Below are 114,252 nucleotides of genomic sequence, written 5' to 3'. Positions count from 1 at the left end.
TCAAAACCAATGTGGTTTACCAGGAAAGTAAAACAGGAAATAAGTAATAAACAAATGGCATGTAAGCATTATAAAAGCAAGGGATCAGCAGTATCATTTATGGCATACAAGGATGCCAACAAAGCCTGCAAATGCGCAATTAAAATGGCTAAGTTGGAAAATGAGAAACTAATTGACAAGGAGAGTAAAACTTCAAGATTTTTTTTAAGTATGTAAATGGAAAAAAAGTTAAAGATAGAGAATGTTGGTCCTTTATTAACCGAAACAGAAAACTTGGTTAGTGTGAATAGAGAGAAAGCTGACATCTTAAATACTTTTTTCTTCTGTTTATACCAAGGAAGAACCAATGACGGAGCCCCTGCTGGCTAATTTTAAGGAACCATTACAGCAAACATGGGATTGGCTGACTGAAGAAAAAATCAAAGTAGCTTAATTAGGGGTTTTTTTTTGGATCAAGAGTAGGAAGGTTAGGTAGAAGGGTTGAACTTGATGAACTTAGGTCTTTTTTCAACCTTATGAACTATGTAACTAAGTATCTATCTATAGACAGACAAAGCATCTTCCTAGATCACTTGATTGATGCAGGGGGCGCTGGCACCATATCCCCCTGTGGGTTAGCAAACAAGTGCATGCAGGACCATCTCAGCTCTTCTTGCAGGAGGCCCTTCATTGGAAAACAGGAATTCTTCAAACCTGCAATCTGCAGCAACAAACGTAGTGGCCACTAGGTGGCAGCAAAATGTTATTCTTTGAGCCATGAAGGTCTGATTTTAAACATATTACATTTGGCATTTAATTTACTTAGCATTGAAAAATCAGTCACCCCCAATTTGTCTTCCTCAACTCAGATTTGCATTGATCTTAAATCCAAAATGTACACCGGAGGATTAGATCTACACAAGCAGTTTTTGGATTTTTTTCTGTGAACTAAACTTTTATACTAATTATATTAATTTGTTAATTTGCATGTGACATTGGCCTCAGAGACTCCACGGTGTCCATGCCTCTCCTCTCTCCATTATAGTGAACATACATTGCAGATCTCCAACCACCAATAAAAGAGGATTTTACTCCAATCTCAATGAATGGGCAAATTAAGGGGGTCATGCAGTTTGAAGTTTCTTCATTTTTCATACTGATTTAGTGATTTCTTGAACATCCCAATCGGAACTATTCTTACATATATTCCTGGTTAAAACTATTACTTGGATTCAGGTGACTTGATTCAGAATATACTTGCTATCTGACAATGGTTTTACAATATCTTTAATAAAATGTTCTTTATTAGGCTAGATTTCCACTTGGTTTTTTTTTGCTAAAAACGCCTATAAAAACGCCAATAGCGCCACCTGGCGTTTTTTTTGTGAAAAACGCCTGCAGCCAGATGTTAGCTGTTCTTCAATAGGAAATCGCAAAATGCCATTTCCACTTGGCGTTTTTCTGTTTGGCGTTTTTTCAGTCCTCTTTGGCGTTTTTCTGCTTTTTTGGGCTCTGTGGCAGTTTTTTAAAATCGCAGCATGTTCACACTCTGGCGTTTTTTGCAAGAAATCTTGGCGTTTTTTCTCCAATAGAAGTCTATGGGAGAGAAAAAACGCCATGAAAAAGCCATGTGGGTTTATTGCCTTGGCGTTTTTTATGGCGTTTTTTCCACAGTTACAATGCAGAGGATGGACCCAGTATCTGTGTGTCCTACGAGAAATAGGCTGAAAACAAACAGTTTCACACAAAACAAAGTCCTGGACTGGTTCATATTGAATTTTACACCATTTGGAACAAACATGCCATTACAAACAAACATACCCGACGCATCAACTGGATCCTGTGTGCCAAAAGCAACAGCAAACAATTTGCACCATCATTTGGGGCCAATCTTCCCAGAGGAGCAGACATTCGGAATAAAGCATGCCTTACAAACCACAGAAAAGAGACAAAAGGGTCTACCAAGTAAATGACATCAGGAGAGGGCAGATACTTGCCATTTATCCTAATCCCTTTTAGCTGGGTGAAACTTCTAACTTGTAAAGGCTGGAAAAACTGCCTAAGGTCAAAAAAAGCAATTTCCACAGAAAGGCTAAAACGCCAGAAAAAACTCCAGAAAAAAACGCCAAAACGCAGGTAAATGCAGTGGCAGTTTTCTTGGCGTTTTTCATCAAGAAAAAAACGCAGGACAAAAACCCAAGTGGAAACCTAGCCTAAGGCTAGGTTTCCATTTGGTTTTTTTTTGCTAAAAACGCCCATAAAAACGCCAATAGCGCCACCTGGCGTTTTTTTAGTGGAAAAACGCAGCAGCCAGATGTTAGCTGTTCTTCAATAGGAAATCGCAAAATGCCATTTCCACTTGGCGTTTTTCTGTCTGGCGTTTTTTCAGTCCTCTTTGGCGTTTTTCTGCTTTTTTGGGCTCTGTGGCAGTTTTTCAAAATCGCAGCATGTTCACACTCTGGCGTTTTTTGCAAGAAATCTTGGCGTTTTTCTCCAATAGAAGTCTATGGGAGAGAAAAAACGCCATGAAAAAGCCATGTGGGTTTATTGTCTTGGCGTTTTTTATGGCGTTTTTTCCACAGTTACAATGCAGAGGATGGACCCAGTATCTGTGTGTCCAATGAGAAATAGGCTGAAAACAAACAGTTTCACACAAAACAAAGTCTTGGACTGGTTCATATTGAATTTTACACCATTTGGAACAAACATGCCATTACAAACAAACATACCCGACGCATCAACTGGATCCTGCGTGCCAAAAGCAACAGCAAACAATTTTCACCATCATTTGGGGCCAATCTTCCCAGAGGAGCAGACATTCGAAATAAAGCATGCCTTACAAACCACAGAAAAGAGACAAAAGGGTCTACCAAGTAAATGACATCAGGAGAGGGCAGATACTTGCCATTTATCCTAATCCCTTTTAGCTGGGTGAAACTTCTAACTTGTAAAGGCTGGAAAAACTGCCTAAGGTCAAAAAAAGCAATTTCCACAGAAAGGCTAAAACGCCAGAAAAAACTGCAGAAAAAACGCCAAAACGCAGGTAAATGCAGTGGCAGTTTTCTTGGCAGTTTTCCTGGCGTTTTTCATCAAGAAAAAAACGCCGGACAAAAACCCAAGTGGAAACCTAGCCTTAGAACAAATTTTGCCACAGTAGCCCAACACAAGACAGAGTTCCATCTCGAATAGAATGTTACACAGTGGGATTGTAATATGTTTGACATCTGAGAATGCTTACATGTGGACGTCTATGAGAATGAACTAGTTTTAACTTACAAAAGATCAATAATGTAGCTAAATTCTATATGTACGCTACATCTCCAGGTATGATCCGAATCATTTTTCCACTGATGCTTCTGTGTCTGCCTTTTTCGGTTTCATAAATGTATAGTATGTGGCAGATAATATTTTTTCAATGACAAATAAAAATGTGTATTTGGAGGCAATTGATTGGAAAAAAAGTGCATAAGCAGCCCAAACAGGGATATTGACCATGGGACTAGTGAATTGTGAGCAATTAACAATTTACTGTCTGGGAGGGAAGGTGAAATAAATAATTTTGCTTGTGCAAGAAAGCTGGAACATATGTTGGATCAAGTCAAGGTACCTGGACTGAGCTTGGATTGTGTTTTATTGTGTCATGGGGCTTCTATGTATTTCGGGACCATGATAGCATTTGAAGTACATTGAAAAAGAAGCAGGTTCACGTGAACTTCTAAATGAGTCCCCTGTGCCGCTGGCTGTTAAACCTTGCTGCTATGACGCTTATACCTTTTACATCTGTTGAAGTGTTTCGGCTTAGAGGAAATTCACGTCTGTCTCTTGGCTGACACCCAACAAATATATTAAACACCCCAGCCGTGCAAATCATATAAATAAATGAGGATGATGACCGTTTGGAGTCAACAGACACACCTAACTCTGCAAACATAATGCAACTTTAATATCTAAATAGAAACGTGACTTCCTCAAGAACAGCTCTTCACAAACAATGTCTTTATTACGTAGGATTCTGTTGCGTGTCTCGCTGCCAAAGAACTTCCTTGATACAAATGCTAATCTCCTATAAATGCTGAATTTTCTTGTGTGTTATATTTAATGTGATTTATGCAATCAATCTCATTTTATAATAGATATCATCAAATCCATTAAATGTTTTTTAAAGAAATTGAGCACTATCACTTTCCCAGTGGGATTTAATTATAAAACTGAGTTGAAGGTGTGCTGAGATAAAAGCATTCATCTCAACAATGAAACGCTAACCCTTCCTAACAGGTGAGATTTCATGAATTTCATTTCTCCATATTATTAGTAGCATTATTATGCCGAGCCATAGTGATGTTAAAACATAGAAGATAAGAACCATTTGCCCCATCTAGACTGCCATTAAAAGAAACAGTTGATCAGTCTGATCAAGTGTTTCAGCTATCCATAGAGATGGAGACAAGACAGCCTTCAGTGAAGCTCACCAAACCCACTTAAGAGCTGACCAATCACCAGTGGTGTACATGGAAGTACCACTCATCAATGGGTTGCCACATTGGCACACACAGGGGTGGGCTCCCCTGGGCCGATCCAAAATTGTTTATAAAGGGTCGGTCCAGGTCAGACCAGCACTTTGTGAACAATTTTGGACAAGACTAGGGAGGCAAGAACGTAGCAAGATCATAAGAGGCTTATCAGAACTGGAGGTAAAGGGGTGAGTACATGAAGGAGGTATTGGATAAGGGGAGGAGGGAGAGGGTAAGAGAGAGAGTATGCATGTATGACTGTATGTATATTATAGTGAGAGTGTATAACTCTTTGTGTGTGAGCATGCATGTATCGGTGTGTCAGTATGAATGTGTATGGGTAAGTGTGTGTGAGCATGAATGTGTATGTTTAAAAGTGTGAGCTTGATTGTCTATGTGTGTGTGTCAGTATGGATGTGTAAGTGTGTGTGAGCATGGTTGTGTAAACATTGATGTGTATTTGTGTTTCATTGGGCTATGAGCATGAATGCGTATAGGTAAGTGTGTGTGACAATTGGTGTTTCTCAACACCTTGTGCTTTGATCATCTACCTAAATTACTGTGAAAAAAAGCACCTGGTGCCTCAAATAACCAGGAATAGCAGCAGGGCAAAAGACCAGAGGTGGAGGTGATGTCAATTGGGGAATCTGTGGTGGGTATTATGGCTCAAGTAGAACATTGGCCAGGGGTCAATTTGCAGTAAATGACACTGTATTTTATTATATTACAATTCATTAATAGAGCACCACCCCTGCCCCCGTAATTCTTTATTTTCAATTGATGCCCATTCATCAGTCTGTAGAGTTTAGGATCCTATGTTCAAAAAATAAATGGATTTCATGTATTAAACAAAAATTATTACAAATATGTTATAAAAATCACTGCCCTTTTCCCACTTCTTTAATTTTGCCCTGATATAAAAATCAAGCAGGTAAATCTACTGGGGGTGGCCTAGCACATTGCTGTTAAGATATGACAAGTATTTTTTCTATTTCTACTGGTGGTTAAGTTGTTATGCCAACATTTTTTCTTTGGTCCTTCCACCTATCTGTGGGTCTTTTTGGCCATATAAAATTAAAATTGCTGTATTCTTTCTTCCATCAAGTCACACTGTGTTTTGCTTGTACATCAAGTACTGACTTTTCCAGACATGCACTTATGTTCGAAAAGTTTATACAAACTTCTATATTTGTTTATATTGTTGTTTATTTTATTTTGTAAGGAACCATAGTGGTGTGCTTTGCTACTATTTCAAACGTGAATCATCTAATAAATATAGCCTTTGGTTAATAAACTATTTGCTGTCGTTGTGGTCATGGTGCATAGCAGCGTGTGAGGAGGTTCGAGGAGGAAGCGTGTGAAGAGGGAGCGAGATGGAAGGTAAAGGGACTGCTTGGATCAGGATGATTTGATTGTAACAAGGCTCACATGGAGACGTCGGGGGCCTGGAGATGAGGAAGGTGAGGGGAAAAGATGGTTTCTTTCAGATGCAGGTTGTGGAGCATTAAGAAAATATAGTCTATGCTTCTCTGAACAAGTTGTTTTTTATTGAACATTTAAAGTTAGATTAATTAAAGGAGAGTCTGGCAGAACAAAGCAAGGAATTCCAGAGACTAGGTGGGTTAGGTCATGGAGACCAGGGCCACCTGTAACTTGGCAAAAAGGGCACATGGCAGTTGTCTCTTGGGACCCTCAACAGCCACCGTAGCCTAGAGGTGGAGATCTGTGCAGCCGGCGGATGCCATCTAGGATGCAATTTATGAGAGACATTTCATGAGGTAAGTTAGGAGAGGGCGTGATGTCAGAAGAGGAAATGCAGAGAGATGGAAAAGAATTAGGACTGAAATGATCTTCAGAGGTGAGTAGGTTTCTGAATTGGTAGCAATCCGATATAAAGCATTCAAAGAGTAGCTGTCCACTGAGAAAAATTAATTACGGGTTATCAGCTACTTTTTTTCCATCATCGGATGTCCAGAAGTTCTGGAAATTTAACAATTTTCATGTTGGTTGATTTATCACACAACACTGAAGGCATGTGATAGCCTGACGTCTGCTTCTGAGAAGTGGATAAATGGGGGTTAAAACACAAGAAAAAGGGGAAAGAAGTCATATTGTTTAAATGAAAGTTGAAACATTTTAGGTCATTTTGAAGTTTTTCCTTTTTTTTTTAATATGTGCACACTAAGATATGTGCCAGCACCAAAATTACCCTTCTACGTGGAAACAAATAGTCATAACCTGACATTACCCTTACATTGACTGGAAAAATTAAACTTGTAGTACAGCCAAGGGAAACAGGATTGTGGGCACCGTGAAAGGCAACTGCATGACTCAACTTGTAGTAGAACCAACTAGAAATTAAATGTTACTGGACCTGGTGATAGACAACAATGGAAGTTATATCCACGATTAAAGGGGAATTGTCATCGTCTCCACAGCTTTTACTATAACTAAATGAATTTATTAAAACTAAGGTGTACCTTTTTGTCAGTCATTTTTAGTTTTATAGATTACCTAACCTGGACTGGCCATCTGGCAAACTGGGCAAATGCCCCATAATAGGGTGCTGCAGCGTGCCGCACATGCGTCATCCGGCGGCCGCTGGCATCAAAGCCACTCTGGCGCATGGTGTGTACATTAGGTGGGTTTCTAATACACGCACATGCATATATTTAGAGATTGAGAAAAGATTTTAAAATAATAATAAATAGTGGTTTATTTGGTGTATAGAACTTTCAATTTAGGGTTTGGGAAAGTAAAATATCTGCTTTAAATAAGGGAACATTGGAAAATCATGATCTTGATTTAAAATGGCATCCCACAAACAATGTTATATGTGTTAAACTGACAAAAACCACAGATATCCGTCTGTGAATGGAATTTATGCAATTTAAGTCAAAAGTGGTATTGATAACAGCCAACTCATTGTGTGATTCCTGCAATTTACTCAAAAGGCACTGGTTGTATGGCATTCACAGTACATCAACAAATCAGACAAAGGTCATAAGCAAATACATTCTATTAAAAATGACAAGTTATTTCCTTTTGCCAAAATACTCTATTTGTTCGACAAGATGCCACCAAGTGTAACATTTCAGGGAATAACTGATCTTCCCTCCAGCTAAATCCTTTCTTAGTTTCTACGTTAAGAAAGCATAAATAATTGTACTACGTTTTTATTTGAGGTTGTCAAATCCACATTGACTCCCATATTGAAATCACATTGTATCCCTGCAACAGCGCTCGCCGAATCTTCATTTTCTGTATCTGATTTGTTTCTCGTATTCAAATCATCATCAATAAACTAGGAGAATAGGATTCATTAAAACCTATAATGGGTATATTATATTTAATTATTCAGAATTATATTCATTCATTCGATAGTTTTTTTATATATATATAATTCTACAGCAGTCATAGAATTTCACTAGTTCTGAGATCATACTTTATTAGCAAATTCCAAATATATCAGGGGGATAGGAATGGACTTTTCTAACCCAGACTCTGTTTGATGTACCACCTGCACAGCTTTTTTTGTATTTTATTACCTATATATTCTCTGGTATTTTGATCACTTTGCCAAAAGAATTCGGTAACACCCTCTCTTCCATTAAAACTCCCCAGTCCCCCGCTTCCAGTGAATAGTGCATCAGACTCATGCATGACTGCTTTCATTTCGGAACCGTACAAACCGCAGCTGAACTTCAGCCCCCTCTCTCTCCCTTGTGCCCCTTTTAATTCCTTTTCCACAACTGGCATCCTTGTGTCCATTTCAGCTGACTCTGCTAAGGCAGGCAGGGATCATGGGAGTTGCAGCAAGCACATGCAAACTTTACATTTTCATGTGAATGTCTAGAAACGATCTCACTGGATTGTCAGCTTAGTGGGCAGCATTATTCTCTTTCCCTCTGGATAAAGGCGGTCTTCTATACAGGCGGCCCATTTAGCAGCACTTTAAGAGACAAGCTTGGGGGGGGGCACCCTATGTCTTGCAGGGACCCATTGCATTTTTTGTGTGTGTAATAAAAGCTTATTAAACATAAGGCATATTCCATTTTAACCAGCCACCCCTATTAGTAATTTGTATCACAGACTGGCATTTATTTTTTTATATATGGGTAAAGGTGAAATATGGTTTCCCTAGTTTGCTTTGGTTTCTTGATGAATAGAATTGCACTCTGAAGTGCGTCCCCAAACATAAAGGAACTAGCTACATGACGAGGCACTGTCAGGTACAATGATCCCTTACCCCAAAATAAAAATGCAGAGACTTTGGTGACATTAAAAGGCCAAGGTGTTTATTATTCAGCACTGCAACATAATTGTAACCGTAATCGAATAAAAGTCAGTAAACAACAAGCCCGCAGGAACCCAGCACTGAAAGTGAAACATCCACATGCCAAGGCCTACAGATTCAACATGTGCTCCTCAAATATACCTGGGTTGGGTCTTTCCAACTGAACCAAAAAGTCTTCATTGTTTGCCCAAACTGCAAAATGGTGCCTATCAACAACCTCTAGAAAAGGGGTCCCCTTCCTACACACGTACGCTGTAGTCAGTCATTAATTAATTACCAGTGATGACTTTTTCTGCAACATCAGTTTTTGTTTACTGATAATTTATTACAATGAATTATTGTGACTCCAGAGGTTGGGTGTTTGATTTTAACTTTTAATTACGGTAAGTAAAGGTTAACTTTTTATTGTAGGTGAAATCACATTATTTCTTTTGGACACTAATTTTAGACTATAAAATAATGAGCTGGGGATATAATATTGCTCAAGGAAATTGGCCTTTACTGGCAAAATGAGCACTGCATACATATCATTATTTCCAGCGTGCCGAACCAGCATGTGCAGAAGCACAGCAGTCTTTATGGTCCAGTAAATGCCTGCCATCGATAGTCCCCCATCCAACACACCGAGCCCAATGTGAGGTGAGAGAGGCTGCCTTTTCAGCTGTCCAGTACACAAAGGACAGTCCCACAATCCAGATGCTGCAGTGTGCGGGGAACCCGAAAACCAAAACACCCAAAAAACACTCATCTAATCAGTCACCCATAAGAAGATGGCCACTTAAACATTTGCCACATCGGTTTTGGACATATATAACTTCTAAAACAGGATTACATCCATCAGCGCATTCTATGGATGACAGATTCATGAGAGAACCCAGCAACTCACCTCCGCAGATACACTATTGTTTTTACAATAGCCTTTATTAATAAAAGCATGCGATTTCTCTTCGGGACACTAATACACTCTGCAAAAACCTGGCCCAGAACCAAAGCAGGAATGCTACTAAGCCCTCCTTAGAACCAGGGTTAACTGCTAGTCACTGCAAACAGAGCCATTTCTCACAGCTCGTATAGTGGACTGTGCAAGTAGAAGGGGCCATTAAGCTACTCAAATGCCACACTCCCTCTCTCCAGTCTTGGCAGCTCCTACAGGAGGTTAGCTGTTAGAAGTGGATCCACAGCAGATGAGTGGATCATCTGTATTTGTAGCCCCCTAGGCTGAGGTGGGGAGTTAATGGGAAAGGGGATCCCCAGACGGTCACCTAGCAGACCTCTAAAGTGATCAAGGAGCCACGAGTCACATTGCTGCCTTGCCATGACGGAAGCCATCAACTACCGCTGATGAGTTATTAACGCCTCCACGTGTTCTGCACCTTAAAGCATCAATACATGTGTTATATGAAAGGGAGAGATCCACGGGTATGGGGGTACTAACAAAAATACTCTAGCCCCCTGCCTGGGCTCCTCCTTCCCATACTCCTGCCATTTTAACCCTCATATAACTTGGGAACTACCTGCAGGGCCCATTCACGCAGGTCTTATACCCATTGTGCAAGCCTAACCTTATTGCTAACTACTAAATAGTCCTCCAGTCAGAGAAGGCATACTGTAATTCCTGGCACTGTCTCGTGGAAACCGTTTATCATGCATTATTTTACAGATTGTGCACAATAGAATCTGGTAGTGGGAAGAAAGGAGAATTCACATCCGAAAATGAAGTTAGGTACTTTTGCTGACTATTGTATTCAACAAGCATGCATGGGAATTACAACAATAGATATGCTTCAGGTGCCTTAAAGGAAGTCACATGAATGAAAGTAAATTTGACTACACTAATAATAGGAAAACCTCATTTTGAGAACACTGATATATCACGATGAAAGTATAAACGCAAAGATTACAACATGAAATGACAGAGATCAAAACAATTGAGTTCCAGGGAAGCAGTGAAGCAGATATATCTTTCATGCTCTGACTATGATTCTTCGTTCAGTATACAATGATGTGCAAACCCCAGTTATCCCTGCACCATGCATAGTAATATATAGTGAAAAGACTTTAACCCCCCACACACATTACCAACACATTAAACTCACAGTTAAGTGAATGTGTTGAATCAGATTCAGTAAATAAACTCCAATGGTTGAAGGTACCATCAATGATGTCATATCTGTCATATTGTGATGTTATATTGCTTGTTCACACTAGTGAATAAAAATACACTTTAATACACTGGTGCCATAGAAACATAGACATTTCTCTCCATAGTAGCAAGCTGTGAATTTTATTACTCCGCAGAGTACAGCTTTTGCCCTAAAATGTCTAAATGAATCATTTTATTATTTTCAGTTTGGTGGCAACAAAGCCTGGCAGTAATGAACGGTAACCTAAGATATATGATGATTAATGGGAACTGCCAGTAACTGTAAGAAAAACTAAATAGCAATCATCCAGCTATTTGGTTTTAAAAGATTACACAATTTTTCCACTGTTGTGAATTTAATCTGTCTGCAATTCTCTGCAGCGGCCACTAGAGGGACACCTATACAAACTAAGTAAGAAAGGCATCTATTTGCGAAGGAAAGTCTCCGCTACCTTTCGAGGAAAAGTCCAATATATTTTCATTTTATCTTTATGTACGAAATCCAAAATCATTATGTTCATCAAAATAAACCAATAAGAAATGGTTGTATAAATTGAATAGGGATTTTTTTTTTTATTCGTTCTGTTAATGGGCTATCGCTTGTCAAAAACAACACCAAAGACACTAATAATATGAACATTCTACTTATTTCTGCAAAGTATTCTAAACCGTTATCATTGGTTAGAGCTTCTCGGGATCCGAAAGTGAGTTTTAGTTACTAATATTCTATTACAGTCTATGAGAAATGTTGAGGATACAACCACATTTATATAAGTTGCATGATAAACTTTCTACAATATAACAGTCTATGAAACATATCTATTCGATGGCCTCTTATCGTTTTCGTGATATCGTTTTCAGAGGACGGTGTCGAGTAATTTTATTGTGTGTTTGTTTTTTGTGCATGTAAATGTTCGGTTCTATAAAGTGGCATAGTATAGGAGTTTCCAAAAAAATCTATTTTGTTTATTTTACATTTTACTCCTGGTTGTGTTAATAAGTGACATCTTCTCTGTTAAAAAAAAAACAAAAAAAAAACTAATAAGTATGATATTTGTTTTTTCCCCCAAAGATTGTAGGAGAGTCGTGGTTTTAGTCCATACGCATAATATATTCTTCATACATTATAAAAGGCCAACTGAGTAACACAGGATGAGCTGCCTTTAAATGATCTATATTTGGGGATTTGACTTTAAAATCTTTAGTTACCTATGAATTGTTGCAGGAGGAGGTCCCTGGGTTCAGCAAAGTTACTTCTTTCTAATCCATAATGAAGCCAGCTGAAATTATTCTTCCACCTCACTTCACCCATACCTTCTTTAGGGAATAAAGCATTTTATATGTTTCTACTTCCACACTGAGGTCATTGGGCCCGATGTAGAAAGCATATACACAAACTATCTCTGTCTAGATAGATATTGCAGTTTTGGCAAACTTTAAACTCCATTAAGGAGGTTATAATGTATAGTTATAATCTTACATCCTATAAATATAGTTATAAACTAGTTAGGTCTGGTGCTACTGTACGGCAATGTACCGTGATTAACGTTAGAAATAAAATGTTCTTTTGTATCATCCCCTATAATTCCTTTTTTGTGTCTTATTTAATATTATATTACTAACTATTCACTAACTAATACTGTGAGTAAATATAAAGCTGCATGGGACAGGCATAACACTATCCTGAATCTAGGAGAAGGCCACTGACTGATAAAGGTCTGAGTCTCTACAGAAAGAAAAATGGGCAGACTTGAATGGTTCTTATCTGCCGTCAAATTCAATGTTTCTATATATTTAAAGTGATGAGGCACACACTACTCTTGATAAAAGTTGAGACTATGTTAATTGCGCTCTATGCCAATGTTTTGTTTATAGAGGTACCGGGGTGCTCCTCATCACTTTAACTATAAGTTTGTCGGCTTGTGGATCCAACCGGGTAGCAATACCCACAGGAGGCTGTGTGCAGGGTTTCATTATTTTGTTTTATATATATATATATATATATATATATATATATATATATATATATATATATATATATATACTGAATACCATATGGATCTAGTGGAAAACCATCCCAGAAGAGTGGAAGCTGTTATAGCTGCAAAGGGGGGACCAACTTCATATTAATGTCTATATATGTAGAATGTCATCAAAGTCCCTGTTGGTGTAATGGTCAGGTGTCCCAATAGTCTTGGTGTATATACTGTATATGGCACATATATAGAGAGTGCATATATATATATATATATATACTGTATACTATATGTGTCTTATAACAGTATAGCTATGTGTACCTATCAATATAGGAGAGAGAGGTGTTTGGGGCTCCTCGATGGTACTTCAATTTGAGGGTTGACTAGTGAGTGCACTAAATACTTTCCAAGCTCTCGGGCATGAGACAGATTATATAATTATTCTCCACGTGAATCCTGCAGTTCTGCCAGGGAACCACGCAGAGCAGAAGTACCGCTCGCTGTGTGGTCCCTTCTTAGCGCAAAGTTGCTGAGTTATACTGCCAACACCTGTACTTTATAACATAAGAGTCGCCTCTGTATTAAAGTTAGGTATGTTCTTAAATTCCTGTGTGGGGGAGAATCAAGACAATACCTGCACTCTAATGTAGTTTAAGGATTACCATTAACCTCTCCCATGCTATTTGGTTGTTGAAAGCTTCTCCTAAGGTAGACCACCTCAATATATTACATAGTAGAAGAGCTTGGTGTCAAATGAATTTTTGATGATTGAAAAAAAAAAGGAAAAAGCGGTATCAAAAAAGTTTATTTTTGAAAAAGTATTCCAAAGACAGAGAAAGCCTGAAATCATCATGATACTGGGAAGAGATAATCACTGAGAAGAATGTCACCGTGTTGCAGAGTACTAGGGGTTTAGTTTTTGGACAATGGGACATTATGATGAAACCAGGTGTCTTTGAGTTTTACATTCCTAGGATGACCAGTAACCTGTCTATCTATTGGTACCTATACATCCAGGTTAACAACATATCAAAAGAAGGGCATCAAAGGTGTATCTACATAATGTTGTACTGTGGTATGTATAGGACACTTCGGGTGGTATGAACCAATGAATCTGCATTTACACGTCCTGATGTATTTTGGACAAAATGTATGTGTGCTGTATTCTTAAATAAGTTTTGTGGCAATTTGAACTCCTTGGGAACATTATTTTGTAACATCTCAGCAGTCCTTTTATCCAGAGAGCCACGTTGTTATGTTTACATTACTATTCTATTAGAAGGGGTAACTGTATCTCGAGTGGTAGTATCTTTGGAGGCCTTAGCACCAGCACAGAGGGACCGTGGCCTTCTTCAAGAAGGAAACTACATAGAAAGTAGAAATTGCAATAGAATAGTGATGTCAACCTGGATATCCAATTTTGTCAACTGCAAAATTTAAAATTTTAGAATTTGCGCACTGCTTTAAACTTAGACGAAGGTGATAGTTCTGGAGAGTTGGTGTAAAATAAGTTGTGTATCTTAGAATGTAGAATGTGAGTGAGTTCAGTGTTTTGTATGCACTGGAAGGATCCCCATGTCGCCCGGCTCAATTAAACTTGGCAGTCATTAATGTTGCGCCACTAGCTGTTTGCCAACTTCTCAGCGGCTATGTGGATATCAGGTTACAACTATGTTGTTATAAAAATATTAGTAATCAAGGTCTGCTGTCATGTGCCTCGCTCCTAACAGATGCAAGGGAGCCTTTTATATTACCGTACAACCCAGGACAAGGTACGACGGTTGATCATATCCGCCATGTTTAGTGTAAGATTTACACAATGTACTTTTTAAGTATGTTCAGCTTACACCACACTTTTATACTTATCTGGTGACCTTCAATATCCAATTTTATGACTTTGCTTCAATAAAGGTTTTATACAGAGGTCAATAAGCATGGAGGACACCACGTTTCTGGTTAGAGCAAGGTATTGCCCGTGCATGCTGGAAATTGTAGATCCCGGAGGCTGTCTATTCCAGGGGTTTTGGGGTTCTTGAGCTGCACAGTTCATCATGTGTATGTATTCTGAAAGCCCTTCTCTAGAGATATTGTAGAACAGAAGGCATGATTTTTTTTACCATGCCATCTAAAGGTCTGCTGTGTACTATAGGGATAGTTCCAGTGTTCATTCAAAGGAAAGGGGTTAACCAGAAGTAAAAGCGACAAATCAAGTCTTTTCCTGTGGCTGTTACTGATTAGGGAACATTCCCCCACCCGAGAGACCTGGCACAGAATGCTCACGGGAAACGAGCGTAAATAAGATGACGGGAAATATATTTGGTTAACCACTTCCCTGCTATAATGTCTTGCAAAACTGAATGCTAATATGGATGTCTGTCGCTGGCTGGTAGAGGAGTCCGGTGATTTCTGCTTATCAAACGTCTATTTACTGAAGGATGAATCAGCTCATTGACACGTCAGTGCTCACAGGGCTAGACATTTCTGATAATGAGTAGGAATTCACCATAGACTTATGATAATTCAGAATGATACACATAATCAGCTATGCATCATTTCCCCACTACACGGTGTCCTGAGTAGAGGTGGGCTGAGGGTGGCTGGGTTAGAAAAGGCACTCAGTGAGTGGGGAACGTGGGTCCCATGCAATGCGTGGGAGGGGCCTACTTAACGGTGTTAAGGAAGCTCTGTATAGCCGTATCGATCCAAGAGAAGATGGAGTCTTTATTTAAAAGTTTCTACCTTTTACTGTGGCAGCACATAAGCTTTCGAGACTTTAGTGAGGCTTCAGTGATCTCTTCTTCAGATGGAATCACATTCGCTGGTGATGGTACTTGGGTCTCATACATTATTGTAGGGCGATCTACTAGGCAGAGCTGTCTTGGTGCCAGGTGTCCCAGGCAGTTGCTTTGGATTGTCTTAATCTACCAGGGGTGCAAGACTGTGCCCTACCACTGGGCAGCTAAAGCATTCTCCCTCACGCTGTGGTGCCTGGGACAGCTCTCTTGCCCCATGGAGGTTATGGCACAGGCAGGAAGATATTTTCTATGCTTTCTCACATTACTCCACAGTGATGTAAAAGGTACTAGAAATTATGTTCCATCCAGCACCTAAATTCCCTTTTATAGTGGAGTCATAAAGAGATTAATGCAATAGAAGCTGCAGCTCCCCTCCTGATCTGTGGTCCAACAATTCTCACCACTAATTGGCTGATTGTGTGTCAGGAAAGTTGTCATATTGAAATCAATGCCAGCGCCTTCCATGCTTGCAAAATCCCCCCCGTGTATTTGTGAGGGAGATACCGTGTCAATTTATATGGAATCTTTAACTTAAATCCTTGGTGCTAATGCCTTTTAAAATTGGTTGCTATGCAAAAAGACGTATATTTTTATTTACTTTTACAATTTACTATTAAGTATATTATAGAAGGCGGTCCAATAAATTCAGTCCTATAATACGTACAGTGGTCTACATACATTTTGATTGGGGTACGATAGGTGTGAACGTCTGAGGTCCTTGCGACGTAGATCTAAGCATGGCTTAGAACAGCACTTTGCGTCGGTCACACTAGGAAGCTGAAGTTTTCATTGTATCCTCGCATGCAAGGAAGATAAATAACTGTGCTTGCCAGAGCCAACTGCTTGACGCTCTGATTTAAGGTTATCTAGCAAGCTATATTTATTTATTCGAATTGTATACTGTATCTTATTTATGAAATGGAAATGTATTGTAAAAAATATTGTTATGTTTAATAGGAAGCCACCCTAAGCCACTTACATATTATTGCTTTAAAGGACATGAAAGACCCTTCCTTGTTTTCCCAAAAAGTTGCCAAGAAAGTATTCCGTTGCCCTCATCCCCCTGGCCTCACCCTTGGATCTGCTGTTGAAAGATGCCTAGCCTAGGACGCTGTGCCGGGGAGTGACCCGGCGCGTTCTCTCAGTCTGCTGACTAATCCCATCATTGCTTCACCCTACCCTAGGTGGAAATATGCGGGATGGCATACCTGGTTCGGATTCTCCTTTTTCACTGCCCTGTCCGTTTCCTATGCTATCCTATCATTTTTAATCTGATGGGTATATGAGGCCGTCGGGAACATAGGTAGGTGACCTGCAGCCTAGATGGTGGTTCAACAGATCTGCTTGTTCAATCCTTGCGTCCGATCTACAACTAACTTCGTAATCCAGCAACATTCTTCTACAGAACAAGAAAGGCACAATAAAATGTGTCTCTATCGTCAGATCAACAACAAAGCCTGATAAACCTGCTCCCACACCCAGTAATCTCTCCTTGTATAATTCTAAGAAACTCGGGGTACTTCTAGATTTCCATGCCTGCGCAGGAATTTCAGTGTGTACAAGAAAAATATACACGGCTCTGTGTATCGAGTATCACGTTGTCAGACGTTATGCACCTGGCATAAGCGTGAACCTGACTTACTTGAGAAGGGCACTGCCAACATATACAAGCGTTTTCTCCCGTGGCGCCCTTAGCGAGGTCAGTATACTAACTGTTTCAGAAGTGGTTTATTTTGGCAGCATTACAACCACACATATATTACACAACTGCTAGAAGTATAATGCTTAATTAGGCATGGATCATGTTCAAACATGTCTGTTCTGTGCTATACCAAATTCACATAAAGACACATTTATGTCCCAATTCTCTGAATCCTGCAAAGCAAACGTCAGGTGAGTCTTATTCTATGTTCCAAACATTTTGCATTTGCTACGGACCCAAAGGGCCATTGTCTACTTTATTAGGTAGAAAGCGAAATGTGTACATAGCGTGACAGCATCGCCAACACAGGGAGTGGTGTGTATCTACGTTATACAAAAGGTAGCAAGTCACCAATCTACACAACTGGATAAATGTTTGTGGTATAAAAACAGACGTAACCAAATATGAGAGGAGAAATGATACAACCTACAAACGAAAAAAGAAGAAAACAAAATTGAAAGTGTCCATGTCCCTCTCCCTATGTATTTACCATTATATGGGTTGGTGGATCTTTTACATTCATGAGAGGTCTCCAGGTATCCTGACCCAGAGGTCTTATCCACCATTTCCATACAGGAGCCATCTGCATTTATGGGTTATGGTTGTGGTGTAAGATGCAAGAGAAGGGGGTAAAACAAGCTGTGGGCAGGGCCAAATATTATTTACCCCATACAAAGATCACAGGACTGCCCCGGGGGCCTGGTTACCACACAGTTCTGGAGCGTCCTCAGCAAGTCCACAATCCCCCCACTTATGATCTTTGCTCCAGAAAAGTACGACCTCTTAATGGATTCAGTACCGTACCGTGGTACCTCAAAAATATTTGTATTTAATTTGCCAAAATCCTGAAATTATTTATGTTATGATCCTTTTTTAATACGTATATATATATATCATTATATTACCCTGGATTAACCATCTTTTAATGTGGGTTGTTTTACTACACTATAGATTTTGATTCATTTTTAAGTCTTGATATAAACCAGTATGTGAAAGGACAAAAAATTTGATATTCAACACCTTGGCGGAACTATGGTCTTGGTGTTTATTTGTTGCTTGTAAGGAATGTAGAATATTGATTTTATGGTTATATTTCCAAAGAAATAATGTAAATGTATGCATGATATGTGCTATTTGGGGTTCGGTACCTGCGACATGTGATGTCACTGCGTTCACATTGATGACGATGTTATTAGTCACTAGTTCAATGTGTCTGCTGGCCGTGGATTAGTGCCTTACTGTTTTATGATTTTGTTGGTTTTCTAAATAGTGAATTAGTCACAGCAACACAGTTAACAGTGAATTTAACACTTTTATAACTAAACGAAGCATTAGAAAAATTGTTCATAGTGCTACTGAATGCCCAACCCCTTCCCAGAAATAACTACTTAATTATTTTTCATTATTCATATTTTTTTTGGGGGGGGGTTGTAATTATCACATGACACCAAAACAAAAAACGTAACTGTTAGGTTGTTGCCATCGAAACGGTAAAAACTTCTTAAATGTTTCAGTGTTGTTTTTTACGTGATTAAACTGTCAAAGGAAAGAATAACATGACACATCTAATAAGGTTTGTTTGCTTAACATGCTTAACATGCTACAGAACATGCTATGTTTTGTCTAAGAGGAACAGCACCTTTAATCATTCAATGTAATGGGGTTACGCATGAAGAGCAATAAAAGTGGGTCAATTACCATAGCAACCAATTAAATATCCCCGCTGATTGTTCCATACCACCAATGTTCAGTTAGAGGCTCAGTTCTCTTTGTGTTTGTAGCAGGGGTTTTCCATAATAGGCCTCAGGGTTGGGGCCTGTAAGTCATTAGCTTAAATGGCTGGGGCCAGCAAGTCATTAGCTTAAATGCCAGGTCAAAATACAATTAAAGAAGCTGAAAAAATGCTTAGAATAAGCCTAAGGCTTTCCAGAAGAACAAATAAGCAAGTGATACTTTTTGTAGACCCTTAAATGAGCAAACTTGATGTCCTTCCTTGTTGATATCAGCCGCTTTAATGTCTTAATATCAAATGTATTATACTTGCCCTAGGGTCGGCAAATATTGACTAACCTTGCAAGGCTGGCCCTAGGGTTTCTAGGGCCCCAAGCCAAACTCTGCTTCCAGCATCCCCTACTTGCTTGCCAACATAAGAAAGGACCTCAGGTTCACGTCGGAGCAGGACCAGCTCTGCCTTGACCTTATTTGCTTCACATTTCAGCTTTGTCATCAATTTCCCCCAACTATATTTGTGTTTATCTGCTAAGAGAATGAGTAATAACGTACTCGTAACTATAAGGTGAGGCGTGCAATCACGCTAGTTGTTATCTTACATCCTGGATACTTATCTTACTCTAGTCTGCTTATATTATGCTAAAATAGTTGTTTGGAAGAATATTGTGAGAATTCTTTTCCCATGGTCATAAACCTGTCATGTGTGCTTTGTTTGTGTACATTTTGGTGCTGAAGACTATTTTAGGTTCTTTTGTTGCAGCTTGTCAAGTGTTATTTAAAGGACCAGCGTTTGAGTTATTGGCTCTTCAGAATCTGAAAAGGTTATAGCGTAAGAATATTAGTTAGCGTTATTCTCATTACATTTTTTTTTATTTTTTAAAACTATTATGTGGTAATTACCCTTATACAGGAATAGCACTGAACCATGCATCCTACTCATGGCCTCAACCTAGGTAATATGACAGAATGTGGCTGTGACATCATGAATTGCCAGCCATGATGTCACATCATTTTCCCCTGACATTAAAGGCTATAACTTCATGGGCAGAAGGGATAGCTGCCCCAGGTGCTGCAAGGTGAGGGGTGCACTTGAGCTGCCTAGCGGCAATGCCTCTGCACTCCCTTCCGAAAGTGGATATGATGTCAACGTAGGGCAGGACCTCCAATCCTGCCCCAGGTGCCAAGAGTCCTATTTATGGCTTTGCTCAAATATGTAAGAAATATGTCAACAAGGGAAGGAATGGAGGATCAACACTGCTTACTTCACCTAATACAGATGGCAGCTCTATATCCTCTAATCCCCACGGTAAATCTCCCCTTTCCTGGAAATACACCACTCCCTAGTGTATTATGAGGAACTCATGAAGCATAGAGCAGGCAGGCAATTTTCTTTGGAATACTTTTTTTGTGTAGTACAGTACAGGAACAAAGAAGAGATAGCTTCACTGCGAGTGATATTATACGCTGCATCCAGCAGTACTGTATATAGTTAAAAATTATATTAAACATATTTTTTTGCAGATATATGTATAATTTATGTATACTTTCCACTTGTGTTAGTTCTTTCAGCTATAGTTTATCTTCTAAGTTCTACCTCTTGCATTGTGCATAGGTACAGATCTGACTGCTCTTCACCGATAGAAGAGCGAAAATAATAACAAAACAATCATTGGCTCCAGGATAGTTGGTGTGCACCGTTTGTTAGGCACTGTCATCAGTTCCAATATCTGAAGTTGGTTTGGAAAAAATGAACCAAAAAAAGAAAAAAAAATGTTGAGGAATCAAACCTTGGAACCCATAGATTTGCTCAGTTTATTTTGTTTGATGGGGATTTACTAACAGGACCTTCTTCTCCAGATACCGTTCAATCCCAGATAAATCTAGATTAACATCTACAGAGGTCAGACGGGCTAACCAGACAGAATAAGGGGGTACTCAAAGAAAGGTGTGGAATCGGGAAAGTTGCTTAAAAAGGGGTGTCTGCATCTATACAATGTACAGAGATTTTTTAAAAGACCTGTTTTGTCTGCTGTTGAGGCAAGAAGTTGTGCATGTTCTTAAAAATTGGGTTATAGAGACTCCGAAACAACAAAAAAACAAATAAAAGGCATTTCTATTGCATATTACCATTGGTTTCATTGCTGTATTGAGCCAATCAGAATACAGCTAGAAAATAAACCATTACCATCTATAACCTTAGTTAGAGAACTTTTTTCAAATCCAGGACTACAAGTGTGGTTCCCGTCTTCATAACCATTATCTTAACTTTAATCATTTACTAAACTTATTAAAAGATATGGGAAAGTGATCTTAGTATCTGCAATTTGAAACTTCCAAACTAGGTCTGTGATCCTTGGCCCTATTTTCTTCTTGTTGTATCCTTTAATAAAAAAAACTTTTTTAAGATATAAGCACAATTTCAATAATTGGTCACTGACCAAGAGATGGCAGCATACCGTGTGCTATAAAATAGCGCAATTAAACTTCTGCTAAGTATGCAACTTCACTAATTGTATTTTTCTATAAACGTTACGCATATTTAACTCTGTAAATAATCATATTTAACCAAATGTGGCCCAGTTTTCCTTGTTTTCAAATTGATGTTTGTATTAAGTTATTATATTAAATAAAAACGCCCCCCCCCCTATTTTTCTTGCATTTAAGAAAAAATAAAAAGTACCAATATTACCACATCTGGTAATTACATGAAACCATAAAAAAATATTTATTCCAACTTCAATAACCAGTTGCTTTAACATGTTACTTTAGCTGGCTATTTGACACATACAGTTCAAGTTACTTTGTTCACCAGTATTTAACAATTTCAATACCAGGTCCCAGGAGAAAACGGTTACTCCATAACGTGTATCACAATAGTCCATATCAGCCCGCTTTGTGTATATGAAGATGGCGTATGCAACATATTTAACATTTCATAGCGCATCAGATGATGCCTTTGTAAAGGAATAATAGGCTTTATTTATAGTCATATGACCTCGTTTCAGCCATTGGAAAAAAAAAAGCATAAAAAAACATTGCAATGGCAAATATATTTAATGACGCACATACATATATGTGTATATATACGCGTGTGCTTGTATATATATATGTATATGCATATGTACACACATGATGTGTTTCAGGCCTCTCCAGGAATGTGTTCTCTATGGTAATGGAACAAGGATGAGTTTGATGACCCATCTCACAGTGACACGGAACGTCAAAGAACAAAACAATCTTTGGAAAAATTCATAGGAGTAGGAGAGTTTTTTTTCACCCATTACTCGGGCTTCTTATAGAACCAGGGGCTTGAAGGCTTTTTTAAGTTTTGGTATACCCCTGTGTGCATATGTGAGTTAGAAATCACATTTACATGAAACCCCAGTGGTTTCCTGGATATTTTTGCTTGTAGTTAAGTTCAGTCCAAGTCCCCTCTCTCTTTCAAAGAGGAGGATATGTTTTGCATCGGTAAATAAGAGCATTATAGAGCCTTCAAAAGGGTTGACCCAATTGACGAGGCTCACCCCTGAATGCCTTGTATTATGGGGTAAAGCCTAGGTGGCTCGCACAAAGTGTTCAGGCTGGGGGATTTCATTCACGCTAAGTTAGAACAGCTAGGGAGTTTTGGAGCCGCTGCTATCTTCTTCTGTGGGACTTCCATTGCTACTCTCGCAGGAGGACGTCTCACTGGCTTTAGGTGTATCTGAGCCATCTTCAAAAGCTTCAGGGTTCTCCAGCATCTCGCGGATCAGTGGAGGCATCGGCCCGGGAATCTCCATCTTTAGTGTGATTGCTCGTTCGGCACCTATCACATATCAATTAAAACATTAAAATAATGTAAAATGGCTAGTGTAATTGTATCATTCCCCAAGATTTACTCATATTAAAAAGTTTGGCTTTGTCAACAATACTAAAGGTTTTGCCAATACACATCTGCTCATCAAACAATACATTACTGTGTCTGTCACAAGCAGCCTTCACATTGTTCTAATGGATTAAGCTGTCTCCAGAAAAAATGTGAGGTATGGGGTGTATGTTAATTTCTTCATTTTGTATGAATAATTCTGCATTTGTAAGTTAGTCCTTCTTTATTGGAATCTTTAGTTGAAGGTGATACCTTTGGGCCAACACAGAAAAACATGTAGCCACACAAGCTTTCATGGCCTTAAGGATGTGTTCTTTTGGCTCAGAAGAAAAGACCTCCGAGGTTCCAAAAGCTAATATGACTCTACAACTTCTGTGTTGTCACTCATTCACCTTCAACTAAAGGCTCCATCTACTTTTGGACCAATACAGCTTTATACATTTTCCTTCTTATTGGTATTTTCGTTTTCATTACAGCCAAAACTTTTTTACCTTTTCCTAATAATATATTAAATAAATGACCAATAGCAATTACCTTTTGTGCTGATTCCACGCAGGTCAGTGATTTTCATTAGCATGCGTGGGAACATGTATGGTTTGTTAGGTCTTCGTCGACGGGCATAAAATTTCAGGGCCTCCAACAGCGGCTCTTGTAGTTTCTCAACCTTTTCTGGTTCTTCCAAGTCCATCCGATCTAAAGGCAGACAACATGTTTAATGCGATGAATCAGACACAATTCTCAAGTGGCTCTGTTCAGGCCCACCTTGTTGCCACAGTATTTTAGACTTTTCAGCGCATTCTTAGAATATATTCCTGCGCTGCTATTACCACAAACTAGAGACAACTCCACCGCTCTGGTGACATACACAGATTTACGTTTTAGTGATTTTAAATACTGGTGTTTGGCATATTAATGGACGTGTGTGGGAAGGTTTAAAGAGAGAGCTGCCATACCTCCACAAATTAGACAGATGGCGCATAGAAGTCCGGTCTCTGTGTCATCCATTTCCAATGGAAGTAGCTGGCCGGCAAACGCAAAAACCAAGTCTGTGAGGGGCCCGAAACCAGCATTGTGTATCTGGGTTCGGTTTAGAGTCAGACCATCGGAAAAGGTCATGGTGTCTTGTTCTGGAGTGTAGCGTGTGCAGATCCGAAGCATCTAAAACCAATGGGTTCATGTCATAAAAAAGGTCTTCACTGAAAGAATTCAGTACTATAATAATTATTTTACAGTGCTAGGTGGTGTCTTAGCATTTCTTATGTAGCCAAAAAGCTCCACTAAAAAACTTAACGGCACGGTGCAGAGGTTACCAAAACAACCAACAACTTCCAAATGCGCCTCAAATTACACTTTTATTATATCTGATACTACAAATAGGTGCTCTGTATAATATATTGGGAAGAACTTGGAGAGATCGGAGGTGCTTGTGTTTCAACTCACCAAGATGTCAAGGCAAGCGGCTTTCAGCAAGGTGATTTGGTCAGCGATAGTCAACGTGGCGAATCCAGGCAAACGTTTGGCAAATTCTACTATCTTGATTATGCATTTGGTGGCAAGTTCACTGAACTTGTCCCACAAACCTAAATCCAGCTGCACTCTTTGGTCAGCACTAGAGTTCTGTGGCAGAAGAGAAGAAGGGACGCATTGTTAATGAGGCAGAACCCACAAAACACGTATCAGTACAGACGCCAATCCTGAATGTTTGTGATATTAATACTGAACTCTAGTCAGCTTGGTTAAAATTATTGGAACATATGCACATTTCACTGTGAATTAGCTGTAGGAGAGTTAAGGCGATAGGACACATTCCATCTCATCAGTTACATTAAAAAGGCAATGAATGAAAACCCACCCTGTGCATCCCCCAGCAATCACGCCCAATGAAAAATGCAATGGCCTAAGCTCATGCTGTACATATAAGTCTCATCCAAGTATCCAGGTCAGAACATGGTTCCTCTAAGGGAATTTATACATTCACAAATGCCTTTCGCTTTCCCGAGGCTCTTACCGTGGTGTATTTGCCGAGCTGGCAGAGAGAAGGGAAAGTTTCCTGGTGAGCTTTGCTCACTTTTTGTATCAGCTCCTCCATCTCGGGGGGCATCTCATAGCTGTCCGGTACTACCACCTCCTCCTTCACTTCCTTCTTCTTTTTGTTCCTGTCATTTCTCACCGCTAAGGAAAAAAACAAAACAAATAGGGTAAACAAAACAAAAAACAAAACACAATATAAAAAATATAAACATTAAAACAATGTTTTTTGGAGTGACACATTATTAATATATATATATATATATATATATATATATATATATATATATATGTGCCACTCCAGTATAATACCCACTGGTATTGATAATTTGTGCCATTACAGAAATACCAACATCGGAACGACATCAATGTCCAGATAAAGAGTCACATGCAGTGTCGGTAAAAACCATAAACTGTGCCTGGTGGCCCAGCCATCCCCGACCTGGCACAGAACTGATCTGCGGAAATATTATTAATGCTAATGTCTTGCTGTAGTAAACCTGTTATTGCTCAGGGAAATATCATTTTATACTATTTAGGTGCGTGCGTATCCATATCACCAAAAATATTGTCTGTCTTTTTTCTTAACCCTTTCTGTGAAATCGCACGCACTCGTCTGACACTAAAAAGGTTATAGTGATCTGAAAGCACTGTATCATTGGTGATAAATCTGGTGAACGCTGTGAGTGGGAGGAGAGCTGTTACTTGGAATGGATTACTAGCCTTGTGTCTCCTGTCTCAGCCTTATTACAAAATACATTGTGACCTGACCTCTGGCCCTCGATGGTGACCTTTGTCCTTGCCTGCAGGTGGTGGGTATGATCACCGCAGGGGATACAGAGATGCATCATTTTTTATCTTTTTTTTTGCTCTCCCAGTCAATTCTTCCTACTATTCTCAAGAAACCAGAGGTATATGGGGGGAAAAAAACCACGAAGCATAAAAAACATACTTAATATCCGTTTCAGGGGAGGTGCAGCAGTCAATTATAAAGAAGAGGTCAGTGATCAAGCCAATTGCTTCTTAAATTGTACTGCTCCTCAGCAATTTAAGAAGATTAATGGTAAATTAGGACTTCGACTAGCCTTTCTATCACTGTCAATTAAATACACAGAGAATGTAAAAATCTTCTATACTCATCAGATTTGGTGGGCTAGATATTTTCATAACATGGGAATTTTCACATTGTCTACACGTATATGGTATCATTTCCAAGCCAAGCATTTGGCATGGCTTACGTTTTTCTGACAAACACAAATCAATGACGAACATAAACCAAGAAGAATCAGCTAAGCAAACGTGAATGCGTCAGAATGTTATCCAGTTGCCTTTTGTGAATAGGAGCTTTTCGTGACGCCCTCTCTGGTTCTAGAACGTTTGTGCCCTCTCTGCATCTCTCCTCGCTTTCTATCTCGTTCACCCACCTCCCTTGTGTCCCGACTTTCCTCACACATTTCCTTGTGAACTTCCTTTTCACCTCGGGATAAAGTGTGCGGGACCCTAACAACAGGAAGCCAGGCGCCGGAAACCCACTTATAGCACGAGAAGGGCATGAGCAGAGAGAGCCAGAGAGAAGGAATGAGAGAAAGAGACAGAAGGATGGGCATAGGCTGAGAACGAGACGGGGAACAAAAGGAATGTGCTGCTTGCGTGACAAAGGCTCAAAGCTCAGGCGAAAAGAGGAAGAGAGGGAGTGAGAAAGAGGGCAAAAGACTATGAGAAAAAAGAAAGAAATAAAGTAGGATACTGGAGAGAAGGAGAGCCCCAAGGTAAGACAGGGAAGGATTTATGTACGGTAATACACAGAAGACAGAGCCCTGAAACAAGAAACTTACCGTGAATAGACAGAACAGGCAGGTTAAGAAACAAAAGAAAAGAGAGGATGAAAAATGACTTCTTACTGAAGCAAATAGATCCATTCACAGAAGTATGACATTGATGAACAACGCTAAAGCATGCAAAGTGATCAGTCTATCTCTCAAGAAGGTTTTGTGAGGTTCCTAGTAAGTGTTATGAGAAATTCCGGCCAATACGGTGGCCTAAAATCAAGTAATCAAAGAACTGGACTGTGTATATTACTTACATATTTATAAGTCCTATCTTATCACGTCTAGGTAAAAAGGGCAGAACATCTAAAACATTATCTGCAAACATTGATGTAGAATCAGTACCTACTATGGCCTAACATTTCAAAGTATCCTCTGGGAAAACCCACAACCCAAAGTGAGTTGGTCAATAGGACCGAGACCAAGAATCAACCACCTCAGCTCATCAAGCAGGATCTTCTAAATGTCTGCAGGTGGACCAACTTATGTTTACTGATACACATCCCTGAATTAATTCCAGTTGTGGTAATGCTGCCATGCTAGCTTCTCTCCATCATACTTTCTCTCCATTATACTGTACCACTATCGGGATCCTCCTTGTACAGCAAATTACTCACTTCACATGTCCTAGTAGAGTTTATTATATGTTCTACTGCTGATAATATGATGTTTTTCACAACTATAGGAGAAATTTTATTTCTCTATTGCAAATCTTTACCGGTTAATTAAAAAGCATAATTTGAGTATGAAGTATTATTTCATACATGTGCAACATTTATTAACCTTTTTAGTACATCATAATTTAAACTGCTATGGAGTTAAACTGTGACAACTACAGTGCATTTATTCTATGGGCTACACAGAAGGAGGGGATGATAAACACAGTAACAAGAGAAACCTGTACACACAAGGCATCCCTACAAAATCTTGTTCTGACAGAGCTACAAATAAAAAAGTAGCGGGTATTTGATACTTTATCCTACTAAATAAAATTCTGCAATGGTTTGTGGTTAGTACAGTTTAACTCGGTATTATTTACACTGTTATTTTAGATGCCCAAGGCGCTCCAGACATGAGTACACATATTGTAAAACAAGCCTACTGATATTTGGCACTTTTGACACTAGGTATAACCCGACTGATGTATCCCAAAGACTACAGCCTTCTTCCTTTTGTCCCTGTGGGATATCAGAGTAAAGGGCCGCTCACTTAAAAGAAAAGAGCGGGGTCTGATTGTTACTTGAGCATCTGTTTATCCTTCTGGAATTCAGAACCAAGGAGCCTCTTCGTGTAAAAACTCTATTTACTCGAGCACCCGAGGGACAAGATGAGGTGCTGGAATTACAAGGAATGTGTCCAGAGCCTAAACTATCTCAGACACTCATATGCAAGATTTGAGATGTGAAGAAACCTTTTGTGTGAAATCTGCCTGGTTTTCCTTTGTCTCGAGTGCTAACAGAAACCTAAAGTAACGTACCTTCTTTTGACATCCCAACCTGGAAACACTTCTGTAGTCTGCAAAACTGGCAGCGATTCCGAGTCACCTTATTGATCTGGCAGTTCTTGTCGCGGTGACATGTGTACACCATGTTTTTCTGTATACTGCGGCGAAAGAAGCCCTGCCAGAAAGAGGGAAGGGTATGAGATGAATGGATGGGGTTGGCGTGGGACACGCGGACAAGAAAAATAAAAAAACCAAACTACAAGCGAGTCATAAAAGGGCAATGGGATAGTGCTACTATATATATATATATATATATATATATAGTAATATTATAATTATTGAATACTTATGGAAAATTCAGTAAAACAGAAAAAACCAGGCAAGTTTGGGATGACAGACATTTATGTTGGAAATGCACAGAAGAATATAGTAAAATAAACCGCACATGAGATGGAGGGTGAGCTGAAGGTATTTGCAAAGATGGGAAAATATAAGAGAAGGATTATTTTAGACGATAATTACACAGAAGGAAAAAAAAGACACACGAAAGATAGGTACAGAAAATGAAAAGGATATATTGAAAGGAAATCAGACAGTTTATATGACAGCGAGATAAAACCATTTACCAATATGTACTGTATAAGCAATCTATGGACATGTCACTTTGTCCATAAATGGTGGGATGAAAAAGACTCTGCGACTACGCAATGTAGGAGATCCTCTCTAAAAACTATTACTTGTGATCTGTTCCCAAGAAACAACTACTCGAGAATTGTATCTGTGATTAAGAGCAAGCGTCCATGACTGTCCTTAATTTAGCTTTGGTTAAACTTGCTGGACACCCAATTGCCAAGCGTGGAGCTCCTGGCTTCTTCAGCTTAATGCAGGTTCCAGCTCCCTGACTTTTATTTGCATTTCTACAAAACCTCAGGGAGTCTGATTTTCCCCGGAACAAAATTCATTCAAACTCATTTGTAAATTCCCCAAAAAGTACATTTTCAGCTTGGAACTATTGCTGACCCATAGCAATTAAAAATTTCAATCACAAGTTAAACTCGTTGACTCAAGAAACAGTTGCGCCAAGATGACTTGTGTCAAGAAACCCAGATTTCCACTGTGAAGAATACTACAACTTGACGAAGGTGCAGCGTCTCACCTTGCATCCCTCGCACGAGCTGACTCCGTAGTGATAGCCAGAAGACTTGTCATTGCACACAAAGCAGGGCTTGTAAACACGTGGAGGTGGCGGAGGCGATGGTGAGCTCGGGACCATTTCCTCGGAGCTGGTACTTTGGGTTTCCACAGCTAAACACAAACAAGGAGAGACAAAGAATGGGTCAGGGATATATGGCAAAGTAGCAGCCATCATAACAACCAATTAGTACTGTGTTAAATACTTACTGCATAGTCATAAATAATGGCTAGTCCCGCAAACTATGTTCACAAGACAAGGAACCAAATCCGAGTGCTTGGATTCTGAATATCATACTCATAATACATCACTTTCATCTACATATTTGCTTGAACCAGAACTCACACATCACACACAATTTTTACAATGTTTAAGACTGAACCTTTAATGAAAAAACATTAACAACTGGTAATGCTACATACCAACTGAAAATGCTTGGCAGAAGAGCTTGCAATCAAAGAGGTTAAAATTATTGTAGTTTATTTATGGTTGTTGTTTCAAGATGCTGTCAGCTTAAGATATACATTTTGTACACAAACACCTTGGATCTGAAAGAAGACTTTTCCCTATACAGTAACTAATATTAGTCAAAAAACCCGAGGTAAAGAGATGCCAGTGAACCCTCGAACCCAAGACCTCTTAATACAGAGGGATTTCATTAGTCCTTCTTGCCTATTAGGCAATGCCTTTGACTAAAGGAAGCAGAAATGTGAATATCTACGAAGACATGTGCTACTAATTTAGTGCAGCTCAAAATAACCAGGAGAGAGGGAAAGAAGGCAGCCTTAACCCTAATGTAACCTGGCCCTTGCAGCCCCCCTCAGGCTGAGAACATCCCCCAGGGGCAGCCTGCAGATGCTTTCTATCCCAGCTTTCAACACACACAGAATTTCCTGTTACAATGCCCTGAAAAGCACATTCCAGCACAGACAGGTTAAAGGAGCGAGCACTCCGAGAAGCGGGCAACGCAGCCCTTCTGCTACATCTGCGGCCCAGGGAGCCCGAGTCTCCGTGTCCCACCTCCCCTCTCTTTCATCTTTCTTCGCATTTTTTCATAATGCTTTCTGTCTGTCAAGGAGTTCTCTTTTAGAATTAATTTATTGCTATTTCTGCAATAAGAAATAAGTCTCTGTCACTGGCTGGCAGTGTTATTTATTGGCGACGGTCTCTGTCACTGGCTGGCAGTGTTATTTATTGGAGACGGTCTCTGTCACTGGCTGGCAGTGTTATTTATTGGCGACAGTCTATGTCACTGGCTGGCAGTGTTATTTATTGGCGACGGTCTCTGTCACTGGCTGGCAGTGTTATTTATTGGCGACGGTCTATGTCACTGGCTGGCAGTGTTATTTATTGGCGACGGTCTATGTCACTGGCTGGCAGTGTTATTTATTGGCGACGGTCTCTGTTACTGGATGCCAGTGTTATTTATTGGTGACAGTCTATGTCACTGGCTGGCAGTGTTATTTATTGGCGACGGTCTATGTCACTGGCTGGCAGTGTTATTTATTGGTGACGGTCTATGTCACTGGCTGGCAGTGTTATTTATTGGTGACGGTCTATGTCACTGGCTGGCAGTGTTATTTATTGGTGACGGTCTCAGTCACTGGATGGCAGTGTTATTTATTGGCGACGGTCTCTGTTACTGGCTGGCAGTGTTATTTGTTGGCGACGGTCTATGTCACTGGCTGGCAGTGTTATTTATTGCTGAGCAGATTACTCCCTTGATAGCAGTGTTTGTAAAAAGCAGGTATCAGTCTCACAAGATGACAGTGGGATCCATCAGCAAGTGCATTAATTACTGGACCCCAATGTCCGTTTACTGATAAGCACCTCACCTACTGCATGACCGGCACATTTACTGGTGAATGAACCAAGCTGGCTCATACTGAATTGAACAGAAAGCAAGGCTAAGTCTAGAGGGCCACTTTCAGTCTCCTGCACACCAGAGGGAACATGTGTCATAGCCATATTTATGATACCTGGAGACACGTTTCTATCTCTACCTCCTGCTGAGACTGCCTATGGGGTGATATAAATCACCCGTACAGAACAGGAAACCCATGTTTGATAGGTAGGCCACAACTCAACGTGTCCTCTTTTTGCTCTCCTACTGTACAACAAAAAAAGCTGCCCAACAAGATCTGCTCTATTTATGAGATCTCACAGACAATGTCACTAAGGTGGAATACTCGCCATATCGTATATAAAACCAACAACCTGACACTACAGAAGAAGCAAGAGAAAGCCTGGCTCCAAAAAATAAAGGCGGTTGTGAGTTAAACCTTTACTCAACAGCCCAGGCATCTGTTACATTTCGAGCTGGCATTCATTAGATCATTAAATGCTACTTTACTTTACTCTTACTAATCAATATGATTCCTGTTATTTTCTTTGAAGGGACTGAAGCCAATGTATCTGACATCAATCTTCTATTCACTAACATGACATCATCCAGATTGCTAAAGCCACTCGGGAACTAATCCATCAAAGACATGAGGTGTTCCTTCTTTCTCCTGCCCTCCTGTCTGCAATCAAGATTCTGTTATCCACAATGAACTGGCTGACAAAGACAAAGTGGTATGAAACCCAATGAAGGTGTACATTACAGAGAAGGGGTGGAGGGGGAGACAAAGAAAGGAATCCCCCAATAGTACATCCTAACAAAGAATTCTAAAGGCTCCGCTACAATGATGTGTGTCCTCGCGCCCACCAGTACAGGTTTTCTTCTCGTATCGCAGGTTTTCACGTCCACCCACCACACAGTCATATAGAACCTGCAATACCAGTGGACATTTTTATCCTTGGGGAATCTTTAGTTTAAATTCCTGTCCTGAAACAAGGAATGTGCGTCTAGAAGATAGCACCTGTCCACTCCAACATGATCTACAGCCCACATAAAAATACATTTACACGCTGGCTATACTGTTTATGTCATCCTCTTTCTCCGAGTAAATTATATTAATGGCACTAAAAATACCTGACGCAGTGTCGTTATGCTTAAGACCAGGCATGTTAAGCATTTGGCCCTGGGGCCTAATGATGCATTTTTGTCTTGTAACCCCTCCATTACAATTCGGTTTATGATGAGCCCATGGGTAATCCCACAGGGCAAGTGATTCTGGAGGTAATGATAGGACCTGCTTAGAGGCATCTCACATTTATACATCTCCAGTGTATTGTTATAACAGAGAAAAAAGTTACTCCAGTATTAGAATACCAGTTACCCCAGCGGTGAAATAAAGTTGGGTAACAGAATGCTTTGAAATTAATGTATCCCCGGTAATTACATGGCAGTTTTTTATGCAATGCAACAAAAACACAAGAGATAATAACCAATTCATAGAACCTAGTCGTTCGTGTGTTAGACGGGTGTGAGATGTTTCCACTACTAGGTGGTGTTCCCATTTTCGCTTGGGCTAATATTGCTGTTTAAATTTTTCTCGTGTTTAAAACTCCCAAGTGTTTTTTGACACCATACACCTCTTATAAAGAGATCATATTAGGTATATGGGTGAGAAAAAAAAGTAGGTAACACAATTCATGTGGCTTTGGGATATCAAGATAGCCTGGTGGCTATAGCCCCCTGTGTGCCTGCTAATATTAACCGAGGGGGTATTGATCTCTAGAGGTCCATTATTGATTAGAGGACGTATTGCATGGTAATGGGTTTCTGAAGCCACCAGCAGGGTGAGGATTAATGAGTAACAGAAGCAACGCATCTTTCTCATATCCTTTCATATCAATTGTAGGTATCACTTTCTGATGGGCTTTTATACTTGGGGATTACCTTCCCCCGGCCACAATGGCATGCAATTACTATGCAAAACATCACAGATTGAGCAGACAATGCACTGAAAGCAGGGTGATTTTCACCTCTTTAAGATAAGAGAATGCATCATATTCTAATGCCGTTGCCCACCCCCTCAGCACAAACACCTCTGTTTTACAGCATTTAAATGCCCCAGCAGGGAGGGAGACCCCTTCCAAGTCTTCCATCCTTTATTTACATACAAAGGGCTGGAGACCGAATTGCTGATTAGGATCTTCATTGCGAGGCGGTATTTGCTTGGGAAGATGGCAGCGTTGAGGTGAGCTTTCAGAGATCAGCTCTACCTCGCTGCTCTTCTAAAATTTCCATTCTTAAATTCCAACAGGTTTTTGCAGGTTGTTATTTTAAAGCCCCGACTGCCAAGGAGATGAGAAAAAACAATGCGTTGTAAATTCAGCAGGAACTACAATTTGGGTTCTTCTTTTAATTGATTTATTGAAGCCGTGTCCTTTTAGGACCGACGCAGATCCCCCGCTGTGATGCAATAACAGAGGACCTCTGAAGGTTAATAAACATCTCTCTCAGTTAGATTCTAGTACTGAAGACATCCAGATCTGGACAAAGTCACGTGCATTTTAGGAGTCACATTAAAAGTATTTATGGACATTAGTATGACACGGCGTGAAAAAAATGAGAAATTGGAAGAAAAAAACGTGGATGCTACTGGGATTATTCCACCCCTGAGCATACCATAATGACGATGCTAAATTACAGAAAACATATCTTCAGATAATAAAAGTCAAGATCCACTGAAGAAAATAATGTAAAGCTTATTTACCAAAAAGTCTTTGCAGTCTATAATCATATCACACTAATCGGCAAAACAAACAAAAAAAAGGTTGATGATGGAGGCTGCCATCTTTTTTTATTATCAGAACCAATAAACGGTAAAGACTCAAATTTTTTCTTGGATTTATACAGCTATATCCATTTTCCTTAGTAAATAGGATCCCCCTGACCAGGGATATCTCATTGAACATTGTTCCCTCTATGGCCAGAAAGGGGTTAATACCATCTCATACCTGAGGGACCGGTTGTGTCAGTTCTCAATCTGGCAGAATTAGGAGAGGGGTATTTGCATTAGTGTGGGAGAAACCCCCCACCCCCCCAAAGTGTTGAAAAGCGTCTCTGCTTAGTATTGCTGAAGCATTTTAACCTATTGTCACAGAGGAGATGAAGAGCTACAACATTCCACAATCACACACCCAAACACACAAGCTAATGCACACAAACACAGACACGCACTTTCAAGTACTTCACTAGATTCATCGTTATGTGCACAGATGCCCCATATTCCAGTGTGAACTTAAAATGGCGTGGGCCACATTTGGTGTATAGCGTTTTGGACCATACCAAAATTACAAAAATGGATACAGGAGTGGAATCATTTCCCACAAATAAGTGTTTTTATCTATTTGCACATAGCAAGCGAATTTTTAATGAATATTTATAGTTAAAGCATTGTCATTTTAAAAGTGTATGTCTATAAAAATAACAATTGCCATTTAGATGCTAGATGTTTAAACCCACGTTAGGACGTCAATACCTTAATGTCAAATGCGGTCATAGCTGGATGGTCCAGAGGACCTGAAGGCAGAAGTGATGCTCACGTGGAACATGCTTTAGCTATAAATATACACTCGAAAAATGAAATTTCACCGCGCAGAGACAAAACTGCCAGCTACCTTAAACATTAAACTGTTCTTGGATGCCCTGGAGCCTGCATGTCAGGTTTGGGTGAGCAGGTTGATTGGCATCAGAGACAGAATTAATTGTATGTCTGATGGAAGATAACATTGGCTTCAGAATAATCCGCTCTCTTCCTACCTGAGTTAAAGGGAAAGATCCATTAAAGGAGAACTGTGGCTGTCACGCCTTTAGCATAAGTAAATACATTACCTCAAACTTCCCATAGGTTATATACTATACACCGTTACTCTCAAGGAGAACACGTAACGGAACGTTATAACACATAAAAATCTAATTTTACTGTCCTTTAGAAATGTGCTCAACAGAGAAACAAACGATAAGTGATACCAACATTATCCTGTACCTACAACACAAATAAAGAGCAACATTCCTTGCAGCGGCTTCATTCTTCCACATTAATAATTAGTGATGCTGGCACTTCATTCGTATATTTGCATGCAGGACTATGTTAATTCTCCATGGTCCCAGTGGTTCCCAACATCAATAAATGGAAATTTGAAATAGACACTGGTTGAGCACAAACACAAATAAGCAACCGCAGAGCAACCTCCCGGAGAGACTTGTTGCATTAAACATCCAATAAGAGTCTGCTCTATATAAACAGCTTAATTACGTTCGTCTGCAGTGACCTTGAACAAAAGACGCGGGGCTCGGGCTCTGATGTGACATTTGTGGGGTTAGCCTGGGTCAGTGAGAACTTACTGGATTAATTAACTGTTCTTATTCAGCCTGTCACATATACCTGATGTGTAATGCTGAGACCACTAGACTTGATTTCATGATTCTATTTAGGACTCTAATTAGAGTGTCAGAGAACGAGCCACTCAGCGATGAATGGATTGCCACCAACACTCATGGGTTAAACGATACTTGTTTTCCAGGACTTCCACACATTCTGAGAAAGATCTGGACACAGACTGAGAGCATGAAGCATGCATGGAACTGTATCGTTTAAACGCTCTCGCGGCCACACAGGGGGGCTCTTTTGTATGTTGTTATAACGGCATGTAACATGCAGAATTATTTCTGGAATGTGAGGCACACAAAGCTATTCTATGAAGCACACGTCGCGGTGATTGCAATGATTGAGGTGTAGTATTATAGTGATGGAACGCCACTGCTGAAGGGGCTGAACACCAGAATTATGATGAGATGACATCTCTTCTAGATTGTAAGCTCCCTTGAGCAGGGACCTCCTCGCCTTTGTTTCATACAAAAACATACACACACATGACTGTTCCTTTAAACAGGCAGGCTGGATATAATTATCCTGCAAGCACATAATGAAACCTCCAAGTGATAGAAGGGGCAGAGAGGAGTTTACAATGATGTCATCTTTCTGGCACTGAAAGGGCGAAAAATGTTACACTTACGGTAGGACTAATCCAGTCGTGACTTTACGTGGAAGGTTAATATATATAGTCATTTCTGAAAATCTCTTCTCAATGGGGACAGTTTGGGCAGGTTACACCACAGATTGGTGACAATAATCAAAATAGTATCTGCCCACCCAAATCCACGTTCCCCACTCCATCCAGTGTCCTTTTCTCAGTTACAATGTGCACATGTGTATATATATAAGCTGACAAAATCCATTAAAGTGAAGCAATTGATGGTGGCTGTAAAGGATACCTAGATAGAGAGAACTTTTTTTAAAGGTTATGCATCAGCTTCAGGATAGGGTAATACAATCTGAAGTAAAACTGGAGTGAGCATCTAAACCAAGTATGTAAAGGAACCGGGGGATGCCTTCAAAAAAAGATGTTTGGAACACATCGGAGATCAGAGGACCCATTTAGAAGGGTCTTGAATCTTATTCAAAATGTATCATCTAAACGGAAACAACCCTTTGGACCGGTGACCGCTATCGCAATATCAATTAACCGCAATGATCATCACTGCTGCAGACTGCAGAGCACTAAGGGCAACAACATGCATACAACAACAGCCAAACATCTCTCATAAAAAGCAAAGCCAATGATAAAACTAATCACTGTATAAATCAACAGAATATTTCCTTAGTAATGCGCCCACAGGTAATACAGCCACACGCAGCCTCTTCTTCCGCAGGGTGTCCCCAACGCGTAAAGGAAGAGCTGCAGCAAATTCTTTAGATGACTGCCAGCTCGCCTCTTTACACAGACCCGCACTTGACATCATTAAAGTTTAACTGGATAACACAAAAAGAGCCTTCACAATAATCCTCTTCCCATGACAATGAGGGATCCATTACAAAAGACTGCCTTGCCCCTCTTCTGCTCGGCTCTGTGTGGTTTTGCTGAGTTTGGATTTCTTAGTGTCTCATCAGTCAAATGCACAAACACTCCCAGAAATCCCCCAAAACATCCAAACAATAGCCTGTATTTATTAACTTTTAGCTTTCCATAGATTTGAACAAAACATTGCACACCCATCTGGCCTGTTTGTATGGGGAGTGGGTGCGGATTCCTTTTAGTAAATAAGTGTAAATATAACTTGGCCTGAGCGACATTAAACCTATGATTGAAGGGGACAACGCATTGTGCTGAAATAACCAAAACCTATACATATACATATGTATACATACACCATTCCTCCGACTGATCAGAGCAATGGCGGAGATTTATGGATGGACACAATGGAGGGATTCAATGCAGCTCTAGCTGAGGTCAGTTTATTCACGGTGATGTAGAGGGTCTCCTAACACATGGGGTGGGCTGGTGTCCCCGGCTGGACATAAAAACCCTTAAAAATAATATTCTTTGGAGAACTTCTGCTCAGGGAGATGGTGACATGAGGGTTCCTTGCTCAACAAAATAATCTGTAGTCTCAGGGCACTAAGCTACCTGCGCTGTGTTCTGATTACACCGGTAGATGAGGACGCGGCATTCTGGGAACAAGCAAACCATACTCTAATTACAGTTTAATCTTCTGAGCAATTAAAATGAGCTAAGACAATAAATGCTTCAAACAGTGCCAGCCCGGGGCCTGGTGATGACTTCTCAATCCTCTTACAGAATTTCCATAAGAATCCGAGGAGTCTGTTAGAAGATCTTGTTATCTGTTGTACTATTTCCTGGGTAGATCTCGTTACAGTTGAGGGCCTAATCCTACTTAATAGCTTCTGAAAACAACAAAACAAACAATCAGCCCTTCAGGGGAGGAGGGGCATTTCTTTAACTCGATCCCACCGATGGTGATAAAGACTGCACACACCTGTGGAATGCGCCACTCTCGGTAACAAACACTGTCCTCTCTATCTGTGACTCAAAGTGACTTTCTGGCTGAATAGTCGCCGACAAAACCCAAACACAACGAAGTCACTTCACGGAAGCATCTCTGAAGTATCAATGTATAAAGCTGCCTTTATTTAGGGAAGACTCTTAACAGACGCTGTTTAGTGCTCTATAGGAGACAAAAAAAAATCTTACAAAAGGAGAGGGCTTGCGTGTCCAAGTAAGTCAAGTTTAGGCCATGCCACAGACTCGCGACACTTTCAAAGGTTCCTTGTGATTTTGGATGCTGTGGTGTATCACGTCAGGCTCCGGTAATAAATACCTGACTGTAATCTCATCTCTTTTACATGGACAGGGGCGTAGCGGAAACAAATTATTGCCTTTGCGCCCAACGTTAAATTGCATTTTAATACGGTCCTATTTTGAGAGAATGATACTGACATGGAGATGGCATTTTGTGTGACATCATTCCTTCACCACAGTATGAAGCGCCCAGTGATGTCACAGCGTCAGCTTGTCTGCACGTATCTGCCTAACTTCCTTCCCCTGCCAGGCAAGACTATCGCAATCGTCTTCCCCTTCCACGCGCGCGTCATTGCTATACTGTGACAAAACTCCCTTGTTTGACTCAGCTATGCCAACGTGAGACACAAAGGAGAGGAAGTTCTAAGTGAGGAGGTGGGGTGATTCTGCTGGGGTGTCGTGGCACGGAAAGTTTATGATACTACAGCGTAAACGGATTGTTAAGATCAAGAAAGGAAGGGAAACGTAACAGAAATACTCAGAATATAATCTTCGCAAAGGCAGCCCAGGAAGAGAAAGTGGTCATCAAGCAGAAGGACGGCAGCTCTGCCGTTGACATCAAAAACAGCAAAAAAAAAACAAAAACGATGTTCCTAACTAATGTTATCTATATATTAAGGTATATGTTAAAACTTAATTATGTTTTGGCACCTCCCAGCATAAACCGAAGGTAAAAATGTATTTGTAGACACCGTACGTTGTGTCTGAATGGATATGTGTAGAAATCTTTTCTAATCACCAGATTAGATGCCATGGGCTTTATCTTTACAATGCAAAATATTAAATATTTTTAGATTTTTTTTTAAATTTATTTTAGGGCTTGAATCTTTCTGTTCTTGTATAGAAATCCCACAATTTATGCCTTTTTATTTATAACTGCATATTTTTTGTGTACCCAACAAATAATTAAACATTTTCTTAAAAAACAGTGATATAATTGGGGTTCAAAGTCATTGCCTGGAAATTTCAAATCACAATTTAGTATTTTTTTTTATTTTTGTTGCTCAGTCTAAAAATGACCCAATTACTGTTACCGACTAGAGATTATTGTTTTTTAAATACCTGTTTTTTTTTCCAAAAATGTCCTTTTTTTATATTATTTTTTTAATTGGGGGCCCAAGTTGAATTGTGTTTTTCTTCATCTCCGTGGGCTGCCATGTTTAAAAGGAAATATTTTTAAACTAAATTTTGGAAATCCCAGCTTAATCATTGTCATAATGTTAATGAACACAACATTACATTAGCTTTGATCCCGAAAAACAAGTGTTATTGAGAAGCTGTTAAGTGCTACACAGCTAATAAAGTTATCAAACATTTGCTGGCGTACAAAGCAGCATAAACCACATACAAAAGGATTATGGCTGCGAGGGGAAAGGAGCCTTTGGAGAAGTTTAAAGAAACTTTTTACGAGGGTTCCAGGCTGGTATCAACAGATCAAGGGGAGACAAAAAAACCAAGAAGTCAGCAAGCCCATTTACCCCTCTCCCACCACGGCCATCATAAAAATAAAGCACTAAAAATGTTGACAGGGGGGCTAGAAAAAAAAATAGAAAAAAAATCACACACTGTTTTTCACCCCAAATTTCCAAAAAAAAGGAGGAAATTCTTTTTCCATGGGCTGAACTTCAAAGAAAAACATTTATAACAGCCATAAAATGTTTACGGCCCAGTCGGACCATTAAGTGCCATTTGTCCCTAATACAAGAATCCCAGCCGCTTGTGAAGAGGCCAGTATAAGAAGGCTTTTGTCAGCACATCATATGGGAGGCAGGTTTAAGGGCAGTTGGAGAACCACAAATTCTTCAACATTCTTAGAAAGTTCACTTCCATTCCACACAGATTAACTAACGTGCTGCTCGCTGAGGAAGAACAGCGAGAAAAGTTTACGGCGTGGGTCATGAAGAGCTGCATGAAACGAGCCATCAAATTATTACGGGGCAAGGAGCCCTGCGTGAAAGTCATGTGGGAAACCCACTGCTTTGAGAACAACCAAAGCCACTGCTGAATAGGATTAGGGGTCATCAATACAGAAGATAGACGTTAGGAGCCATATCTACCTGGGGTTAGGCCAACCATGTCTAGAATAAGCTTTCATCTTGGATGAACTAGCACTAGGCATTACACAACTACACACATTTGGGGTAAAGTAAGGTTCCTTTGAATAGTTTGCAGAAGTTGTGTGTGATTATTGTGTGTCCGACAGAACCAACGCGTAAGATCTTAGTAAATGTAGACTTCAAGTCCTATCGTGTGGAGAAGCCTTTTGTGGAAAGTATTCTGCACTGACAGCAATGCAAGAGACGAGGGTAGGGGTGGCTGGTATACACCAGGAAGTGGTTACATACTCTGGGAAAGTCAGAACGGGGCATACGCTGAGATTTGAACATCTCCAGAAACAAATTGTGGTTCACAGTCAAGCGACACAGCAGACCGGCCACATACCTAATGCAAAACCGTGATATTTCCTGTAATCAGGCAGCTGAACTTGTAATAAAACGGTCACACAATTTAAGACAACACTGTTTAGCGGTTACTGGAGTGCTGGCTGAGAATGATGGGAGTTCCAATCAAGGACTTCAAATCCCAATGCCTGCGTTATGTGATTGGTGAAATGCTACTGCACTGGAGGGTTATTCTGATTGTAATTTGGGGGGTCTTGCTTCCCGTAGTTGACTAATAAACGCGGGCCCTTATAAAATCTCCTACCGGATAGCATCAATGGCACACCAAGCTCGGTGGCAGTGCCACCAGGACCACAATCTAGAGATAGTAACGTTTCATGCCCTTCCCATCACTCACAGCACGGAGCTCATTGTGTTTTTGCCCTTTTTCTGATTTCCATCCTGTTTGTCTGTCTAGCGGCACTTGGCCAAATTTCCATATTCAAAAAAAAAAAGTCACCCGCCCAGTAAGTGTGAAAGAAAATCTACATTCCTAGTGGCACCACTCCCTTCTGCACACACCGAAAACCCTCACAATCTCACACAGTCAAAACAACACACACACAATCATACCTAGAGCAACAATCACACCCACAGAACTGACAGCGTGCCATCGCCGCACACACAAGTACAATCACAGAGCCGCACTCAGCGCTCCGCACTCACTTCGTATCCCACGCTCTGTCCCCGGGGAAAGCCCACGGCACTGCCTTCGCTTATAAGGAACATTTTAACCCTTTGGAGAAACATACACACAATGGGGTACATTCACTAAACAGGGGGTTGTGGTTTTAACGCTCTCACTGCACTGTTCATTATGAAGGGCCAGCACTAGAAAGTCTGCCCCACAAGCAGGGCTGAGCTAGCCCTGTATGATGCATAATCCAATGTGTAAAGAGATCTGGCTATACATTATACAGGGCTAGCTCAGCCCTTCTTGCTGGGCAGGCGAGCTGAAACACAACACTCTTATCAACGCTCCGTTTAGTGAATAAGCCCCTATGTGTTCTATGACACCACTGGATTAGAATGTATGGCAGGGCTGATGCCGTTCCCAACTTCTTTTGGACTACAACTCTCATCACTCCGAGTAAGATGAGAATGGCTCACACATGCTGTAGACATTGGCCGAGTAATGTGACATTTAAATGGCTGTGGCAGTTAATGGAGTGACTTCACACCCCTCCTGGGATTGGAGACAAATCCCATTACTAGATAAAACAGCGAATATCTTAACATGTGACGTCATCAGTGTCAACAGCAAAACACATTATTGCACATACGGTACCGATATACAGAAATAATAAGCGAGAATGCGGAGTGTCACACAGCCACACACAGCACCCGCAGGCAGGGCGAGTACACTGCCAGGGATCTGAGTGCCAGATGTGTGCTCTGCGCTGTGCAGACATAAAGCCTCCCAACTTCGGAAATGATGGCCAAGCGGCAGAAGCCCGATCTGTGCTGTAGAGCCATTAACACATGAATAAGCGGGTCACGGCCCGGGGGCCGCACCATCTCCCCCACACCCCACGCACTCAGCACGGTCACCTACATTGTAAGCTGTGGCTCTGCATCCATCCGAAGGGGTCCAGCCCCCCGAAGCAGCCGGCTTTCCGCAGCATGCAGGCGCCCTGCGAACTCATGTCATACAGCGGCCGGGGCATCAGAGGGAAGGCTTCCATACAGTCGTACATGGCGGCGGCTCGGGCTGGCACGGCGGGCACGGGTGGTAGCGGTAGTAGTAAGAGTCCCTCTCTCTCCTCTAGCACAGCCTGCTCTGTGGCATACCTTCTGCGAACAGCCGAGCTGCCTCGGGGCTGTGGGAGTGACTTGTGGCTCGGATGGGACGGGCCACTGTACACAACAGCCTTTCAAGCAGCGCCGAGCTCACTGCCTGCACTCTCCACCTATTCCTAAATCCCCTTAACAATACAAAGCTCCGTGCCTATACCTATCCCTCCCCCCCATCACCTACCCCCCCACATACTTAACCCTTCACTGCATGGGGCAGGAAAGGTCTTCACTGCCAGCATTATTCAGATGCAGAAGAGTTAACCCTCAGAGTGCCACAGCTCCGATAAGTGTCCTAAAGTCACTGCTCATCCCTGTGGCTCACATATATATAAATCATTTGTTTTGAAGTGAATCATACACTTTTTGCATATATGTTTTGGTTTTTATATAATAAAACTACATACAAATATTTCGGATTTTTGTGTCCCATTTCTTGCTCCCCCGAATCTCACAGACGCTGATTCAGACACTATGGTTTTCATTTCTACGGCCCAGAAAGGGTTAAATAAAGCACAAGCACTTTTGTTAAGTCCACAATTATAAAGTCACCCAGCCAAACGTCTAAACCATAGTTAGTTTTGGAGAACGGAAGGATTTTCCAAGGAAAGGCAGTCCAACGATTACTGTTTGGTTTAATTCTCGTCATTATGCCGACGGCCTGTGTGCGAGCGAGTGACTCCGTGAAATAACACATCCACCTTGGCCTTCATGGTAGGAAATAACCACATTTGACCCCAAGTCTCAGAGTTTTTGCCCCAATCTCAGGGTTTCGGGATATTGGGGCATGTTTTCAGGGTCACACAGTCTGGAGCTGACTCCTTCCTACTCTACACTGCTAGAATCATATATATGACTCCTAGTTGGCGCTTTTGCTACCAGTATGTTATGGTTGATATACCTGCCTGAATGGAGGTGACTCAATAAAGTGTATCATTAAATTAGGACAAGTCAGGTTTTCCATGAGGACCAAGATTAGAGTCATTTAGGTATCACATTTGGCAAGAGACCATATAGAATCTTCCTTGTGAGTTATTAAAGGGTTAATATATTTTAAGAAAGTTCCCAGGTATGGCAGTAACATAAAAGGTATGTTAATAGTCCAAGATGGTCATGTTGAAGAGTCAACTTGATCCTTATAAAAGTGGCTTCATCAGCTGCTGACCTCCTGAGGTCCGAGTTTCATGTGGATGGGGCTCCCATTTCCCATTGAAATCAATACAGACCAAAACTGCAGGGGCAACACAAGTGAATTCACCCCCATGGGCATTTGCATGACTGTAGGTCTTTCATTATCTCACCATGACCAACAGATCAAGTCCTACTTTGTGAGTGTAAGCACATCACAAGACGGTGTGTGTGGGCTCAGGACTCGTTCTATAACCATGAGCAGGGCCCGAATGACCAAAGCTCCACCTGGAAACTAGCTTCCAGCGACCTTACCGGAAAGACCACCTTACCCACAACACCTTCGGATGGTCAACAAATACCCCGGCATACCTGTAAGAAGCTCGGGATCGCCTTGACAACAAATAAAATGCTGAGCTTTCCATGAGCAAAGAATGTCGCTGACTGTGCTTAATGTTAAGAAAAATGTATTTCGTTTGCTGCGTAAGGGAGAAAAATGGTGCCGTAAGCACTTGCCAAACCTAATAAAATATTGTTTTAGCAATTAATGAATATAAATTATTATTAATGATTATAAATAAAAAGGACAGTGTACCCCGGCTGTATCTGTTCCGCTTAGCTGGATTTCAGTGCTGAGGTTAACCACTCGATGCGACACCTCGGTGCGGAGATTAAATTCTTTTATGTGTAGCACAGCGCATACCACGGCCCCAGACTAACGGAGCTAATGGCAGCAAGTTATTTATGGTTTTCTATGTCATTATCACAGGAGGTCCTCGGCGGCAGATATTACAACTTAATCATCTTTAGTTATCTCAACAAATTCTTATGTGTCCTAATATTGCATCTTTTCATGTTTTTTTTCCACTAATGTAATAAAATCCGCTAGCGATATAAACCAACAAAAAGTAAGAATGAAGACTACTTCCCGTGTGTGTTTATGGGATCATGAGAATCATAATCATGAGAAAAGCTTTAAAAAAGGTAGAATGTTTATCGGTACAGAAAGCAGACATCCCACCACGCATTCTAACACTAGAGCTTGTGAGTTCTACAAAGCTGATCCATCCCTTAAAAAGTTTTTCACAAATGAAAATTTAGGATAGATGACCACATCAGAGACAGCGATCACATGCGCTGAATGATTCCGACAGGGCAATTTACTAAGAAGTGATAAGAAGTTTTCACACTGACGGGCATCATTATCTGATCCCCAAAGTCAATGCTAGACACGATATTCTGTTAGAACCCTAAGCTGCAGCTGGTGTGTGTTTTGGGGGGAAACATTGTTCTCTGCCCTTGGAGAATAACCTAGAACTGCCTGTCGAGACCTCTACTAATGACTCTGACTCCCTACCATCAGCTATGACCTCTAACTGTGACCCCAGTGACCAGTCTTCACACCAGCCCTGACCCAAGGATCTGGCAAGGATTTCATTTCAGACCAACTGACCAGCTCCTGGACGCCAAGTAAATTGTGCCTCGTATATGTACAAATTATTATTTCTATTTTCTGACTTTGATGCCATCGTCATATTCTGCAGTGGCGTACAATGAGAAAACAGGACAAAGCAAGTAGTGCATCACATAACAATAATAAATAATATAATATAATAATATATAATAGAAAGGAAATAAAAGTCCTGCTCAAACAGATCTGGGCGAGGATGTTGGTCACATGCAGTTTCTTGGTTTATTCTGGAAAGAGATTCTATAAATCATAAAAATTACAACTGTATTACCTGGAAGGTAGGTCGTTATCAAGCTATTGATAATCCTATAGCTCAAGATCAAGTTATATGTGGGGAAAACAATTAAAAAATGATACTACATTACAAATGCCCTTAGACATTATTGAACAGATTATAGATAGCATTGACTTCAAAATGGCAAGAAGAAGGGATAACATTTGTAAACCAATTTGTCTCTTCCAATAATATTGTGTAAGAAAATTGAAAATCTCCTAATACTTGCAGAGGAAGGAGGGGAACGAGGTTTATGAATGGCGTGTGGATGTAGTGATATTTTATTATCTTATAAGGTATTATACTGAAATGTACGCATATAAAACTATACATAATAATTTTGTTTGTGTGATTACAACTTGTAATAAAGCTTTTTTTAAAAAAAAATTAGATGCCAAAGCCTGTTAGAAAACAACTGATCTGATGTCATCAGCATTGTGACCTCACAGCAGTCTAGTAATAAATATGTGTGGAAAACGGAATTCTTGTGATTTGCATTCCGGTGCACTACTTGAGAGCTCCGTATTTGCTGTTTCAGGAGAAGTGTAGTTTTAGGGGAGCTAAAAACCATTTGAAAATGGAAAAACCTTTATTGCTTTTAAAAAGCAAGATTTCATTTACTGTTGAGCGAAATCATTTTGTTCTTGCTGAGGTTAAGAAAATGAAAAGCAGATTGAGAGAAGGAATTATAGACGAGTTTGAGAAAGAAATGGAAGTGGATATATCGAATAGCTACAGGAACACTCTGGACGGTTTGCAGAAGGAACTCAATGAGATGAGGGTTATTAAGAATGAAATGAAAATGATTTTGTGCTTCATACATCAATTAAAAATAAAAAAAACAACCTACAAAAAAGTCCTGCTCAAACTATTTTGTTCATAATATTATCAAACCATTCCGTCTTTTTTATCGTCTGTGGTATCCAGTGAGCCAACTTCATATAGATGAAGCCATGTTTGATGTACACGGCCTTGTCATCCAACTGGGAAATTTGGTGGCGTAAATCTCTCTTGCCTATCTGGAGAGCGGTAAAGTGTGGCAACCTCCCTCCGAGACTAATGACTGGGAAATGGAAGACTTCTTACAGCTATATATTAGTGTTGGGTGGTATCTGGTATACACTTTCCTATAAGAGACAATTTTAGTGACATGCAACTAAGGCAGCTGCCCAAAGGACGTGCAGAAAAGGTCTATGTCTACCTACACTCATGTTCTTAATGTAAAGGAAAGTGGTGGGATGATGTTTGGTTGAGGACTGCTCTTGTATTTAAGAGTTTGAGAGCCACAGGGTTAGTCAAAGCCCTGAATAACACTCCTCTCTCCCCTCTCTATCATTCAGGAGGCCAAGTGGCCACCCCTAATACGCTGTACCGGTAATCAGCCCTAATATCCTATACTACTGCAATGCACTAAGGCCTGTGCAGCTCTCCAGGCTTGTGGCATCCTCTCTGTCCAGACTGAAGTAGCAGTGATTTTCCTTATCAGGAGCTGCTGAGTGAAAGAAATTCAGATATCAAGTTTCAAACGTTTGCCGCAAGCGATGAGCTGCAGAAATGGTACTTTTTTTTTGCTAATATGAGAAACAGATTGCATCATTTTGATAGAGCCGCAGGGGTCGTCATACCCTTCCATCTCTTTCTTCATCTGTGACATGAGGGATGGTCTACCCATGGCTCTGCAGCTGCTGCTGTTACACAATGGATATACATAATATGATTTACTCTTCTGGAGAGACTTAGGTTGCCCACCTTTGCTGCTTTGTCGGTATCGGGGTTCATGCGTCCATATTGCATGTATGTGGTATTTGGAAAACAACAAGGTTTGGGTGGCACCCCATTTGTGGCCTACAGAGATACCGCCATACATCTGTAGGCAATTTTATGTTGCAGAATCCCCTCCCCGTAGTTGTTTCGCCCGTTCAGCGTCTGCTATATCCCTTCTTTTTTCCCCTCATCCAACCGTCCACGTACACTCACACCTCCCTATCTCATTCTTTTCCCTCTCTTGGTCTCTCCATTTCTCTCTTTTCTCTGGCTCCCTCTTTCCCCTCAGGTCAGGATGCAGTGGTACATTCCTGTGGCGTGAAACTCTGCATTTTCCTTTCAATCTGAGTTGCCTGTGCGAGGGAATCCAGCTCCCCCCTTGTATCTCCCCCTTTTCCTCTCTCCCCTCCCTGTCAGTAAGACGCAGGCAGCCAGCTCTCTATGAACCCTGCCAGAACCCCCTTTGGGTGCAGTAACCTCCATGTGACCCAGGCCTGTGTCAGTCCTTCCTTCTCTGCCTGCTATTTTCCAAGGCATTGATACTATTACGCCTGCCCTCTCCCTCTCTCCGTCTCAATCCCTCTACTTTCCCCAGCTCTCTTTTATCCCTCTTCCCCCTTTTTACTGCCCTCCTCCATCCCATGGTTTTTTATTTCTTTTGGTTCTTTCTCAATATTTTTCCATCTCAATATGCTTCAATCTCATCTTTCTTTCTTCTTTCTCTTGAACCATTCTAGTTCACATTTTTTCTTTTGACATCACTTTTTCTGTTTTCTTTTTTCTGTTTTTCCTTCTTCTCCTTACCGCGTTTTCACTTTTCTCTTCTCTTTTTCACATATTTCGCTATGTCTTCCCTTCTTTTTTCTTTGTCTTGTTTTCTATCCCTCCATTCTATATGGTTGTTAAAAAAAAATCTCCCTTTTCTCACCTTTTCTTTCCCAGTCCATATGTTTCTCATTTCTTCCAGCACAATCTGTACTTTATTTTGTATGTCCTATCAATGGCAGCAAAAAAAAAGTAAAAGAGTAAAACGTAACCCATTAAACACCACAAATGAAAACCCTAAACACAGTGCCGGTCTTTAACCATAAATGATCTGAATATTTGCTGAAAGGCACAATGATTTGCAAACACGTGGAAGTAAGGAAGCCTGTTTGTGTTTTGTATAATGTAGCATTAGGAATTTGAATAGTTATTTCTTAGAAGCCTTCGCAATTTTTTTAGGAGTCAGTGGGAAGCCGCACCATAGCGTTCTACATAAATAAATACACATAGCAATAACATTTTTAGTGACTCTCTGGCTTTTGTCATGCGCTGAATTATTGTAACACTTAAGATGATTTAGCTAACAGCTCGGACAAAGTGATGGAGGAGGAAAATGCTTCATAAATACATTAAAATATGGTTTATCCCGTGCAAAAGAAAAGAAAGTTGGATCTCTTAATGAGATAACAAGTCTTGCAGTATGGCGTTTTGCTGTTAAATCCTGTATAACACCATCGGATATATTACATTTACTTTATAGAGCACCAGCTGATTCTGTAGCGCTACGATTTGAGTTGTGTATCAATAAGTGGCCGTATTTACAGTGTACGATTGCCCGTGGGAGCAGAGAAGTCCGGCAGGCATTGGGTTACTCATGTTTAGTGTCCGTCGAAAAGTGGAGTTATTAATATCCGCCTGCCTTAGGCACAGTAACACACTGTGAGTGGGAGCAAGGGACCACAGCTGGCATGGTATCATACGCCTAGCGCCGTCTGAAACATACGCTCCATAATTAAGAATATTTACCTATCTGATATCAATATTTATTTCAACCATAACAGGCTGTGCAGACTTTAAATAACATTGGATTATGTGTATGATATGCACATTAATGCATGGGACAGCCGAGGGCCACTTTATATTTTAGTTTTTGCATGGAAACGCAGAGAGGAATTCATTCATTCACTTCTACCATTCTAGTCCCTCTTCTTTAGTCCTTTACTATCATAGCTCATCTTTATTTACAGTCCACACTACTACATCTGAAACCAATATACCATCATTGCAGATAACTATTAATAGTCAATCCACAAAATCTTTAGTTAAATTCTTCCATTTGCAGGTAATTAATGCACATTAGGGTTATCAAAAGGAAAGCACATCGGTAGTAACATTGTAGTCCACTTAAAATAATTTCACTGTTCACAGAATCTAAACTGATCCTTCATCCTCTGCAAATACCATCATTTTTTCCGCTAGTAACTCTCCCGCCCTGTTAGGTCGTTGGCTTGTCGATGAAAAAAGTGTAGAAACTTTGTGTTACCGAAGCAAAGTTACTATGTCATAAAACCAAGAATACATTTGGTGAAAGATTCACTAGAGGATTCCCCTTTGAAAGACAAGGCATCGGATATCAAAGCACTCAAACTAAGGGCATCAAAATGAAACCAAGCTGCTGGTTTCGCTGTGAGCCAGCTCGCTAAGGATGTCTGCGACTTTTTCCATGATTAAAAGTATCAAAAAGTATCAAAAAGTGAGAAAGATTAAAGAAGAAGAAAAAAATGCACTCAAAATCAACTCAAGCTGCGAGAGCACCCTTGGAATGAAAATCATTCCATTCTACACAAAGGGAAGTTCTTGTGATAATTCCCATTTTTAATTATGTACGTGCAATTGGAACCAAGCAGGTCTCGAGTTCCTAGCGCAGTTCTATTTAACACCGGGAGATTCTATTACGGACAAGATGTCCCTGCCTCGTGTGACACGCAGAGCTGCTCCATGCAGTAAAAAGTAGCTTGACCGTAGACGTAAGCAGTTAACTTTGTGCCTTAGCATCAACTTTCACCGATGCCCATATCATTGGCGTATCATAGCATCAAATGAATAGCAACAAAAGTCTGGTGTACATATACCGGCTGGTTTCAATGAATTAAGTACACTAAATGTGTACTAAATTACAACTTTTTGCGTTAAAGACATATAGCTGTTTATAAAGGATTCCATAAACAAATACTTGTACGTTATCTACACAAATCCAACTTGTATGATAGTTAGTCTAGACTAATATGGACTGTTTTAGTCAAGACTAACTACCAAGGGCCCGCCAATAGCCAAACTACTGAATTTTGTCTATTATAGGGTCTGGCCCTCAGACAGTGTTTCAGAACAGCATGCAGCCCAACAAATTCAAAATGTGGACAATACAAACTTACCTTCCCTATTCATTGAGTTATCAGTTTGATTAATCTGAAACCAAACAAGTCCAGGTTAAGCCTAAACAAACACCTGAGAATACTGAAAGCCTACAGAAGTGAATACTTCATGGGGATAATGTGGATCCATTAAATGATAGCAGGACATGTAGATTGGAAGTCAAGTTACCAGGAACTATTTGAGAGAACGGTATAGAGTGCAGATAATCAACCAATGCAACTTATTAATAAAACTCTGAGTAAACACCCACGAAAGCAGAAGTTGGTATTTTCAGCAATTTTACACCCAAGGCGTAGCCGGTTATTCCAAGTCAATTCCAGTTTGTGTGTCCAGTTACACATGGGGCTTTTGGCACATTGGGGAAAAATAGCCCAAAAGTAATTAGCATGTTGAAGGTGTATAGAACCTGATGTGTGTTGGTGCTACGTTAATGGGCAGGGTATAGCTAATGACTGCCAGACTGGCAATGATGGACAAGGGCATGACATAGGGGTGGTGGCATTTGGGGGTCTATTGATGCTGTGATGGACAGAGGGAAATGTACGACTTTCCATAAAAGAGAACTGGCAAGCAGGGACCATTAGTGATAAATTGCTATTTCCTTTACCCCTCTGGCTGTATTTTGAGGCCTGGGAAGATAGGTGTTGTAGTCCCACACGATAAGAAACGTAATATAATACTCAAAAGTAGGACGTTTACACATATGATTCCAAATAAACCCGCAAATACACAAATGACACAAATATTCTCTGCAATTTCCTTCAGTGTTAAGGTATATGTTCGGACTTTGTCCCATGATCATTTGCTCTTTAATTAATGAATCATTGCGTAAAAGACCCCCCTCTCTCTCCTTCTCTGTATAAATAAATATATATATATATATATATATATATTGAAGCATACACACTTTTCCAAGTAGTCATTTTAGATTATGCTTAATTGTTTCTGAGAAGTGCTGTCAGAAATGAAGGGGTTAAAGAGTGGTCTGACATGCCAAAGAGGTCATGGTACCCTAGAGCAGCCAAGCCTAGTAATTGGAAGCAGAAGGAATGGTAGGAAAGGTCCAAGCGCTACGTGAGAAGGTAAGGACACAAAGCTGTTTCCCCGTTGCTCAGACACTCCTGCCTTTATGGACGCATCTAGACATTCCCTCACTCCCTCGTCCAACATCTGGGAAGACGTCACATCCCCTCGTCGAAAACCAGACACGGCTAGAAAATACCCCACAGCCTAGCCGCCCCGTGCTGCCAGCCAGACAACGTAACACCAGGGCCATAAAACTAGCTGTTACAGGGCAACTGAAAACGACATTAATATTATAGAAATCTCCTGCCCAGAGCCGCCCAGAGGGGTTATTAACGCCCATTGCAGAATGCGGTCAATTACAGAACTGATATATCATCACCAGGTATTAATATATATATATATACGGAGATGAAGCTGCAGATAAAGAGACGTCTCTGTAATAACTCCGGGGAATTTGAAAACGCTTTGCAAACCATGTATTTTAGAACAGAATGTGAACATGCAGTCTCCTGGCACGCCCAAGCCAGAGCGAGAAAGAAAATACAGGTTTCCTGTTCTAAACAAATCCATATTGGTTTGGGACCGCAGTAAAATTGCTGTAATTCCCTGTATTCTCCCTCCCCCTCCAGACTAACCTCGGCTTTTCTGATATGCACCCTCTTCGTGTCACTCGCTTTAAAAGAAATTCTGCTTCCAACTGACTTTTGTAAAAGCAGAATATAGATTTAATGTGAATAATTTACATTAAATTCTGTACTAAATGTACTCACTGCTATTAAAGGGTATCCTTTTTTTTTAAGAATCCCATACACAGGAGTAAGCCGAAGCCGATTACAACCAGGTTGCGCGTATAGCCCCCCAGTCGTATTTTCAGGGATACATGATTACCTACCATTGCCCTCCCCAAATCACATCCCTCATTGCGCAAACTAAATACAGACAACCATCCACAAAAGTGTCTGTATTCACACAAACACAAGAACCTTTTCAAATAAAGCAATGTTCATGCCAAATCGGACCACGAGAACCTTATTACAGAACAGTCGTCCTTTCCAAGCACAGGTAAAGCTGTAATTACATCATTAAATTATAAATGAATGGGCCACATACCAGCTACATATAGTGAAAGGGAGATGATACCTAATTTCAATATACATTTGATTTGCAATGTACACAGGACAGATTCTGGGTGCGCTCGTAGCATTGTAACCATTTGGTTAATCTATACCATCATCATATCTGGGTAACATGGCAGGAAACGGGATCTGGTTAGCCAGCTCCACGGTACAGAACACGCTGACCTAAAAATAAACAATATATGCACAAAATCTCAAATTGCTTCATCGGATTATCCATTCCTGACGCATACCCCAAAACATAAGAAGTGGACTCATCCCACATGAGAGGAACTGTATCCGGACTACTTCTGTGGCCACAGAGATTTCAGGGCATTCTACATGGTCCTCCGAGGACGCCATACTTATATAGTTGTTTTACCCATAAGCATTGTGTGGTGCATTTGCTACCAGGCTAGTGGCAGATTCTCCTCAATGAGATTCTGCTTGATTTAATCCTTCTTTAATGCATTTTTCTGCACCCAGCTTCCCAGAAGTTGCATACGGTCTCTGTTGGGCAAGCTTGGTTGATGTACGTCGCAGTTAAGGCACCAGATTTCCAACTTCCTCCTTGCACAGTGACGCATTTTTAACCTTCACACGTAGCTTCCAGACACGCTGTTTCTAAATCACATTGGACTGATCTGGATGTGAAGGTTACAAATGCGTCACTGTCCAAAGAGGAAGTCTTGTGTCTGACCGTGCCTACATTATGGAAGAGTAGATGCCTTAGCTTTGAACAGACCTGAAATGCAATTGTCAGCATACAGAAGATATGGTGTCCTTTGACAACATGTTTTCTCTATACTATGTGCTAGTCAGTTTCTATGGAACGGATGGGTAAAGCATAGACAACCTCAGACAGAAATGTTGGGTCCAACAACCCACCCAGAGGACATATTTGCAGCCCACCACACGACCAGCTCGGGAGGTGCACACAGTATATCTGTATGAGCTCTGGTGATTTTATGCTATAAACCATGACCGTAAAAGTCCCTTTTTAATGCAGTGGCTCTCAGCATATTGTATTCCGTATTTATTTTGTAGTAAATGGTGTGTGCTTTCTACTCATACTAGGCCTGGCCGGATATTTCGAGACCTCCTGTTAAGATGCCTGGCTATCTAACGCCGAGCTTTAGAGGGGCTTTCCCGCCAGAGGCCCATACCTGACTCTAACGTAATTGACTAAAACTCAAAGATGATTGTGAAACGTTCCTTTGTGTGCTCGTCATTCAGCATAAGGACAGACTCTTCTTGTAGTTAATATTATCAAAGCAAAGTCGCCTGCATGTTCCTGCTTGTTAGTATTACATATTTGAAAACGCATAAGGAATTTCACTAAATGAAAAGCGGTTTCCAAAAATAAAAAAAGTTCAACAAAAGGGGCATGTCCTGATCTTGATGAATAGAAAGAATTCCAAAAAAAGCTCCTTCAGCGAAAAACCAGAGTCAATTAACTTCTCAGTTACCGCAGAACTTAGAGGAAAAATATCGGAGGTGCTCTGAGGTTCTTTTAAGGTGATAGCCGGCCGGCCTGGACTGTTCATCTGGCACACGACCAAATGCTCCAGCGGCAGGTTGGACGTTGGCCAACGGCGGGATATGTCCAGCCTCACGCTACGTGAGCATGAAAACTCAGAAAGTGACCGCACTAATGTCATCAGACGGCTGCTGATCTTAAAGTGCTAGGCCTCTCCCATCGTTGCTATCAGTCCCATCCTCATGGCAGGTCTGTAATATAAGTCTTCCATCTCATTCTATATGTCAAACACTTGCGCTGAAATGTTCTTTTTTTATCTCACAGAGTTATTTAAACTTCTGTGTGATGATAAGAGGATACAATCAATGACACAGATGATAAGCAGAGTACAGGCGCGATCACAGCGGTAGCCATGAGTGTGTTTATCTCAGGGACCGTGACTTCAGACATCCACGGCTGATATTCTGAGGAAGAGGAGGGCATCGCCGGTTCAGTGAGTTACGTTTAGTAATTGGAGTGAATCACATACTACTTTTTCAGAGGGAGTCTGATTTGTACAAAAAAGAACACCCCGTTGTCCCAAGGACCCCCCTGAACTATTGTTATTATCTTTTACTTATATAGCGCCAACAATTTAGGCGCTCCTTACAATACATTGATAAGACAAAGCGATACATTAGGTGGAGAGAGCCCTCCTCGCAAGTTTACTATGAATACGTATGAACATACTTTGTAAGTAGTTTGATGAGCATTAATTTTATCAACAAACAAAAATAATCATAGTTACTTTAGGGATAAGACTGCCACTCTTTGCCCATGCTGTATTCATTAATTGACTGCTTTAGAAATTAGAGAGTTTTCTGCGCATGTACAGCAGGTCTCATTAGAGCGTGCATGGCAAATAGATGGAAAGTGGAGAACGGGGCAAATGCTTATGGGGGGATTCTGCAAAATCCCCCTATCTATTTGCAAGGGTGACACCACAAACATTTAAAGGGACCTCTCAGCCATCATATACATTACCTTGCAAGTGGAGCTTGTACAGTCCCAACTTTGTCATTAATTAATTAAAATGACCCATAGCTTGTGCTTTTACTTAATAAGAGGTGAGGAGCAGAATCGGGGAAAATGTTCACTCCTGATCTAAGTTAATTAACTTTTAGAATGAAAAACATACAGAGGCAAATTAGCTAACCAGCATCTGCAAGTAAGACTCTTCATTCCTCATTCATCATTCATGCTCAGAACCAATTTAACCCCCTGAATACCAGAGAGGTATACAACACAATCTAAAGTAAATATGCAGAATGAACGCGCACATAAGGGAGCAAAGCCGCAAATCACATACCCCAATGCCCCTTAAAGGCCCACCTCACCCTATATTCCAAATTCACTCTAATACATGTTTGCGCATGTAAAACTATGTACACTGACCTGATATATTACTTCTATTAAATAACACAGTCTTAGTTTTCTTCCTCTGCTGCTGATGGGGTCTAGAAAAATAGAATTAGTCTGACTTTAACAAACACTTCTGATATACATCTGACGAGATATGTAGCGTACGTGTACAAAGTGCTTTCCTCCAGGAGCTTATCCCGTATACGAATGTGTTTCACATACGTATTCCCACTTAATGTAACAATTTGCTGGAATTAAGCAGGGCTTCGGAGACTGCAACGTCTTTTAGACGTTTTTAGAAATACCTGCAAGTTTCCAAACAATGCGCCTTCTGCAACTTTGAAGTATTTTGCCCGGCTCTCCTGGCTGTTTAAACAAATCTAAGGATTTTACAGACGTTCTCGTAAACTTCCTGGGCACTTCACGACTAGGCGTTATGTTTAAAAATGTTTTATTTTGTAGATGAAAGTACCCGTTTTTTTTTGTTCTTTTTTTTTAAAGCGTGGCTTTCACATACATGTGACATAAGAAATAATAATAAAAAAAAAGCTTGGGATCCAAATCCATAAACTTCGCAAAGCCCGCTAGTTCCACAGCTTGTCTCTGAATAGCAGGAAGGGGTAGGATGAGATGTAATACTCGGTAGTCATCACATTTATGACTTTCCCACAGTTTCACGGTAGTTAAAACTCATTCACCAAAAGGCTTTGCCCCTGCAGTGACACGACAACCTCTGCACAAATCAGAGGACAGTGATTTTTAATATCAAAGCTCTAAAGTCATTCTTCAAGCCACACAAGCGTTTGTCGTAGAAATGCAGCTGTCTCGGCTAATCTGTGAGTTACCCTCAATAAGTGCAGCCAGAACCGCAGCCGACACCACTCATATCTTACACTTAATGAGCCACTGGAAGCTGGTATGCTGACATGCCTTGAACTTGTAATGAAACCACGGAGAACGTCTACAAGACTGCGCATCACTACGCAACACTAAGTAATGACTTACATTATGCTGACATGCCTTGAACTTGTAATGAAACCATGAACAATGTCTACAAGAGTGTACATCACTACGCAACACTAAGTAATGACTTACATTTACTTTATTATAACAATCACACGTGATGACTATTAACCAGGGATCACTAGGTTGTCCTCACAGAACACCAAAGCCCCATCAGCCATCCCTGTGAGCCAGTTTAATTCAATGGCTGTGTATGTCATTGAATGAGAAGTCAGCCATACTGCAGAGTGGTTTATTGAAAATCCTTGTTATGGGAATTGGTAGAGCGTTCAGTGCTGGGATCAGACAATAGGTACTGAAATAATGCTTTCAAACCCATGCAGCACCTCTGCCGTTCTAATATCGTGCAGAATTGTTCTCTTTGTTTCAGGTGTGACCCATCTGCAACTGAAAGGGCGAAAGGAATAAGGTGGCTGTCCACGCAGGTGGGGAGATAATAGTATGTGTAACAAATTAGGGTATGCTAAGCCATTCGGTCCATTTGCAGAATTTGCATGCAAACGTTAGATCCCCATTACAAATGCAGGGGTGCAATCTCTAAAATAATCTGCCCCTTTCCCCATCCACGCAACTAAGGGCTCCTGCCACATGATATACTTACCTTCAAACATGCACAGAAAGGAAGTGATTACCTGTCACTGATTGGCTGTTTAAAGCGGCCAATCAGTTGGATTAAACATCAAATTGCAGAGGTGTTCTTTTCCATTCTAAGTTTAATGAATGCATATTAAAGTACTTTAGTATGTATTCTTAGTGAAATCCCTGCCTTGGACGCTGGAGGATCCTTTTAAGAACATATCATATTTCCACTGTCCTAAGCACTGTATGGGAGATCCTACAATGTACCGAAGCACAACACTTACATCACTCAGCAACATTTCATCAGAAAGCCTTGCAAGTAACAACACGTGTTTTGTGTAAATGGCATGTGTCAGAGGTATTGCACATACGGGGGCTTTTCTCCACAGACAAGAAAGGTTGAGAAAACCTCTTGGCTGAAAAGCATATAGATCACTGGAAATACATTAAAATATTATATAATAGAAGAGTTAACATGAAATAAACTGTACGGTAATCACAACTGTGCAAAAGAGCCATTCGGTATATTGTGTTATCACTTTGTGCCTCGACAAGTTTTGACACATTTTAGTACCATATTAACATTTACAAAATGTCATTTGCCAGCATGCAAAAATTGTTAAATTAAGAAAGATGGTGTCCCCAAAGTGCCCACAATTACTTTATTGCTACAAGTATCTTTAAAATTTAATTAAATTTCATTAAAAAAAAAGTCAACGCAATACAAACGAAAAATTTTGGCCTATTCCAGACATGAATCCACTTTAGATGTCCTACTGCATGATGTATCCTACAAAGCTTATCCTTTTTGAATAATAAAAATACGATGAAAAAAAAGGCAACACAATGTATAGAGATTAATGTACGGAATCCATTGAGGCAAACAACTGTGTTTTGTTAATAGATCCAGTTCCACACTCGGCTTCTGTATCACAGCGGAATAGTCTTCACTTCACCTCAAACCTTTATTCTAATGGATGAATCTCAAATAATAATGTTGTATAAACATGCTGAGCGCCGTAGACCATATTTTAAGAATTTTCGTAAATATCCATACATTATTGAAACAAAGCAGTAATAAAAGTGGAAGTGAGATCTCTATTTTTTTTTAGCAAATGGTTTATTGGTCCTGGAAGGACATCAATGAGTTCATCAGTAGATATTTTTGGGCTAATCCAGGGCCTGAAATTCAATGTCCTTTACAGGAGACAATTTTGCTTCTTGTTTTTGTTTTTTTTCCTATTTCATGAATCTAACTACTCTCAGCCTCACAGATGTACTGTGAGCACCAGCTCCCTGAATATTCAAGATCTCTCTCCCATCAACACACAAGCATGGAGATGCAGTTGACCTCACCATCGGACACATAGCATACTTGCCTTTATTGTATGGGTCTACGGATGCCATGCTGGCGGGATTCTTCCAATTATGAAAATAGCTGTTTTTTCTAAGAGCCAGGAGTTCTACGTCCAGCATCGAAACGCACAACAAGAAGTCGAATACTAGCTGTAACAATTTTTGGAGCTATGGCTTACTATGTGTCTTGAAGGCGTTACAAATATTCCGAACCTTGCTTATGTCTGACAAGTCAGAATACACCATCATTGCTAATTATTTCTCTGTCATGACAGTGGGAAAAAGGTTACCGTCCTGGACACCTGTGCTGAAATAGATCCCAGACAGCCATAAATACAGGAAGCTCTGCTTTCTAAAGAAGAGGCACTAAAGTATCCTGAATTGGGGTCATAAAAATGTCTGAATTGGGAGGGCATCTATTACCCCCCCAGGCTCCATCCTGTTCTTTTATAATATAGGGGGCCGTGCTTGGGGGCAGGGAAGTTCAGAGAGAATTGCCAGCTGACCAAAAGAAGGCAAGGGGGGGGAAATATACCAAGTCAGATGTGAGGTTCAAGGGGAGAGACGGAGACAAGACGAGCATGAGATGGAGAATGAAAGAATCGTTAATCACTGGACAGTGACTCTGTACTCACACAGTAGGCACCACGTTATGTTACTAGACCCCGGCGTTAAATTGCTAGCGGCACAAGGACATAAAGTGACTTGTCCAAGGTCACAGTGTACGGCTCATGGGATCATTTCTCTCCAGCATGTCTATTGTATATATAGAAAGCTCAGAACAAGATGTCCAGGGATGCTAAAAGTTTTTACATCTGATTTATAAACTCCCCACTTTAAATGGACCTCTTTGACTCTTTACTATCTCCTAAAAATATCAAACCCATTCTTCAACCTGTATGCCTGGCTCCTAATTTCAACGTAAATTTATCCGGCCCCGACAGAGGGAATAGATTCACCTGAAGACAAAGAACTTACATTCTAGAGTTTAGAGCTTTAAATTAACTTGGCCCGGCTTGTTATTTTACTCTTTAAATATATGGCAAATATGTGCTGAGTATTAAAAGATCTACTTATGAAAATGTTAAGACACGTACTCGCTATGCCGAGAAGTTAACGTTCGGACAATATGTCACTTTCTTTTTGTACACGTCATTCTCAAATAAAAAAGATGGTTAAGAAAAAAGAAAACTATTTGTGCAACATGTTAGCCAGGAAATTACACAGACCTGATGCCCCACTGTGGCCAGAGAACGGAAGGCGTAGGAAATATCTGTGCACAGCTTTTGGCATCTAATCCAGAAACGTATAGATTAAAGGATATGGGGTGGTTTGGTACAACACCAGAGGAGTTCAAGAATCATAATTTGCGATAACAATTGAAAGAAAGATTTCGCAATGACCACTAATAACGTATTCTTATAAAATACAATAAATAATATTCGTGTTTGTCTTATCCAAATTTAGTGAGGGGGGGCTTTTTGAGCCGGTTGTACGGTTTGGAGTATGTATCCTGAATGTATGGACCTGTGAGCTTTGTCCAAATGTAAGTGTGTTTCCCACTCGTTTATGAGTGAAGGGGGCGTCAGGCTAGCACCTCGTTTTACCATCCCTTTGTTTTTTATTTCTAGTTTTCAGCTTCAAAGCGATCGGTGTTAGCACTAAGCCTGCGCTGCCTTTTGCCTGGAGCAGCTGCATCTTTGAAGAACGTTGTACCATTACTCGGATTCCTTTATGCGTTGATGGCTTAAATTAAAAGTGTGCACCTGTACAAAAGTAACCCCAAAAGGATGCTAAAAGGAGAGACATGATCAATTTCCTCTAGACGCTGCTTTCTTTTGTGTGATGCCATTGAGTGCTCAACAACACCTTGTACAAGCAACTCCCTGGTTTTTATTGCCTTTCTCCAAAAAAATGTTTTTGGGGGATGCTTATGAAATTTTATTGCATATATGTTTGTCCTCACCCCATTCCCTCAAGATTGTAAGCTTGCGAGCCGGGCTCTCTCCACCTAATGCATCGGTTTGTCTTAGTCTGTCAATTCTGGGCTTGTTAGACCCCTTGATTATATGTATGGTAAGGAGCACTGGGTAAATTGTTGGCGCTATATAAATAAAAAAATAAAAATAATAATAATAATAATATTGCAGATATCGTTACAGATAGCTGATAGTAGTGGCCCTCGGATGAAATATAACCTCTGCGTGATATCCTAGATTGCGGTAACACACATTGTGTAGTTCAGTGAAACGTGTTACCATTATAAGCCCCAATATTACTGGTAACGCTATCATACAAGCTGAAGTATACTGAAGTTCTCTCTCTTTTAGCAGCACATAATCTTCTTCAGGGTCCACCGCAATCCGACCGCAAAGGATTTCTATAGCCCAGGCTGAAGATTTTATTTCATTTTAGTCATTTTCAGTCATTTTAGGAGCCAAAGCTCAATAACCCACTTGTGTATATATGAACAACACACAAATATATAGAGGCAAACAGATCTACAGGCTGAATTCATTCATATTTCTGCATCTGTTATACATAAAGATATATGGGGACGTACCGTTGATTAAAACACTCTCAATTTTGTTAGGTGTTTTTTTTTTACATAGTTATTTCCAGCGTGCGCTTCCTACGAAGGTTCCTGCAGATATGCATAATGATATATATGTGTATACATGTAAACAAATACTTTGTACCGTGTGTCCCGTTTGCATGCATGACATGCATATACGCCGAAGCAGGAGAGTCTCTTCCGTGTACGCTTGCAAATACTACACGCTTGATATATTGTTTTATCTTTTTTTTGTTTGTTTAAGGAGAACGCTTTTCCTGTTTATGTTCTTAGTCTTTAAGATTTGTTCCCTCTATGGATATTTCTGCATTATATTTGTATTATTTAGACTGGTACCTGATGTGTTTGAGTGGAACTTGGCTTCACTATGTGGGGTGGGGACAGGCTTGTAATTTATGGAGGTCTGGGGTCAAGAAGGGTGAAGGGCGAGAGTCATTCACAGTAAAGGACCACGCTCAAAGTGTTTTATCACACAGAGACAGAGTTGGTGACACTCTGGCCACAATTAATAAATCGCTCTCTCACGCTGAACTTGTACTGTTTTAATTCTAATAGACACGCTAAAAGCTATTTTCTCTCCTATACCAATGTTTAAGGAAATCCAATATATTGGATTTCAAACAAACTATATAGCCATTAGCCCAAGAGAATCTGAAGTCTTTAGTTGAGTTTCATACATAAAAAAAGATGAAGTTACAAAAGTTTTCAGGACCTCAGAGGTCTCCTCCTCAGAGCTTATTTTTTTATTAGGCCAACGTGAAAAAAAAAGATGAAGGCTCCATCAATTTAATTTAAAAAAAATATTTCCTGGCAGAGTTGTAGGTGACACCATGGAGTGCTCATAATACACAGTGTCGTATAATAGTATTTACCGGTCACATTCATAAATACACAGAATTACAGACGGGCAGCTATTATGTGAGCATATTCAGGTGAACTTGAGCTTTGTCGAGCTAAGATGAAGTGCCGACTGTGATGAAACTTAGAGATGTGCCCAACCATACTCTTTATGGCCGCATGGATGTTTAGCGTGTGATAAGGCAATATGACAGTAACCGAGCTGTCACCCAATGAGTTCCAGTAGTTTGGTTCCTAGTTATATGTTATACATTATATAGAGAGAGATATTTAAGGACCAGCTTCACAACCCCTAACAAGTCCTGATCTCAGTGATTCCACAGAAACACTGTCTGATATCCTTGATTGCACCTCCACGGATATCATATGGAGAAGAGCGCCCGAAATACGGAAAAAAGGGCAAATTGACATTTACGGGGAGGATTGTGTTAATTTTGAGCATTGCTACTGTATTCTGCTACAGAGCGATAGCTTTCAGCAATATGTACATTACGTGGGGAAAACCCGAACACTTTTGCAAGATTTTAGACGAGGAGGAAATGACAGTGCTGAAAAAAATCATACATCTATATAGGTATAATATTAATATTATTATTATCATCATTATTATTTATTATGTTATATAGCGCCATCATATTCCTCAGCGCTGTACAATGAGTAAACAGGAAAGTACTGCATAACATAACAATTTGAGATGAGGAGGGTCCTGCGCAAATGAGCTTACAATCTAGAATAAACTCAATTTTAATAATGGAACATTAAAATGAATTATTGGGTGTTTCGTAACTTCTCACCTGTTGTGTTACCAGGGAATGTCTTGCATTACTGTCTCCCATGGCACGTAAAGTGTTAACGCGGACGCACTTTCACTCCATGGAGTTCTACCTACATTTGCTTGAATTTATTCTAGCTGTGACAGATTTGCAGCCTAGTTCTGATAAGATGCTCATTAAGGTCTCTTAAGAGAACTTGGAAGAAAAAACAGAATGCTGAATATGTTTAAGATTGCTTCAATTTCCTGTGTTTTTGGAAAAATGTATTTTTTGGACAGGCTGGCTCTGGCAGAGCAGCGTTCAGTGGGGTCAGTTTAAGAGCAGCGCGTATAATATAAGGAACAGGCAATAGCTGAATTATGATACATTAGCTGCAGGTATGAACTTTAGATAAATCATTATAAATATTTTACTTATTGCCGTAATCTCTCGTTTATTTCTTTTGTTTATTGCACAATAAAAAAGGGACAATGTATGAGGTCACACAACTAGGAGACATAGACGTCAGGGAATGAGAGAGTTGTGAGTGGCTCCATGTAATGTTCTCAACTGGAACATTTATCCTGGCTGCGTTCTACATTGTATTAGAAAAGCGCACACACATACACATACACACACACATGCACACACATACACACGCACACACACGCACACCAGATGCCTTTAAATTGAAGAAAGCCAAATAGCCTAAAACAATGTGTTGGTGAGGTCCGAGGTCAGCACTCAGAGGGTAGAGGGGTAAGAGCTGTGTGTGGTGGGGTCGTTAAAGCAATATTAGGGCTTTAGTGCACTCCATAGCAGCCTGCAGAGTTCCCTCATTTCAAGCCCCTGCTAAAGAAAACAGTAAGTTTTGGAACAGCTGCTATGTATGTTGAGAGGGGGGAAGTTGGTATTACAGCTTATTCTGACTTGAATTTTACCCCCACCTCCCTGGCAAACTCTATCCGTGGCGGCCCTCCCATCCTGCTCCGCCTAGGTTCAATGGAAGGACACTATGTTGTAAAACCCTCCCCTACCGATGAGACCAACACAGCGTTGGGCCTGCTTGGCCAGCGCTGAAGTAGTTAAGCCTCGTCTCAGTAGAAGATTTGCTCCATCTGCAGGCCATACGTTCCAATGACATTCACCACAACCTCATACAATGATCGCGCCGAGATATTAGCCAGGGGCCGGTGCTTTTTTTGAGGAATTTAGGAGCCGGACGGGTTCATTTTGCAGCCATCCTCCGAGGAGTTGTATAAATTAAACAATGCGCTAGAAAGTTAAATGTCGGCTAACATAAAAATGAACATTTTGTTATATAAACTTATACACAGGAACTTCCTACATGAGCAGACCACATTTCAACCATATTCTCTTTCATCATAGAGATTCTACTGTAGTCCTTATGTATTGTATTAAGCGCTGCGTAAATTGTTGGCGCTATATAAATAAAAGATAATAATAATAATAATAATAATAACAACAGTTGTCAGGATGGAAAGATATTCTGAATAAAGTCACCTGTGTAAAATCACGGATTTCAACCCGTATTAACAGTACAAAATAAAGGAGCCAAATTCTCATGTGTGACCCCAAGAATGTGACCAGTAATCTATCTATTCTCCACCGAGACCTTGAGATTGGTGAAAAACCCTGAGTGTTCCATACCGGCCTCTGTTACTAATAGCGTCAGAGATATCTTTGTCAGGATAATATCCTCTATACCCTTCCTTACGTGCCTTGTGTAGTTAGTAACACAGACACCGGGCGAGTACAGACAGATTTGCCAATGTCCAATAATCCCATTCAGGAAAGCTTAGGGAAGAATGGACACTTCATTCCAGGAAACAATACCTAAAAGTGAAAAATGACACCCACCGTAAATACTACGTCAAGATAACATACACTGGGGAGAAATCAAGAGGAACTCCAACTACCATTAGACTGTATTACCTCATTATCTTTAAAGACAACTGCGCATCCGAAATTTCACTTTGTAAAAATCTATTTTCTTAAAAGCTAGGGTTTTTATATAATATATATTTTAATAAATGATTTTTCCCTTAGAAAAAAAGAATGAATATCAAATCAATAACTCATAATATCCTATTATATTTCGCAACACTCCCCCCAAACATGCATGATTTAGTCTATGTGGGCAGGATTTAAGGTCGGGTATGGTCTCTATAAGGCAATACGTTTATAGGGAGAACTGTTTTGTAGGTGCAGAATAAAATGTTAACCGAGAGTATTGGGATTGGAAGAGATCTTCGCGGACAGGTATACGGATTAATAAACGGAAAGCCGGAGGAGGAGCGGCTGTGAGTACTGGAAGGAGCCGGCTTGGCTCCATGCTGTCCCAGTACCAGATGTGCGCATGTCTTCCTTGGGCTGGTGATGCTCGGACTGTATTTTCGTCACTAATTGAAAACGAGAAGGTGATAGGAGAGCTAGAATGCATGAGTAGGGGTGAAGTTTGGCCTAATCCCCAAGCCAAACTGTCTTTATCCTCAGAATAAACAGCTTTAAAGGACACAAAGTGAACTCACAGGATTAAATGTCAATTTGTGAGTTCGGTTAAAGGGGGAGGTGGGCGTACAAGCAGACGGGGGGGGGATAGAGAATAATCTGGATCAGGAGACAGGAAGGTATAAGTGTCTTGGAGGAAGAAAAGCAATAGCAGACAATCCAGTTTACAAGATCTTCCTTGTGATTTATTATCCCCCGAGCTCAGAAAACAGCACCAGAATCATAGTATTAAAATTCCACCAGGAGTTATGAGAGTTTTCTCCTTGATATATCTACTGCTGCTGAACGGCATCGGGTGAGGAAATTCCATCTCCGCCTGTTCTAGACCTCTGGCTCCCAGTCAACGTCGTCTCTGAGATAAAATGAACGTGATCCGGAAGTTTTTCTGACATGAAGAAGCAGATCTAGTCACCGTATGGTGCTTTAAAAAGCGTCCACTGGCCCACTAGCCCAAAGCCAGTAATAAACTACAATAGACCACTACTTTTTCAGTATGATAACTTCGTATGAACTAATCGCCTTTCCTCTGCTGACATCACCTTTCCTCTAAACCTCAGCTTTTCTGAGCCAGAATGTAAAGCCAAGATGTGACGAACAGATGACCCAGTATATGAGTTCTGTACATTATTATTATTATTATTATTTATTGTTCTATATAGCGCCATCAAATTCCGTAGTACATGTGCCTGGTACCAAAAATAAGGGATTCGTGTTACTTTTGTGAGCTATACTTGAGTCCATAGGACTTGTTATCATCCGACGTATACAATGGCTTATTGCATCAGATTTACTCATATAGCGCCAGCAGATTCCGTAGCGCTGTTACAATCAGTGAAATAATTAAAACATTACGCACAATAACAAATAAAAAAAATATTCAGGCAGACCAGAAGGGCCGAATGGTTGTTATCTGCGGTTCAACATGTTTTATTCCGCTGACTTCTATGCGACTAACAGGCATGAGATACACGGTCCCTACAAAATAGGACGGCCGCCAGTCTATTCTTTAAAGAGTGTGTGAAATAATGAATATATGTGCGAGGGCCCCCAAAACTCATATCCAAAAATGTGGAACATATTTTCCTGGCTGCACAGGAATTAATGGTGTGCTTTTTTCCGATGCTGGCTCCTTAAATCTTTGCAAGCACATGTAACCGAAACCTTCCCTCTCATTATGTTCATTCGGAGGCTGCATACTTGCATACTTCTCTTGTTCCTTCTAATAAACATCAAGATGAGAACACATGGCAGAGAAACTATTGAGACTATGGAAAAGAACTGAAACCTCTTGGCCTGAACTGAAAGGGGTTAATGCCATCAGTACGAGAGAGGATCGTGGTCCCGGTGATTTTGCCATCGGCTGCACAATGCTGGGGTTAAATAATTAAAGCTAATTGAAACTCATTCTCCCAGTGGGGGGAGGGGAAGGGAGATTGATCTTCTAATACAATTAGGAAAGCTAATCTGTCAGATACAATCAGCAGCCGGGGGTCTCTCCCACACAGCACACACACAGTAAGTCATCCCCCCCCTTACCTGTCACCAAGAACCCACTAGGAAAACAAACAATGACTTCTGTTCAAAAAGCAATGGAGTGTTTACTCACCCTCTCGCTGCATTTATTGATACAGCGCCAGCAGATTCCATAGCGCTATTACAATACAATACAGAATTAACAATAACATCACAACTGACAATATACAATTCGGCACAATAGACAACTTGACACTAACATTAACACATATTAAGACATACTGATGTGCCTGGGGATGTGTGTGTGTATATATATATATATATATATATATATATATATATATAAAGCATCACATATATATATATACTATATATATATATAGAGAGAGAGAGAGAGAGAGAGAGAGACATATCTCAACAACAGGCTGTATTACAATCCACTGCCATTGGATTGGATCTCGTTAACATTATTATAAGGCTTCTTTTTTATTTATTTATTTTTGGATTGCCTCTTTCCCGTGCCGTTTAGTGAATGGACCCCATTAATGACATGGTATAGAATCAAATATTACAAAGTTTCATTTGATTTCATAGGGGTGTATTGTAACTGATCTCTTTGTGAAAGCAAATAAATAATTGTGCAAAATCAGCTTTTCATATATTGCATAAAACCTATGGTGCCACGTGGCATGGGGCAGCACACAGCCAGGGCCACAGTAAGGGAGAAAGACATTAGCAAACTGGTTAAAAGCCGTTATATTGGTATATTTCATCGTCAGATCAGGATACACAGAAAGCAAGGCAATCTGTGAGTATTTAACTAGTTTATTAGCCAATTCTTCGTATTTATGAGGTCATGATGACCTCATACTCTTGCGTGACAGGATGGAGAAAATCCTGCCATTAAAACTATAGGTTTGAGGCTTGAGTCATACATCAAAACATTTAGGTTAAAGAAAGATTTTGTCTTGAGAAGCAAAGGTTCCCTAAGGTAAGAACACCAAGACACATTTTTGTGGTTGCAATTCTAGCATGCCAGAAGGGCAGCGACAGTTCAAACTTGTGAAAAGTTAGAACAATACTTCTTTCTAGGGGTGTACAGTGCGCTGTCCCCATATTAATAAGGTAGTATGAAAATACTCCTACACCTTAAAGATTTGTGTAAAGCAGTGGATTGTATCACCTCAGGGTCACATAACAGAGTATAGACCCTCCAAAGGCAGATCAATCAGCGAGGCCATTATTCCGACAGACTCGCCTGTAATTATGACAGATCCACCAAAGTGAAGCATTCCTGAAAATTGCAGATACAATGGTCACAGAATTAGTCCAGATGAGGCTGTTTTCTTTAAGAGCAGCGAACCATCACGAGCAGAGAGATTGCCACTGTCCTGTGCTAAGTGGAAATATACACAACACAAAAAAAAATATACAAAAATCGAGGAACGCACAACCTAAAAAGCAAAAAAAGGCATGGAAATTCAGATTCCCAGGTTCCTGCTAGAATAATGACCAATAAGTACGCAAAACAAAGCAAGAATTCAGCGCATGCCCAGTGAATACCATGCACAAAACACCTATGTGGGGATTAATAATTGGAAATATACACTGTCCTGTAAGACGTGTTTTATAACCTTCATCATTTTAAAGAAAGACGTGATCACTTAATATAGGAGTTATTCAAAGAGTCAGCGTGGCATATGTGTGTATATCATGATCCGTGCTGAAAAATGAACAAGCTGCTTTAAAAGGCGGGAAAATGACCCAGTTGCAGGGATTTGTGTTGCGGCAGATGGATAAGTTATGCTATAAGTTACCGCAATGACTTGATGGATAGACCAGTCAATATAAGCAAATGATCCCTCACCTCCCCAAACTTCCTGACAGCATTGCCCCCAGGCAGGGCAAAACAATTAAAGTACCCCTCAGCCCTCTCAGAGCATCTGCTGGGTCCTCTACAAGTACTTCTTTTAGCCAACTTTAATAGCAACCATGGAGCGTCATCAGGTTATTCTTCCCTGACTTTCCTGTTGATAGTGATGTTTAGCTGCCTTTTTAATGGGCGACAGACACAAATAAATTCATTTTATTTCCTATCTATGTATCGCTCCGTGATTGTATAAATACATAGCAATGAAGAGATACGGGAAACACTGTTCATAGGGGAAGGGGTATTTTGGGCAACACTTAATTATTAAAGGTAAGTTACTCGATATGAACCCAGAGGAAAACTTTAACCGTAAACGCAAATCTTATGACAGAAAAAAAATAAAGTTGGGTAAAACCATAGACAAGAATCTTACAGTTGGTTTGTGGTAAAGGGAACTGAATGGTTTTATGTTAATTATTCTAAAGTACATTACTCTAAATTAATCTACAAGTTGATGAAAGGCTATACAGCAGTTCTAGTTGACCCATGTTGGCCAGCTGTTCTTAGTATTACTAATAATGCACCTTCTTTAAAATAGTATAATAGGTTTCTTTTCATAAAATAATGTAGCTATTTAACTTGGTGACAGCGAATGAAGAAGGGGAGGTGACCAGATTACCCCCAGTGCCATTTAGGTACCAAAAGCTTCACATTCTATTTGCAGATTTGTGGCTAAATAAACATATATTCATATAAAAACACCGGGGTTTCCTCCTATCTACTGGGAATACAATTGGGATTTCCTTGAGCCAACATATATTTGGCTAAGCCAATCAGGACAATGGACTCGATTACAAAAGCTCAAAAGCAAATATGCCCACTAAGTACAAAGCTACGTTCAAAGAAGGGCAGATCAGCCAAAAACACATTTGGTTTTTTTTTTCATCTTTTTTTTACAACTATTGTTCAAAGAATCTCACCCATAAGTTATACGAGCAACAGGTACCTTCTTATTTTTATTGTTTTATATAGCGCCATCATATTCCGCAGTGCTGTACAATGGGATCAGCCCTTTAGGTAATAGAATAGATATCCAAATCTTGTTTGTGGGCCGATGGGAACAGGCTTGGCTCGCGTATGCAAGAGAAGCTAATTAACGTTTCTAGGAATATTATGGGACTTTTTTTTGTTTTGGTTTTCAGTGGGTTTCAACATTGGAGGCATCGGAACAAAAAAAAAGAATAAAAACTTGGGTGGTTAGAAAAATATCTAATCTTTGAAAAACAACAACAAAAAAAATTCAAAGTAAAACAATGAGAGGGTTATACAAGAACAACGTCTCCTGGTGCAATTATAGGCAAAGGAGATTTTAATTAGGGTAGCTAAGACAACATAACGATACAGAGCGCAAACACAAACATTGTAAACCCTGTTGATATTGAAATGTGACAAAGGCAAGTTATACTAGTTCTGTAATAATAATGGAATCCGCTGCAGAAGTACTGAACAGCATCACTGTATCACTTGTGTAAGTCCAGGCACACATTTATCAGGCAATCAAGCCCTAACATTAGGCTCTTTCTCTTACTGCCCCAGTCTGCCTCCTTCATTCATTCAATAAAACTAATATTGTCCTTCGCTCACCCACCCAGCCTATGCCCTCCCTATTTGCCAGCCAACGTCTCTCTTCCAGATACTCTTCATACGTCTTCCAGATGAAAAAGAGAACTCTGAGATCTTTACATCTTACCGTACCCCTAATATTTAAGGTATCCAAATCACATGGGAAGAGGGGTGAAGAGCAGGGCCAATGCCAGACGTGGAATAGACCAGTAACAGAATTTGGTGCGGACAGTAGGGTTGCCATCTAACCCACTTACTCAGAGAGCCGGCTTGTGGTGCCACGTAGGAGTTGCAACGCTTAGCAGGAGATGCGTTCAGCCAAACACATCTTCTCCACGTATGCAGCAGATTTGGTTTAATCTGTACATATTTGGGTGCAAAAGAATACAAAGCGATACTCAGCTTAATAATATACATTAAGGTGCATGTGATAGATAGAGTGCCCCATAACCCTGCAGTCTTAAAGAGGGAGGACTTAAGGACAGCAAGGTCTCCAGCTTATGATGCTGGAAAAGGCAGCGCAGGTAAGGTTTCATATGTTAAAGCAAGCTTAGAACAAAATAGCATGTATATTTTTATTTAAATCTGCATACACATCTATGTGAGAAGAATAAACAAAACATTATTACTCCCCCTGAAACTTGACACAGGGTACTGAATAATTAAATATTTTCAGTACTATCACTTGCACTATGGTTAATCCATTTAATTATGTTGGTGAGATCTGATCTTGTTTTAATGACTATCCCTGTGTCACTTCAGTGAATATGGATGCATGAATATAGGTCTTGCCTTAGTGGTTATGGATGCAGGCTCATGTATCAAGGACCTTGTCTGATCTTGATTTAGTGAATGCCATCCCATCCTAGTGATTTATAAGAGCACTGGGATCTTCCCGAGTCTTAGGTTTGGACAAGGGCTGACCTACATTGGACTTCTGTACCTGTTATTCAAAAGCATTAACTTCCAGGTCCCCCGGACTTCACCAGCGACAGCACTAGCATGATAATGCATCATCACAAATGAGTTTCAAATGGGAGGGTGATTTGGGGTATTTGGGTTACCGGACGTTAAGCGATTGCAATTACTTAAGTAGGAACAGCACAGTCAAGATGTGAGCATGAAACTTTTGACCGACAGATATTTTTTGTGTTCTCTGCTTGCTAATTATATCCAGTGTTTGATGTTTTCTGTTTAATCCTTTTTTTGTTTAGAACCTTATGTACCACATCATGCATCACAAGAAACAAAACCGCAATCTGTTACACGCCACGATCATCTGATGCTCTTCCAGAGACCTTAAAGCTGGCAGAAGAGAGGTTACATGAATGGTCATGGAATACAGTCTGCCAGTCAGTCAGGGTTGTAACAGCAGAGGTCACAAGTAGTCCCAGAGAGTCCGACCACACTGCAGAACCTGTGCCTAGTGGCATAGTGAGGGGCAGAAACATTATTTGCCACAAACAACTGCCCTGCTCGAAACAAGGTACCCTCCCTCTTTATAATGATGGGTAAGTGTGGGTGGGGAAGGGTAACAAGCAGTAGAAGGCTTCCCAATTTGTTCAGGTCATGGGGCCGCTCATCACATAGGGCAGCAATGAGGTGAAGGCCGCAATGTACATCTTACTAAACAACACATGTCTCTGTAGACTAATGGGAGACACGCTAATATATATATATAATATATATATATATATTCCTTATCAATTGTGATATCTTCTGTTCATTTGTAAGGACACAACTCTTCTTGGCATCTACAAAAGTTCAAGCTGGTTCCTAAGATACAATGTGGCTCCTAACTTATGTATAGAGTTGTACAGCCCTGTGTATATAACTGACCGCAAAATATCTAACGTTAACTACAGAATTACCCATGTTCTTCCTATGAGCAAAGACCTAGAAACTCCTTTTATTTCCAAAGTTGGTGCTTGGTAAATGGTTCTGATTGTCTACATAACAGTCAACATTGACAGGATGAGTAAATGACTCTGTGAATCTATATAGATTTTGTGAATGCATGTATTTATATATACGCGGGGCCAGACACGTATAATGAGACACATGGACCCCATGCTAGGGAGAGGAATTCTTCTGGCTCCCTTAAGGTTTGCTCTCTGACCTCGCTGATGATGAGGTTATTAGGTCATAAGGGACCAGACAAAAATATCTACCTGAGGGTGTCAGGAAATGTGTCCAGCCAGTATCCTCAGGGCAAACTTCATCCTTCACAGACTGGAAGCCATCAGGACCATGGATAGGGTGAGAGGGGACTTTTAAAGGTTCTGACCTTACCGACAGTGTTTATTATTGACATATAATAACTGTATTGATCATAGCAATTTACGGGTTGCGGCAAAAGAAAAAAAATATCTTATGTATGTACTTACTGCCTTCCTTCTCTTAAAACATCTCTTACTTTTTGTCATGTATAAGACGTAGTGCATAATTGTTATTTTATCTGAAGCTTATCTTGGACTCTTTATCTGTTTAGCTAAGGTTAACACCATAATCACTTCACACAATGAGAACAAAGACAGAGGGTGTCAAATAATGACATAATTAATGAGAACTGAGAAAAGGCTGGTACTACCAGATCACTTATAACTTCTCTGTTCCAAAATTGTAAATAAACACCAATCCTCCATTTATTTCAGAAATATTATAACGTTCACAACAGACGTTATGCAGAAAAAATATGTGATCCTGTAACCCTTCAGAAAATATTGTATGTGGATCTTATCACCTGTAGATATACTACAGAGGTTCTAAATTCATTTATCGCATGTGCCGACACATGACTGCATATGTTATATACTGGTAAACAATAGAAATTTCATGTAAATGTCACTCTTCCTTATATCCCATTGGCATTTTAATTTTTATTACCGATATAAAACCTTAAACTCAATAAACATCATTTGTTTTCAGGGAAACAAATTTCGTTTCCTGGCCGTTCGGCTTGGACGAAATTCAGGAGGGCTTTTTCTATTTGGAATGACATTCAGGGGGTGTCCCCAAAGGGGGGGGTCCCTGACACCTTCTGGACTCACCTTTCATTATAGAAGTTTAAGTACCGTATATATTAAAGTGTCCCTTTTTACAACCATACGTTAATGGAATTTGACATTAAATGGCATCAGTTGGCAGTTGCAAAACCAGCTTCTTTTCCTACATGGACGCAGATTTTTTGGTAAATAAAGCCTTTTTTAAATAAATAGAGAAATCCATGTTTTTTTTTTAAAGTAAATTTTATTGCCAGATGGATTAATGACAACATGGTTTAATTGGATAATATAAGAAGATTGTCTATTAAAAATCACTGTGATGCTGATGAACTTGTTAGCAACTGATGCTAAAGGAACGCCTCACAAAGAGGTTTAAGAATGTTGCAGAGATGTTGCATGAAATTAAGCATGGGAGATGCTCTCTCAAGGTTTCTGAAGCTTTGGCTATCGACAACCAGTTGATGGCTTCAACAGCACCCTAGAACTCCTCGGAGTCAATTGCTCTCCTCATCTTGGTTTTCAGGGGAGAACTGCTCACGTTGTCTACATGCAAACCCCTCCCTGGCAAAAACACTCTCCTTCAGGGCTTCAATCTCATTATAATTGGAGACCACAAGTTCTTTAATCAAGTTGATTTCTTCGCTCTTTCCTTCAAGGCTTTCCTTCAACTCTTTGTTCTGCTCACAAAGTTTTTTGATAACTGGCATGAGCTTTTTGACCTCCTCACACATGCCATGGTTCTTTCCTTCTTTACAGCCAGCAGGAGGTATGTTTTCCAGCGACACCGAAGAACTTCTAGAGGTGGTCTCTCGATCTTCTCTTTGAAGTGTCTGTGACACATTTCCATACCTCTGCCTGCCGTCTTCATCATTCAGCTTCAAGTCTTCTTCCAGAGTTAAGATTCTGTCAAGAAGGTGGGACATGGACTGTTTGTGCCGCAATTCCATCTGCAACATTCTGTTATTCATGTTGTCCAGGAAATGAAAAAGTTGTTGATTCAGTCCCGATCCATGATGTTTCCTTTGAGAACCTTCTTCTTTTTGTTCTATTGCCTTTAGCAACATGATACAAAAGAGTAAGAAAACCCAAATGTACTTGCTTTATTATAACCAGAATTTATCTATATTGCAAAAGTGATTTACAATAAGTACATATATATTTGGGGCTAGTAGGAGAACAATCCATAACATAGCCATGGCATCTGAAAACTTCAGGAACAACATAAAACATCCCTGATACCTGTATGCAAATGTTATCCCTCCCAAAATATGAACAGACTAAAGGTCTCAGGTTTTCTAAAGCCAACAGATGTCACCTAATCAGAGCCGAGCAGAATCAAGTGGAAGATTATTAAAGGCAAAACCAGAGGGATTCAAAGAGCCTAGATTATTGTCTCCCAAGTTTTTTAATATTATGGATTATATACCAAATTGGTGGGGGGGGGATTGCTGGGTCATAAGCCATGTGCAGAGTAAATAGGGATTTGCGATTAAATCTAAAAGATTTTCACCCCAGCTTCAATACACCTGACTGTTAGCTAGTTACACCCTTGTCAGAGAAGAATTCTTTGGGGTGTGAACGGGCAGAGTTTGGAGAGGGTACAGAATCCTTGGGAGAATATGAATTTTTATTACGTTAATTTTCCCTGTGCACGTGAAGTGTAGTTTAAACCAACGAGCAAGGTCTGACTTGTGGAAGGGTACAAAGTTAAGGTCATATAGATTGTGCAGGAGGTGGCATTATATATTCATTATGTATGCATGTAAAATATTTATATATATATATATATATATATATATATGTAACAATGTGGCACATAAAAAAAATGTAATCCCCTTAGTAATCTGTAAACATATTGCTCAACACATTATTTATTAACACTATAATAGGCATTAATATAACTAAATATACCAGCACTTCATACGGGCGCTCAAAGGGTTTTTGGGTTGACTTTTTAAGTACAGATGATCCTTTTAAGAGGCTATGGGGATGTGGTGTGCAACTATTTGCCCTTAGGCAGTATTACATGTTCCTGGTTTTAATTACTGTCTCAAGGAATTAGCTTATTTTGTTTCCCATATATATCCCGTCACTTGTGGTGAATAAGGTAGATCCTAGTTGTAGCTTAAAAGGTGGATGGAGCATGGCTGGAGACCATCTCCCAAATTTACTTTTATGTCTGATATTCAATTTTTTTGTTAGCAGATTGCTTGAGGGTCAGGTAGTGTAGAAGACAATTAAATGCTGTCTTTGTCACACTTGCACAAAGAGTCTTCAGATTGCTGAGGGGAAGAGGTCACCATCCAAAGCTGTGACAAACTCTGTTAGCTATAGTTTTACAGGCAACCAACGAGAATGATTTTGGTTGCTTGTCAATTAACCAATAATCCATAAATATCCATGTATAAAATATTCTGCTTTTAGCGGGACGATTAAGATTTTAGTGCACTGCCCCCCTGTCCCAGGTAGCTTCCCCTACAGGCCTGTTTTTTTTGGGGGAGCATAAGTCGATTTAGGAGACCCAATGATCTCCGCTGACCTTCCAGAGAACATAAAAAATCAATGGAGGTCTATGCTATTGCAGCATAGATCACCACTGGTTTGACAGTAAGAGAAAATGTAGAAATAATAATAAACATCTTGAAATGTGTGCTGCTAAGGTATACACAAATGGTGGGTTTCTAATACATACTATATACAGCTTATATTAATATGTATACACCTTTATGTAGGTTGTTGTTTGGTGTATAAAACAAAGGATTTGAGAAAAAAGGGAGATATGCTTTAAGTTAACATTCAAGTTCCAGTCCTTTGTGGATAATGGAAAAAACTAAGCAGAGATATCTGTAAACGAATCCCTATTTATTCTGCATAACCCTTCCTTTTTTAAGTCAACAATAAACTAACATCACATCCCCACCAACTGTCCAGGATTTGCAGGATATGATTCTAGTTTTAGGTGATGCTCCGTAGAGATTATTGTTTAAAAACTAGCTTATCTTTAAAGAATTACTAAACTATAATTTTCCAGTATGTTCTGGGTCAAATTCTCCTGGATAAGTTAAAAAGAGTTCATGAGATCTGAGACTGAACCTTGTTGAGGTGATGACCCTACACATGAACAGTCCTTAATCTGTCCTCTCTGTTAGCGTTGCACTACAGTGACACCTGGTGCTGTGCTGAGGTATAACATCCAAAGACCCTGTCCCTGATTTATATATATTAGAGTAGAGGTTGTAGCCGTATTAGTCCAGTGGTGTCAATATCAAATAACAGATGAAATAAGTATCTTGTGATTATACCTTTTTTATTGGACTAATAGAATTTTGGAATGACAAGCTTTCTTTTCTCAAGAAATGTTTTAGACTTGAGAAAGGGAGTAAAGCTCCCGACAGCTTTATATTAATAAAATAAAAACATATACACACACACACATACATATATATAGATAGATAGATAGATAGATAGATAGATAGATAGATAGATAGATAGATAGATAGATAAAGATATTATATCACAAGGGCTGCAAAACAAAACACTCATTATCACATATAACACAATGCTTACTGAAACATAATGTTGTTTTAATATTACTTATTTAGGGAAATTCTACACAATTCTGGCACAATTAAGGCCCATTGGGGGCCATGTTAGAAAGTCACCCATTTTATTTATTTTAAAGTGCTATAACATAGTCAAAAGATTTTAGATCAAAGTCAGGATCTCTGTTTGTTAAAATACCATCACTTTACACATTAAATCTTGTCATTAATTCATACAATAAATATTTGAAATCTTGTTAAAGTTCATGCTCATATTTCTAAAGGCACCGATGCCTAGAAATGTGCAAATTATGGGTTTTTATTTTTTTTTTAAAAAAGGTATAAATATTTATTAAAAAGGAAAGCCAACAGAGGTGTTTACAAAATTCAATGAAAAACAGATTTCATAGAAAACCTCAAAAGGCAAATTTATGTATAGCCCCCGGTGTACCCCTGCACAATAGGCCGGTTACAAGGGAGATCAAAGATCTCCCCAATCAGCGATTTATGCTATGGAGGCAGTGCAGACTCAGCACAACCTCCATACACTTCATTAAAAGGCGCTGCACGCGTTTAAGACACAGCACACCGGGACATCATATCCACAGCGCCATTAATGTACCTGGATGCCAACCTCTGAGCCGGAGGACAGACCTAGGGCAGCCCCAAAAGCTGAATACACCACTTACAACAAATATAATGCAATACCTCTATTTAGGGAGGTATTCAAAAAGCATGTGCTGGCTATTTAATGGTTAATACATGAAAAAAAAGCACAGGGTAAGAGGGAACCATAATCCAGCTGGGATTGATTGACAGTGCTTCATCCATGCAGCTTCCTATACTTGTCCTGATCTGTATGTTAAAAATGGGCAGAATGCCAGTCAACACCCCTAAAAAGCCTGTCATGGCACGTAACTCACACCTGAGGACACGCCGTCAAGGCACACCGCCAGCCAGGGGGGAGACGCAGAAAAGTATTAACAGGGTGGGGTGCGAGAGGCATTGGAACAGTGGGAGGAGGAAAGGTACACAGAGCAAGAAGAAGAATTCGTACAAGGAGGGACACACAAAGCATATTGTTACAGGAAAGTGGTAATTGCCTAGATTGAAAGAAAAAATTGCTACAAGATACACAAACAATAAAGAAAGGGTGATGATATGGAGAAGGAGCCAATGATAAGTGAGAAGCAACAAAAAATGGAAGAGATAAAATTAGAAGAGCCACCTGAATAATCTGCCACGGTCATGGACGATGGCAAAGGGCACTCAACTCTGCTATTAAAAAATGGCAGATAAAGTGTACTGTCTAAAAAGACTATAGAACCATACTGCTGGGGCCCAGTGGCACCTAAATTCTGTGGCAAAGAAAAGTTATTACGTAAATAAGGGAAGGCTGGACATATATAGCAAAAGCCAGGTAGCCATGAAACTTTTTACTATTGGCACTCGCTTCTCCATATATGAAAGTGGCTCCTAAAATGGACTAGCCGGCTCAAACATTCTATACACCAGTACCAAACGCACCAAGGAATATACTTAGCACGTCACCTAGATAACTCCTAATTAGAAGTTGATACTGGTGCCCATTTGAAACCATGCCTTGTATTATGGTATTATGTGATAGCGAGTGGCACATGGACGGGAGAGAGGAATGAAATGTTTATAGAAGGTAAGGATAAAGTGAAGTGATGAAGGATAGATATACAAACAGACAAAGAGACCGTAACACAAAGCCTCTCCCTCAGGAGCGCTCTCTATTTACTATTATTACAAAGATAATTATAAGCTGTGGCTCAAATCTGAGCTACTGCACCCATGGGTGCGGCTCTCCTAAGGGAACAGTCTCTCTTGTGTAAAACATCTCAAAACTTCCTATAGTGACCTACCTGTGGCTCCCAAAGAGGATCTGCCACAGTGCGTGACCTCGGGGCAGTCACTTACAGATCTCAAGCAGGACGCTGCTACCCAGTCATTCCCATCTTGAGACTATAAACAATCTGTATATCTTTATTATTTGCCAGATGAAAGTATTCACATCTGCTCCGTGATGTGGTCGTAACACGATCTCCTCTCTTCTCCTCAATTTCTATTTTAGGCTATGTTCTGCGCATACGTGCTGCAACTAATTCAGCTCTACGCCAATGGCAGGAACTATGAAGAGTATTCAGGAAAAAATGTATATATGCCAAGCCCCTCTTACTAGGTGGGAAATCCCCTCGCTCTTACCTGAACCTGCATCAGTACAGAACTACACTAAAGGCTATCTGCACGTCTGAGGATTCCAGCTACCCTGTCCGAAAACACGTTAAGCCTGCAAGCAACATTCAGGAGGCAGGTGGTTCCAGAGGAGCATAGGGTTCTCTACAGCTAAGGGCATTTTTAGGTAGAATTACACCGGGGCAGTGTCACTATGAACGTCAGTACTAGCGCCCCAAGGAACACCATTCTGTGAAACATCTGCCCAACCTTGCTTTAAGTACAAACATGTAGATATGCAAGAGGATGATGTACAAATAGAGATATGGATATTATGGACATAGATCATATTGCATGGGGGTCTAATTGTTAAAGGATCTTAAGTCTAAACAGAGAATCCAGACCTGCATATACAAGGGTTCTTCCATGGAAAGACTGATATCATTGACCTTATGTTAGGACATTTAAAGGTCCCAAGTAGTGCTAGATTTTGCGCTGGTCAACAATGTATTAAAATGTACTTAATTAAAACAAAGTATCTCCACATTCACACATTTTTAACTCTTCTGTCTTTGCTTGCTTTCCCATGGCATCTCTGTGGTGTATCTGTGTGTCACAGGCAAGCAAAATCATATTTGATGTCCAAAAGAGAAGTTAAATGCATGCACGTTAGGTCATGTGGCACCACATATTCACCCATGATGCATTAACTAGAAGATACAGACACCTGAGCTTTCTGGACTATGCTCCCTTTTGTATATAATGTTATTCTGAAATGTATAGAAAGTTTTGAGCCAAGTCTTGTATGATCCCAACTCACAGCCAGCAGGAGGAGCGGTACCAGCGAAAGGACCTATTCTGTAGTGATCGGACCCTGTAATATCCGTGCATCAGGTATGCCTTGGTATCATACGCCTGCATGCCAGAATGATCAGTGAAGCTATGTCGCCGCTAGAGCAACAAAAAATGTCAACAACAAAGAAGAATTATTAGGAGAAGGACCAGGCGAGGGGTGGTATGGCAGAAGCTGGATGTGTCAAAGCACAAAATTAATCTCTTTTCAACTCTACACTCTGCTGAGAAGCAGAGAGAAGTAATCCTATGGTTTTATTATATTCAACCCCACAACCATTCTGGAAAAGAGGAATTAATTTCTAAATTGGCAAAGAACCTACCAATGCTTTCCATCAATGTCCCTGTTTCTGGCAAACGCATAAGCAGTTGTGGTAGAAGATATATTTCTGTGGGTTTGTTCTTTTATCTCTCCACTGAACCAACAGTAATTCCAGGGTGACAGGGTATCTTTGCGGCTTGACTGTTATTTAGAGAATCATTTTGTGTTTTTTGCCCCTTTTAGACCGTGTTTGACACCGCTGTGCTAAACGATTATTGCGACGCTTGCGATGTGTTCTTATTAACATGATTGGAACATACTTGCTTGTATTAAGCCGTGCGCCGTAACAGTAATGAGAACAAGGTATCTTAATACTAGCTTTATACTCACACAGAGAAGCCATCTCTTTGGGCAGGTCGGTAGGGAAATTTCGGAAGAAGCCACCATTAGCAAGCACTTCGAAGGGTGGTGAGCTCCGAATCCCGCCGCCGAAAGCAAATGGGTAGACTGCCGGAGGATAGCCATTGACATGACTGAGAGGAGCCCCAGATGCACAGAGGCGTTCTTTGCTGCTGTTTGCCATTGTCCTGGCGCGTCAGAGTCACCCAGTCCTTCGCGTTCGGCAGTTCCAAGTGATTATTTTCCACGCACCACAATCTTGTCTAGTGTTTTGGCAATAAATCCATAATGCTCCCTTAGACGAGGCAGGCAGGTAGCTGACGTGAGGCCAAAGTTGGCTGCGTTTTCCGTCACATCTCCTCCTGTTGAAAAATTTTAAAAAATACATGCTGCCGATTAATTTCTGGAAGGAATCCTGGAAACCCTGTTTATTCATTTCAAATGCAATTCCTCAGCTGTGATAAAAAATCTAATTCAATAAGTATGAAAATGGGGACATTGAATAATAGGTCATTCACATCTGAATGTCATATGCCTCACTGACAAACACAGTTATGTGTTACATGGAAATAATGGGAGTTATGGTGCAAGTGGTTAAAGTGGTGCCGCCGCACGTTATAGGTTGCTATGGTGACTGCACTGTTTCCCTAATTACCATAATTGCTGTTTATAAGCAAAACCATTATCCCTTACGAAAAATTAATTGCAGTTTTTTTCTGAAGTAATACTGCAGTTTTTTGGACATGAAAAAACTGCAATACTGCACTTTTACTGCCGTATTACTGCACATTTACTGCACTTTTACGTCATTAGATTGCAAACCTACAGTTGTACTTCAATGTACTGTAGCTTTATTGCATTTGTACTTCCGTACAAAAATCACTGCAGTAAAACTGCAGTACAGTGAAGTACAAATGCAGTAAAACTGCAGTAAATGTGCAGTAATAGTGCAGTAAAAGTGCAGTATTGCAGTTTTTTCATGTCCAGAAAACTGCAGTATTACTTAAGAAAAACTGCAGTAATTTTTCGTAAGGGATGGTTTGGGCTCAATACATTTCCATAGCTTAGCGGTATGGACACTATTATCAAGGATAAATATGGAGCCGAGCTTTATTATATCATAATCTGTTTGAGAGAACAGAAATGATAACGTTAAAAAAAATGCTTATTGTTATAAAATAACTTAATCCGGAATCTATATTTAGGCTGAATGTATTCGGTGAAGAACTAAAATCCTTTCCATTTTCTATTACCTCCAAAACATTTTCACTCTATCCTCAGCTATCCGATACGGCATTAAGAGGGTTAAAGGAACTGCAGTGCCACGAGCGTGATAGTCACAAACTGTAAACATTTCCGCAGGAAATTTGGGGCAAGATTGGGACAAGTTGCCTATTTGATGACTGCATCCCAACTTCTTATTTAGTACAAACGTCACTTTATCCCTGGCTATATATTGGTTCTTTAACTGGTCCCTGCGCTGTTATTCGAGATACGGCACACACCACGCAGAGCCGTTCCAGCTACATACGGTTATACACACATGCAGGTTTTATTTGAAACCGCTGTAGAAAAAAAAATCCCTCCCTCGATCTGCCATTAAACTAGCCAATAAGGAAGCCTCGTAAAACGGATGACAACACTCTTTCCATGTTTGCAGCAGGGGCCGCTCATATTCTCGGTGAAAGATGGGGCTCTGCGGAGTCTGGGGAGCTGTATTGGCGTCTCGGTATCTGCTAGGCTATGCATTAATGTATAGGTGATATAGAATGTGAGGACAGACGGAACATGTGTACACAAAACAAAGCTAGGCTTTGCCCATTAACCCTTATGACGCCTGAAAAACACAAACTGGAATGACCATATTATTTCTTTTTTGCACAGATCAAGTTTGTTTTTTTTTCGTTTTTTTCTGGCCAAGCAAATGTGAGGCGATCTGCTGAACCTTCCAAGCTAATTACCGAATTATGATGTCCTAGCCCGCAGAAATAATAAGAATGCCTCCACTGGTTCCAGGAAATTTCCCAGCAAGGGCCTACCATTAACCTCTCGCTCGCAGACATTACAGCAAGGGTTAAGAACCGGCAGTGGCGGCAGCCGAATGAGAGAACAGGGTGTGGATCTGCTTTCTATGTGTCTGTGTGTTTTTACCCCCTTTTTGAGCCGTGTCCAGACTCGGTGGAAATGTGTGCCGCACGCACCATATGATTTAAATCAGGAGTCTTTTTGGGCTGTGAGATAAATAGCGCTTATGTTCTCACTGCCAGCGCTGGGGCAGGCTTGGCTCCCACTGAGCTGAAGCCTTGGCTGTACCACCCCGAGGGCAGAAACTGAGCTCAAATATTCCACATGGAACTCAAAACCGCACTCCTAACTCACAACAGGCTCGTTCTGTCCCTGTGCCGTCCTTACTCTCCCCCTACCCTGTCTGTCACCCGCACCCCCTCCCTGCTATTTCCTTCCCTGGCTCTTTTTTTTCCATATCCCTTCATTTTTTTCTCTCTCACTTCTTTTCGGTCTATAGCTATTCTGTCCTGCACGTTCCTTCTACCCCCTTTTTTTATATTTCATCATCCGCTTTTACACACTAGCTTTTTTTCTTTTATTGCTCTATTTTGGGTGTTTTATTTCACATGGCGGGGTTTTTTTTTTGCTTTTTAATACCACATCTGTGATGTTTTCTTAGTCTCCTCTGCTGCCTTCATGTTTAGAATTTATCCCATCAAACAATTTTCTGCTTCTGGTTGGCCCCCTCCACCTAATCCCTCTCTTGTAATGAACTGTCATGAATTCTCTATTCTGTGCTTCTAAGTTCCCAATTCTATTTTCACATATTTTCTCACAAGAGTCACAGTTTGCTCAAGACACTGTCAGTTATGAGTAGAACGGTGGTAAACACACGATCACAGGCGACCTTGCATGCGTTAGTGGCGTTGGCTATACGAACTGTGGTCCAATAACTGGAGTGATGAACCTTTCAACTTATAACAACTCCCAGCATGTTACCAACCAAAGTGAAAATAACCCTCATCCCTACAAATACCTAAACGGTTCCAATTCATTGACAGAATCTGTGCAGTATGTCTGTAAAGAGCAGACCTCTCCCCTGCTTATGTCTGACTCTGACGTGTCCAATATGGAGACCCCACTACCTGCTAGTATGCTGTGTCTGTCCACAGCTCTGGCCTTTAAGTAATAAAATACAGGCTTGTATAACAGAATTGTAGGACAGAATAGTCAAGAATATGGTTTTATTTTATTTCAACAAACTCCCTTGATCTGCACAGCTGAAGACTGCCATTGTTGTCAATCATGTTATATTTTGGATGACTTTTCCTGCTCAAACACTACACCCAGGGTCAGACTGGCCTACCAGGAAACCAGAAGATTTTCCGCTGGGCCGGCCGATCAAGGGGATGGTGGAGAAGCACTGGGGCCATGCTGATGTCTATGTGGCCCGACGGCTGCCTAATGTTATTAATGTGGGCCCCAGTAGCAAAATAACCAATGTCGCAGGGGTCTCAACTGCCTCTGCTTGTCCAAAGACATAACGTACCGCTGAGGCACTCCCATGCTGCATGAGCAACCTCTCTTTTACCACCCAGTGTTGCTGTGTTCCAGCTTCCCCTGGGCGGTATGAATGAGTGAATGAATGGGTGAATAAATGAGTGATTGAATGGGTGACTAAATGAGTGAATGTATAAGTTTGTGTTAGCATGCACTGATTTCGGTGGAAAGTCCAGCTGACATTGGAGGGAGGTCCGTTGATAACAGTTGGCGGTCACACAACGGTGCATGCGGGCTAACCCCAAACACAGAAAAATTGAGCATGGTAGGAGGGGAAGTGGGTAGGGAGTGGAGCGTGCCTCGGTGCTGCTCACACGACCAAAGCTGCGCTTAGTCTCCAGGAGAAACCAGGACAGTTCCCAGGTATAATAATGAGTGAGGGTGTTGTCTTATAGATTGGGCTAAGATAACAGAGATAAAACACACAAAAATGACTAATATGCAGCTGCTTGAAAATGTTATATTATACACAAACTAGAACTGTTTCAAAAAAGAAAACAGACCAATATTTTTTTTTTGTTAATCTGATACTAGTAATAAAAAATGCTGGGCGTTCCCCTTTAATAATAACACAAGGAAGTAATCTAAATCGCTTGTCAAATTGTCTGATTAATTTGCTAGTCCCAATTTGTATGTAAAATAACCAACAATAATGGCAGTTCTTAAATACACAGGGATGTGCCGGTGCCATTTCTGTTCCCGAGTTTGTTTTAAAGTCCGCTTTTGCAAAACAGATTGACAAGGTATTTCTGGAATTCACTGCGAAACGACAGCCCCTACCAAAAATGTTGGTTCCATTTTTCCTTGACAATCCGGTTTGGTCAAAGCAGGTCTTTAGTTCAACCAAATGTTGACTTGCTGTGTGTCATGTCAACAAGTTCCTTGTATCAGTAGACAGTCAAGCAGAGATAACATCAACGAGTATGTGTGTTATATTATACAGAAATATCACCGTAACACATATGAACAGACAATGTGCGATGTCTGACTTCTGAAAGAAGTTCACCTGACAAGTTAGGTTACCCTGCCCCATCAACAGGGTAATAAAAGCAAAATGCATACCAAATAGGATGGGCTGTATGACTGAAACTGAACCCTTTCAGAGACGTCGGTAGTGAATTGCTTGTTTCTTGGGAAAATATACCTTGTAATGGTAAGCGAAGTCTAGTTCCCCGCTCAATATTATTTTGAATCGAAAGACATTCCTTGGATAGATGGTGGCATCAGTCATTTTGCTATTCTTGAACACATCACAGTATGTGATTTTAATGATGGCAGATGGCATGCTTAAAATGTAGATTTCATGTATATATCACCAACAGAATCTGCGGGGCTACACAATGCGGGTTATGCACAATAATAACATATTTAAATTAACAAAGACAGAAGGTGTCGAGGAACCTGCTTGCTGGAGACCACAATGTGGGTAGATTACTCTCAAGAAAAGAATTCCTGTTTAGTGTCACACTTATTAATAGTACTTACTATCACAAACATATGTGAACTGCAGCCTGCTAAAAAACCCAGAATAGTTTAATTTATATGATTTTATTCCTACGTAAATATGTGGGACTACAGGCAGTGAAAGCGTTGTGACTTACGGCAAAGCCTATTTCATATGTTATTTATCCATGACACAAATGTGGGGGGAATCCCTTGTGATTTTCATTTTTCAACAAACTTGTACTTCTTACTCTCAATCAATAATTTCCCAATTTATATAGTTTGTCGATACTATTGTGTGAAAGTGGTAAAAGTATGCAGATTTTATATGGATCTTTTGTTGTCTTAAAATGACTCAGCGGTATGCTGGGCGGCAAATAAGGACACAGACTTGCTGAAGCAACACTTATTTTGAGGGTCTGTGACTTTCCAAATGTAATGAAGCAAATCTGGACAAATTTAGGCAGGCAATGGGGGCCGAACAGACATTTTTATGAAGGAGGAAGGGATACCCCCATAGAGATCAATGTAAATAGCACAAAGCGTGAGGCGCCAGCAGTAAAGTTTTAGGAGCCTTGGATACATGACTCCAGGGATTTCCGACACTAAAGTGAAGTTTAAACTAGAAACTAACACATTATTTTGATCAGGTGGGGAGACCAACATAATCTAAACGTCAATATCTGTGGAACTTCAAAGTGTTTAGAACATGGGGTAAAAGAACAAAAAAATATTGACGTATATCATAACCTTTAATCTTCTTAATTAGAACTTTTTCATTAGAAATGGAAATGCCTGTAGTGTACATTCAATGATTTCAATTCTCAGTTACAAGGGATGTTTTTTTTTTAAGTGGAAGTTTCATGGAAAAAAAATATTTTTCTTCTTGAGTGTACCTTATCCAGTAATAAAAGTTAGTATGGATAAAGATGTAGTTTCATTCATTTTGCTTCAGTTAACTTTGATCTGCAGACTTGGAGGCTGCCATTGTTGTCAGTGATATTTTGGATGACTTTCCCTGCTCAAACACCACATTGAGCTGATTCTTTATGGCAATTTTAATCAAGTCCTACTTTCTTAATTCCTCCATAGACCTTCATAAGTCACAGTGTCAGGCTGGGTAATTAAGACCAAACCACTGTATTGTTTTCAACAAGGCAGTATGTTAAAGAATGAAGATGTGTGTGTTAGTAGATGTAACCTGGAAACCATCTAGGTTTGACCTAGAGTCTCCGGGTAAAGTGCTGTCATCCTAGGTCTCCGAGTCACTCTCCTCTTTCTACAGAGCAAGAGAGTGGCGTTTAGCCATACTTACTACCCACCCAATTCCACTACCCACCCAATTCAATTCCACCCACCTACCCACCCATCCAATTCCACTCCCATTCCCAATTATTTGAGCCAATTTACATACATTTTTGTATGCTACTTTTAATGAGCTACTGTACTTTACAGGGTGCATAGATTCACTTTTAAACAAACTAAATGTAACTTATTAACCTAGCCTTTTTTTCAAAAGAAGAATTTAGGTCTATATTCAAGCCTTATAAGAATGTAAAGAGAAAACTACCAGTACAGACCTCATTTCATCTAAACACTGGCAGATCAATTTACTGCCCTGTAATCACACAATTAGGGTTGTTTTACAGTGCCGATTATCTTTTTTTAATCGAAATATTTAATTCAGACACTGAAGGAGGGGGTCACATATCCCCTTCGGAGTGCTGCCTAAGAATATTTGGGGATCCAGTAATCGATTTTGGCTTTACGGGTACTTTTTGCTGGCTGCCCCACTTTTCTTCGCTTCATTATAAAAGTACTGTACCTCAGGCTTCCATTTAAAAAATAGGGTTGTGAGTATATATGATATTATTATAGTTTGAAGAACAGTTAAAGTTGCCGTTTCAGCATTTTCTGGTATTTTTTTCTATGTTGCTGACCACCCCCTAGTGCTGTACACAACATGTATATGAGCATCTTGTACGGCTATAGTGGACAAAATACTTTTGTATACTAAGAATCACTATGAAATATGGAACATCTTAACATTAGAGTTGGTGTTTGCAGGTCTTATACAACAGACTTTTCAAAAGTTATTCCTTTAAACAACACTGATATGTATATAACAATGGATCTGTCTACACCGCCATAAATTAACCTCTCATTTAATCAAGAAACATCATATGAAGACAATATTCAAAAAACACGCTTAACACCAGATCCGTTTCACTGTGGTGGTCTTAAACTCCCACATTGCCTCCGCAGTAAGAAACTATAGATGTTCATGCATTTGGAAATTAATTCCAGCATTTTTTTCACTTTCTCCTAACATAATGGGAATGAAAAATGAAAAGAGACACATAAAATGATACATCTGATTAGAACATGTGTGCTAAATAACTCCAGTTACCTTGCCATATAACTGCAGCCCAGATCTTCTAGCCGTGCCAAGTCTAAATCACTTACTCTACATATCTAACATACAAGTGATCGCAATGATTCAATAACCTTCTACTTATCAACAATAAATACATTTTTGGACTGTGTATCATTGTCCCGATTGTCCACAGCATCACGCAAAAACACACACACACACACTAACACTCAAATGAGAAGCTTCATATTGAATTCTGTGCCAGATTAAATCCTGACGCTGGTTCATCTATGAACACTGAATGCCAAATAAGACACATGGCTTGTTTTACCCTCAAACTACTCGCAAATTGAACCCTTATTTGAGCTTTGCTAATTATCCCCAGAATATCTGGAACATGCTTCAGTTGGCTTATTTTTTGTACACTAAGATATTAAATCTGCAAATAAAAGACAGACATCAATGTTTTTTTCTAGAAAGAAGAATACAGACAAATATAAAGTCCCGTCGATTCCTTTAGAGGGTGTAACAGACTGTATTTAAAATAAAGTACAGAGACACATAGATAGGATTTAGGAGACAGGCAGACCATTTTAGAAGCAAGTCTGATTTTTTTTAAAAGACAGGAAAATATATATATCCACAAAGATCTTTATGAAATAGCACAAATGTTTGGATGCCATAACTACAGTAATTATTTTAGGAGCCATCCACTTGGAACGAGTTGGCCTTGGGACCAAGGTATGCACAACATCATGGTGCATGCTTCCCAAGCGTCCTGGCTTTTGTGGGAGAGTCACGGCTATCAGCACTGTCCCTCTTTTCCTCATAGCTGCCCCATTGTCCTGCTGTTGCGATCAGTGGGCATTATGGGCTGATTGGAGAGATCCTCTGATCTCCCCTGACCCAGAGAGCTGTAAGATCAATAGAGGTCACTGACCCTGTTCATCACACCTCCAAACCTGCCACTCCTGCCTCCTACCCAGCATCTTGCCATACCTCCCAACACAGGTGTCACAATTTGGACACCTGAAATGTTGGCGGAATGATGATGCCTTCTGCGCCTTGTAATGCCTCTAGTTTAATACACTGCTAGGTAGGGTGCTGTATTTCCTATTTACTTAGTCAAGTGTGGTGCATCTTTAAAAGTGGGCCAAGTCATGATTTACTGCACCTCCCATCACACCTTATATCAATTAAAACCATTTTGTGTAATTCTACCATCCTACCTACTGACAAGAGCAAGTTAATAAGTGGGCCGTATGCACATACAGTAAGTATGTCCATCAAGGCCTCAGTTTGCCTCAGTAAAGAGGGATGTTATGGGGTGTAGGAGAAAAACATGAAAGGCAGTGAGTATGGACTCCAAGGCAAGCACGATGTCAAAGCGCGACAGCAAAAGCATACAGGTATTCATATCCAAGCAGACTGGCCAAAAAGGATAGACTGAGTGAAAGATCATGTCATCACTCCAGATTAATCATTAAGACTATAACATTTTTCATTTCTGTCTGAATGTCGTCTTGTCTACATTTGCTGTATTTGTAATGGGTTAATGGGGCCATTCTCTGTCCAACAACAGACAGGAGCACGCGGGGGAACCTGCTCTTCAGCCAAGGTGGGAAAAAATAAACTAGAATACTTGAACAACATCTTACTGAACACAAAGAACTGAACAATCCAAGTAGGCCTGGACTGGCCATCTGTAACACCGGGCAAATCCCAATGGGCTGATGGCCATCACCTCGTACTCAACCAATCTGCTGCTCTGGTGGCAGATCAGGTGCTACAGCATGGGCCAGTGGCTGGATATGGCCGGCCACATATTACATGAGCAGGAAAAAAGAATATAGAAAACAGGAAAAAATAGAAAGTGTGAAAGTCAAGAGGCACTCTAAACTCTTGAAATCAGATCTGCCCAGGGGGCGAATGCCGTGTACCCCCCTTGCCAGCCATCCCACTTATGTTATGTCAAAAAGCCATCACCCTCAACATATAGCCACACATCAACAATCCTACCTATTACTGAGCAGCCCTCGCCAAAGATGGTGTTGCTAATAGTCGTACTGAACAGTTGTGTTTTGTGATCTTTGTGTACTGAACATATTTGTAAATCGGAATCCAGCCCTATTATAATTAAACAATCAAACTCGGCCACTGTTCATATGATGAAAAACCTTTAATTCCCTTTATTAGCCTTACTGTTGCTGGCTGAAGCTTTCCAAGTTCCAAGAATTATCTCTTATGCACGAATGCCTAATTGCACTTGTATTTGAGGACTAAATAAGAACGTTCACTGCTAAATGCCATGGCTTGCTCCGCGGGAGGTGACCCCACTGGCAGTTTAGCTTATTTTATCTAAATGAAGCCATTGAAAAAACATCCTGTAGAATATTAGTCTGAATCCATCCGCAAAGAAAGCCAAGCCAAGACACACCAGGTAACGCGCTTTCAATGAGACAAACATGCAGTTCTTCTGGCTGCGGCTCATCAGTAAGGTTCAGCTGGTAAAAAGAGCCAAATCCACAACCGGCTTGCCGCTCACACTCGGTTATTTCTTGTTTATCATATGCTATGTATTCTATACATATTACCTTATTATTATTCTATCCATATTACCTTATTATTATTCTATCCATATTACCTTATTATTATTCTATCCATATTACCTTATTATTATTCTATCTATATATATATATATATGTTACCTTATTATTATGCTTTAATGTTTTAGTTAATGTTTACCAATGCATTATAGTAAATCTGCGTAACCAGCAGTTACAGAACATTACCCACAGTGTTTATCAACAACTTTTTTGTTTTTCAAATGCCCACTAAATATATTTTTAACCCTTTTTTTCGTCATTTTAAACTGTAAAAAAGAACAAGCCAGAGCAGAAGATAGAAAATGAAAGCTGAAAGTCGAACAAAAGCTACGGACCGCGGGCTAAAATCTGACATGCTGAATGTAACCGTAATTTTGGCAGCATAACCCAAACCCTAAAGACATAACAGGTACAAAGTATACACTGTTGCAGTGCCAGATTAACAGTTAAACGTTTTATTTCACGTAGACATTAAGGGTTCTCTCTAATATGTTAAGCAAATAATCCTTAGCAGATCTGTCATTTTATTCTTTCCTCTGACAGTTTAATCACGTAAATTAAAGACATAAACGTGTAGCAGCTTTTTAGTTAATATGGCAACAACCAATCAAGTGTCTGCTTTTGTGTCTCTTGCCAATTAAATGTTCCCAGCAAAAACATTAATAAGGACATTATTTCTGGGTAGGGTTGAGGCATTCAGCGGTGCTACAAATTATTTCCTAATGCTGCATTTATTTGTATTACAAGTGTTACATTTCGCAAGATGGGTGAAACCTTGAAATGGTTCACTACTAAAGTATTCTTTTGAGTTGAGTTCATTTGAGATTAATGGACTACATTTCATGGACTACATTGTAGATTATGAACGACCCTCCTTGGCTTTGTAATGTACAAAAAATCTGATTTATTTAATTATGCAGCATGCTGAATCAGAAGAAAGTTACCGGTGAACCCAGGCATTGATATTTATATATATATGTACACCTGTGTATATATATATATATATATATATATATATATATATATATATATACCGTATTTGCTTGAATGTCAGACTACAAGACTAAGATCCAGATCCCCCGCAGCGCTGCAGGGGACCTGGATCCTCCTCTATGGCAGCCTCTGCTGCTGCCGGCACTTCCTCTGGGGGCTTCTATGATGGAGCGCTCGCATCACATGACCTTCCGGTGCTACACCATAGAAGTGCCGGCAGCAGTGAAGGTTGTCTGTGCTCATCACGCAGCCGTTGAATGTTTGTGGGATGCGCACAGACAACCTCCGGTACTGCCGGCACTTCCGCCGAGGCTTCTATGGTGGAGCACCAGAAGGTCATGTGATGCCGACGCTCCGTTACAGAAGCCCCGGAGGAAGTACTGGCCACCAGCAGCGGAGGTCTGCATCACACAGACCTCCACCGGCTCCCCCACTAGACACCAAGGAGTTTGAAGCATGGGTCACAAGTAAAGGGATGCACTGGTAAGTCGGGGGAGTGGTTAAGAGTGGCACGGGGGGGGCTCAATGGTTTTCTGAAGGCAGAGTGGCATATAGGGGGTTACAAGGCATATCAGGGAGGCAGAGTGGAATATATATATAGATATAGATATATATGGGTGTATAAGGCATATCTGGGAGGCAGAGCTGCACATAGAGGGTTCAAAGGCATATCTGGGGGCAGAGTGGCATATAGGGGGTATAAGGCATTTCTGGGGGGCAGAGTGGCATATAAGGGGGCAGGTTGGGTGGCAGATGTGCATAACTGGGGGCAGGTTGCCAAATAAAAGGAAATAAAAACAAAAAAATTTTTTTTCTCAATCATAGTTTTATTAAATATGAAAAAATAGTTTACATGTGAATTAATTTACTAGTAAAACTTTTTTCCTATAGGGTAGTCTTATATTCAGGCTTTTTTCTTTGTTTCCTAAATTAATATTCAAATTTTGGGTGGGTCGTCTTATAATTGAGCAAATACAGTAAATATATATATATATATATATATATATATTCATGGGCTATATCCATAACTATGACTATCCGTCTCAGCATATGCACATACCGCAAAAAGGTTGGATAGATTCCAGGGCAAACTAGGACGCAATTACTTCTATTTCCGTAGTTACTGAGTTACAGAATCCATTCCATTTCAATTTATTCTGGAATATTCCATGCTGGATTATTGTAGAAGTGCAAATTCCATATATTTAATTATTCAAATATTCTACAGATTATTTTCTGAGAAAATAAGATAAATGAGCTAACTTGTTCAACAGTGAGATACACTATATGGACAAAAGTATTGGGACACCTCTGCTAATTATCCAATGTAAGTGTTTCAGTCACACATATTGCTAACAGGTGTATAAAGTCAGCTCATGAAATACACATATGGAGAAACCTGCCCGTGTTGGCCCTTTATAATGAATGGTGAATTCAGGGAGTTGAAACCAAAACTCTCCTGTAAACTCTGCTGACAAATCTCACTTTAGAAAATAAACCTCAAAGTAACATTATCAAAAGATACAAACATATATATCAACAATATACTTGCATGAAAAACATATCTAAACATAACAGGCATGCTGCTCAGGCCTTCCGGAATAATTTATCTTCTGGAACGTATTGTCAACGTCTGCAGGTAACTAAAAAGCCGTCTCAAAGACAATTTTAGTTTTCAAAATAGGGATATTTCTGTCCAATAGAAAATGGATAATAAAATGTGATGTCAGGAAGGTATCCTTGCACATAGTTCCAAAGTAACAGGCTGATTTGTGATTGTACACCATCCCAGCCAAAGGCAGTCTGATAACCATGTGTAATATATTATCCGACCCACCTAAATGGTACGTAACTCAACTCCTCCAATTTAGATAACAGATTCTTTACTAGACCACACACTTGTAAAAGAGTGATTTTCCGTAAAGAGCTAGATCCCCTCTATATCTCTTCTCTTAACTCTGAATAGACTCTTAACTTTTCATTCTTCACAGGACTTGTGTCTCTCTTCTAATATTATCACTTCTTCTCATTCACATACCCAATATTTGTACCCATTTGGTACCACTTTGCTTTCTACTTACGCAAACTTTGAACACTCACTTAAAACCCACCTATTCAGGGATGCATACAACCTGCCCTCCTTATACCCCCTACCTGCATCCTGAAGATACCATCCAACCTTCAAGATCTCCAGGCCCCCGACTACTCCACATCACCCTCGCTACAACCAAATCATTCTCACCCAAGTCCCTGTCCTTCTGATTCTCCCGAATCTCCTAATTTACTCTAACCTTGCAGCAGGGCCATCTTCTCATTCTGTACCAGTAGGTCGTAACATGTGTTCATCTTAATTGTCAAATTGTATCTTGTCAAGTTTAATGTTATTGATCCTTTTTACTGCACTCTCTATTGTTATAGCAGTGCGGAATCTGCTGGCGCTCTATAACTAAATGTAATGTAGTAGACAGACATGTAGATAGGTAGATGGATAGATAGATAGATACATGGATGGATGGATGGATGGATAGATAGATAGATAGATAGATAGATAGATAGATAGATAGATAGATAGATAGATAGATAGACAGATAGATAGATAGATAGATAGATAGATAGATAGATAGATAGATAGATAGATAGATACATGGATGGATGGATAGATAGATAGATAGATAGATAGATAGATAGATAGATAGATAGATAGATAGATAGATAGATTGTGATGTATCACTATGACTATGTTAAAAGAACAAAAATAAGCATACACTAAAAAAATGAGCCTCAGGCGACGAAGAATGATCAGGGAAATTTATCATATTTAAAGAAACAATGTGTTGGTTTCTTGTCTAAATCCCTATCATTAATTATGTGTGAGCATTCACAAGTATCTCGTCCAAACGTCTAGCCATAAAGCTCTGCATGTACATAGAGCTACTGCACACAATATGTTCAGCCGACAAAACTTAACGGGTCTGGCGGAGGCTTAAAACGAACCTTAAATAATTGGTTCCTGTATTCCCCCCCCCCCCGACATGGGATTTTATTTTATTCCATGCAGGCAGTAACCTTCTAAATTTCCATAAAACGACCCAAGTCTGACAAAACTACATTTACGGCTCAGATTTACAAAGTATATAAAAACGTGGGGAACAATAACAGTGTTGTGCAAACACAAGCGCGCACACACACATACGCACACATGTACAGGTATACTTTGAAATGGTTTTTTTTTCTGGTTCTGTGTCCAAGATTTCTTTTAAATAAACGCAGGGGCTTGAATGAACAAGGCTCCTATTCAGTCACGCCGTCCTCTCTCAATCCCTCTTATGTTTGGCTGATTTCAAATAAAATAAAGTGATATATGCTCCTTATTCCCTTCTTCCAGGCGAGTCCAGACCCGCGGCTCATTAGTAGCTCATGTCTGGCTTGGGAGAGGGAGGTCCCGTATCCTGATTTCCAGAAGGGTTATTAGTAGGGGGATGGGTTGGCAGTAAGAGGCACCCACAGAAAAAAAGAGAACTTCAAGACTGGGATCATTAAAATAAAATCTACGCTTACCGGGTGCCGGGGGAGGGGGTGAGACCTGAATTCATTTTCAGCAAGTAAAGGGAATCCTGCAGTTAAGGAATGGACCGTGGCATTCGTAAACTGCGGCTACACTTAGAAAAATAAAAGGTTGTGCATGCGCATGCATTATACATACAGTTCACGCATGTAATTTGACAGTAAAGTATGCATCCAGAAATGCCATGTGCGGGAATCTTCTTGTAATACAAATAATCAATATATGGTTCTGCTCACACATATTGATTAGATTGTAAGCTCGTTTGAGCAGGGCCCTCCTCACCTGTTGTTTCTGTAAGTCAAATTGTTGTTAACCCCTTAAGGACAATGGGCGGTCCCTAAACCCATTAAAACCAATGCAGTTTGCTTTGTCATTAAGGGGTTAAATACTGCTTTTTCTGTCCCATTGTACAGCACTATGGAATATGATGGCGCTATATAAAACAATAAATAATAAGAATAAAGTCTCACATGGCAGCAAGGTGCTCGGGAGTACCCCGTACGGATAATTCTACAAGTATACGGAGAGAACACCACGATCACAGAGAGGGACTGTAACAGCCCTTTAACCAACGGGCCAAGTAAAGGAATTCCTCGCTCACATGTAGACAGCGGGCAATGCCGACAGGCGAGGAGGCTTCCTCACAGATAGTAATTAAAGAGTTTACCATTTAGTCGGAACATGAGTCCCGTGTTTTGCCAGAGACTTTGGTGTAAGTAGGGGGTTATCAAGTCTCACACTTATATGCATAAGAAAAAGAAAGCTGAAGTTGAGAAGTGACTTGGAAGGAGAGTCTTGAAGATGGGATGTCCTGCACTTACAAACACATAGTTAGACATCCTGCGTTCATGGACGGGCAGGGTGGGGAATGTTTTCCTGCACTCACGGAATATAATTATAACCCATTACGGTAAAACAGTACCTTATTCATTAACCTGAATTTCACTGCCGTGACTTCATGACCTCTGTCTGGCACTTACGGTTAAAGCCAAAGGAGACACCGGAGTGTGACTCACATGGATGGATGTGAATCTCTCTCTATATACAACAACAACAATGTATACAAGTCAATGATCTTACAACTCAAAGGAATTGTAAACAGATGACATACCATCACCGTACAATGCACTGTGGTGGACAGGAGGACAGTAGAAATAACTCTATGGTATAACGTCAGGTTACTTAATCTGCTATTTCCCTCGCTAACATCAAGTATCAAGCGAAGTATCAAAAAGCAATATCAACGCATATCATCATAGGATTGTTATGTAGACAAATGTTATTTTTATAAAAACTCTGGATCCCCCATGTTTCACGCGTGCGATCAGGTAAAAATAAAACTGACCAGACGCTAACAGGTCCATTGATCTATAGGAGGTTCATTAAATGGCCTTCTAGGGGAACAGTTTTTAACCGTGACATTAAAGAATATAGTGCATTTCCATACAATATCCTCAATACTGAAGGAGTCCCAGGTTGGGGAAACAACCTTCCAACAGAAATGGTAGAGGTTAATAAACTTATGCAAATCTATAACACTAAACTTAAAGCCATAGCTCAAGTAAGGTCTGAGATCTTACAGTCTATAGAAAAACTGTGAGATAACCGTTCTTATGATCTTCAGACACACAGATAGGGTACGAGGCACTACTAGTTCCAGAAGTCAATATTAAACATTGCAGAATGACTTTATGGATACCACTAACATATCTTACATTGGTAATTGAGGGGAAAAAATGATTCTGGGCTATTCCAGGTGGGTATAACTTTAAGGCAGTAATCTGTAATCTAAAAGTCCAAGTACACATATTGGTCACAACCACCTGTAGCTCCCCAAAATATATCAGTACTGAGATTTAATCCTACCCCAAAGCTCTCTTGGTTTTTTAGTATTTCCGCACCCCAGACACAAGTCTACCTCTGTATTTAATCCTACCCTGCAGCAGCCTCTGTTACACCATTTCTGACCGCATGTACGCATACTTATGACACTCCCTGCAAAAAGAATACAAACTGATATTTTACAAAATGGCTTCAAAGTTTTTAAGAGACTTTCTTAATAACGGCTAACCTGGAAGTGGATGCATTAATTCATCTCCAGGTTACCTGAAGAATGCATCCAACACATTCTTCAAAACAGGAATATTGTGTGCTTTTTTTTTTCTACTTTAGATGAAAGTAACTTTTATTACTGAGGTGATACCATCTATACTACCAACATAATGAGTTCCATGGAAATTATATGATGAAATATAATGCAAGCAATAAATCAAACCGCTGAACTATTAAAAACCAGGTAACACAACTCACAGGCACTTGTGATATTGATTAACCATTTTTAGGAAGAATCAGTTCTGGGCTCTTCATATGCTGGACCACGTGAATGGTCCAGTAACTATAATTCTAATAGTAATATTACATCATTTCCCTAATAACGTGAAGATAGTGATGGAAGCGTATTAACTAAAGTGGAAGTTTGCTAGTGAATTTGCTAGTGAAGTCCCAATTTTAAGTCTCACTGACTAATTATTTATTATGCAGGAGCAACTCAACCCTTCTGGAAGGAGGAGCTCACTGGGGTTAGCAGACCAGAAGATGACCATTGAAGAACTGTTACATGTGTGCAAAACGCCAAAGCTCCACCCCAACAACACATAAGCGCTTTGTAAATTTCCTTCACGTTAAAAGGTCAGGATGGTGAGAAGGAAGATTAACAGCGCACGAGAAAGTATCTATAGCATTTGGGATGGGTCAAGGGCTTTAAAGGGTTATCTTTTTAATGATAATTAATTATGTACATTGATTATGTTCATTAACCAGCTGCTTATTCCAGAGGCAAGCATCTTGGCTTATTGCCCTCAGTATACCCAGGAACTTCCTCACCGCAGGCTATCCCACTCCTTATAGGCGGTAGGAACGAGGGTCAGGGCTAGGGCTACAGAGGGTGGGGACATGAGCAGGAGTGGGTGTGGCCAAACATATCCCCACCCAGAAATGAAACACACTGACCCAGTGATCAGGCTTCCTATCAGCTCGTATTTAATATTCATGAATCTTCTACAACAATGAATTCAAAGTGTGGTACGAAAGAGGTACAACTGTAAGTATAAGGTCTCCTCACTGGGTTAGTGCAATGCTATGGATGCTGTTAGATAGCGGAATAGCCTCAGGACAATTCATGTCCCTCTTCTTCAGGGGTCAGTTAAGAATATTAAGAAGTACTTTGCTTTGAGGTTTGGGGCCTTATGCTTAGCAATGCTTCAGTCTGAAACACTTTTGGGTTCCTTGCCCTCAAGGAAGACTCCTGACATCAAGGCTTTATTTACTGGACTTGGTAAATGGGGGTTTGTGCATGGGCTCACTCAGCTACGCACAAGGGTGTTCTAACACACTTACATAGTTTATTTTCCCCTGTAGGACCGCAGTCATCGCTTAACCTAAGTGTTGTTTACGTACACTTCTCATGTCATACTACATTCTATATAGACTATTTAGACACTTGCTACTTTAGAATCTCGGGTGAAGCCCGAAGGCTTTTGGCTCCCACTAGGTAAAAGCGTTCACTGAGTTCACGATTCAGCCAGGAAAGTTGCTTTAGCGGAACGTTTCCCAGTGCTCATTCCTTATTATTTTTACCGAGGACTTGGGGAAAAACAACTGGACCCAAGGTGAGCTTTTAAGTATGGAGGTGCCGAAAAACACCACTGAGTTTTCACTCTCAGAATGCTCAGCCAAGTTTTGGGCTGATTGTGCTGAGAGTTATACTCCAAGAATGTCCATAACGCAGATTTTCCCAGCCCTGTTTTTAACGTCTTTCCTAATGTCACTTCTGAGACATATTTATGCTAACACGCCCTGTATCTCTTTATTTCAAGCTGGCTCAGACACACACAAATGTAATTATAAACTCCGAGACAGGACCTTGATGTGCAGCCCGCACCCTTCTGTACAACACTCCAGTCACACAACTTAAATAATATGACTACCGCTCAGCTGACACTGTGGAAATTGCATGACTTCTACTGATTTTTACATTCTGAGGCTCATCCTGATCGCAATTCTTATTGCTGCCAGAGAAAAAAAAAGACGACTTTCTTAATCACTTACTCAATTCGAAATAAACCATGCAAGTCTATATCCACAATAATGGAAATATAAATTATATATCGCTATTACACCTGACATGAAAAGGATGCCGGATAACTATGGTGAACACGAGACAAAATATATACAGCTGAATGAGTACTAATGTGAGGTTTCGCTAAGGCAGGTATATAAAAAGTATTGATTCTTTTTAAAACTTACTATGAAAATATTAGTAAGGTTGTATGCTATCACTGATACCGAGTCGTAACCAAAAGGAATTCTTTTTACCAGCTGTCAACAATATAAATTCAGGGAACTAGGGAAGAACTCTCTAAAAACATATACTTTCAAATTTAGTGGTGCTGCTGAAATGTCCATGATGTATATAAAAGACGGGTCAAGCAATATATATATATATATATATATATATATAGTGTGATGGAATCTCCAATATTTATCCTTCAGATAAATGCTTTCGATATAAATAAGTAACCCCACCTCTAATTTTTGCATTCTGAGAATTACCAGCCGGGAGAAAAAAGTTACAAACTCACTCAATAAGGACATTTTTACTCTACTGCTGGTATTTATTACTGAAATATGCGTATAAATACATGCCCAGATATTTGTGTTTACTCGTAGCCGCATAGGTAACCTCCAGGTTGGTGTAAACACATGATATCATAATGTCCTGCCAAAGCACCCACAGTTTATGCATTTGTTTAATTTGTTAACCCGGGACAGAACAACTCGGCTTCTCCACCACTTCTGTCACCCTCCCTACAATCTAAGCGTCTTCAACACCGAAACCAACTCTGTGGTTACTTAACCACATCACAGCATCAATGCAGGGCTCCCAAATCCCCCATCCTTCACCATCATTCTCCTGCGGTACCACACACAAAATCAGAGCCCGAGTCAGACACCGCTCCAGGGGGTAAAGGGCGGGGCAGGAAAGGGTGCTGTTATTATTACCCCGCTGCCAACCCCTCCTTTCAGTTCACCTCGTCTCACCTCCTTTTCCCCCAGACACCCCTTTCCTTCTCCTCCTCCTCCCCATAAAATCTTAAGAAAAATGATGAATGATAGTGAGGACTCCTGCTGGCAGCCAAGGGTATTGCACCTCATTTTGATGAGAGAATACCGTGTACTATTAAATGAGTAAAGCATTTAAAGCATTCTATGGCTTCTTGGAGATCAAGATCATTATTGTCATTATTTATGACCCACCACATTTAAACAGACATTAAGGAGCAGTTTATAGATGGCAGAGTAAATTTCGTCAATCTAATTACGGTTCATCTGTAGGAGAAAAACTACCTGGCATGCTTGGAGTTAAATTAAGTAACGCCGTTTGATATGCGCCACAGACAAGGCGTTCTATCTGGCAGCAGAAAGATTAATTAGGCAATGCCATCTAGCTGGCAGAAAAGAACTAGGGAAAAAAAGAGTTAATAAGATTCCGCTCTGCAACACTATATAACCACAATAGGATTAAAGTATTAATGCATTGCGTCCAAAGAGAAAATTAGGCAGTAAGTCCTTCTGATAGGTAAAGAAGTTAAGAAAGCAATAATTAACACATTACTAAGCGATGCTTTGTAGGAACATTATGGCAGAGAGACGGTTAAAAACATGAAGAGTTCAAGTTTTAGGAAACTAAGTGAAACTAATTCAGGTGCAACAAAAAAAAAACATTTTAAGAAGAGGTGCTCTTGATTTGCTAAGCTTCCTGGCATTGAAAGGGTCAAGAAATGAAGGAAACAAAGATCTACAAAGTAAAAACCACAGTCAAAAGAGGGGGGAAAAGTGCATTAAGTGGTGACCATGACTATTTTGTGGTTAATAGAACTCACTGATCTTAGGTAGAGCGGGCGAGCGGCTGCTTGCACAGATCAGAAATGACTTGTCTGATTTTGTCAGCCAGGGTACAGAGCATGTCTCTAGAAGCAATAAACTTAAGAGTTAAGCAGATGCCAGGAAGCCACGATTCAAACTTAAGTATATGAGGTCTGCGGCGCATAGAAGTAAAAAAAGAGAGAAAAAGAACGTCAAGAAAGTCACAGATCAAAATAGAAAACAATCAAGAAGTGAAGCGACAGGAAGAAAGTGAGCCATAGAAAAGATAGACTGACAGAAGAGTAAAAAAAAACACACACAGAAAAAGTAATAATCCCCACGACGCAACAAATCTAAATATTCAGAGTGATACGGTTAACCTTTTGTGTGGGTGAGAGTTGTCAGGCACATAATGGGTTAAAAAGAAGGGGGTGCAAAGAAACCCAGTATACTAGACTATGAGAGATGACAGCCGTGACCTCTGCCCTTCCCCAGCCAAACAAAAAGGCAACGTGTTATGAGAGGTTCTGCCCTGGCTCCTGACCAGAAAGGGTAGAAATGACCAAAGGGGCAGAAGAGGAAAGAACTGAGAGGAGAAGGGGGTGGAAAGGGCACCAGCCGGCTTCAATTAAAGAAGAAAAAAATCTCTTCTAACTTCCTGAGATGAGAAATCTTCTCTCCTCCCTCTAAAATCCCCTAAAAGAAAACAATAGGGAGTTCTCTCTCCCCCCTCTTGACATCAGTGAAGACAGCCACTGGACACTCACCTTGTCCGCAAGCAGTGCCTTTAACCAGTTAAATCACCAAGCGTACCTGGCTGAGTGCATGTGTCTGTGTCCCGTCACCCAGCACAGACAGCGTGTGTGTATGTGTGTAAGACTGCTCTCGCCTCCTCTCCTACTTACACTACCAACTCATTACAATCTGCTATTCATAACCCAGATCATGTGACTCCACTCACAAAATATAAAGCACATTTTTTTCTGCTCGCAAACCACAGAATGAATTTTAGTGGAAAACACATAACTGTATATCCCCTTCTTTTGCTTGAACTATTCTAGTCAATGAAACAAGATAGATAGATAGATAGATAGATAGATAGATAGATAGATAGATAGATAGATAGATAGATAGATAGATAGATAGATAGATAGATAGATAGCTCAATAGTTAGAAAGATAGCTTAATAGATAGATAGCTCAATTGATAGAAAGATAGACAGTTCAATAGATAGACAGATAGTTCAATAGATAGATAGATAGTTCAATAGAAATATAGATTGTTTAATAGAAAGATAGACAGTTCAATAGATAGATAGATACTGCAATAGATAGCTCAATACATAGATAGATAATTAATTATGATGATATTTAGTAATGGCGTTTACATTTAAAACAAACAACACTTGAAAAGGAGAAGTTTTGCTTTTGCAGCACCAAAACAGAAACGTTATTTGATTTTCCATTTCACAGAAATAAACATTTTTGTTAAGGGCTAGGTATAAAAAAAAGTAGCAAATGTGCACTGTTTTCCATTAGAAATCTTGCTACTCTTGTCGCTGGCATCATCTGTACAGTGGGGAAAAATGCCTTGTGAAAATAAAAAGAATCAATGTGAGAATGAAAGGTCAGAGTAGTGGCTCTTTGGTACCTATGGATAATACCCAAATCAGACTGCTCTATGCATATAATAGGGTGCAGGGACGCAAATTAGAATAGGGGGACAAAGAAACTTTTTTCACAGAAGTGGATCTCCCCATGACAGCTGAGTGATGATCGGCTGTATTTATAATGAAGGAAATTAATAGGTACAGTGTAAGCATACCTGGGAACTGTCTGGGTTTCACCCAGAGTCTCCGGGTGAGATGCTGCTTCCCTAGATCTCCGTGTCACTGTATCGCTCTCCGGAGCAGGAAAGTGCCATTTAATAACACTGACTCCTAGTCCAATTCTCCTCCCACTACATTTAATGAGGCCTGCAGCTAATCCCGCCCATGCTTAGTGCCTTCTAGTGTGGATAGGCCCTCCTCCTAGTAAAGCCACTCCCACAGAGGAGCAAGAGCTCCGGGTATTCTGTTCTCTAAAGCTCCCAAGTATGGTTATATGGCAGGCTTCACCATGTAGAACTTAGAAGCCACCAAAAGGAAGATTGAACAGGGGGTTATTGGGAAAGTTGCGTTTTCAACTCAACACTGGCTTCTTTATATATGATGAAGAGCTAACCCTAAAACAGGTAACTGGGCCCCGCAAAATGAACAGGAGAAGCCCACTGAAGTTTAGGATAGACAGATGGACACAGCTGCCTTTCGCCAAGGACATGACCAAACCTTGTATTTTTGTCCACCTGTGGTTCTGATTTCTGTAACCTACACAGAGGAGGAGGGAAGGGAGTTTCTTTTAAACATAACTGGAATACAGATGCATAGACATATATAATCCTGTCTTTATATATTTGTAACAACATCTGGAGAAATCCCACCCATAATCTTTAAAGAGAGGGGAGGCAACTGCCTAACATCTGGGAAGAAAAATGCACAAAGCATCTGGATATCAAAGGTTAGCACCCACCAAACATGTGGATTGAGACATGTCCAACCAATCAAATAGGTGGATGGAATATAAATACACCAAACAACACATGGTATGAAATAAGATGATACTAAACTAAGTCTTAATCAGGGCAGAAAATATAACACAGTTCACAACAGTTCAGCCTCTAAAGAAAAATATATTCCCCCATAAAACATTGATTCTGATTGATTCTGCATCTGGCTATCCATGAAATGATTGATACCAACATCTGACTATCCAGCTGTTGATTAACTACAACTCTAAAACTCTCAGCCATCCACCTTCTGCTTTACCATTACCCAAAAGGGTATCTGCCTTTGGTGTATTAAAAACCATATATAACCAAAATACGGTAATAAATAAGTTTTTGTTTCTTGCTATGTATTGGTAGTCAAATCTATGGAGAATTTAAGCCCAATTCACAATCTTAGGAGTCAAGAAGATACTTATCCATACAGATCACTATGAAATAGAACAGGGGCCGATGCACGGATGGACGAATCAGCCTGAGAAAAGCTGCAAGAGTACTCAATTTAGAACTGTTTAATAAGAAACTTCATTGGGTCCCCAATTAAGCCCCCATAAGTCCATAGAAGAGCATTCTGGTTTTCCATGAGTTGCATGGAGTACAGGAGTACATACCAACAATGCTCATGGTGGACATTAACTGAGGTCTGTGGTGGGCAATTTAATGATGTTCTATAGACCGCCATAAACCTTGCCAAGTACACTGGTGTCTTTGTATGGACTGGACAGTAAGAACCATGGGTCGGGGGTACCCACAGCCTTGTGTGCACCCCAAGTGGGCCCAAGTGACTTAATGAATAAACATCAATTCTTTTTTTTTGCCTCCATGCACATATCTATATGTGTCTTCATATATTGTAAAAGAAGGATTTAACTTATATACAGATTTATAATATATATATATATATATATATGTTTTTACATCTAAAAACTGACATGCACCATAAGCGAGGTGAAAGGAGCAGCTGCCACAGGAACGCTTGAGCAGTACAGGTAAATAGCCCCAGGTATATAAACAGGTTTAACCGGTGAGAGTAGCCCAGGAACTGAGAGAGGGTGAGGCCAAGTATAAGCAGCGTGCTTCCATGACATGCGTGTGCATGTGTGTGTATGTGAAGAGGACGGCCGCAGCAACTCACTCACATCTGGAGCGGAGGCAGCAGCACGTTCACATTAACCAAACCCCATCTCGAAGCATGAAACGGTCATTGTTTGCAAATCTCTCCGATTTGGCATCACTGTCACTGGTTTAATCCCCGACTTGTGCAAATCAGTAGATTTCAATTGCAACAGTTTTGCTAAAGTAATCATCAGGCAGCAGATAATGGGCTGGCTTTGAGCTCAGGTCTAACTACAGGCAGATGGGTTTTACCACAATCACATATCCAAAGGATGAAAGAAAAATGAAAGGGATGCGCACGATGTAATCGGATGAGGTAGTAACGGGTAATACATGATGATTAATAACACGTGGGAATAAGAAAGGTACAAACCTGACTGCATTGAAAGGAAGCAGACGTAATAAACCTGTCATCCCAGCTGTTGTGAGCCGCACACCCATTACTACTTGGTCACTAAGAACGGCTGAGAGCGACAAGGGAATTACATTACAATTTATTTATGAAGCGCCGGCGGATTCTGAAGCGCTATCCCAATACACGGGGAGTGAAAAGTAACGATAACGCTAAAATTGGCAATATACAAAAAGAAAGGGAATGGAGTCCCAAGCGTCTGGCGGGTCATTGATTAGGTTACCCAAAGAGATGGAGCGATGCATCCAAAAATGACATAGATCTGTGGCCAGGTAACTGAGGATAATGAGAGTTGTGGTGCAACTACCAATGACATGGAGCTTATGATAAATGAGGCATACGTGTATCAGGCTAGGAAAGCACGGGAATGCACACAAAGTGAGAAGGGTGGTGCTAGTGACAGGACTTAAAGAACATCTTACTGCTTCTTTCAACACTTCTGTTGGTCGCCCGACCTTAATATGGAAACTGTCTGCTTTTCTGACAGGCATTAGACAAGCCCAGGCACACCTAGAGACACACACGGCTATAGACACCGAGGATTCCCGTTGGAGAACACACATAGGTGAATCATAGCTTGTTATTATTCACGTGCATCTGTGTACCCTGGGGGTACGGCGCATGTACAGGTTTATGAGACCGCAGCTCGCCCCACCCAGCATCTTAATTCAAGCTCACATTCTTATAGGTGAAGTCACAGGTAAGACGAGCATGTCCGTCCTGCCAGGGCATCTGCAGCCTCAACCCTTAAGCTTTCAGTAAGTACACTTCAATCCTCTGGTAATGGCAAAGAAAACCTCCCAGAACTCTTCCAAGCTCTGCCAGTTCCAATGCGTCATAAAGCACCCTAGGGTTCACGTTCACGACTGTCAACTGCAAACTCTTTTGGACATCAATAAGAGGGACTAATAGCGGGTTATGTTATATTCGTGATGACTGTGGCAGGAAACACCTGCCACGTAAGCTTTACCTCTCCAAGCACCAACATAGACAGTAATGCTACGCATGTCGCCTTTATGGAGCATTCATGTAACGCGGAACCTTTCAGAGTGAAGTGTTCCTTTTAGTGCATTTAGTCCTTTTACCCGGCTTTCACAAAATACACAGAAGCTTACCTAACCTACATGATCAGTGTATGGTGGTAAGGTCATCATCAACCTTCATTTGATGAGATCCACTGCAACACGAATCATACAGGGAAAACCTTCACTATTCACAAGTAAATCGTAATATAATGTTCTTACAATTCTATTTTACCTGACGCTCGCAGCTCCCCTGCCCTGAATTACAATAGTCCTTCCTATCGCATCCTTGTTGGGTCTCACTCCAAGGTCACGTCGAACCCCCGCTCTATAGTCTTAACTTATCAGGGTTTCATTCGAATCTCAGAGTTTTTGCCCCAATCTCAGGATGTTGGAGCAGATTCTTAGGGTCCCACAGTCTGGAGCTGACTCCTTCCTATTCTACACTGCTGGGATCATATATAAGACTCCCGGATGGTGCTTTTGCTACCAGTACGTTATGGTTAATCTCTCTGCTTAAATGTGGGTGATTCAATTAAGTGTATCTTTAAATTAGGACAAGTCAATGTTCCCATGCCGACCATTACTACAACCATTTGGTTGGCACATTTCGGGAGTCACTATATAGAATATAATGATAGGCTGTTAAAGGGGTAATATTTCCAGTCTCAGGGTCAGCTCATTTAGAAAGTTTCTTCCCTGTTATAACCTGTACTCAATGCCAGCACTAAATAAAATATCTGTATTAAAAGCGGCTTCATAAAGGCTTTGATTGTATATATATATATATATATATATATATATATATATATATATATTTTTTTTTTTTTATTTTTTTTAATAAAAAGCAAATCATTTACAGTAATATCCCTATAGTTGACATAATGTGATAGATCATCATTATATATATTTATATATATTTATTTATTTATACTTTATAAATAACATTAGTTGCGTTTGAAGCAAACTAGCATAATAACCTAAGACTTGTACAAGATGTTGAGTGGAAAAACACACTATACACTATAGCCGTGTCACTCGATGATGGGTTCAGCTCACTTTTTTCTCTAGGAGTGTGATGGTTGCACATTCAGGGACACAAGCTGCAATATTATGTGCCTCGAGTGTTTAAATACATAAAAGAATTTAACTAAGTACAGGAGGAAAGTGTATTTCAATGGAGGAGAAATGTTTAACCAAGAGGTCATAATCTAAAACTAGAGGGTCAGAGGTTGAGACGTAATGCAAGAAAGTTTAACTTTACTGAGAGGGTGGTAGATAAGTGTAACAGCCTCTCAGAAGAAGTGGTAGATGCTAATACAATGAGGGAATTTAAACATACATGGGATAGGCATATGGTTATCCTGAATATAAGATGACACCCAAGGATTTATTGATTGATTTATTAAAGTATGGGTCTTAAAATCAGGGCAGACTAGATGGACCAAATGGTTCTTATCTGCCAACAAATTCTGTTTCTATGAAGGGAAATATATAATATAAGAATAAAAGTCATATGTATAAAATACATGTATAGAGCCCTTTGAATCATAATAAAATATAAATTACTTAATAGATTACTTGAAAGTGTTTGCACCATTCTATGTGCTCATAACGGACCGTCTATGCGCAGTGCCGTTGCTTGCATGGTCCAGCTGGCCCTTAACTACAAAATGAGAGAGGAGTTTCAGCACTTAAACACCAGTGATCAAATCAGGAAAATATTTGCAGAGAAATGACCCCCCCCCAAATAAATTAAACATAATTGCTTTTACACAATGAGTAAACTGTGCCGGCTGTCTCAAGCATTTTGGTTACGGCCAATGGTATTTCTCTGGTGTGTCTGAATAAATTCAGGAAATAACATTGCTCGGAGCAGGTAACATGTTTGAAGTCCAAATATTATTGCAAAAAATGTATTAGAAAAATATATTCTGTATGGTTCTGATCAGCCAAATGAATTAAATAAAAACATGAAAATGAGAGTAACTGAGATTCCCAGTGGGAAAACAATTTAATGATTTAAAGAATAGGATAGTAAAGTAGATAATAGGGCTGATATAATCGAGGATGGGTTATTATTGAGGCCTGAATAAAATCAATTGATTTGGAAAAGAGATATGAAAAGTCTCAAGATTGTAAGCTCGTTTGAGCAGGGCCCTCCTCACCTGTTGTCTCTGTAAGTCAAATTGTTATGTTATATACTACATGGTATATCCTGTATACCCATTGTACAGTGCTATGGAATATGATGGTGCTATATAATACAATAAATAATAATATTGAAAAGGCAGAGATTTGTTTTAACCGACGTAAAAGCTATGAGGAAACCTTAGGAGTTTGGCTTATGCATCATCAAATGTCCCATTTGGATGGGACTGTTCCTGTTGGGAACCTTGGTGCCACCATCCTGATCTGCGGGTATAACGAGCATACCTGGGAACTCTCTGGGTTTGACCCGGAGATTGCCGTGTGAGCACCGCTTCTCCGGGTCAAGACCCAAATCCTCTGGGTCGCAGGCGAGTCTTGACACGCCCCACGCTCCCCGCCCATTTTCTCTTTAAATGGGGGTGTTTCCCGCTGCCGGGAACGCCCCTGACATCAGTGGGAACACCTCCGACATCAGCGGGATTCCCACTGATGTCAGCGGGACATCCTCCTGACGTCAGTGTGCAGTCCTGGCCGCGTCCCGCATGGGAAGGCTCCGGGTAGCCGGAGCCCAGAAGTTACCAGGTATAATAATGAGTTAGTGTGCATGCACATCTTTGTAAATCAGCAACAGATTGCAGGAGCTGCTACTGAGCAAAAATAGCTAGAAGGGTCCCAGGCAGGAATACACGATAATATATTCCTGCCTCAGATGCTGTGTTGGAATTGTGGCACATTCAGTATGGTTCTCATATATGGCAAGCTGATTGAAGAAAATGCTTAAAAATGAAGGTCCTTCTGTCATATAGACCCTGATGACTACTGCATTAAATGTCATATTCCACATACTCTACTTAATATTGCATCATTCCTAGTGATATTGAATGCCCACTCATCATAGAAAATGTTAATCATGTAAATTTGTTACATAGTTCATCAAGTTCAGTCCTTCTACCTAACCTTCCTACTCTTGATCCAAAAGAAGGCAAAAAAACCCTAATTAAGCTACTTCGAATTCTGAAAAAAATTCCTTCTTGACTCCAAAAGGCAATCGGATTTCTCCTTGGATCAAGAAGCACTAAAATATTAATTCTATTTATAGCTCTGTATGTCATGCCTTTATTAAAAAATATCCAGACCCCTTTTGAAGGCATCTAATGTATTTGATAACACCACCTCCCTTGGCAGTGAATTCCATACCTTTACTGTCCTTACTGTAAAGAATCTCTTACTTTGTCGTCTATGAAATCTCTTCCAGTCTCAGAGGGTGACCTCTTGTTCTTTGTATATTTCTGTTAATGAACAGGTCACCGAAGAGCTCTTTATATTGGCCCTGCATATATTTATATAATGTTATCATATCCCCTCTGAGATGCCATTTTTCTAGCGTATATAATATTAACTTTTTTAGCCTCTCTTCATAACTAGTATCTCCCAATCCCCTTATTAATTTCGTAGCCCTCCTTTGCACTTTTTCTAGTTCCATAATTTCCTTTTTAAGGACCGGTGCCCAGAATTGTACCGTGTATTCAAGGTGAGGTCTTGCCATTTACCTGTAAAGAAGCAAGATGATATCCTCCTCCCTTGAATCAATACCTCTTTTTTGCATGCCTTGCAGCTGCTTGCTGGAATTGCGCGCTGTTGTCAGGCATAGGTATCAAAATTATGCATTGTTTCTTCATTTAAATTCACGAAATCTAAAATTAAGTTTGGCTTGAAGTTTTTCATCAGTGCCACAAATATGCAACAATGTTAGACTAGACAGCAGACACAAACTTTGTAGATGTCTCACGCACACTTTAACCCACCAACTTCTTTATCATTGTTTGACAACCATGTTAGATGTAAATACTTGACATTTGACACTAACGCCCCTAGGAGGCTATTATTTTTGCTCACTTAGGCAGTGAGCGGAGTAGATCCAGAGGATTCATATAGAAATTGCTGATTAATCGAAATACAACTTTTTTCTTTATGAACTTCTGAAGAAAGATGTATAAGCCCTGTTATCCTTGGTGAATGAAACTACTCACCGGACTGCATAATCACTATGTTCGGTGTTGTTTGGGTAACAGCGACACGCAGGTTGATTAAATAACCAATGTTCAAAATTATGGAGATCTGGGCTATATTTAAAGAGTAGTCTTATTTAAAACAGGAATATATTTGGAGATGGGTCCTCATATCTCTTATTTTATTCTACCGTTCTATGATATATCCAGCTGTAAGAATTACCTTATGAGTGAAATACCATTTGCAGTGATGAATAGGTTTGTAAACGCATCATCTCAACCCTTCCCCATTAACATACAGTATGTGATAACTCTCAGGACTTGATTATAAGTCTCAGGGATTCTACGTAAGTATTAAGGAAAAGGGCAATGCAATTTAAAGCCTATTCCTTCATAGTCTACATTGGTTTGACAATAGCATCCCAACTAGTGCTTTTCTCTCTGGTACATTTACAAATAGTTGAAATCCCTTTGTGGTTAGTTGCATACACATAGATTTTAACCCTTTGGCTGTTTCGCAAAACCACAGTTACCCTTAGGCCCCCAGAGCTCTACTGAAGGCATGAAGAATCGGGGATGGAGGAATGATGTTGGAGAAGGAAATGTTGTTCTGAGTTCCCTGCAATTCGTCGTGGCTGGATGAAAGCCACAAGAAAGGGCAATCAGTTTCCTCACAGGCGCGGCCAGCATTCACAAGAAATATTCAGACAGGAGGAATCAGCTGCCGGGTGGCAAGTCTCACTACGCACAAAGTGCCAATTCATTACACAGAATATACATTATGTAATGGGGAACCCTAGGAGTTAATAACTTCAAAGGGTCTTTTAAACACATACTAGATATTCCCAAGTGTTTGACGTTAATACTCCATAGTAATATTCCTAAAATATTCCATTGTGGGTAAGGTATAGTCGTTGTTTTGTCCATATTTAACGAGTTTGTGTTTTACAGAGGTATGCTTTAAAAAAAAAACAGGTTTACTTTTGAAAGACAGTTCGCTTTTTGTATTCCTGGGCCCTTATGTGGATATAACCTCTACCATTTATAAAATGCGTTTTTAATAGTACACGGGGGAATGTTTATGTGAATGCCAGGCGTGCAGGCGTACGACCGAAACGCAAGCGCTATTTGTTTTCCGCAAACCTTTGGAGAAGAATGAAGGAGTTCATCTTTATTACCTGTTAATCTTGCACTGGGACGAACACCGAGCTTTAAAAAATAATAAATAAAAGTTAATAGAAAAATAAAAGTAGGTTTCATTATTCATTACAAGCAACATTACCATCTGCACTGTTCTGAAATCGTTCCAACGCCTCCAAGCCGTGGCAGTATTTTCATATTCTTCATCTACTTTACCAAGTTCGTTATACTTTGTGGCATATAACTTATATACTTAATTATTGGTTTCATGTTGCAGAGGAAACTGTCATATTCTCCTCCTAGGAGACAAGAATGCACGCTCACCAACATTTTACTTTAAACCTTGGATTTGTATCTACATCCCATGAAAAGCTGAAGCTTGAGTCAAATATTATATCATTAATCATAAAAAAAACTTAATTTCAAATGTGAAAGATCAAACCTACATTGGCAAGTATTGGTAAACCAGCATAAGAATGTAATATTAAGTATTTCCAGACAGTATTGTTGGTCCTTCGACAACAAGTTATATAGTTTTCATCAAAAGAAAAATTAGATGAATGCTTGACAGGTGTTGTTACTTAGCTAAAAAGTCATGCGTATGATGAAAATAAAATGATAACCGTAACATCTTGGGTATATCGTGCATATAATGCTTGCTCAAAAATAGGGTTAAAGGCAAACTTTATATATGGGTAATGATATTTTGTATGCATGTGGCTTAAAACGAGGAACCGTTGTCATATACCACAGATCTTACAGTAATTTACCCAGTGTACAGCGCTGCAGAACATGATGCTGCTATAAAAAACAATAAATAAATAATAATAAATGTATTCTTTATCATTATTATTATTGATTGATTTCGTACCATCATATTCTGCACCACATCCTAATTTTTGCATCCAAATTGAAGCTATGGATGGCAGATTTTGGCATGCAGTCCCCTCCGCTCTGTTTGACATTTGATATTTGGTGAATGTAGTATAGCCTCAAAATGATTTGCATTTGGATATATAGTAAACACATATGTACAACAAAAGAAGAATTGTCGCAATTTTACCGAAGTAAATTCATTTATGAAAACGTGCTTCATGTTGACCAATTTGTGTAACTGCTGTAAAAATATTTGGTTATATAAGGGAGTACATTATCATACCCAAACTGGGATCTGTGGCATAAAGTGGCAGTAGTGGTATATAATAATCTTATAATACTATAGCAGTAGCTGTAACAATGTTATTTTGCCTACTTCTCTCCATACTCTTAAAAAGGCTACCCAAACAATCAGCTTAACAAATGGAAAGAGATATAGGAACTTGGGCATATTCCAATCACCCAGATCCCGTGAATAGGAAGTTAGGATAACAGTATATATATTCATACCTGGCTACTTCCCAGGAACTTCCCAGAGACCCAGGGAAGTAGGGCATCAATCCAACAAAAACAAAAGGAAATGAAGCCGCGTAGAGTCGAGTGCCACTCCAATACTGTTAAGTATTTATTTTCGAATCCACATGTAATAAATGATAACACAGCAGCAAAGAGAAAAATGGTTGACGCGTTTCGCACATCAGTGCTTAGTCACTGACCACAGGCGTTGTCCTCCTGTAGAAATTTGAGTACCAGTCGCTCCTGGTTATACCTGGACCGTTGCGACCTCTCTTGTATTTTTTTTTGTGTTAATATGAAGTACGGCATCACTCAGAGACTCCGGACCAAATCTCGAGAGTTCCCAGGTGTCCATATATTTTTGTGATCATTCCTACATAAGCTTGCTTTGTAAAAGAACTTCAGAATTTAGTATTTAACGAAAGTAACATATCTGCTTTAAAATGTATCTTATTCATTTGTACTTACCTGTATCTGTCAAGAGGCTGCTCATATTGTAAGATTCTTTTTTGGGGATCTTACAACATAAATGCATTTTAACCTGTAAATTGGCCGGTTGTCTACGGCTGAATATTTTTCAATGAAAAACATGGAAATGGTTTTATGTTATGGACATTACTCTGGTAGGAGTGACATTTGGCACCCTAAGGGGCTGTGCCAGCAAATGCTATATCTACATTCAGCGAGAGTTGTAGACAATGACATTGCTAGTTAGAAAACATAACACAATTATAATTAATTTATGAGCAGGTAAAACATTACCAGAGAAAAAAAGCCTGTATCATCTTGGTATTGTTGTGGAGGTGAGGACCATCTGGCTTAAAATGCCCTCAATGAATTGTAATATGTTCATTTAATTCTGAACTATACATACATCTATATTGCACCCACAATCCATGTAGGTGAAGGTATATAATATAAGACAGTTTAGGCACACAAGGGAGTAAATTCCATAATCATGTTAAAGAAATAAAATATAGGTAGAAATTACATGTTCACAAGTATGCCAACCCAACCTCACCCGTCCCAGGCTGGCTGCTTACTTAACAGCATTTTTTTCTAAATCTTTCTAAGATGTCTTGTTTAGAAAATAAGAAAGGTTTGAGCAGTATCCCAGTTTTCCGAATGGAAACTGAGCATAAAAAGAATACTACAATGACCTCAAAAACTGCTATATGATCTGCAACTCTTTGGGATAAAGGAGTATGTATTCATTTAATATTCTTATTGGTGCTAACGCGGTGTAAGCTTTAGGTAGGTTACAATTGGACTTGCATACTCATTTTCCTACGAATGTGTTTTCTTGCTGAATTTTACCATTTCGTCCATTCGTCCGAATAACAATAAAAAAAAAAAGCAACATTGGACAAAAGACACAGAAACACCTTAATCTACGTT

At 40.0% G+C, this 114,252-nt stretch overlaps 1 protein-coding gene across 3 annotated transcripts; it reads right to left on the bottom strand.

Moving 5' to 3' along the window:
* Positions 1 to 21,832: 21,832 nt before the first annotated feature.
* On the bottom strand, positions 21,833 to 101,917 carry RARG (retinoic acid receptor gamma). Of its 3 annotated transcripts, none has more exons than XM_053456225.1 (9): positions 101,779 to 101,917; positions 80,530 to 80,900; positions 29,454 to 29,602; positions 28,331 to 28,472; positions 25,008 to 25,171; positions 24,440 to 24,616; positions 23,953 to 24,157; positions 23,534 to 23,692; positions 21,833 to 22,939 (listed from the first exon to the last, which is right to left on the bottom strand). In XM_053456225.1, exons 2-9 carry the CDS (start codon positions 80,720 to 80,722, stop codon positions 22,749 to 22,751), a joined length of 1,380 nt encoding a protein of 459 aa, XP_053312200.1. In that variant the 5' UTR covers positions 80,723 to 80,900; positions 101,779 to 101,917; the 3' UTR covers positions 21,833 to 22,748. The 3 variants fall into 3 exon arrangements, with proteins under 3 accessions (XP_053312200.1, XP_053312201.1, XP_053312202.1); XM_053456226.1 differs by having other exon boundaries at positions 101,825 to 101,844; XM_053456227.1 differs by lacking the exons at positions 80,530 to 80,900; positions 101,779 to 101,917 and adding an exon at positions 42,543 to 42,790.
* Positions 101,918 to 114,252: the final 12,335 nt, after the last annotated feature.

The sequence above is a fragment of the Spea bombifrons genome, chromosome 2 (genome assembly GCF_027358695.1).
Source record: "Spea bombifrons isolate aSpeBom1 chromosome 2, aSpeBom1.2.pri, whole genome shotgun sequence".
NCBI lineage: Eukaryota > Metazoa > Chordata > Amphibia > Anura > Pelobatidae > Spea > Spea bombifrons.
Note: the sequence above shows the minus strand (reverse complement) of the source record. Positions and strands in the feature narration are given on the sequence as shown.

Excerpts from the sequence above, each read along its gene's own strand:
- RARG (XM_053456225.1), bottom strand. The coding sequence starts at position 80,722 with ATGGCAAACAGCAGCAAAGAACGCCTCTGTGCATCTGGGGCTCCTCTC. Across the intron at positions 25,172-28,330 it reads GGTTGGGATGTCAAAAGAAG|CGGTGAGAAATGACAGGAAC; the intron begins GTACGTTACTTT and ends TTTTTTCCTTAG. Across the intron at positions 22,940-23,533 it reads GCGTGGAATCAGCACAAAAG|GTGCCGAACGAGCAATCACA; the intron begins GTAATTGCTATT and ends GATATGTGATAG.